The sequence below is a fragment of the Schistocerca piceifrons genome, chromosome 2, assembly GCF_021461385.2.
Source record: "Schistocerca piceifrons isolate TAMUIC-IGC-003096 chromosome 2, iqSchPice1.1, whole genome shotgun sequence".
Taxonomy (NCBI): domain Eukaryota; kingdom Metazoa; phylum Arthropoda; class Insecta; order Orthoptera; family Acrididae; genus Schistocerca; species Schistocerca piceifrons.
In genome coordinates this window covers 505,459,154-505,603,332 of record NC_060139.1, presented here as the reverse complement: position 1 = coordinate 505,603,332, position 144,179 = coordinate 505,459,154, and positions in this window count along the sequence as shown.

The following is a 144,179-nucleotide window of genomic DNA, read 5'->3' as shown; positions in this document are numbered from 1 at the left end:
GACATCAAAAGTACTTGCACAACACAAGGAATTTTTTAGGAGGAAACAAAATTTTGCGACGTTTCAAAATTATAGTAATATATTCAACATCTAAGACATTTTAATTCAATTGAGCGTACATACAGTGGTCTACAACAGTAACAAAAACGATGGACTGCATATTTTTGAAGGGATATCGTAGGTATTCCCCTGCATGGTTTATTTAACGGAAAGTCAGGCGTCTTATATCAGCTGTGGTTTTTCGTACTGTGTATGCACACAGTATTATTGACTGGTGTCTAAGAATGGAAAGTTTTCACTGTGAAAATTGCAGTAGCTTGCCGAACGGAAGGATACGCATGAGAGGTAATTAAGAGTTGTTACGAGTACGATGCTCTTAACACCATGGACGAGTCATCTATAATGCTCGGATTACTTCAGACACTTTTAGGGATGCTGGATTATATCGGAAAATGTTTCGAAAACGTCTTGTGGTTCGTCCTAGATTACAATAAGGAAAAAGTATTTGCAATTTTTTAGCAGAAATCACTAATTCACTAGTGATTAATTCAAATTATGCATAATGTCCATAGTTTGTAAGTAAGGTTAATCTAAACGTGAGGAGGCAGATGAGACGGTAAGCCAACGCTGTGTTCGTCGTACCGACATATAGTGGAGAACGACTCTGTGACATCCTAAAACGTTTCAGTATCTCTTTCTACAGGCAGTGCTACACAGCTGTCAAATGATTCAGGAACGATTTGTTTAAATCGCCAGTACCATTTTTTATTTACAACTAATTTAAATTATAGATTATCGTCTCGTTGATCCACACAACGAAAGGTATGAAAGCACATGACATATAATCGTAAACATAGTACTAAAAGGACGTTGATACACTCGCAATACATATGACAATACGAATGTAAGCCTCGCATAATATATCAAGGAAAGGCAGATCTCTTACGTCAGACATACAAGGAAGATTAGAGCCCATTGTTTTCAGCATCATGTCTGTACAAGTACTTCAGTTAGTTGTTATCAGATGTACGAACTACTTATTAGTATCCACTCAATTGCACATAAACACTCTCATATAAACACCAATAATAATATAACACTGTTTATTCGGATATATGGATAAATATCGGAATACTACAAATAAGTAAGGGTTCTAAGGTACTATTGTCTCCCCACGAGACGTCTGCTGTCAGAGGGGTCAGAGGAGTAAGAGACATGTTAACAAGGACAGTTTGCTGTGCGTACGAGTGACACGAGTGGCAAAGTCCTAGCGGCAAACGTCAACCATCTCATTGTTAGGACGGTGAGCATACCAAAAGTAGTTCAGGCTATAGTGTCGACAGCAATCTGACACCCCCACAAGTTTCTAAGACGTCTCCTGGTACGCGGATAGTAATGTTCAAGCCTGGTTTTATGTACCCAGCAAAGGTTTCAGTCTAGTGAGCCGGACGACTCATCCTTCGCTCCAATTACAGTGATTCGGACAATGGGAACTGTATTGCCAATGGAACAGTGATACGAATTTTGAGAGTATTTACCGTAGAGACAAAAGTGCCTGACACTGATGATAGGTGCAAACGCCCAGCTGCATGTACCATAGGCGATGCACAACAGCAACAAATCACAGCAGCTTCATCCAACTTATGGGGAAGAAACGGGCCAGTCCACGGAGAATTTCACCTTCAGCATGAGAGGAGACCAGAAACACGATTGAAACCTTCCAACTCTGCGAACTCCAGAGGGCAACAAATGAACAGCAATAACAGAAACCTCGGAAGAAACTGCGATGTCCCGTTGTGAACTTTTGAGATTTATACGATTGGCTAGGAAGCAAATGCAAGCATCCCTTTACGGCGAAACATCGAGATTGTGGTCATCTCTGTCTAACGCTCACCTTGGATACGAATATGATGGGGATATGAAACTTTCCATTGTTTAGTTTTCACACGTTGAAAACTAAACTAATTAGGGCTTATATTCAGGGAGTTTCTCTCGCAGTGAAGATGAAATCAATGATGAAATAGGTGAAGGGTTCATTGTCACAACTGCCATCCGGCTGAAGATGCTCTGCATCCAAAGGATGGCGGGAAAGGCGTTCACTAAAGCAGAGATCAACGCAGGCAAGTAGAAGAAACATCAGCCGGAAGCTACGCTCGTGCACCGGCACCAGCACAACGCCGTCTCCTGTCCAACACGCAGAAACTGCAATTCTCTGATGTACAACAATCTGCAGGAGCACCTTCGAAGAATGAGGCGACAACGGTTGTTAACTCTTCGTACATCCATATTTGAAATGGAGGACAGTTGTTCAGGACCCTTAAAATCTGCATATTCAACCGAGATGCGTCAGAGAGAACGTAAACCAACACAGGAATAGTTGCCAGCAAAGTGCCATACGTCGCGGCCATGCGCAAGCCAGTAAACAAGGCGCTCCGACACAGACATAACCCTTGCGGACAACATCGCCACCTGCAGGCCACCATACGAATTGTTGGTACAGCTCAACTAAAGTCAATGCATCTCGAAAAGTACTCACATTCAACCAGTCACAACCCTCGATACACAGACATTAAAAGGGCATGTCATATTTCTCTCCTTACTGTAGGGCCATCAATTCTTACAAGAGAACAACTACGAGGAAAGTTTTTTAAGCGAAACACATTTGAAACCAGCTGTACGTGCCAGTCTCACTAACGATTCATGACAAACTAGCAACATCCATATACTGTGAGAATCGCCTAAAACTTGCACCACAAATTTTGCGGAAATCGAATGTGCTATTGATGATCGGTTTTCATAGAATGCTTTGACAGCCAGGGGCTCGTAATGTTAACCAATAAGCAGGTCATAATACTGTAATATCATAATGTCTATTTTTGTGAAAACATATGCCTTTTTAAATGGAACAATGCCTATTGGCATTAAATCAGAATGCCAGCGGTGTTCTTTGCAGGATTCTAGCGCGAGCCGTTTTGAAAAGTTCCTGCTCCGACAGTTGTACAACGCCTGTGGTAGCACACACTAAAGAATAACACACGCGCATACATTGGTTATGTGGGTTCTGAGCAGTAACGAGACAATTGATCATCACAGGTTGTGTTTCAAAATTACCACCGGCAGCGGCAATACACGCTTCAAGTCTGATAAGGAACGACTGCTTCACATGTGCTAGCATTTCAGCGAAGATGTCTGAGAGAGCTGCTGTAATATGTCGTTGTGTATCATGGGGATGTAGTTGGTATGTCCTTGTAGACAGTGTCTTCCACATTTCCTTACAGAAAAAACTCTGTAGGTGTCAAATCTGGGGAACGGGCTGAGCAAGGTACAGGTCGTCTGTATCCAACGCAACGATTTGGAAACAGTTCGTGAAGACATGCTGTAGTGCTTCTAGCACTATGCGCTGGGCAGGAATGATGTTGGTACCTACTAGTCCGCAGAGGAACGTCTTCTAGCATCTGTGGAAGATGGTCTGTTAGGAGGCTGCTATGAAAAACGGGCCTATGAGCCGATGGTTCAGTATCCAAACCACACGTTCACACTCCATGGACGCTTGCACCTAATGAAGCCAACGAGGATTGTCAACAGACCAATAGTGCGTGTTTCGGCGGTTTACCTGCCCATGATTGGTAAATGTGGCTTCATAGCTAAGCACGATATGTGAGTTATCTGTACTATCCTGTCTTTAATGCTCATGTCCAGAAGTTAAAACGATTCTCATAATCGTAACCTTACAGCTCTTGGTCGAGAGAGAAGAGATAGTGATGGAACCTATGTCGATGGAGAATTTATAGGACACTTTCCTGACTCATGCCACTTCCTCGGGCGATTGTGAGGGACTTAACGTGCGGATTAAATGCAACAGCAGCAAGAACGTTAATTTCCCCCTCTTAATGTAGCCACTTTTTTCCTTCTGTTACGTTATCTAGATTTTACTCTACCACTTTCATGTAACTGGATGAAGAGGCTGATAAATAATTCTTCTCTATATATAAAGCTCTCATTATGTGCCATGACAGTCCGATCGCAATTCAGTATTCCTGTTGTGACTTGGAAGAAAAGGCTGATAATTGGCAGAATGACTTCAACGCTTCAAAGAGCAAACAAATAATTATGCCAAATTAGCTCGATATCTTTCCGGATCAGAAACACACGTGGTGAGAGCATATCTCACGACTTCACTACGGGACATAACAGAACCTTCACGACGCAGATGCACAGCAGCATACCATTTCTGCATTTAAAACATCGCTGAGAAAGTGTTGAACTTGCTCAAGAAGTTCATTCAACACACTCATTCGCCGATTAGGAAGACAAAACGAGATCAACGATCGCTACAAGCGCCGAGTTGCAAAAGCAAAGAGTATGCCCACAAGAATAAGGGAAAACGACGTCCTGCGCGACCCCTATCCTTTCCCCCCTCCCCAAAAAATAAATAAAAAGAGAAAACAGAACAGATAAGATACAACTAATGCAGGGACACCATCAGTAATTCCGAACCAGAAGTGACAGTCGGTGTCTTTCATTGTTGTCTTCTACGTGTATCACTGACGCGGATGAGACGACGACATCTAAAAGGTCATGATCATTGGCTTTCGCGCGAAGGGTGGAAGACTTTCCGAAACGGCTAAGTTTGTAAACTGCTCGTGTGACGCCACTGTAAAGTATACACCGTGCGTGGCGAATTGTCGCTTCCTAAGCCGGTGCATAGACAACTGTGGTGCACCACGGGTCATAAATGTGTCACTGTACTTTAGACTGTTACTAAGCAGGAAATGTCCACTCTTTAGGAGATCTTAAGGTTAGCTGACGTTTTTGGATTCGACTATTAGTTGCTAGACGCATATTATTATAAAATACGGCTGAGAATCTCTGGCCGCACGACTACTTCATTAGGGTCGCAAGCAGCCCCCGACCCAAAGTTTGACTGACGATCACTGATCTATGAAAAGTAGTTGAAGAACGCTGAAAGGCGACAAGGTTTTGGACATCCATACCTCATCACAGAACGTGGAGATCGGAGGCTTGTCCGCTCTTTAAAGCAGAATAATGGACGGTCTGTGGCATACCTGACGACATGGTACAATGCTCATACAGACAGAACCGCTTCGAAGCACTACGTTCAGCACGCGTTGTTGAAAATGTGAGTCCATAGCAGACGAACATTACATGATGACGCAACAAAATTGACAGTCGTGATTGCGGTGGGTCGCGGGATGATCGAGATTGTAAGATGGCGCCTGCTCAGATAAATCGCGTTTCGTATTACACCAGGTCGTTGTTAGCTTCCAATCACGCGATAACGGCAGCTCGAAACATGCACCGCGCTACAGAAACAGGCAGTGGTAACCGAAGGCGCTATGACAGCTGTGGATCACGAGAGTAATATTGTTGATCGCCTGCATCCCCTCACGCTTGATGTCTCCCCCGACAGCGATGGCATCTTCCTGGAAGATAACTGTCCCTGTCACAAGGCCTTAATGGTGCTACAATGATTTGAGGAGCGTGAGAGTGAACTCACGCTGATTTCTTGGCCACCAAATTTCCCTGATGTGAACCAGATGGAACACACCTGGCATGGTACCGGGCGCCAGATTTGGTCCCCCAAACCACCGGCCGTAGTTTACAGGAATTGCTTGACCTGTGCTTAGGCGTCTAGTGTCACATATCTTCGGAAACCTGTTGAATCCGTGCCAGGATAGCTGCTGGACTGCCGAAAGTGGACCAACACACTATTAAGCAGAGGATAACAGTGTTTTAGCCGCCTTTCTAAACATGTGCATTACACTATGTAACATCACCTCAACGTAAAATGTCTTGCAGTGTTAACCAGAATATAAACAAAAAACAATTTTCTGAGGAACATAAACCTTCACATATAACATACATCATAGTCGCCAGCGGCAATATAAGTCGATATGGAAGTAGTATATTACAAAAGGAGCATTATACGTCTGTGTGTTCACCCTAATGTAACAGAACCTCTGTCTTCACAATAGTGAAATATTTATTAAGATTTACATGAAGAGCATACAACTTGGAATAAAAAGTTGCTTCATAGATTAGTGTTATCAGAAACGCTCATATTACATGTAGGCCCTATAACCTCAGTTTATGGTAAAAGATATTCAAAACTATTGTCGTATAAACTTTTGACCGACGAAACATATAAATTACAGGAATTACAAGTAACACGACAACTGCACACATGGTCTTCTCTTTCTGTTCAGAACCTAAAATGTCTCATACACTGAGCAGCCAAACAATTATAACTACCTACTTAATAGTGTATTGTTCCACTCTTCAAACACAGTGCAACAGAGATTGTGCTTGACACGGATTCTACAAGTCCTAGACAGAACTCTAGAAGAATATGACACCAGATATCCATGCACAGTCAAGCAGTTCTCGAAATTTACTGGATGGTGGTTTATGAGCATGCAGTTGGCTCCCGATATGTGTGCCAATGTGTACACATCAAGCACATTTTCTGGCCAAGGCATCAATGTGAGTTCACTACAATGTTCCTCAAACAACTGTAGCACGATTCTGACTTTGCAACACGGCCAGTTATCCTGCTGGAAAATGTAACCGCCATAGGGGGAAACTTCAAGTATGAAGAGACGCAGGTCCGCAATAACGGTCTCATAAGTCACCGCTGTCATGATGCCTTCGATTACCATCACAGATCCCATGGAAGCCCAACGCAATTTACCCTGTAACATAATCCTGCCCTCACCAGCCTGCATATATGGCGCGGTGAATGTATCGTGCAGCCATTCGCTTGGATGACGGTGTGTAAGGACCCAACCATAAACCTGGTGTTACAGGAAATGCGATTCAATCGACAGGCGAGCGTTTCTACTGATTCACAGTGAAAATTGAGTGATTCTGTGCCCATTGAAATCATAACTGACTATGGGTCAACGCAAGAACAAGTGTGGGTCATGTGATGTGGAGCTCCATGTTCAAAAATGGTTCAAATGGCTCTGAGCACTATGGGATTTAACATCTGAGGTCATCAGTCTCCTAGACTTAGAACTACTTAAACCTAACTAACCTAAGGACATCACACACATTCATGGCCGAGGCAGGATTTGAACCTGCGACCGCAGCGGTCACGCGGTTCCAGACTGTAGCGCCTAGAACCGCTCGGCCACCCCGGCCGCCGGAGCTCCATGTTCAACAATGTTCTTTGAACAGCGTGCTCCGAAACACTTGTGCCTGCAGCAGCGTTGTACACTGCGGTCAGTTCTGCCACAGATCGCTGCCTATCCTGGATTACACAGTGAGAGATCCTTCGACCTCTACATTTTCTGATGGGACGTGGTCGTCCAATACCTTACGGCCTACTAGTTGTTGCACGATGTGTCCACAACTTTCCATAGGTCCTCACGCCAAGAGTACACCAAGAGGAGACCAGTTTCACCGTTTCAGAGATTCCCGTTTCCAGCCGCAGGGCAGCAACACTGTGCCCTTTGTCAAAACCGCTTATACCAGTGAATTTCTGCATTTTCGGCCCTTATCTTCGCTTTAATGACAGCAAATTCGTCTCTTTTCCGCTTGCATTCTTTCCTTTCTTCGTCACGTAGCCGCAACACGATCAGGAGGCATTCAACCTCGCGTTGGGCAGTGTTCATAGTGTTTTGGCTCATCGGTGTATCTTAATATTAAAGTACAAAAATTGATCAATAACTTAAACAGTGAGATACGAAGTGAGATAAAAATAGCTCTTCATTGAATCACACACACACACACACACACACACACACACACACACACACACACACACACACACACACAGACTGAGGGGACAGTCGTAATGGGATAGCGAAAGGCACATACGCAGATGACGGTAGTATCATTATACAATGTATAAAAGGGCAGTGCTTTGGCGAAGCTATCATTTGCGCTCAGATGATTCATATGGAATGGTTTTCCACGTGATTATGGCCGCACGAAGAGAGTTAACAGACTCTGAATGCGTAATGGCAGTTAGAGGTACATGCACGGGACATCCCATGTCGGAAATCTTTAGGGAATTCAATATTCTGACATTCACAGTGTCATGATTATGCCCAGAATACCAAATTTCACGCAGCAGCTCTCACCACGAAGAACGCAGTGGCCGACGGCCTTCACCTAACGACCGAGAGCAGCGGAGTTGTCAGTGCTACCAGACAAGCAATAATGCTTGAAATAACCGCAGAACTCAACGTGGGACGCACGACGAACGTTTTTCTTAGAACAGTGCATCGAAATTTGCCGTTAATGTGCTATGGCAGCAGACAACCGATGCAAGTGCCTTTTCTAACAGCACGACATCGCCGCGGTTCGTCTCCTGGGCTCGTGACCATATAGCTTGGACCTTATAAGACTGGAAAACCATGACCTTGTCAGATAAATCCCAACTTTGGTTAGTAAGAGTTGATAGTTGGATCCAGCGTGGCGCAAACCTCATGAAGCCATGGACCCAACATGTCAAGGAGGCACTGTGCAAGCTGGTGGTAGCTCCATAATGGTGGAGAGTACGTTTATATGGAATGGACTGGATGTTCCGCTACTTGGAGACCATTTGCAGCCATTCATGGATGTCATATTTGCAACCAACTATGGAATTTTTATGGATGACAATGCACCATGTCGGCAGGTCACAACTGCTTGTGATTGTTTTGAAGAACGTTCTGGACAATTCGAGCGAATGATTTGGCCAATCAGATCACCCGACCTTAATACCACCAAACATTTATGAGACATAATCGAGATGTCAAAAATGGTTCAAATGGCTCTGAGCACTATGGGACTTAACATCTATGGTCATCAGTCCCCTAGAACTTAGAACTACTTAAACCTAACCAACCTAAGGACAGCACACAACACCCAGTCTTCACGAGGCAGAGAAAATCCCTGACCCCGCCGGCAATCGAAAATCGAGATGTCAGTTCGAGCACAAAATCCAGCACGGGCAGCACTTTCGCAGTTATGGACGGCTACAGAGGCAGCATGGCTCAGCATCTCTGCAGGTTACTTCCAGCGACTTGTTGAGTCCACGCCACCTCGAGTTGCTGCACTACGCCGGGCAAAATGAGGTCCAACACGATATTAGTAGGAATCCCATGACTTTTGTCACCTCAGTGTATATACACAATCAATACAGCAACAAACAGAAAACCTTAACTTTTACAGCTTAACACCATCGTCAAGATAAACTACAATGTATACTACAGGCAAGATACGCAATAACATGCAATGTATATCTGTTTATAGTTACAGCATTACACAATCAAAATTCAGTGCTGAAGTCTGAGGATAAACTGAGAGCTGACTAACTCTTACTAGTAATGATAGAAGGGTATGGGGAGGGGGGAGGTGAAATGTTATGTGGGCACTTTCTTATCCGTAAATAACATGGAATCTAGAGCCCCTTAGGGCTTATCCACAAATACGAAGGCCTACCGCAAAATAAAATTATTGTGGCTAATAAACGTTAGAGAACTGACAGTAAAATAGTAAGTAAGGTACGTAAATGGTAACATTCAGTTCTACGACTATGAATTATAACTGAACTATTGTCATGAAGGGTATCCTCTTATTCTACGAAAGCATGGAAATTATAATTCTGACTGAAGGAAATTAACTGGCAGCATATATACAGCCACTGATTAGAAATGGGATTCGTTGGTGTCAAATATCTACGTCTATCAACAAACCTTCTGTTACACTAAGAGAAAGATAATTATTAAGTATCAAATAAGGATGTTATTGAAAATTCCTATGCACGTATTATTCTAAAGATGTGGTTCTATGTTGATCATTAACGTTTTTCATAGAGTGATTATTTACATCCCTTGGACTATGTCCACGTAATGACATTTTACGAGTGAGTCGAAGTAACTAAAGCAGTGCAAAGCATGTCCAATTTGAAGGTTGTTGGCTTAGATTATACAGGGTGGTCCATTGATCGTGACCGGGCCAAATATCTCACGAAATAAGTGTCAAACGAAAAACTACAAAGAACGAAACTTGTCTAGCTTGAAGGGGGAAACCAGATGGCGCTATGGTTGGCTCACTAGATGGCGCTGCCATAGGTCAAACTGATATCAACTGCGTTTTTTAAAATTGGAGCCCCCATTTTTTATTACATATTTGTGTAGTACGTAAAGAAATATGAATCTTCTAGTTGGACCACTTTTTTCGCTTTGTGATAGATGGCGCTGTAATAGTCACAAACGTGTGGCTCACAATTTTAGACGAACAGTTGGTAACAGGCAGTTTTTTTAAAATTAAAATACAGAACGTAGGTACGTTTCATCATTTTATTTCGGTTGTTCCAGTGTGATACATGTACCTTTGTGAACTAATCATTTCTGAGAACGCATGCTGTTACAGCGTGATTATCTGTAAATACCACATTAATGCAATAAATGCTCAAAATGATGTCCGTCAACCTCAATGCATTTGGCACAACGTGTAATGACATTCCCTTCAACAGCGAGTAGTTCGCCTTTCGGAATGTTCGCACATACATTGACAATGCGCTGACGCATGTTGTCAAGCGTTGTCGGTAGATCACGATAGCAAATATCCTTCAACTTTCCCCACAGAAAGAAATCCGGGGACGTCAGACCCAGTGAACGTGCGTAATCGTACATTAAATGACAATGCCGATTCATTACAATTGGAAATAGGTTCGGCATCTGCTTTGGTTATATAATTCAAAGCATTTTTCCTACTACGGCATTTTTGTACATCGAAAACACCAGTAATGCTACCAAACATAAATTCGAGGCCTGTTCTAACTTCTGCTTCGACGACCAGTCCACCTGTCATGAAATATGCTATTCAATACCGCTTCAACCGCACGTGAGCTATGTACAGGACATCCATCATGTTGGAAGTACATCGCCATTTTGTCATGCAGTGAAACATCTTGTAGTAACATAGGTAGAACATTACGTAGGAAATCAGCGTACACTGCACCCTTTAGATTGCCATCGATAAAATGGGGGCCAATTATCCTTCCTCCCATAATGCCGCACCATACATTAACCCGCCAAGGTCGCTGATGTTCCACTTGTTGCAGCCATCGCGGATTTTCCGTTGCCCAATAGTGCATATTATGCCGGTTTACGTTACCGCTGTTCGTGAATGACGCTTCGTCGCTAAATAGAACGCGTGCAAAAAACCTGTCATCGTCAAGTAATTTCTCTTGTGCCCTGTGGCAGAACTGTACACGGCGTTGAAAGTCGTCGCCATGCGATTCCTGGTGCATAGAAATATGGTACGGGTGCAATCGATGTTGATGTAGCATTCTCAACACCGACGTTTTTGAGGTTCCCGATTCTCGCGCGATTTGTCTGCTACTGATGTGCGGATTAGCCGCGACAGCAGCTAAAAAACCTATTTGGCATCATCATTTGTTGCAGGTCGTGGTTGACGTTTCACATGTGGCTGAACACTTCCTGTTTTTTTTTTTTTTTTTTTTAAATAACGTAACTATCCGGCGAACGTTCCGGATAATTGGATGATGATGTCCAGGATAGCGAGCAGCATGCATAGCACACACCCGTTGCGCATTTTTATCACAACAGCCATACATCAACACGATATCGACCTTTTCCGCAATTGGTAAAAGGTCCATTTTAACACTGCTAATGTATCACGAAGAAATACCGTTCACACTGGCGGAATGTTACGTGATACCACGTTCTTATACGTTTGTGACTATTAGAGCGCCACCTATTACAAAGCGAAAAAAGTGGTCCAACTAAAACATTCATATTTCTTTACGTACCACACGAATATCTAATAAAAAACGGCGATTCCTATTTTAAAAAAACGCAGTTGATATCCGTTTGATCTATGGCAGCGTCATCTAGCGGGCCAACCACAGCGCCATCTGGTTTCCCCCTTCAAGCTAGACGAGTTTCGTTCTTTGTAGTTTTTTCGTTTGATGCTTATTTCGTGAGACATTTGGCCCAGTCCCTATCAATGGACCACCCTGTATACACCGACTTCCGTAAATAGAGTTAATGCCGTCGTACGTTGATATGCTGGCTGAATGAGCTGTTTAATTCCGTAACTAACGTCACTGATTGGTTGACAAACATGACCATGCCTATGTTTACGACTAATGACTACTGAATCGAATGTTCTATCATTTATCTATTTCAAGTTGTTTATAATCACACTAAGGTGAAAAAGTCATGGGATACCTCCTAATATCGTATCGGACCTCAATTTGCCCGGTGTATTGCAGCAACTCGATTTGGCATAGACGCAACAAGCCATTACAAGTTAATTGCAGAAATATTGAGCCTCGTTGCCTCTATAACAGTCCATAACTGCGAAAGTGCTGCCGGTGCAGAATTTTGTGCATGGACTGACCTCTCGATTACGTCGCATGAACGTTCTCTGGGATTCGTGTCGGATGATGTTGGTGGCATATCATTATCTCGAACTGTCCAGAATGTTCTTCAAACTAACCACCAACAGTTGCGGTCTGGTGGCATGGCGCATTGTATCCATAAAAATTCCATCGTTGCTTGAGGATACGAAGTCCATGAACGGCCGAAAATGGTCTACTCCAGTCAAGGAGCGGATCAATCTGTCCAGGGGAACCGACCCATTCCATGTAAACACAGCCCACACCATTATGGAGCTACCACGAGCTTGCACAGAGCCTTGTCCATGGCTCCGTAAGGTCTGCGCCACACACGACTAAATCAGCTCTTACCAACTGAGATTAGGACTCGCCTGACCAGACCATGGTATTTCAGTCGCTTAGGGTCCAACCGATATGGTCATGGTCCCAGAAGAGGCGCTGCAAGCGATGTCGTGCTACTAGCAAAGGCACTTGCATCGGTCGTCTGCTCCTATAGCCCACTAACGCACAATTTCGATGCACTGCCCTAACGGATACATTCGTCATACGTCTCGCATTGATTTCTGCGGTTATTTCACGCATCTTTGCTTGTCTGTTAGCACTGAAAGCTCTACGCAAACGCCGCTGCTCTCGGTCGTTAAGGGAAGGCCATCAGCCACTGCGTTATCCGCGGTGAGAGGTAATGCCTGAAATTTAATGATCTCGGCACACTCTTGACACTGTGGATCTCGGGGTCCTGAATGCTCTAAGGATTTCTGAACTGGAATGACGCCTGCTTCTAGCTACAACTATCATTACGCTTTCAAAGTCTGTTAATTCCCGACGAGCGGCCATAATAACGTGGAAAATCTTTTGGCATGAATCACCTGAGTACAAATGACAGCTCCGCCCGTGCACTGCTCTTCTATACCTTGTGTACGCGACGCTAACGCCATCTGTGTATGTCCGTATCGCTATCCCACGACTTTCGTCACCTCAGAGTAAAGTGTTTGAAAAAGTCATGGAGCACGTCGTCCACATCATCACCAAGTTACCTAAGTTGTTAGCGTTGAAAGGTGTGGTACAAATGATGTTAGCTTCACTGACTCTCAAAGCATTGCAAAACTTTGACAGAAGGTCGCATTAAACTCAAATCAATTTATTTCCGCACCGAGCGTCAGCAGTGTAATTACTACTGCTCACTAAGCCAGCAAAGCCTGACTGGGACTGCGCCCTAGTCTGATGATGTCCTGTTTGCTGCTTCGAGAAGACAGAAACAGTAGCGGTAAGTCCAGTCATGATATGATGGCCTCAGTGAATTTGGAATGCAATCAGCATGGCTAAAACAGTTAGTACTCTTGGAAGGCTCCACATCTGAAGAACATTGTACAGTCCTAAAGGATAGACTGCACACCGATCAGCGCAGAGCGACGAAATGGCATCATGAAGACGCTGGCCCGCGAGCCAATGGAACGAGCGGATGCCGCCACACATGGAAGACAGAGTTCAGTGCCCACTGTCAACGCTGGTTTAAACAGCCGCCCATTGCCGGTCAGCCCCAGTTCGCTTGCAGTATTTGAGAGCATTAGTGCTGCGTAATAGGAAGAAAGCCTGCGTTCTGCGAGTAGTAATAGTGCATAAAGTACTTGCTTGTATGAGGCATAGGAAGTACATCAAGCCACCTCATAACGAGAAATTATGTTTCTCTCCTTTTTAGAAATAAATTGTTCTATTCATCTGGAAGTTTTGTGTACAGATCATTTTGAATTCCTGCCACAGTCCATTGCAGCTTCTCTCCTTCCACGTTTGTGTCCGTGCTGACTCCCACAGTAGCCGACTCAGCATGTGGCGGCGCGGATTCCAGAACCAACGCTGCCTTCTCTATTCACCGCCCCGTCTCTTTTCTTCCAGAGGTGCATAGCTACTAATTGTGTTCTTTCTTGCAGACTAGCCGCAACGCTTCCGCTATTGTGTATTTATATTGCTTATTATTATTAGTTGCGGCGCTCCTCTTATTAATATGGCCTCTAACCCACCTCCTACACCACCGGCCCCAACACCTCCAGTCGCTACTGGCTTCGATCTAATGCGGTTCACTCAGTTTCAGAAATACCAAATACCAATGTTGATGACGGCCGTCCAGCAGCTCATTAATGCACAAGCTGCGGCTGCAGCGTCTCCGCCACAACAGCCAGCTACCTCCCCTGCACCGCCTCAGTGCATTCCAACGTCCCAAGTTTTCAAAGAACAAGAGGAATGGATCGAGTGGTACCCTCAGTTCAACACCAGTATGCTACACACCAAGTACAACGTACTGCGAAACCTTCTTCTTTATTGTCAACGGCCGGCACGGGAGTTTACCGTCTCGATCGGAATAGGACAGAGCTGGTACTTTTTGAAGATTTAGTTCCCGCCCTCATTAAGTATCACAAGGGTCAGGTACAGGTTGCTGCAACTGATTAAAAGTTCTTTCGATTGAGGAAAAAATCCAGAATAGACATACCGTCAGTAGGTCACTGAACTTCAGTTTTTGATACGACAGTGTCGATTTCAGTGTAGATGTGGACAGTACTATAGTGACGCAATGATTCATGTGCAATGCCATACAATGTGCCGACAGTCGGATTTGTGAACAAATCGTCAAACATTCTGATCCTACTTTGAAACAAGTGTTACAGATTATTGAACATCAGGACTAATGTGACAGTGCCATGGAAAACTTTGAAATAGCTCCCGTCTGCAGTGTAACGCAAAGTGATAAACCGGTACGGCCTTACGATTGTCCACCACGCGCGAACGGGCCACAGCACTGTGGACAGAGTAAACAAGTGTCACCGCGTGTGTCCGCTGTGAAATCATGTCCCCGCTGCTTTTCCAGGCATAACATGCAAAATTGCCCTTCGCGGGAAGCTTCTTGCTTCGCCCGTGGAAAGCCAAGTCATGTACAGTGTGTGCTTACAACACAAAAAGATCTCTACCCATGTTTGCTCTAGTAAGCGCGGATCACCTTTTCACTCAGTGATGAAGTTTTTTCTAAGCTGGCTACCGGTACTAGTAATGACCAAATGCAGGATTTGCCTTCACCCCGCCCAAGTGCTGTGCAACGACAGCTGAACAAACTGTTTGTGATTTTAGTAACTGCCGGACGCTGTATGCGACTTCGGGTTAGACACTCGCTTCCGTTACGTTGCTTAATCTGCCACTGATGAACAGTTGGGCATGCCACAGTTGAGAAAATCTTGCACGCAACTTAGTGCGTATAACAGTCAGAATATTCCAGTGCTTGGTATATGCAGTTAGCCTGCCACATTCCGGTCTCATACCAGAAGAGTCACATTTACAATTTTGTGTTCACAGGACTGAGAAAATGTACTTGCGGTAGATTCATTTGATTTGTTTCGTCTTCGTATTCAGGACAATGTACTTTCTGATTCTGCATTCAACCCATAAAACAGTGTTTCTTAATTGATTGCGAAGTTTCCTGATGGATTTTCTGAAGGACATGGCAGAGAAAATAATTTTGTGACGCACATTACAATAAATGACAACGAACAACCTAAATGTTGCCGGCCGGTGTGGCCGAGCGGTTCTAGGCGCTTCAGTCTGGAACCACGCGACCGCTACGGTCGCAGGTTCGAATCCTGCTTCGGGAATGGATGTGTGTGCTGTCCTTAGGTTAGTTAGGTTTAAGTAGTTCTAAGTTCTAGGAGACTGATGACCTCAGATGTTAAGTCCCATAGTGCTCAGAGCCATTTGAACCTAAATTTTTCCGTGGGCGTCCCGTCCCTCATGCGCTTAGAGGAAAAGTTGTAAGTGAACTTAAAGAATGGCAAGACAGTGATGTTATTCCTCCTATCGCGTCCAGTTAATGCGCTTCTCCCGAAGTAATCAGACCAAATCCTTCTGGAAGACTTCGTCTTTGTGTTGGATTTAAATCCACTGTGAATTCGAAAACAATAATTGATGTTCTGAGGAATAAACGGACAGGTTTGGTGCAGGCCACTATTTTTCAAAGACTGCGTTGCGCGATGTGTATTTGCAAACTGTGCTAGATGAGAAGTCTCAGAAACTGTTTGTGGTCAACAAACATTTAGAGTTGTTCAAATTTTTGCGTTTACTCCATGGCACCGCTTCTGCGCCTGCCATATTCCAAAGCTACTTGGGACATCTTACTGCAAAAGTTCCATTCTGTTCAAATTACTTCGCTGATATTGTAATGTCAGGACGTACACCGAAAAACATATCAATAACCTTCGTAAGCTTTTTCAAGTACTTTCAGCTGCAGGTTTGAAGTGTCGCCTGGACAAGTGTGCCTTTCTTCAGACTGAAATGCAGTACTTAGGCCGTGTTCGTAATAGTCATGGTGTCAATCCCCTCCACTCGTTTTTTCTGGCCATCCCGGACCTCCCTTCCCCGCGGGATGTGACGGAATTGCAGTCAGTTCTCGGAAAGTTGATTTATTACATCCGGTGAATACCCGATGCAGCCCAGATCGCGGCTCAGCTGCATCGTCTGCACCAGAAGAACGTGCCTTTCGTTTGGACAAAAAGGTGACAGGTTGCATTCCAGAAACTTAAAAATGCCTTGTTGAGCAGGTTGCCGTGGCCGAGCGGTTCTAGGCGCTTCAGTCCGGAACCGCGCGACCGCTACGGGAATGGACGTGTGTGATGTCCTTAGGTTATTTAGGTTTACGTAGTTCTAAGTTCTAGGGGACTGATCTGATGACCTCAGAGGTTAAGGCCTATAGTGCTCAGAGCCATTTGAACCATTTTTTTGCCTTATTGAGTGTCAGACGCCTTGTTCATTTCGAGCTTGTGGTTTTGGCAGTGGATGCTTCTTCGTACGAAATCGGAGATGTGCCCTCGCACAGATTTGGTTCACAGGACATGCCGATTGCTTTCACTTCCAAGTTATTGATCAAGACTCAATGTAACGATTCTCAAATCGAAAAGGAAGCGCACGCTATTATCTGTGGCGTGACAAAGTTTCACCATTATCTGCTTGGTCGGAATTTTTACCGAGTGAGAGACCTTAAGCCACTTCAGCCTTTGTCTCATCCGTCCAGAACTGTTCTGCCGCGCACGGCTCAGAAGCTGCAACGGTAGGCTTTGTTATTGTCAAAATATCAGCCCAGCCCACGTCGAAGCATTCAAATGCTGACGCCCTTTCTCCCGTTTCTGTTGGTCCTGATTCTGAGTACGAAGCTACTGCCGCATCTTCTTGTCAGATAAACGCGCGCCGGCCGGGGTGGCCGAGCGGTTCTAGGCGCTACAGTCTGGAACCGTGCGATCGCTACGGTCGCAGGTTCGAATCTTGCCTCGGGCATGGATGTGTGTGATGTCCTTAGGTTACTTAGATTTAAGTAGTTCTAAGTTCTAGGGGACTGATGACCTCAGATGTTAGGTCCCATTTGATAAACGCGCAGGACACTGAACTTTTAGAGACTTTTCCATTACACTATAGGAAAATTACGCAGGCCACAAAAGTAGACCCTGACTTGAACCTTTTGTTGCACTACACCCGTACTGCTTGGCCTCGCTCAGTAAAAACCATTCAGAATTCTCATGCGCGCCTATATCTTGCTCGTCGGCACAGTCTCTCCGTCCAGCACGAGGTGATTTTATTGCAAAATGACGGTGGAGAGCCGCGTTTGCTTATTTCTAGAGTGTTGCAAAAACATATGTTGCTATTGCTTCACCAAGACCATACGCACAAAACAGGTAGCGCGTCAGAACTGTAATGGCCGGGCATAGACACCCACATTGAACAGGTGACGTCACAGTGTCGTGCTCGTGCTACAACTCTATTGGCCCCGCCGCATACGTTTACAGCTTGACCAAAGTCTCCATCGCCGTCTCAGTGAGTGCATATTGACTTAGCTGCTCTAGTTGCAACACTCACCTAAGCGCAGGGCACCTCCCTCGCTCCGCCAGTATCGCTTTGGGCCCAATGATTCTATTCTTTTCAGAGTTTTTGGTCGCACCAGGCGCTGGGAGAGAGGAACAATTCTTCAGAATTTAGGCGCATGCCTGTGTTGAACTCAAGGTCCTGCTGGGCTGCTGCGCTGCCATCAGAATCAGATTCGTGCTTGTCGATTGCGAGATTCTTCCACAGATTTTCTGTCCCCAGGTTTACATCCTACCGGGATCTTATGGCCGGGACGGCCGCTCCCAGGGGCCTCCTCGGCGCCGTCTGCGCAACTGCTGGAGCTGGACCTATCGCCTTCGCCGCCGCAGCAGCTCAACTCCGTTCCTGCGCCCGCCGTGGACCCGGGGCCGTCGTCGTTGTCATCGTCATCACCACCCCCTCCTTCGTCGGACCGGCTCAAGAAGAGGGTGGCCGCCGTTCCGGAGGTTTTCCGATCGACATTCCCCTCGGAGTGCAGGACGGATGTCGGGGCGCGGATTCATGTCGTTGAAAAGCACTGTGATTTGCTCATCAAAAAGAGGACAAAAATTGTCATAATATTTCCTTGTGGAGCCCATCCGCACACAGTGAATTGTTGTGCGGGAACAATGTCGCGCAAGTCATCTGACATGAAAGGGGCTATCAAGAGCTGATTGGACACATCGGACAACGTACTGTAAGAGTTCGTTACGTGGGAGTCAAGTTTCCTTAAAATACTTCATCGACAACATTTCGGAAATCGTTCATGGACCTTTTCTGAGTATTTTGACGGAAGGGACCCGTGGACTTCGGCAGTTGCTCGCTATAACATAATTACATTTCATTTGTCTTCTGATTTCCATTTTTTTATAGCAAACTTATAGCAGTGACACTCAGTAATCGCCGTTGTCAACAGTAATGCCCACCTTTTTTCCCTTCCTAGGAGTGGAGGGGGCTGGTCTAAATCCAACTCGTTACAGGTTCGCAGTTCTACTCAGTCATTTATCAAAGAAGCTGATAATGGGACAGATGGATATCCTTACTGGAAATAAATGGGGTGGGCTCAACGGTTTTGGCATACTACTTCCGACATTGGCAACTGTATCGTATTCTGACACTTTAGTAAAACTACAGGAAGTCTACAATAGTTTCACGAAGATATTGACAAAATCTTCGCTTGTTGGCCTCAGAAGATATCTGGTGAGGTAATGTAAGTTACGATGCGTAGTCCTTAGCTTAGTCTTCCTTGGAAATTTGGAAATTTGTGGTAAGGTCTTCTGGGAGCAAACTGCTGAGGTCATCAGTCCCTAAGCTTACACACTACTTAATCTAACTTGAACTAACTGAGCACTCGAACCTCGGGTGGGGGTAGCCGCGCGAACCGTGGCAAGGGGCTACCCCCGCTCGTCTAGTCCTTCCTTATCAACCATCTGTGGTACGACGTGAGTTGGAAGCCACTGCTCGTGGTGGTATTTGATATTCATCATTGAATATCGACCGGTAGTACAGCCGTAGGCTAGAGTGATGCCTGCGAGGGATCTTCCGATGCCCGTGTCCGTTTTACTGGTGCTTCACTGGGTGTCGTCGCTTTCGATGAAGTCGGTAGAAGCATAGCGAAATCCATTCCTTGTATTATTACGTTGGGTGTCTTGAAGGGCGTATTACGGTACTTGTAAGCCATAAGGAGCACATACCACACTAGCACATTACGCAAGAGTACATGCTTCATTAACTAGGTTAATGAAAACCTAATTTACAAGGAGATTCGTATTGACGGTGTACTACATCGTCTGCTCCAAAACTAATTACATCCGCTACCCATTGATCCCACCCGTTGCAGTGTATGACGTCCCTGAACCGCTAACGGAGGCCAAAACGGAAAGTAATCGATTTAACCATCGAGCCTCGTGTAATTCAGTCTAACTGAAGAATACTACTGAAAGTTTTAAACGAAATGTTGCGATTACCAGATAGAAGAGCGCCGAACCAGATAATAATAGTGGAACAGGGCTTATGGTTCTCATCGCCTCATATTTCTCTGTCTCCAGCGCAGTGTTTAATTTGCTTGGAGGCCCGCTTTTGAACTATTAGTATTGCAGCTTTCGGAGGCAATGTAAAGCGAGCCGACCGACTATTTCCTACTCTTAGGAAAAAACAGGCGGTCAGAGGCGGTTTACCCATGGAGCACTTGCTACTGGATCCCGCACTGTCAGGGGCCCACAGCCGTACTGCCCAGTTTTTCCAAGTTGGGGGGTGGTGGGGGGGGGGGGGGGGGGGGAATAATTCTATAAGATGTGACATGAAAATAGTAGTAGAAGTTAGGATTAATTACACCACTGATATTAACATATCATTGGTACAAAATAGTGTGTATTTGCGAACGCTGAGTAGTTCATTCTTCGTTTTTCTTCTTTATTAAAATACATTTTACGTATTGCAATTTGGTACAAGAGTTTCATTTATATGTGCTGTTTCACAACGGTTTCCTTCACATTCCTATGTAGTTTTACATACCAGAGTATAGCCTACAGAGATTTTTTTTCTTTATATTTGCCACAACGGTTTCCTTCACATTCCTATAGTTTTACACTCCACAGCATAGTCCACAGAGCTTTTTTAACTTTATGTTGTTAACAGGGCTCATTTAAAAATCGTTTCTTGTCATAACCCTCGCACACCAAATAATCGTAATTCACTAAACGAAACAACCAGAATTCGTTCAATTAAGGTTAGTGATAATGTAGCTCACACAGTGTTATTTTTGCGGACATGGCTGAAGCTCCTTTTTCTAGCTTTAAGCTCGGCCTGTGCGCCCTTACGACACGTTTGTCTACCATGTTTCAACACATTTTTATAACTTCATAATATGACGACGCATTTTACTTTTTAAAGCGAGCTGTAATAATTAAAAATTATTTTGAAACATGAAGGAACCAAAGAAACACAGTTGCTTAGTCAACAATCTCAATATTTTATTGTACACAAGACCGGTTTCGGAACACCTAAAGTTCCATCATCTGATATAAACTATAATAATGAAAATATTTGTTACAGGACTACAGGAGGGGAATCCTCGTGTCTGAAATGTCAGGTAAAGAACTACACGGCTAAAATTTCTAAAGTGAGTTAAAGCAAATTGAAAGAGAGAACAGGACATTACTTACAAATAAAATCACTTAACCGTCTGAGACCATCCTCATCCGAATGCTGTCATGCAACTAAAGTTCCGTGTTAAAATGATAAAAGGGTGGACCTAGAAAAATCGGAAGAAACGGACATCAGGACCGGACACCAGAAGTCACCAGATGCTTGAAACATGTAAAATGCAATATAAACGGAAAAGAAGTCACATACTGCGTGGATTTATTTACATAGCTTCTATAAACACCGTTCTCGTGCTGCACAAATTGGAAAACTATGTAACAGTAAATACTAGCCTTTACGTACTGACGCCGAACACAACCACATATATATTCGTATTGCAACGTACTAGTGTGGTTTATGATAAATTAACTGAAGCGGAATTAACCGTCAGATGAAGAATATTTGTTACTTCCTAACCACCAGAAGGGGAGCACACAACCATAAATTAATGTACAGCTCGGCTAATAGCCTAGGGGTATGTTGGTTTACTGTTGCACCTTAAACAGCCTCAATAACTAATTAACTAAAATAATTTTGTGATACAGTTCAGCGCGTCCATTAATTTTATCGACAGGATGGGAATAAACGCTTCGTAAGATTTTAGCTCCTTCCAGGACACTGATAATCTGACTTTTCTCTCCAGTATGTAACACAGTTAAGTTACCGCTAACCCACCGCAGCTGATGCTGGTTGTCAGTTAAACGTATTTCATAGCTAACCAGGAAATGGCCAGGTCTTTTATGTTCTTTAAAACTCGCATAAAATTTCTGGCCTTCCTGGACAATGTATCTGCTCTTACACAACTCGCTTGTATCGCACTCAATACGATACAGTTCGAGATAGCAGAAACAAATCTTTTTTGAAGACTTCGCATTTCCTTAACCTACTGCCCAAACTTTTTTTGGATAAAAATGCAGGAGCTACGTTGGCTGACATCAGTTTCTTTCCAATACTCTCTGATACGTGTCCATGATATGGAATCTTATCCAATAGAGGCATATGGAAGGGAGTTCGGAATAATCAAGTATATGGCTGCGCGTAATGGGTATCCGTGGTCTATGACAGAAATTGATTTGTGTAGCATGGGAGAGCATGGAAAGGGCTTACTCTGAACCCAGTAGAGAGAAAGAACTAATTTTAAACGTTTCCATATCATGCATATATTTCAGAGAGGATTGGAAAGAAACTGACCTCACCCAACATAAAAAGCTCCATCATCTTTCATCTTCTTCAGACATTTAGGCTGCTAAACGTTTAGCCGTCTTCAAGGTGAGTCGATGCCTGCATTGAAAACCACTTAACAAAATCTTGTGGAGTAAATGCATGCGCGTCAGAGATAAGAGAGTCGGCAACAAGAGCAGCAGTCATAGATGAAACTTTACGCGTCTGAGAGTAAAACTTAGTGTCATGGAGTTATAACAAGGGGACAGGGACACTACAGATTTGCGCTGTCGTTGCTCAGAAGCCTGTGCCGCCATGTTAGATGCATCAAAACATTAGCAGACAGCTGTTTACGATTGCTTCATGTTCTTGATTTCTGTCATGTGCACCCAACGACTGTTTTAAATAGAAAACGTTACGGTGCTTTCGCGAATATCATAGGGTGGAAAAGGCATTTAAAAAGGTTTCTCTGGTCTTAATTGCATATTTGCTCCAGCGATACGAGGTATTTCGCGTCGTTAATGTATACTTCTTTTGTTATGCGTTACGAATGAGCACGAAATGTGTGATACGAACAGGCTACTTTCGTTATCCAGCATTTTCGTCATTACGGACTGACGAAACTGTAGTTCGGCTTAGGTCCTCTTCCCGAAAATACTGAGAACAAACGAGTATTTTGCTATCGGTTTCAAATTTTTTCTTCTCACATTCGCCCAAAGAGTTGAATTAGTAGGAAATCTAAAGTCAAATAACATAAATAGAACAACTACAACAAAAGCAAAAAGTCCAACCGCAGTTGGTGTATACAAAAGAAAAAATCCTTGAAAGAATCCACGTACGAATGAAACATGATTACTTAGTACATAAGACTAAACTGTAATCTGAATGTTTAATACACCCGTAAATGACGCAAATTGGCATTTATGATCAAAACAATAACTCCAGAAGCAGATATTTGGAACTGGTAACATGGCGGACGTCTGCTTCAAGTTTGTGACGTCATGGCAACACCCCTTATTATTCCTCCATGGTAAGTGTAGAGTCAACAGATCCGCAGCGCTTACGAATTATTAAGATGGGTGACAGATGTTGGAATCTCAGGAAGATGAGACTTAGAACAATGGTTCCTCTGAGAGTCTAGAGGCGGAATGAGTGGTTTCCATGATATTGCAACGTACCGGCGAGGTTTGTGGTAAATTAACTGAAGTGAAATTTACTGTCACAAGAAGAAAATTCTTTACTTCCCAACCAGCGGAAGGGGATCACACAACCATAAATTAATGAATAGCTCGGCTAATAGTCTAGGAGTATGTTTTTTTACTGTTGTACTGTGTCCTAATGAAATCTTTTCAATCATAAAAGCCAATAAATTAACTGCAGAACAAAATAAATGCGAAATATACAACATGATACAGTAATAGTCCGTTAGGACAAAGAGGTACCCGTACACCGGTACTAATATTTAACCAAAATTTTATTTAGCTGAAGAAAACATTATACTGAATGGTGATCTTACAGTGGCTAATATTATACACAGTGAAACAAACACAATGAAATATCACTGCATCAAAGCACGCTGAGCGGACACAGGCAAAAAGTTTATTTTTTCCAATGGCATTGCGCGGCGCAGCCTGACGTTAACCTGAAAAAAATGTCCCCACATGTAACGATTCACTCAAGTCTACACGAATAACAGTTCACCGACAGCAACGTTCAGTATCAAAAGTGGTATCAGATTACAATGCGTTCAAATTTTCGAGTTCCACGATGTTGTACTGAAGTAGCTCTGTCCAATCTAGCTGCAGCCTTCGCTCAGACTTTAACCCACGTGTGGCTTATTACAGGCAGCAGGCAGCACATCTCTTGGCGCTTTACATCCCCTTCCCCCCTCCCCCTCCCCCCCCCCCCCCCCCCAAGAACAGTTACCAAGACCCTTAAAATTTCTCTGCTTGCTCCCTTCTCAACTCCCTCAAGTGGCCAATTACTTAGATTAAAACAGCATCTGCACGTCCGTTCACATATCTCTACAGATTTTAAGCATTTTAAATAATTCTTCTTGGAAGAACTTCAGTTGAATATAATTTCTTTTAGTTACACAATGCAAAATTTCTAACGTTAAACTACTTTTACACTTTGCACAAACCGTAACGGAAATTGCTAGTCAACTGAGCATCTTTATTTTTCCCGTCAGTCCCTCATTACGTGATTCAAACGGATGTTTTGTAAACATTGAGTCATAAATTCCTTATTAAGTATACACAAACAATTAGACACAGCACTACAAATCTCTCATGCAAAGGTTAATCTTTTCATGTAACTGTGGAATACTCTGTTCTGACACTGAATAGTAATAACATAATATTTAATTATAATAAATTATTTGTCTTTTTGGTATAACATGCTCAATTTATAGATTGCATCATTCTCTTTCAGACGGCGTATCATACATATCTTCGTTTCCTTGTAACAAATGGTTCAAATGGCTCTGAGCACTGTGGTACTTAACCGCCGTGGTCATCAGTCCTCTAGGACTTAGAACTACTTAAACCTAACTAACCTAAGGACATCACAAACATCCATGCCCGAGGCAGGATTCGAACCTGCAACCGTAGCGGTCGTGCGGTTCCAGACTGTAACGCCTAGAACCGCTCGGCCACCCTGGCCGGCGCAGCACCACACCTACCTACCTATATAGCTGCAATTTGCCAGCAACATTATACTTAACCTTCCACTTTATGATTAACTTATATATGTGATACATCGCTCGTAAGGTCACTATTTTTGTTACTGGAAACCGCCGACTCTGTTGTGCAGGTTATCTGCTAATTGTATGTCCACAGCTTCTTTGACAACTGAATCCAAATACGTTGAGACTATGACCAACGGCATGACTTTCCGTAATCCATGAAATGGACATTGGACATGTTCAGCCACTGCAGATTTGTTTGTCTGTAGATGGTGGCTCTGTCGCTGGTGTTCGATTCACCATTCTTGTACGCTGTGTATTGTTTTCCCTATGTAGATTTTATCAAACTGACAAGGAATACCACAAAAGCAGATCATTTTTCACAGGCCCCATAAGAGCTGCCGCCATGGTAGGTGGAATGAACACAAGTCCTTTATGCTTCTTCATTATTCTAGCAGTTGAGAAACATTTCCCGTATAAGCTAGAAAGTCCTTAGGCTTCATATCTCTTTCTCCTTGCGCTAAGCTGCTACAAATTGTGTTATCTATCCCGAATTATGCATTTTTACGATTGTCGCTTGTGTTTTAATTGGCGTTATATTTCAATATTCTTTGTACATCAGAGTTTGCTAATTCCTCCAAAGTTCCAGTTTTGATTCAGTAGGATTAGTGAATACGACTCACACATTCCCTTCCTCGCTCTTGCACAAAGTCAGTGTTCCAAACTGAGTCCGAGTCAGAATAAGAACAGTTCTAACGTAATGTATCTGAATGTTGCAGCACACTGTTATAGCCGTGAGGTCTGTTCGATAAAGTCTTCTAAGTCTCCTTCGCTCCTTTTTATTGAGTTCAGCATTGACCCCTTGTAACATTCAGGAATAACAAATGTTCTTTTCTTAAAGTTCGCCTTCATTAGCATGTCCTATAGCTGAAATATAGTTTCGCAGGATAGAGCGGATCAGGTTATGGTTGTGGAGGGGGCCATAATCAGTTTCTGTTAGTTGCACAAAACACACAAACTTTTATTTTCCTAAGTATCACTTAATTACACATTGTCCTAAAAGGACCAAATTAAAACAATACGGCTGAAGGCCTAGTTAAGAAAACTTGTGATACCTCCTGGGCTGAAGGCCCAAACCACACCAAAAAAAAAAAAAAAAAACCACTGAAGGCCTGAACGCAAGTTATAAGAAATTGCTTTAAAGAATACACGCGGCTGAAGGCTTTATTTAAAAAAAATATTTCACGTAAATACTCGGCTGAAGGCCACACACAAGACATTGAACTACTCAGGACTTAGAGCCTGGATAACAAGAATTTCGGATAGAACAAACTTTCAAAATATTAGTTATTAGTGATTAAACAAATCAGTCTTGAAATTTTTAATTTAAGTCAGCTGAAGGCCTTATTTGCAATTAAAACAAACTACATTAACATACGGCTGAAGGCCTCGCACAGTACATTAGACTAAAATGAAAATCACGATGTAAAATCAACAGAACAGAAGTGGTCACCAGTGTTCCGAGGGTCGGCCTGAGGAGGTAGCTCTAATGTAAGGTGAGGTGAGACAGGCAGCCAAGAGTAAGGTTAAACAATCGGATGGCAACCCCACCCATGGACGGCTAAAGGACCGACCAACAACCTAATCAAGTCCCTTCCGCCCTATCAACAGTACGACAACGGAAAATATGAGCCAAGGACGAAGATACCAGCAGCACTATGTCTTCCAAATTGGCATCTAAGAACAGCCAAGGCACAATAACCACTCTTAAGGAAAAAATATGAACAAACAACTAAAAGGCTGTCGAACTAAACGCCGTGGTGGACAGCACCAACACAACGAGGAAAAACACACAGCCGAAAAACTACGCTAACGACCAGGGCAGGTAACTGGGGCGTTAACGGCCACAAGGCAGAAAATACCGCTGCTGCACTTCACTGATAAGTAACAACAAATTTAATAGTTAAAGACCATACAGGAAGACGGCTGCAAAATTTCGCCGACTCCAACACACCATACGTTGCTGCTAGTCGGAACGGCCCAGGAAGCAACAACCAGTAATGAACGAAGAGATGTCTCAGCAGTTGAGGTTTCATAACAGGTTAACTAATCACTCAACTTCAGTGTCCAGGTTCGGTGGGCAACAAACTTATAGCTCTCGCAGCTAGCACCTCACAATCCGACCGCGTGTGCGCGCCACGGAGACTTCCTCGCTGCTCTGTCCCAACCGACCGACTGCCGCACACGCCACCACACGGAATTATAGCTGTCACACCAAAGACGGTACAGCAGTACTAGTATCGAAAAGCGCTGGTCCTGCCACTGACAGAGGCAGGTCAGCAACTCGTTATGGTAGTAACTCGGGGAGAAATAAGACGCCACTCGACTGCGACAAGATGCCAAAGAACAAACGGCATCAACGTCAGCCGGGCACGGCTCAATAGCCTTTATCGCTTGTGCAAGTGGCTCTTGGCGCTCTTTAAGTACTGGCTTCGCTGGCAACACCATGACTGCAGCGCCCATTCGCCGTTACGGCTGTGTACCGTCTATCAGATGCACAACACGCTAGGCTACCGACGTCAAATCGATGATGCCACCCGCCATAAGTATTACACACATCCAGTCAACTGCTAGTAAGATTTTCAAACATATCGCGTGAATGTTGCATTTATATTTCGAGGAAACTTGCTCGTTTTACGAATAGAGAATTTTTTCTCCCTGACAAGACATCACTAATGAAGTCTCCAGCTACTAGTAACGAACCGAAACAGTATCATCATTTACTTACCTTCCATTAGGAACGTCGGTGTACTCAGCGACTGTAATAGTAGTCGCTAATGTACTGTGACAGAAGCCTTAACAAATGGGGGCTGACGTACTAGAACATGCATTGATACTATTAAATGGTGTACTGATAATGGCTAGGCACTAGCCGAAAACTAGATTTGCCGAATAAAACTTGCAACAAAAGGATGACTGATTGTTGAGCTCTATCGCTGAAAGTATCAAAATATGGCTCTGAGCACTATGGGACCTAACATCTGAGGTCATCAGTCCCCTACAACTTAGAACTGCTTAAACCTAACTAACCTAAGGACACCACACACATCCATGCCCGAGGCAGGATTCGAACTTGTGACTGTAGCGGTCGCGCGGTTCCAGACTGAAGCGCATAGAACCGCTCGGCCACACCGGCCGGCACTGAAAGTACCAATTTTCACCGAGCCAACAAGCACAGTAATTAGTACAATGGACTCGCACTCTGGAGGACGATGAATCAAATCCGTGTCCTGCCTTACAGATTCAGATTTTTTGTGATTTCCCTAAATCGCTCCCACAAATGTCGAGATGTTACGCTGAACGGGCACGGCTGATTTCATTTCCCATCCTCGAAACAATCCGAACTTATGCTCCATCTCTAATGACCTAGATGCTGACCTGACGATAATGCCTAATCTTGAAACTTCCTGAGGGATTAATACTGTGTGCGGGACCGACATTCGAACTCGGGATCGTTGCATTTCGCGGAGAAGTTCTCCAGCAACTGAGCTACCGAAGCACGACACACGACCCGTCCTCACAGTTTTAGTTCCGCCAGTACTCCGTGTCTTACCTTCCAGACATCACAGAAGCGCTCCTGCGCACCTGTGCTTCCGTTATGTTTGCAAGGTAGGAGACGTAGTACTAGCGGACCTAAAGCTGTGAGGACGGGTCGTGCTTGGGTAGCTCAGTCGATAGAGCACTTGCCCGCGAAAGACAAAGGTCCCGAGTTATAGTCTCGGTCTTGCACACGGCTTTAATCTGCCAAAAAGTTTCATATCAGCGCACACTCCGCTGCACAGTGAAAATTTCGTCCTCTAAAGTCTAATATCCCACTCCCATCACTGTCTGTGTGTAACTTTAGTGTAGTTGGGCAGGGAAACGTCATTTCCCGCAGTTCAGCCAAAACCATTTTAAACACATACAACAACAGATTGACGATATGTAATGATAAAATATTTACGTGTAATGTTTATTATTAAAAAGTACAGCTGCGATTGATGATGTCAAACCAATTGCATGAAATGAATTGTATGTGTATTCTACCAGAGGTGTACTTCATTGGTTCAAATGGCTCTGAGCACTATGCGACTTCACTTCTGAGGTCATCAGTCGCCTAGAACGTAGAACTAATTAAACCTACCTAACCTAAGGACATCACACACATCCATGCCCGAGGCAGGATTCGAACCTGCGATCATAGTGGTCGCTCGGCTCCAGACTGTAGAGCCTAGAACCGCACGGCCACTCCGGCCGGCGTGTACTTCATTATTCTACCTACCACCAAATTGAAGCATACAGAAAACATTGTGGGGTGTCAATTAGACTTTGTACTCTTATGTAAATGATTAGGTTTTCAATGCTTTGTGACAGGTAGAAAGGAGACCAGAGTGCATTAGTGTTGTTCGTGTTTAGTGCTAGGCCATCAGACTGCATTATTCTTGTGCGTGTTTAGTGGTTTTACCATCCCTGGTAGGATATACAATGGACATGATCAGCGTGGATATTGAGTGATCTCTGCGAAGGAAATCAAGCGTATTCATAGTGAGACAGCGTTAACGGTACCTCACAGAGCACTGGAGGGGGCTTAGTGAGAGTCTCCATTGGCCAGCTGATCAAATCCAGATTTGTGGGGGCGTTCGAAGGTGACAATGGTCCAATGTTGGACTGCATGAGCACGTGCTGCAGGCGTAACCAGTCGACCATAACTGACCACTGCAAGGGACGATCGTCGTATCGTGCACCAAGCACATCGTAGCCCTCTACAAGTAAAGGACTCCCTGCAACATTTTGCTTCATCTCATTCCTTTGGTCGGAGACTAGCAGCAACCGGACGAAGAAATTACGGTCCCAAGTGTCAGCTGCGAAGGACAAACGGCTGTCTCTAGAGTGGTGTCGTGACTGGGAAGCACGGATTGCTGATTTATGGCGTCGCAGTGTGTTTAGTGATGACTTGCGATTCTGAACTACCTCGATAACCATCGCCCGCGAGTATGGCTGCAACCTGGGGAGAGGATCCATTCGTCCGAAGCTTTGGAGAGGCACAGCGGCGTTACTTCTGGCGTCATGGCGTGGGGAACCATCAGGTATGAGTTCCGGTCGCAGCTGGTAGTGATTGACGGAGCTCTGACGGAGTAAAGGTACTTCACGAATATCCTGCGCCCTCCTGCTTCATCTCACATGCGACAATACCATAGCGCCATTTTTCAGCAGGACAGTACTCGACCAAACATGGCACGTGTGTCTATGAACTGCTGCACGACGCTAAAGTACTCTCGTGGCTAGCAAGATCCTCAGCTCTGCACCGATAGAACATGTGTGGGACCAAATTAATCGTCAACTCTGCCCCAGTGTCAGTATCGAGCAAATCAAGCACCAGCTACTATATTTGTGAACCAGTTTGCCTTAGGTGTTAATACAATGGCCTTATGGCATCCTTCCCAGCTGAATCAGTGCAAGCATTCAAGGCAGAAGGGAGGCAACTTCATGCTGACAAGTGGGCTCATCCTGCCAAGCTCGTTGTAAATTTCACTCAATATTGTAATCAATGGCATAACATCACATAGGCCCTAACCTCTTAACCAGTGAAGTTCCACTTCGTTCCCTCCTCGCCTTCTGGGTGCTTAAATGTTTTGTGAGGTAGTGTTTTTATCTTAGCGAAAAAAACGAACTTCGGAACAAAATACATATTGAAAACTTTCACAAAATATTTCTTAGTATAAAGAGAATGTAGAACAATAGACAGCCATAAATATTACATTCAATAAAAATCGAGTTTCATTAAGATAACGCAAAGTGTCGCAGATTATATCTCTGACAAATAGGCCTAATAGAAAATTATATCCACATTATGACAATTACGCAGTTACATTATAGATATGACGAAGCAGAAGAATGCCATAGCACATAAATAACGTCAAAAACCCCGTATAAGTAAGTAAACAGTACCCACACTATTAATAAACTGTTATTTCGATAAATATACTGGCGGGAAATATCGTAACAACAAAAGATAATTCATGTACAGTGATGAAAATTCAGGAAAACATTTGTCTATGTAACATATTTCAGTTATTACCATTGCAAGACAGCTGGATAATGTAAGCGCGAGGTAAATCATTGCAATGTGGAATGCTGGTACATTAACAACCGTAAAACAAATTTTTGGAATTTGTGGTAAGTTACTGTGGGACCAAACTGCTGAGATCATCGGTCCCTAGGCTTACACACTACTTTATCTAACTTAAACTAACTTACGCTAAGAACAACACACACACACACACACACACACACACACACACACACACACACACACACACACACACACGGGCGCGCGCCCGAGGGAGGACTCGAACCTCGACGGGAGAGCCACGCGAACCGTGGCAAGGCCCGGTGTAACAGCCAGAACGTTGAATGAAAGCAGCAAACGAGCCTGCACTATGTTTTACAGGTGCCGGTTGTCAGTATGTGGAATGGAATTCTATGCCTGTTGCACTTGGTCGTTCGGTAAAGGGACGGTTAATGCTGTTTGTGGATGACGCTGGAGTAGTCGTCCATAATGTCCCGTATGTGCTCGATTGAAGACAGATCTGATGATCGAACAAGAAAAGCAACATATCTACACTCTCTAGAGCAAGTTGGGTTACAACAGTGGTATGTGGGCGAGCGTTATTCTGTTGGAAAACATTCCCTGGAATGCTTTTCATGAATGGCAATACAACAAATCGAATCACTAGACTGACACCCAACCTTGCAGTCAGGGCAGTGCCACGAGAGTGATCCTGCTCTCATACGAAATGTAAGTAGCCTGTCTGTATGTTAGCGCTATAGACTGTGTCAATATCGCTGACAGCGCTCTGCCCTTGACAAAAGATTCTGTAGTTGGACGGACTAGCAGTTAGCGAGTAGATAGGGAAGTGTATATACATGATTTTCTTTGTGGAGACTGTGTGTTGGTAGGACATACATAGTAAAGTGAGATGAAATGATGTGTTTACAAGCAAATACGCAAGGAAATGTATGATGATGTATGTTTCGTTGATGATGTTGCGGCAGTGGAATTATTGAGACTATAAAATTTTTGGAACTGCATGTCACATAAATAAGGTGAAATTTTCTAAATACATTGTTTCCTATTCAACAAAATCTTTCTTTCGCTAACCATATGCCTCCTAGTAGATAGTCTATAGTAGTTAGAATCTTTTTATTTATCTGGCTGTAGTTGCTACTTGCTGTAATTGCTGTAGTTCGTGTTATGAAGATTCTCTGTGAGGTAAGTGACTTATGAAAAAGAATGGGGTTTGCACTGCTGGGATTAGTGACTGAAATGAGTTTAGGCAATTAACAAAGTTGGAGGTAGTTCCATATTTCTTTAATTTCATATTTTTTGGATTTGTTAGTATTATTAGGATTTCTTGCAATTCAGGGCCATTCATTTCTGTTAATCATTGCCGGCTGGAGTGGCCGTGCGGTTCTAGGCGCTGCAGTCTGGAACCGAGTGACCTCTACGGTCGCAGGTTCGAATCCTGCCTCGGGCATGGATGTGTGTCATGTCCTTAGCTTAGTTAGGTTTAATTAGTTCTAAGTTCTAGGCGACTGATGACCTCAGAAGTTAAGTCGCATAGTGCTCAGAGCCATTTGAACCATTTGTTAATTATTGGAAGTCATGTTGTCAATGTATAGCAGTCAGATTGCGTTGGGCTTTTATATTGTGGAAAATAAATGAATACGTTAAGTTTGAGTTGTCTTTGTCAGGGAAAATTCTGTATGCCAGTGTTTAGTAAAAAATAATCAAAGAGGTAGATTCAGAATGCGCACCCCAGACTATAATTCCAGATGTAGGCCCAGTGTGTCTAGCACGCAGACAGATTTGTTGCAGGCACTCAATTAGCCTCTTTCTAACCAATACATGACCGTCACTGGCACCGAGGCAGAACCAGCTTTCCATCAGAAAATACTACAAATCTCCACCTTGCCCTCCAATGAGCTCCCGCTTGATAACACTGAAGTCGCAGATTGCGGCAGTTTGGGGTCAGTGGAATGCACGCCACAGGGGGTCTGGCTCGGAGGTATCCTTGAAGTAGCCGATTAGTAACACTCGTTGTGTCACTGTGGTGGCATGCCAACTGCTGCTGCAGCAGGCACAGTACGATGCGGAAGAGCCACATGCCGAACACGATAGTCTTTCCTCTCAGTAGTGCCACGTGGCCGTCCACAGACCGGTCTTCTTGCGATCGTACATTCTCGTGACTACAAGTGCCAGCAATCGTGCCCACAGGCTACATTTATAACAAGTCTTTCTTCAGTATCGCAGAAGGAACATCCAGCTACTCGTAGCCCTACTACACGACCTCGTTCAAAGTCAGTGAGCTGTCGATAACAACGTCTTTGTCGCCTCAAAGGCATTCTTGACTAACATCAACTCACCACGCCCAACCTGACAGGTAATTATCCTTCACGACTGTTACGGAGTGTATTTAAACCAAACCCGCTTTGCGTCCTCATAATGGGGCTACTAGTGACACTCTAATGCGACTGCCGTGGATGTAGAAACACGCCTACCTGCTTTCGTTTATGTCGCACAGCCCCTTCTTGGTGCTGAGATTTTTTTCCGGCATTGTATATGGCGTGATCTTATATATGTACGGCTTGAACATAAACCTTGCTCGAATCCAGTACCGGAAAAATAGAAAAAGCTGTAACTCTGGTGTAATACGCATAAAAATTCGTTTAATACAATTTATTGACACACCGGAACAGCATATACAAAAAATATTTAAAACTTGTGGTAAGATGCTTGTTGTCTTTTAAAGGCGTATCAGAGGGTGGGAGACGGCTAAAGCTGCTTTGGAAGACGGTAGGGAGGGTGTACATTTATAGTACTTGTTGGGTGTGCAGGTACCGGCGTGGCCGCATGCCAGGGTTGGCACCTACGAGGGAAGCGATGACGTCAAGTATGCGTGACATATAGAATACAAAGTTAGGAGAACAGACTGAAAGGCTAATAGGATATTGTAATGTCACACTTTGTTACGTAAATAACTGTAAATACTGTGCTGTGTGTAGGAACCAAAGACGTTACTCCTTGCCTAAGAAAAGCGAACATTATCATTGCATTATCCCCGACTTCTATTATGTCTATTGTTGATTGTAACGTGAATGACTCCGATTTTGTTCTTGCTGTTATAATGACGAAGGGAGTTATTTTGATCATTACGTGTTACAGCTCCGTAGTACACTACGTTGACGTGGAGTTGGAGAGACGCTGGGGAGATTGGCGAACGAACCTGCAAATAAACACGGTGACTTTGAACGGACTCAAGAACATGCAACAAGAAATCTGCCGCAGCACCTTTGCCAACACGTTACCACACGACAAAACACACTCAGGGCGAGTTTCTCGAGATCAAATGCGCGATAAAATGTGGATTTTGTATTGTTAAGTTGACGGGCCTGGGCTTGGTAGAGTTATAATCGTTTGCCGTTGAGGGATGAATTTGGATGGAAGACATCCTGGCTGTGAGGTAAGGGTACTTGCAGATATCTGTATTTGTGGATGTGTTGATAGAGGATGAATTGCAAGACTTTTCTGAAGGTAGTCTAATGGATCATCAGGAGTGTAATTCAGGTAACTTTCCACAACTCAGGATTGTAGTTTGTATGAAAGATGGCATTGGAGGTGATAGGAAGTGTTTCTGGGAAGGAGAGATCACTCTTTTGAAATGTTCATTGATTATGCAGTAGCGACGAGGGACAATTTTTACGAAGCATGTGTTCAGTCTCTTATGCTGTGTTGGTGAGTTAAAAACGTTATGTCTATAGCACGTTTTATTGCTACCGGAAGCTGGGGGCAAAAGGTAAGGCAGAGCTTTCAGTGTGTGCATTGGCTGTTGTGGGCTGTTGGGAATAGGGAGCAAGCATATTGGGGCTCATCAGCAATGGGAAAAGTGTGGCGACGTAAGATTCAAAGTGGCATAACCGGTGTTATCAAGCAGAGGGTGATTACGGAACAGCAGTGAATTGTGAGGAGCGGTTTTCTTGCTACTGAGATGTTGGAAAGCCTTAGAGTAGTTGGAAGAGTTAATGGGTAGTACGGGTACCACAGCCGTTCGTAGGGAGGAGGGAAGGGAGCAACAGGGTCCCTTGCCGCCTCCTCTATTTCGGAGTACAGATTTTTTATTCATAATAGAATTCTCACGAGTTTCTAACTGTGATTGTTTACGATTCTTCTAAACAGCAGATTTAGCATTACCGAGCGACGGGTAATATTGTCACTGGTATTTATAGTTGTCACGCTGTTCGGGGGAAATTGCACCATCTGTTCCATGCGGCAGCGGTTTCTTGAAGAAATCGAGTCTTCTGTCGCCACCTCATACACCCCTTATCAAGTTGCAGTGAGAGACTGATCCAACATCCTGGCGTGTCGATTCCGATACCAGTTCGCCGCGCAGCATGAAAATGGCAGTAGCATACGTGCACGCCATCCGTCCAAATTTCCCGTAGGGTCGCCGCTTCTGTTTGTTATGCAACGGAATGACAACTGTAGTTTGTCTGCCGGCGAAGAAGATAGGTTGCTGATTCTACATCCAGATTTACACGACAAAGCTATTGTAGCAGCCCCTGAAGAAAACCACGCTATACTGTAGTTATGTACATCTATTATTAAAGCAAGTGCTAAGTACATCAGTCGAAAATAGAATATATATTTTTATTATCTCGGACGAAAGAAAAAACTGTGAAATTTCAAGGTCAAAAAGACGTCCACCCCATGAACTGGGTTAAACTGCACCCAGTCATTATAAAAAATGTAGTTCACAAAATATAATGCCCAATTTTAGTTATGCCAGTGCATATTAAAAAACAGACATCAAGAAACTAATGCAATAAATCCATTAACATGGTAAGTTCTGTAAGCAAACAATGTGTTATCAGATTTTAATAAGCGTCTTTTGAAGTTGATTCCCTGTTTCTCCAGTTCGAGGAGCATTTGTGTCGGAGTTTGTTGATTCTTTTTACTCAATTTCAATATAATTTTCTCATCTATTCAGGTTTTTTTTAATTTCAGAGTTTTAATTTTTAGTACCTGGCTAATGCTAATAGAATATGAATTAAGTTTTTGTCAATATTTACTGCTTGTATTTCGTAACGTCTCGGATGGCCTGAATTTAATAATACGAGAATATATTTTGAGATTGCCGAATATAAAAGGTGGCATTCACATTCGTACTAATAACACAAAAAAGATTTCCTTTGAATATGCTATCGAAATATGCTTACCATTTATCTACTAAAATAATCTACCTTAAAAATGCTAAGTACATAATTACCAATCATTAGTGATAAAATAAGCTTTGTATACATTCCATAAACATTAGTTCTTGGGGTAGAACATGTTTCGTAGCTCACTGAACCAGTTATATAAAAAAATGCTATTTTAGAATCTTGTTCCCTTTTGGATAAATTTCTCCGGATATCCGTGGATAGTATTTGGTTAGATTCAAATACGTCTTTTAACACTCCTAGCGTTTCTGTTTAGAAAATTCTAATATGTCTCTGTCTGCCAGTGGCGTGCAATGTGAACTGAACGAAACAAAATTGATAGCGTATCCATTTCCAAAGACCCTTGGCACTAGTCGAACTCACATGTACACGTCGCACCATTTTAACTCGGCGAGACATACCAGAATTAGCTTTTGCGTTTTCGCCTCTTTTGCCAGGTCTCCAGTGCATAATCTTAGCGTCACACTAAAATTGTCGGTAAAACATGTTAGGGCTATGGTGTCCTTACTGTGATACGCTTCCTCGGTGTTTCGATTCGTTCGGGCCATTTCTTATAACTGTTGCAATTTTCGCTTTATGCGGGAATATAAAGGTGTATAAGTTGCAGCACGTTCCATTACATGTACAAGGAGCGTCCAATAAGCAATGCAATACTTTTTTCCTAAAGCAGGTTTGTTTTATTCAGGACTCCAGCACATCACATTCCTCTTCTCTTTTAGCTACAAAATCCTTTTCTTTTTTTTTCCAACATAAACTACGTTCAGTGCGACGTCCTGACACCAGCTTACTGGGAGGGCCTGTGTGCCCACACGTTACAAGTCTACTGGTCGACGTCGGAGCCACCGTCTTGCTGCATCAGAAACCTTCCCCATCACTCATGTTCTTCTTCCCACGGAGTACTGCTTCCCGGGTAAACACATGGAAGTCGGAAGATGCAAGATTTGGGCTGCAGGATGGATAAGGAAGAAGTCCTATAAAATTCTGCGAGCTCCTCTCGGTTGCGCAGATATGTGTGAGGCCTTTCATTGTCATGAAGAAGGAGATGGTTCGTTGATTGATTTGGGGGAAAGGAGGGGAAGGGGCCAAACAGCGAGGTCATCGGTCCCATCGGGTTAGGGAAGAAAGTCGGCCGTGCCCTTTCAAAGGAACAATCCCGGCATTTGCCTGAAGCTATTTAGGGAAAACATGGAAAACCTATATCAGGATGGCCAGGCACAGGTTTGAACTGTCGTCCTCCAGAGTGCGCGTCCAGCTAACCACTGCACTACCTCGCTTGGTGGAAAAGGAAGAAGTTCGTTTGTAGTTTTGTGGCAACGAACACTCTGAAGTCGAACTTCCTGAGTGTAGCACAATACACTTCAGAATTGATCGTTGCTCCATGACATCAAACAGAATAACCCCTTCAGAGTCCTAGAAGGCCGTCAACATGACTTCACCGCCTGAGGATGCAGATTTAAACTTTATCCACTCCATGAACTGCCGTTTTGTTTCCGGTTCGAAGTAATGAACCTGTGTTTCATCGTCTGTAGCGATATTCCACAAGAAACTATCAAGATCAGCCTCGTAAAGCGCACAGATGCGCAGATGGTCCATTGCTCTTTATGGTCTTCTGCTAGGTGGCGAGGCACTCAGTGAGTACCCCAATTGGTGGACGAGTGTGTCAGCTTTACCAACAGAGACGTCTAGTTGTGCTGCGTGTGTTTGATTGTGATCCGTCGGTCACCTCGAATGAGAGTGTCCGCAAAGGGTCACTGCTGTATGTGGCTGGTGGCAAGCGCGAAATCGGACAGGTTTGCGCAATCTTGTTGCGATGATGACAAATGCTTCGGTCAACGACTCCCCGTGCTTTTGTTCACTGCTAGGTCTCGATAGACGCTCTGCAAGCACCAATGAATATCTCTGATGCTCTGGGTTTCCATCAAATGACGCTCTCTGTTTGATATGCACCTCTGTTACAGACGCCATTTTGAAGGCTAAGCATAGAGCTGCCACCCATCGAAACTTCGTAAAACAACAGGCGCTGAAAAAGGAATATTCCACGATGTCCCACAGCAAATTCCGCATTTTTCAGCAGAAACTGGCGGAGAAAAAACATGTTGCATCACTTATTGAAGGCCCGTCGTATATGTGTTGCCAGGGTAAAGATAGTAAAAAGTCATTAACTCAAAGGTTAGCTGTATGTGCACTTTTGCAACAATGGTAAGGAAATTGTTTCTTGTGACATCTGCTGTAAGACCCTTGAAGAGCTGAGTTCACTGACACTGAGTATTTTATTTTACTTGCAGCCGCACACATACTAAGAATATACGAAAATTCACAGAAGGCGCAGTGTCAGATTTGCATATGGATCGCCACAAATGCAAACTATTTTCGCACTGCGTGTCATTATGAGAAAACAAACATAGAGCACGTATTCAGTCGAATGAATGATTACTGGAAATGTTTCACGAGAGTAGGACGCAGAAGTTGCACGGAATATTTCGCGGTTCCCACGTGGCGAACTTTGGAAACTAGGTTTGAGGGTCGGCCCTGCAAGAGCTCGCGTGCATGTCGAGCCAGAGCGATACATCAGTAGCGGTGGCGCACCCTGTATCGACAGGCGGCCAGCCGCCGCCATATACTCTGCTGGATGAAATTCAACCCCAGCTGCGCGAGCCCGCCCTACCTGCGGTGGTCGTGTGAGCGGACTCCAGTAACCAACCACGTGTAGCGCGTAGGCGCTCTCTCTCTATCTCTCTCTCTCTCTCTCTCTCTCTCTCTCTCTCACACACACACACACACGTACGCACGCATACAAGCGTGCTCAAGTTGTGATGCATTTACTGGAGAGCACCCTCTCGACAAAAATCTTCTTCCAGATCTTCAAATTCGTTTTGTAGTTAACTTGTAATATTTTTCTGTCAGCGTGTGATAACACATAGAGCAACTTAGATCAGGCACAGAGAATGTATTTAGCGCTAAATAGACACATCAGGGTTGTACGAAATGATAAACAGAGCATGTTGCAACCAGCCACTTGTTCTTACGTTACTTACGTTATTTCCTTTAAGTGATGTAGTTCTATGAATAAGAAATGTACCACTTTTGCACACATTATTTATTTCCTTGCTTAAGAAGGGGATTTTACAATCTGATTGTTCACAACGTAACTTCGCTATTACTAACGTTGATAACCTAAAACTAATTTTTGTGAGCAAATATTCTCAATTTGAGGATAGGTATAAAGATGTGGAGACAGAATTTGGAGTGAGCTAATAAGTAAATCGGAATGTACTGAATGTAGCACTGTACCCCTACCTGCCGGCCGTAGTGGCCGAGAGGTTTTAGGATCTTCACTCTGGAACCGCGCGACCGCTACGGTCGCAGGTTCGAATCCTACCTCAGGCATGGATGTGTGTGATGTCCTTGGTTTGTTAGGTTTAAGTAGTTCTAAGTTGTAGGGGACTGATGACCTCAGATGTTAAGTCCCATAGTGCTCAGAGCCATTTCAACCGTTTTGTACCCCTACCTAATATGAAATCCTCTAGATTCCTCTTCTCAGTATACATTTTACTTTTCCCAAAACCTCCTAATTCAAAAGTTATTCACAATCAAAAATTTTCATCTTTCATAATGTTACGCTTTAACCAATTTTTATTTCCAAAATTTATTTACGCAGTTTTGTAGCTCTAATGTTTATGATTACCAAAATATTCCCTTGTAAGAGGACAACATGTCTGTTAATTAATCGATCTAGAAAAATTAGGTGTTTTAGCCGTTTTGGTCGGGAATTGTGAATTCCTATGGGAGTATAAATGGTGATCCATCTGCCCCAGTCGGTGAGTTTAATGCAAATAACAGTGTCTTCAAATATCACGTGCAAGAGTTGCACATTCTCTTGCTCACTACGCGCGAGCTATTAGTCATACAGAAAAATTAACTCGATCTTCTTGTAGGAAATTTAATCTACTTGAATTTTGTACTTCACTAGAGGCCACGGCTTTAGAAGTATTCAAGAAAACCGCACTTGAAGGTCTCTTTTTTACGTTGTTCTTGAATAAGTTGAAAACCACAGTCTCTAGTGCAAAAGTATCCGGTTCAAGAAATACATCAAACTTCTTACAAAATGGACCTGGTAATTCTTTTTTAGGACTAATAGATTGGAAATAGCGAACGAGAGAATGTGAAAATCTTGCGCATAGTATTTTTAAGGAGCTGAGAGTTGCATAAAACCCAGAGGCAGGTTCAGGTGATTCACCCTGTTTATTGTTTTCACAATATAGTACCTACAATTTCACCAATTTTCCGGTGGTACAGTCCAGAGATAAACCAGATTTTGTTGGCCTACTTTGAGTTTATGTGCACTAATTTAGCTAGATTCCTTATTATAAATCTAATACAAAAAGGAATTTAAATAATTATCCATACACTCTTATGTAAGTAGTGGCACCGAAACTTTTATGAGTCACTCTGCGATGATTATAAACTGAAAGGTGTCATGAAAATTGCGATTTTTGAACTTCTAATACGTATAACAACGCGGGTTCTATTTTTTAATATGAAAGTGAACCGAAATATGTTACCGCTACGGTCGCAGGTTCGAATCCTGTCTCGGGCATGGATGTGTGTGATGTCCTTAGGTTAGTTAGGTTTAAGTAGTTCTAAGTTCTAGGGGACTGATGACCTTAGATGTTAAGTCCCATAGTGCTCAGAGCCATTTGAATCATTTAAACGCCAGACACAAGAAGAGCAGCCGCTGAGGCACAGTAAACACAGGTCAGTGAAGCTCACACCTTCCGCAGGTGTTTCTTTAGCAAGCTGTGGTTTTCTGCACAGACTTCACGCAAAATGAATACACTTGCTGAGAATGACAACGTGAACAGCAGTATCAATGTAGTTAAAACAGAAGAAGGATGTTCATGTAGCGAGCATGCCGTTAACTGTTGTTCAATAGAGGGTGTATCACGCTGCAAGGCGCATTTTCAATAGGTTTCCAACTTTCGTTGAAGATTATAACCGACAAACTACAAACATTCAAACAACCTTTCACATGGAAAACTTTCCCTTTCCTGCAGAATAACTTCAGGTCGACTTAATCGGCTTACCGGAACGTAATCAACTGAGGTGAAGCCAACAGCAGGCAATATAAATCCATTAAGTCAGTGTGGTGGAGAAGCGGTGATTGTCAACGCAGCGGTAATGTCGCGCTACCACGTGCAACATGTGCCTTTAGTCTGATGGTTGTCACGGGCCGATCGAAACCGATTAGGCACTGTGAAATGCTTTCGCAAGGAAACAAAAAGAGACACTGGGCTCTGCTCTACTGATAGGCTACGGCTGACACCGCAATTTGTAGGACAGGCTTAACTTTATGTGCCTTACCTCGCACAGTTCACTAGGATTATTAGAATCGTTTATTATGAGAGATGATTTTAAAGAATATATCTCTACATTCTTTTTCGTTCTTCTTAAGAGATTCGAAACCCTACTTCTGTGGACCTATATCGCATTGTAGCCATGCGATTTGGATTAATCACAGAAAATCGAGCAGCCGTGTATTCCGGAGGTGTTTGATTTAAATAGAAATCTGGTAATAAAATTTTGGTTATTTGTGGTTTCCCTATCTTATTTCAAATTAATACTAAAATGCAGAATGAGATTTTCACTCTGCAGTGGAGTGTGCGCTGATATGAAACTTCCCGGCAGATTAAAACTGTGTGCGGGACCGAGACTCGAGCTCGGAACCTTTGCCATTCGCGGGAAAGTGCTCTACCGGAGCTTCTGTAAAGTTTGGAAGGTAGGAGACCAGGTACTGGCGGAAGTAAAGCTGTGAGGACGGGGTGTGAGTCGTGCTTGGGTAGCTCAGTTTGTAGAGCACTTTCCCGCGAAAGGTAAAGGTCCCGAGTTCGAGTCTCGGTCGGCACACAGTTTTAATCTGCCAGGGAGTTTAATACTAAAATGGTTCCTCAAAGAAGTCCAAGACCCATTTTTCAATGCAAAGTTACCTGACGGATATTCTGTTGAGTATTAGGTTCTCTAACCAGCGTCCCATACGAGAAAACCAATTGCGACCTTACCTGATGTTGCTCGTACCTTAAGTAAATGGGCTATGCACCGCTCTGTTTACAAAGAATAGCTGGATGATATCGCAGGGTCTAGCCGGGCATGTCTGCATTCAGGCCTGGCAGCTATCTCACTGTGTATGATAATCTGTCTGAAGCTTTGATCCTGCAGTCAAATAACCTATTCACTGATTAGGATTGCGAATTAATATAGAATCACATATTAAATAAAAGGCAAACGAAGAATCCATAAAAAGAGTTGTGTCCTAATTTCTGTAATTGATGTAGATGACACAGGAGAATGTATGCTGAATAATATCTGCTCAAGAAATTAAATGTCAAATAAACGGAAAGTGATCCTGCGATAAACAACTATAATATAAACAGAATGACAACTTTTTTGGTGAGAGCGTTACGAGAATGGTAGCATAGCCCCAAGCCAAATAGTCATCCAAAACACGCAAAAATTATGAAGCTCTGTTCTTGAATAAAACATCCAGTTTTTCTGAAACTATAATCATTTGTTTCATTTGTTTTTCTGTAGATGCATATCACATCTATCGATTTCCGTCTCATTCGGACACTTCCTTCGTGGTGTGTCCCCTTTTTTTTTTCTTAGAGTGTGCTGAACTAAGTGCAGAGCCCCTCAATTGCAAAACTTAATGCTATCTCTCTCTCTCTCTCTCTCTCTCTCTCTCTCTCTCTCTCTCCTCTTACACACAAGCGCGCGCGCGCGTTCGCACGCACGCATACACAAAACATGCAAACATGATAACTATGTATTTAAACGGTGACCAATAAAGCATATCATCGCTTGAGTTCTTGAAGGGCGTTGAGCAAGGTACTCAGTGTTTTGGCAAGTGGTGTTAGACATTAAATGCTAACAATAACAATCTGTAGTGAAACAGTAATTTCCACAGATTTATTCCAGAGCTAACATTTGTTAAAGTACGGTCACTTGCCTATGGGCTCACCAAATGGATCAAATGGCTCTGAGCACTAAGGGACTTAACATCTGAGGTCATCAGTCCCCTAGAACTTAGAACTACTTGAACCTAACTAACCTAAGGACATCACAAACATCCATGCCCGAGGCAGGATTCGAACCTGCGACCGTAGCGGTCGCGCGGTTCCAGACTGAAGCGCCTAGAACCGCTCGGCCACACCGGCCGACTGGGCTCACCAATTGTTTCTATTGTTTCTAAGAGTTACTTGCTACCAGCTGAGGAGCTGAACCTGAGCAAGTTCACACCAAAACATCCTTCCGAATGGTTCAAATGGCTCTGAGCTCTATGGGACTTAACATCTGTGCTCATCAGTCCCCTAGAACTTAGAACTACTTAAACCTAACTAACCTAACTAACCTAAGGACATCACACACATCCATACCCGAGGCACGATTCGAACTTGCGACTGTAGCAGCCACGCGGTTCCGGACTGCGCGCCTAGAACCGCTAGACCACCACGGCCGGCCATCCTTCCGAAGTAGAGTTTCACGATACCTGCTTCTGTGACTTTGCACATTTGTACTGGTCTGCGATTTAAATCTCTCGTTTTAACAGTGTAAATTACATGTCGTGTCCACACTGTTCTGACAACTGTCCTCAGAAGAATATTTTTTCAGCCCCTTAAAAGAGTATATTAGTCGCTTTGGAGCGACCTAAATGGTACAGAACTGGTACCAAGTGGTCACCTGACCCTTCCCTGCTATCGTGAGTTATGGTAGTGAAGTGTTGTTTTCGTGCCAGTCGGTTGTATGGAATCAACACAGCAACATGGGCCGACGTGGAGACGTGACGTGACGTGACACAGGGGCAAAAATGATGCATCGTGGTTGGATGGATTCATGACAATACCGTGAATGAAGCTGCCCTATTTATTTGGCTATCAACGTCATCTGTCCAAAGTTTCTGCAAGGAACTGTGTACCAGTCACAGCCACTTAAAAACAGTGATCGCAAAAAGATCCTAATGGAGAGGGACCAGACACAAGAGTCACATCTGGTCAATGAGAGTTTTTTTCAATATCGATGGGACTTACTGCTATCAGTGAATGCAGGTCCATCTCAGTTTCTGAGAATATTGCAGAGGAACGCAAAAGACATGTGAACGAAACCTCAAAAAAAAGAAAACGCCTTTTCTCGCAGAGGCTCACAGACCTTCACTTCGTGAGCGGGCCAAACAACACACAAACTTGACAGTACCCGACTGAAGGAGTGATGTGTGATTCAGCGCGTTCCGGTCTTGTCTCTTTTCAAATTATGCAAGCCGTTGAGTGGACAGGTTGCCCACTGAGCAGTTTAAATTAAATATATGGAGGGGTTAGCTCCATCAGAGGTGATGGTTTTTGGATTTTTTGCGTACTACGAATTATGTCCACTCATTCATGTTGCCGAGAAAATGAAGCAAGATGTTTATTCCAACATTCGTGAAGGCCAAGTTTTTCGTTTCTTCTACAACATCATGATGAGTATGCTATGGACACTTCCATATTCCAAGATGACATCAGCCATGATCACTAGCCTGCGTGCAAGCTTTCCTGCTTTAAAGAACACTCAGGCACACTACGGTAGCTCGACTTCCAAGCGGAATCATCCGATCTCAATCCCACTCCAAATGTCTTCCCCTATCTGGAGCAGCAGGTGATTCGTAGCAATCAACATCCCCGCAGTTAGCTCCACAGGATTTATTCATCGAGTGTGCTCAGCTGGATACATCATACCTGGTGAAACTTTTGGATACTCCTACTAGCCGAATTGAGGCTAGAGGTATTAGCATGATGTCTTCTGATTGTGACTAATGCATTGTTTAATGTGTTTACTTTACGGAATTTTATGGATTGCGGAACGGATACATGTTGCAGCAGCTACTGTACGTTTTAGATCGAAGTTATGTGATGCTACCGAAGCTCAAAACGAAAGAATTTGGATCCAGTTAAATAGTTTACGGCAGATGTTAATCATAAACATACTATTTCAGTGTGATAAGGAGACAATAAAATCACTAGTACTGAAATGTTTACTAAGCAGGAACAATACAAAAGAAAACGTCCTCGACTCCATTAAGATTTAGCTTCATTGTGTCGTGGAAAAAAAAAGATCTTACGTTGAAGCGAGGACCAAGTTTGCTTCTAACACTTGTCGATCAACGCAAAACTCTTCCGACGAAGCTGCGATGAATAGATTATAGCTCATTTTGTCAACGATCATCTTCATACACTAACTCTCGGTAACAGCTGTAATAACTGCAACATTTCATACTTTAAAAGCGTTCGATCTGTCGACATTTGACTCTTAAGCAATATACTTTATGACCAGGTTTCTCCTTTTGCTGTGTGGAATAGAACAGTAGTTCAAATTACTACAGTTAAATAACTGTCGTATTATCCTGTTAGCTAGGCTCGTATTCTGCACGAATGGAGTTCAAATCTCCGTGAGACATGACTGTGTCATCTTGTGCGAGTAAAAGTAATGTTTGTTTGGATGAGTGCAGATCATTCCTCCTAAAGGCCGTGGTCAATTTCTGCCCCTCCCTTGCGTAATCCAGATTTGCGTTCACGAAACTCACGACATGCAGTTTTCTTTGATTAAGTGTATCGGTGTTTAAATACACTCCTGGAAATGGAAAAAAGAACACACTGACACCGGTGTGTCAGACCCACCATACTTGCTCCGGACACTGCGAGAGGGCTATACAAGCAATGATCACACGCACGGCACAGCGGACACACCAGGAACCGCGGTGTTGGCCGTCGAATGGCGCTAGCTGCGCAGCATTTGTGCACCTCCGCCGTCAGTGTCAGCCAGTTTGCCGTGGCATACGGAGCTCCATCGCAGTCTTTAACACTGGTAGCATGCCGCGACAGCGTGGACGTGAACCGTATGTGCAGTTGACGGACTTTGAGCGAGGGCGTATAGTGGGCATGCGGGAGGCCGGGTGGACGTACCGCCGAATTGCTCAACACGTGGGGCGTGAGGTCTCCACAGTACATCGATGTTGTCGCCAGTGGTCGGCGGAAGGTGCACGTGCCCGTCGACCTGGGACCGGACCGCAGCGACGCACGGATGCACGCCAAGACCGTAGGATCCTACGCAGTGCCGTAGGGGACCGCACCGCCACTTCCCAGCAAATTAGGGACACTGTTGCTCCTGGGGTATCGGCGAGGACCATTCGCAACCGTCTCCATGAAGCTGGGCTACGGTCCCGCACACCGTTAGGCCGTCTTCCGCTCACGCCCCAACATCGTGCAGCCCGCCTCCAGTGGTGTCGCGACAGGCGTGAATGGAGGGACGAATGGAGACGTGTCGTCTTCAGCGATGAGAGTCGCTTCTGCCTTGGTGCCAATGATGGTCGTATGCGTGTTTGGCGCCGTGCAGGTGAGCGCCACAATCTGGACTGCATACGACCGAGGAACACAGGGCCAACACCCGGCATCATGGTGTGGGGAGCGATCTCCTACACTGGCCGTACACCACTGGTGATCGTCAAGGGGACACTGAATAGTGCACGGTACATCCAAACCGTCATCGAACCCATCGTTCTACCATTCCTAGACCGGCAAGGAAACTTGCTGTTCCAACAGGACAATGCACGTCCGCATGTATCCCGTGCCACCCAACGTGCTCTAGAAGGTGTAAGTCAACTACCCTGGCCAGCAAGATCTCCGGATCTGTCCCCCATTGAGCATGTTTGGGACTGGATGAAGCGTCGTCTCACGCGGTCTGCACGTCCAGCACGAACGCTGGTCCAACTGAGGCGCCAGGTGGAAATGGCATGGCAAGCCGTGCCACAGGACTACATCCAGCATCTCTACGATCGTCTCCATGGGAGAATAGCAGCCTGCATTGCTGCGAAAGGTGGATATACACTCTACTAGTGCCGACATTGTGCATGCTCTGTTGCCTGTGTCTATGTGCCTGTGGTTCTGTCAGTGTGATCATGTGATGTATCTGACCCCAGGAATGTGTCAATAAAGTTTCCCCTTCCTGGGACAATGAATTCACGGTGTTCTTATTTCAATTTCCAGGAGTGTAGAACGTTTCCGAATTGTTGAAAGTAAACCGAGTAAGACGTAGCAGAAACTAAGAGACAAGACTCTTATTCTGGATTAACGGCATTCAAATTCTGGTCTGATCACCCAGATTTAAAATCACCTAATTCAATAGGCAACAGCCGTTTTCCTTCCTCATCCTTGATCAGTCTGCGTTTGCGTTCAGTCTCTATCGTCATCGACGTTGGACAGGATTAAATTCTAGCCTTCCCTTGTTTTTCGAGCAATTTTAGTACCCAAATACATATTTATGGATACCGTTATGAAATAACCGATACCCGTAGATAATTGTTCGGGTTTTCAAGCAGGGGAAGCCAAAATGAATAAACAACTGGACCACTTTTTCTTAGAGCTAATATCATTAAACAAGCATTGATCTGTAATGTCCACAGTAGCGTTTGTCATGGGTATTAACAAACGTCATTTCGTTGCTTGCGCTTCGTGTCTCTGACGCTACTTCTCGGATTTGGTAGATGAACTGTTTCCAAATTTATCTGCACTTACTAAGTTAAATGATTACTTAATCTCGAAATGTAAAGTGTTATGAGTCGCTTACATCGTTTCTAGAACTATAGTTCCATAACGTTAGGAGGAGCTGACAACATTTTCTGCTTCGTCAATTGAACTGTATCCACCGTAATACGACGTCAATAGAAATGTGCCGGTACCCGCAGCCACTGGCTGATATTTACGTAGCACGCAGCACATATCGGTAAACAACCATTGCGTGAGCAGTCAGATCATCAGTGGGCGGAGAGTGTGTGTCACGTGGGAAAGCGGTCACTTGTAGACACGAAAGCACTGCCATGTGGCATAAAGACGTGCGTGTCTCACTCTGTGCTCCTGCTGCTTCAAGCAATACTTCGAATAACGCACTTCTGCACAAATCTCTTCAAACCCCTCTATAGCAGTGTTTTCCAAAGTGGGGTCCACGGGACCTAGCCAGGGGACAGGATGAAATTCACAGCTATTGAGCAAGGAGCATTTTTTCAGTTACTAAAAGGAAAAAATCAAATATCTCTGAACACTATGGGACTTAACATCTGAGGTCACCAGTCCCCTAGAACTTAGAACTACTTACACCTAACTAACCTAAGGACATCACACGCCCATACCCGAGGCAGGATTCGAACCTGCGACCGTATCAATCGCGCGGTTCCTGACTGAAGCGCCTAGAACCGCTCGGCCACCACGGACGGCACTAAAAGGAAAGCAATTTGAGATAACGCAACCGTTTGTACATTTAAATGTTTTTCTACTTTACTAAATCTCTGCCCTGAAGCTGGTCATCTGCTAGATAGGACTGCTTCAAGTGAAATACCTTCTTTGATAGGGTACTTTTTCAAAAGCAGTTGTACGTTAACTGCACACTGCCTCGGAATTTATTTCAAGTGACGGAAGCTCCCACCACAACCATCAATTCCAGATTTATAAAAATAATGTAAATATTAGTTATTCCTATGCTTACAAATATCAAGCCTCCCCTTTGGTTCAAACGGTTCGTGAAAAAATTAAAAATATCAAAATGACATACACACATACAACATCGGTTTTTAGCCGCTTCCGTCCCATCAAAGATAAGAACAACTCTGAAACAATAATACGAGTCCACTGCGGTCTAATTACTGTTGAAAAAAAAATTTCTGCAACTTTAATTTTCCATAAGTGATCAATTAATAATAAAAAAAATTATAAAACTTGGGACCTGTAACCAACAAAGAGAAACTACATTCGGATGTTGTTCTTTTCTCTTGAGTAGCAGGATCATGTGAGTAGATAAGAAAAATATGGTTTAACTGCCCCTCAGCTTTTCAATCTTTTAACGTCATTTTACAGTTGCAACCTCTGGTGGTTTCGGAACTAGCTACAATAATAAGTTTTATCGTGCGCATTTTCTTTGCCAGTTTAACTCGATTGGGATTTAAGTATGATGTTATCACACACACCTCCAGCTTCAACGAATGGCGTTAGTCATGTTTTCCCCCTCAAACATTCCATCAAACAATAGACCAGGGAAAGAGGAGAAAAGAGGTATTAGAGACAGTCATAGGTGCCACGTGTTCATGGCATGACACATGTCACGTGAGTGGAGAGGAACGAACAGCAAATGTGTACACACTGATTTGTCATCAGCCATTGGTTTCCTGAGCTGCTTAATGTTCTTTTGCGTGGTGATACTTGTTAAGTTCGCAATGGATAGATTGTCACAATCGTCTGCAGTGAAATGACATTATTGGTGATGTTAAGTCGGACAATGCTTCTGAAAAGAGACTTTTCATGTTCGCAAGCTGTTACAATTGAAGGTGAAGGAAAGAAGAGAAAACTATGCAGATATTGTGATGACTAACTCCGTTATGGATTGGCATATATAGGCAGTGATGACAGCCAACAGCCTCAGTGCTATGAAGTACTGAGCAACGAAAACATGAAACCTTTTAATCTTAGACGTCTTTGTAGAAAAATAAAACATAAAGAACACATTGGTAAATCGATAGATTTTTTTATAAACAAACTCAGGGAGATAAAATGCAGTAAATGTGCAGTGTCAAAGATTGCAGTGAATGGTAATACAAATGCGGAAGCTACTTTAGCGCCATATCTTGTGTCATTGCTGATTGCTAAATCTGGGAAACTCCACACATTGCGAAAAGTTTATTACTACCAGCCGTGAAAGTTATGTGTGAAATTATGGTAAGTGATGCAGCTACCGAGGAAGTAAATGCAATTCCCCTTTCCAACGATACAGAATGACTGCAGAGCCGATTGAAGGATATGTTTATCCTTTAGGGCGCTGAGACTTTTTTTTCCGGTGACTGTGAACACCATTGATATACTTGGAGAAATGCATGGTAAGCACTGTGCTGTCTCACAATATATGTATTCACAACTGGTTTCGACAATTAATCATCTTCACCGTGCTGCTACAAAAATGGAAACAAAGTGATAGCTGAGAAATTCAGTAAGAATTAAGTTTTCATGAGAATTATTAGTCGGAAAAATAAAGTGAACTTACGAAAAATATTGTGACAACTCCGCACGTCATGGTTGCTGTTTAACCAGAAAAGATGTCATAGCTACACTTGCAAACATCACAGAAAGGTACTTCAAGCCATAAAACAGGCTTAACCAAACATAAACCATTGAAAAATGAAGCCTTGTGTTAGCAGTAAAGACACAGCACTATTACTCAGGCACAACAACATCCAGTAGGTTAACACGCATGTGCTGATCAAAGAAGCTACAAGCCAGAGTCAAAGAACAAGGCCAAAGATCAAGATCAAAAAACAAGTTCCAAAATATGTGTACGCTATAGTAAAGTCACAGCCAACACATATGCACTAAAACTACAGTAAAACAAATACAATAGAAGCCGATACAAATGTATATTTGTTTTGCTAATCATTTGGTGAAAACCACCAGATAAGAAAATTATACATAGTAATGGACACATGATGCTATTGCAATGTCACATGATGTTACAATGTTACACATGATGTAGTTCTTACTAAATGGTCAGTTTTTATTATGTGACACTGTAGTATCAAGTGACGTAGGAAGAGCATCATATGTCTGTTTTATTGCGTATTATTGTACATGACTGTATATTTTTCTTATGTGGTGGTTTGGCTAGTATACATACAAACACACACACACACACACACATATATATATATATATACTCCTGGAAATTGAAATAAGAACACCGTGAATTCATTGTCACAGGAAGGGGAAACTTTATTGACACATTCCTGGGGTCAGATACATCACGTGATCACACTGACAGAACCACAGGCACATAGACACAGGCAACAGAGCATGCACAATGTCGGCACTAGTACAGTGTATATCCACCTTTCGCAGCAATGCAGGCTGCTATTCTCCCATGGAGACAATCGTAGAGATGCTGGATGTAGTCCTGTGGAACGGCTTGCCATGCCATTTCCACCTGGCGCCTCAGTTGGACCAGCGTTCGTGCTGGACGTGCAGACCGCGTGAGACAACGCTTCATCCAGTCCCAAACATGCTCAATGGGGGACAGATCCGGAGATCTTGCTGGCCAGGGTAGTTGACTTACACCTTCTAGAGCACGTTGGGTGGCACGGGATACATGCGGACGTGCATTGTCCTGTTGGAACAGCACGTTCCCTTGCCGGTCTAGGAATGGTAGAACGATGGGTTCGATGACGGTTTGGATGTACCGTGCACTATTCAGTGTCCCCTCGACGATCACCAGTGTTGTACGGCCAGTGTAGGAGATCGCTCCCCACACCATGATACCGGGTGTTGGCCCTGTGTGCCTCGGTCGTATGCAGTCCTGATTGTGGCGCTCACCTGCACGGCGCCAAACACGCATACGACCATCACTGGCACCAAGGCAGAAGCGACTCTCATCGCTGAAGACGACACGTCTCCATTCGTCCCTCCATTCACGCCTGTCGCGACACCACTGGAGGCGGGCTGCACGATGTTGGGGCGTGAGCGGAAGACGGCCTAACGGTGTGCGGGACCGTAGCCCAGCTTCATGGAGACGGTTGCGAATGGTCCTCGCCGATACCCCAGGAGCAACAGTGTCCCTAATTTGCTGGGAAGTGGCGGTGCGGTCCCCTACGGCACTGCGTAGGATCCTACGGTCTTGGCGTGCATCCGTGCGTCGCTGCGGTCCGGTCCCAGGTCGACGGGCACGTGCACCTTCCGCCGACCACTGGCGACAACATCGATGTACTGTGGAGACCTCACGCCCCACGTGTTGAGCATTTCGGCGGTACGTCCACCCGGCCTCCCGCATGCCCACTATACGCCCTCGCTCAAAGTCCGTCAACTGCACATACGGTTCACGTCCACGCTGTCGCGGCATGCTACCAGTGTTAAAGACTGCGATGGAGCTCCGTATGCCACGGCAAACTGGCTGACACTGACGGCGGCGGTGCACAAATGCTGCGCAGCTAGCGCCATTCGACGGCCAACACCGCGGTTCCTGGTGTGTCCGCTGTGTCGTGCGTGTGATCATTGCTTGTACAGCCCTCTCGCAGTATCCGGAGCAAGTATGGTGGGTCTGACACACCGGTGTCAATGTGTTCTTTTTTCCATTTCCAGGAGTATATATATATATATATATATATATATATATATATATATATATATATATATAAAAATCTCTTTGAAATTTCAGAAAATCGATTTTTTTGCTTAAAATATTTCCGGGATATCCATTTTATTGTAGGCGATTTGTGAAAAATTGTCTAGAAAACCATTCAAAGCGCGGAAAAAATAGTCGAAGTCACGGCCAATGTTGCAACATGTAATTTCAACAACGGCCAACAGGCATTATGGAAATTATGAACGCACTAGAACTTGAGATCGGACGAGCCTGTTATGTACCGACTTGACAGAAAATCCTAGGAAGTTCTGGTCTTACGTTAAATCAGTAAGTGGCTCGAAACAGCATATCCAGACACTACGGGATGATGATGGCATTGAAACAGAGGATGGCACGCGTAAAGCTGAAATACTAAACACCTTTTTCCAAAGCTGTTTCACAGAGGAAGACCGCACTGCAGTTCCTTCTCTAAATCCTCGCACAAACGAAAAAATGGCTGACTTCAAAATAAGTGTCCAAGGAATAGAAAAGCAACTGGAATCACTCAATAGAGGAAAGTCCACTGGACCTGACGGGATACCAATTCGATTCTACACAGAGTACGCGAAAGAACTTGCCCCCCTTCTAACAGCCGTGTACCGCAGGTCTCTAGAGGAACGGAGGGTTCCAAATGATTGGAAAAGAGCACAGATAGTCCCAGTCTTCAAGAAGGGTCGTCGAGCAGATGCGCAAAACTATAGACCTATATCTCTGACGTCGATCTGTTGTAGAATTTTAGAACATGTTTTTTGCTCGAGTATCATGTCGTTTTTGGAAACCCAGAATCTACTATGTAGGAATCAACATGGATTCCGGAAACTGCGATCGTGTGAGACCCAGCTCGCTTTATTTGTTCATGAGACCCAGAAAATATTAGATACAGGCTCCCAGGTAGATGCTATTTTTCTTGACTTCCGGAAGGTGTTCGATACAGTTCCGCACTGTCGCCTGATAAACAAAGTAAGAGCCTACGGAATATGAGACCAGCTGTGTGGATGGATTGAAGAGTTTTTAGCAAACAGAACACAGCATGTTGTTATCAATGGAGAGACGTCTACAGACGTTAAAGTAACCTCTGGCGTGCCACATGGGAGTGTTATGGGACCATTGCTTTTCACAATATATATAAATGACCTAGTAGATAGTGTCGGAAGTTCCATGCGGCTTTTCGCGGATGATGTTGTAGTATACAGAGAAGTTGCAGCATTAGAAAATTGTAGCGAAATGCAGGAAGATCTGCAGCGGATAGGCACTTAGTGCAGGGAGTGGCAACTGACCCTTAACATAGACAAATGTAATGTATTGCGAATACATAGAAAGAAGGATCCTTTATTGTATGATTATATGATAGCGGATCAAACACTGGTAGGAGTTACTTCTGTAAAATATCTGGGAGTATGCGTGCGGAACGATTTGAAGTGGAATGATCATATAAAATTAATTGTTGGTAAGGCGGGTACCAGGTTGAGATTCATTGGGAGAGTGCTTAGAAAATGTAGTCCATCAACAAAGGAGGTGGCTTACAAAACACTCGTTCGACCTATACTTGAGTATTGCTCATCAGTGTGGGATCCGTACCAGATCGGTCTGACGGAGGAGATAGAGAAGATCCAAAGAAGAGCGGCGCGTTTCGTCACAGGGTTATTTGGTAACCGTGATAGTGTTACGGAGATGTTTAATAAACTCAAGTGGCAGACTCTGCAAGAGAGGCGCTCTGCATCGCGGTGTAGCTTGCTCGCCAGGTTTCGAGAGGGTGCGTTTCTGGATGAGGTATCGAATATATTGCTTCCCCCTACTTATACCTCCCGAGGAGATCACGAATGTAAAATTAGAGAGATTAGAGCGCGCACTGAGGCTTTCAGACAGTCGTTCTTCCCGCGAACCATACGCGACTGGAACAGGAAAGGGAGGTAATGACAGTGGCACGTGAAGTGCCCTCCACCACACACCGTTGGGTGGCTTGCGGAGTGTAAATGTAGATGTAGATGTAGAACTTCCGCGCAAAAGTAGACGGAAAGCGTATCGAGCGAGCAGAACAGAGGATGACAGAAGGTGCCACAACGGCCCACAGGATTACCGCCGCGACGAAGAAGATCGACGACCTTTTGGATCCGGAAGGATTACTGTCTGGTCCAGAGAGCGCTGACTAGAGATGCGTTTAACTTAAGTGCATAAGTAGTAAACCAAAACATCAAATTTCTTTTTTCTCGAAACCGTATTTTTTAAATTGACTAGAAACATAACTCGAGAACGGCACGTACGATTTTGATTACAATTTTATGCCGGTATTCTAAATTGAATTTTCTTTCAGCTTAGGAAGTCGTTTTAGGGTATCTTCAAAAGTCTATTTTCAGCACACAGTTTCCTCGATTTTTTGGGTGAAAAAAACAAAATTTTTTCAACGTGTCACCATTTTGTTGGAACTTAAATTTTTCAATCATCCTCTGTGTGAGTAGATAGAAATGAATTGAAAATCGCTTGTATAAAATTAATTTTTCGTAGTTCCAGTAAGAGGGCTTCGGTAATTCCCGAAGATGACCGAACGTACGGCAGCAAGGGGTCCTTCCACGTGGTGCATCGGTTACAGGGGCGTCCGATATGGACAGAAAATAGATTTCTTAAAAGAAAAGTGTACGAAATGTAACTATATCATCAGATGTAGCGTTACATTTTATTTTACCTCAAAAAACAAAAACACGAATATCACACGTTTCTCATGTGCTCAGAGATGGTCATCCCCTTGATCATTCCCTATATATCGAATGTAGATGGCGTTACTCGTACCTAATCTTGCGGTTGCGCTGAAGTTTTCGTACCTAATCGTATAGTATACTTCATGTCAATTTGAAGTTCGCTTCGCTCTATATTCGTGCTGTTGCAACTTTTAAGATCGCCATTGTGTGCTTCAATGTTGAGTGAAGATGTAAAAGTGCCCTGTTTATTCTCAGACATCCGTGTCTCTCTAAATAAAATCACGCTTTAAGACAATACCTGTCTTCCTTGTTGAATGTAAGAGCTGGTGTAAATCATAGGTAGCCAGAACTTGTTCGCATACTGATGCCCTGAGGTTATGTCATAGGAAATTTCGAAAAGCGAAAAAGAAGGAGATGAGGTAACTACACCTGCATTATAGAGAAGGCGAGTGAAAAGGTACTTGTGTCTGAAGTTACTCAAGGAACTGATAAAAATATTCCACATCGCTGCAGGAAATGTCTACTGTACTGACAGTGTTCTACTGTGTACAAAACAAAAATGTTCAGTGTGCCCAAGAGAGTACCTCTTTAACATAAAATGACTTTTAGTAACCATACTCCTTCTCCCTTCGATTTCAGGTTCCAAATATACGGGGTGTTACAAAAGGTACGGCCAAACTTACAGGAAACATTCCTCACACACAGAGAAAGAAAATGTTATGTGGAAATGTGTCCAGAAACGCTTACTTTCCATGTTCGAGCTCATTTTATTACTTCCCTTCAAATTACATTAATCATGGAATGGAAACACACAGCAACAGAACGTACCAGCGTGACTTCAAACACTTTACAGGAAATGTTCAAAATGTCCTCCGTTAGCGAAGATACATACATCCACCCTCCGTCGCATGGAATCCCTGATGCTCTGATGTAGCCCTGGAGAATGGCGTATTGCATCACAGCCGTCCACAATACGAGCACGAAGAGTCTCTACATTTGGTACCGGGGTTGCGTAGACAAGAGCTTTCAAATGCCCCCATAAATGAAAGTCAAGAGAGTTGAGGTCAGGAGAGCGTGGAGGCCATGGAATTGGTCCGCCTCTACGAATCCATCGAATCTGTTGTTGAGAAGCGTACGAACACTTCGACTGAAATGTGCAGAAGCTCCATCGTGCATGAACCACATGTTGTGTCGTACTTGTAAAGGCACATGATCTAGCAGCACAGGTAGAGTATCCCGTATGAAATCAAGGCGGTGAATCGAGGAAGTACAGTACACACTGACGAAACTAAAATGAGCTCTAACAAGGAAATTAAGCGTTTCCGGACACATGTCCACATAACATCTTTTCTTTATTTGTATGTGAGGAATGTTTCCTGAAAGTTGGCCGTACCTTTTTGCAACACCCTGTATAGATTTCATGGAACTAATACAAAAAAGCCGTAGAAAATATTTATATAGTTGCATATTTTTGATGGTACATCTGCGAATATTATTCTAATGTAGGCTATTTGACCCATTAAGAAGCTTCATCAGAAAAAAATTTACGCAAATGAGAATTATGATTTTTAAAATAGATTTGTTCTTGATTTAGTAAAAACTTAAAAAACTTAAGCTACCTCCTTTTTGTATCAAAACGTTAAGCTGCGTATTGTTTCTCAAGAAATTTCCTTAAACTGTGATGCGATAGTATTTTACTAAGCAACAAAAGCAGTAAAAAAAAAGAGCATCGGCATTCATTGCTGTTTCAGCACCTCACACCGTCTTTTCACTGTCAAGTATTGGTTCTCAATTTCAAAGTACATTGTTTAGCAAAATGTTCACAGTAAACATCAATAATTGGTTGCATTCAACAGTCTGATGTCCTACATATTAGTCAACAACATGCGGCGAGAGAATACTCTCATCATTAGGTTCTAAACCTTGGCTCATGAGGTTAAAATACTAACAAGGATACCAACGTATTTAGGCGTTCATGAAATAAAACAGAATAAAAGCGCGCTAGACTTTTTGGTATGTTAACTCAACAATTTTAATATGCAAAACGTTATTTGACCAACAAACAGGATTTGTAATATGCAAAGCATAACAATGTTTACTATGCGTCTTACCCTTTTGCACTATTTGGTATTGCAAATGCAGACATTTAAAAATAGTCTCAGGGCGAAACTGGCCGTTATGTCACATGTGTACACGGTACAATAAAGATCATTCTTTAACGGTTTTATCAGTCAGTATTGCACAACATTGGTGAGGTCATGTGCAGCAATTATCTTGACCCTACTCAGGAACAATTCGTGGACGAGCCCTTTTAGGGAAAATAATAGTAGCGTAAGATGTAAATAGTCCTTCTGCAAATTTATTTAAAATGTATTGTCAGTGAAGTGAGACCGGTCTTGGACTTTTTAGCAGTTTTTGCTGATGTCGTTTCAAATGTTGATGCAGATTATTGGGTGTATCTGTTGCGCGACATGGCGCTGAGTTGTAGTTTCCGCAGGTTACTGAATCCGTATGCGGAAGTATAATACAACAACAGCCTTTTAAGACCCTAATACCATTGCAAGCCTCACCCTTTAATCATGTTATGTCCAGTTATAGCACGTGTACGGAGTGAAATGAGATTAGTGACAGCAAAATTTCGATACACTACACCCCCTTTTTTGTGACAACTGATTCTCCACGCATAGGGTGTAAAGTGTAACTACCTACAACGTAGCATAGTGGTGTAAACGAAATAGAGACTTAGAGTTTGATACAGGGCAGTTATGGTCCATCAAGAGGGAAACCCTATGAAACTGGCCTATGAAACCCAAAGCGTGTGTGCACCGCGCGATATTTTGAATATCATTCCGCCCTCTTACGCCACTGGCTTAGTCGGTAAGAGTATTGAAATTTTTCATGTTGGTACCAACAGTCTGTTAAGCTTTCCCTTGAGCGTAATGAAAGAAAAGAAGAATTTTGTAAATTAATTACTTTTGCTGTTCTTTCTAGACTTAACTCTAACAAACATAGCATTCTCGTAGAAAGAGCCAGTAAATTCCGCCCCCATTCTTTAAAGAATCGAACTCCCATGCATAAAGGAGCTTCAAACAACTGATTACTTCACAGATGAGTTAATGTATTACACATTTACCGTTAAACATGAAAGTGAAAGAAAGATTAGAAAAAATTTGAAATTATGTTTCAAGTTTGTTGGAAGTCGTTCTCGTTATCAAACACTCAAACAGTCAATAAACTTAATTCGGGTAATATTCCCTCCGTTTTAAGCAAAAGCTTGTTTTTTCATCCATCTCAGTGTTTATGACGTCATATCTCCTGAATAATATGTTGTACAATAACATAATTTTGACAGTACTATCAGTGGTATATGTGGATATCCTCTTCAAAATATGCTGCAAATAGAATTAACAGCAAAGAAGTAATAAATTAAAATGTCATGCACGATGCTTAAGTTTCACTAAATAAACAACGAAAACATAGCAAGTTATAATTTTTCCTGTTCATCATGTTTGAGAGGTGTCACCAAGAAAAAGTTCCGTTAAAGTTTGACATTATCAGTAAAGTTCGTTGGAAGCCGCTAAGCGCTCTCATTCTCAATTACGGACGATGTAGTTTATGTAGTTTGAGTAATTTGCGCGCTGTGAGTTTATTCTGTCTCTGTACGTACGAACAGTCTCTGATATTTATTTATTTATTTATTGTTCCGTGGGACCAAATTAAGGAGAAGTCTCCATGGTCATGGAACGAGTCAATACATGAAATTATAACACGATATTAGAAACAGATAAAATGAAATATAAAAAAACATATTCAGGTGACAAGTAAGTTTAAATAAAGAAAATCAACAATGTAACACTGGAATTTGCTTAATTTTTTAGCTCTTCCAGGAGCTCCTCGACAGAATAGAAGGAGTCACCCACGAGGAAACTCTTCAGTTTAGACTTAAAAGAGTTTGGGCTACTGCTAAGATTTTTGAGTTCTTGTGGTAGCTTATTGAAAATGGATGCAGCAGAATACTGCACTCCTTTCTGCACAAGAGTCAAGGAAGTGCATTCCACATGCAGATTGGATTTCTGCCTAGTATTAACTGAGTGAAAGCTGCTAACTCTTGGGAATAGGCTAATATTGCTAACAACAAACGACATTAAAGAAAATATATACTATGAGGGCAATGTCAGAATTCCCAGACTATTGAATAGGGGTCGACAAGAGGTGCTCGAACAGCCCGTTTTTGAGCCAAAAATACCCTTTTTGAATCAGAAGAATTACTCCAAAAAATAATACCATACGACATAAGCGTATGAAAATATGCGGAGTAGACTACTTTTCGTGTTGAAGTGTCACTTATTTCAGATACTGTTCTAATGGTAAATAAAGCACCATTTAGTTTCTGAACAAGATCCTGGACATGGGCTTTCCACAACAGCTTACTATCTATCCGAACGCCTAGGAACTTGAACTGTTCCGTCTCGCTTATAATATGCCCATTCTGTCTGATCAAAATATTGGTTCTTGTTGAATTGTGAGTTAGAAACTGTAAAAACTGAGTCTTACTGTGATTTAGCATCAAATTATTTTCCACAAGCCACGAACTTATTTCATGAACTACATTATTTGATACTGTTTCAATATTACACACAAGATCCTTCACTACGTTATCAGTATAACTGTCTTGCTGCGTTCAACGTTTACTGTAGGGTTATACCTCTTAGTGAGTAGATTACGACTATTTAAAATTTTTAAATTCTCTCAGTATTTATATAAAATACTAAAAATCTGGAAGCTGTTAGATACGCAACCTATAATTGTAATCGCTCACTAAGAACAGGGTTAGCTGATAGTGACACAGATGCCAGAGAAACTGTCCAATAGTTAACTTTGCTCCGTTACAATTAATTCAATTTTGAGGTAAAAATTTACAAAAATGTCAATTTTACAATTTTCAAATGCCGTTGTAAGATGTTTAATATTCAAGAGTGTTTTTAGCGAGAAGAAGAAATGAGCTCGAGACGGTTAAGACTAAGGCGGTAGCCTGAGATGGCGAGAGGATATTCAGAACTTCGCTCAGAGCACTTGGGTTTGGTACATCAGTCTGAGGTTGTTTCCCTGCTTGACTGATCACAAGTGTGCTATATCAAATGCTTCGTCTCTACTTCCCTTACACCTTACGTCTATAATGGAGGAGGAGGAGATTAGTGTTTAACGTCCCGTCGACAACGAGGTCATTAGAGACGGAGCGCAAGCTCGGGTGAGGGAAGGATGGGGAAGGAAATCGGCCGTGCCCTTTCAAAGGAACCATCCCGGCATTTGCCCGAAGCGATTTAGGGAAATCACGGAGAACCTAAATCAGGATGGCCGGAGACGGGATTGAACCGTCGTCCTCCCGAATGCGAGTCCAGTGTGCTAACCACTGCGCCACCTCGCTCGGTGTCGTCTATAATGAATCATCTTCTACTCAAATTATGAAATGTTTGATACCATCTAAATTTTAGCCAGACTTTATTACGTAAATTATTTATTTCTTATCTATGAACACTTACGAAGTTTCCTAATTAAAAAAACAATATTTCCGTAACTATATATTTTTCTATAAAAATTCCCAGTCACAGTTTTAAAAGTATTTGGTCTGAAAAGAAGTCTTTGTCAGATGAAATAATTTGTAATTTTTTACTGTAAAGAAAATATCTGTGTCCATTCACAATTTCAATAATTTTACCATCGATAATGAAATCGATATTATAAAATAACAGGAAGTTTCTATTTTTAAAATTTCCAAACTTTGTTATTAATCATTAAGCGTATAAATCTTCACGGAAATAACTATTTTCAGGAAAGAACGTGCAAATAAAACCTGACAAACAGTTTCAGTAACAAAAGTTACTTTAGCGTATTTCACTTACTACCTGTTCTAGAAGGTACTGGAACCTAGGTTCGTAACGTATTTTAGATTTTTGGTGCCAATCGAGTTAGGTAACTTCAGGGTTCATCAGAGTGGGGTTGGAGTTTCTGGAGTTTGGTTCATTTTGCTTTCACGATCGGACAATTTTCTATGAAATTCTTTGGATTGTATAAACAGTATACATATTCTGTCAGCTGCTTTTGACGGAGTTCATGCAGTATTTGTGAAAATATGTCTGTTCATATGAAAAATAAAAATAATCTTCTGTGGTAAACTGAAACTGTTAATGTTTAAGATACAATTACTAGACAGCACCCAAAACCTGATTAGCAGCAGAAGAAGAAATCCAGAAACTGAAGCCATCTTGACAAGATAAGTACCAGTTACTACTGCGACGTACTGAATCCTATCCTTAAGCTCGGAAATAATTGCTACAGCAGCGAAAATATCACGTAGCAACGTTGTTATTAAGTACAATTGTGGAACATTTAAGGGTAGGATCATTACACGTTCTAAAGAATTACTATTTACCCCCAGTACGTTTCTTATCAATCTCCACCACTAAATATTCTTCGCAGTGGGATCTACGGAAGAGATAGAATGATGGAATGAATGCTGTTTCACCGCGACTGCTCTCTTCAGAATTCAGATAGCCGCAGTAGCTACTCAGCCAACAGTACCCCCCTGCCGCAGCAGACGAGCAGCGGCTAGTTTGCGTGCCTGCCGCAGGAAGCGCGCTGCGCCACTGACTGTTTCCTGGCCGTGATGGATCGAGACACCGCACGGTGGGCGCAACACCGCCGCCGCCACTCGAGGAGCACGTCGTGACACCTGACACCCAATAATCTCTGCAGCGGGCTGGCGCGGGGGTTAACACACAGGACTCGCATTCGCGACGAACAGGGTTCAGAATGCACAACACTCATCTTCATTTAACTTACCTCTTTTTCCCTAAATAGACCCACAGCAAAACGGTCGCAACCCCAAGAAGGAGTTGTAGATTAGATTAGATTAGTACTTGTTCCATAGATCATGAATACGATACTTCGTAACGATGTGGAACGTGTCAGGTTAATAAAAGGTGTCTATACAGGATATTACATTACACAAAATATTACATGACAATATTCTTAATTTTTTTTTTTTTTTTTTTTTTTTTTTGTAGGAGTTGGGGAAATTACCCACTAACTATATCCAAAAATTCATCTAATGAATAGAAGGAGTTGTCATTAAGAAATTCTTTTAATTTCCTTTTAAATGCTGTATGGCTATCTGTCAGATTTTGATGCTATTTGGTAAGTGACCAAAGACCCTCGTGGCAGCATAATTTACTCCCTTCTGAGCCAAAGTTAGATTTAACCTTGAGTAGTGAAGATCATCCTTTCTCCTAGTGTTGTAGCCATGAACACTGCTATTACTTTTGAATTCGTTCGGATTGTTAATAACAAATTTCATAAGTGAATATATATATTGTGAGGCTACAGTGAAGATCTCTAGCTCTTTAAATAAGTGTCTGCAGGATGATCTTGGATGAGCTCCAGCAATTATTCTGATTACACGCTTTTGTGCAATGAACACTGTTTTACTCAATGACGTGTTACCCCAAAATATGATGCCATACGAAAGCAGAGAATGAAAATAGGTGTGGTAAGCTAATTTACTGAGGTGTATATCGCCAAAATTCGCAATGACCCTAATAGCATAAGTAGCGGAACTCAAACGTTTCAGCAGATCTTCAGTGTGTTTTTTTTCCAGTTCAACCCCTCATCAATGCATACACCTAGACATAACAGAACATCAGTAGGTGTGTTTCTACATCTGGAAGATGACGTCCGTTCAAATTTCACGCCAGGCGCATAAGATTGGCGCTGGCGGTGCGACTATGAAGTTGCAAATCAGGTTTGCTTTAAATACACGCTGTACCGGTCGTGGGCGTTAAACTTTGCGATTGGACGTGTCGAGTCGATGTTAGTCAAGGATGCTTTACGTTTGACAAAGATGTCATTATCAGTACCTCCCTGAGGTTGAACGAGGTCATGTAATAGAGCTATGAGAAGCTGGATGTTCCTTCTGCGATACTGCAGGAAGACTTGACAGGAATGTAGCCACTGAGCGTGATTGCTGGCAGCGCTGGTCATGAGAATGTACAGTCGCAAGAAGACCTGGCTACTGACGGCCACGTGGCACTGCCAAGGGGGAAGACCATCGCATATTTGGCAGGGGAAAGCATACATTCAGGGCCAAACCTATTGTCCTCTCTTAATTGACAGGTTCTTAACCTGTTGTTCTGCTAAGTGGATTACGACCCCTGAGAAACACACCCACCACTCGCTGTCCCCCTCCTTGTCCCCCTTCCTCTCCTCCTCCCTTAACCCTCTGGGAACTTCCATCGCCAGTGCAAGCACACTTTTGATATCAATTTTATTGACTAATTAATTAAATCGTTCAATTAATTAACCTTCCCCTCTGCGAAACAACCCAGTCCCCTTGCCCTCTCCCAACCGGAAATTTGCGGGAAAGTGACTCAATTGATTGGCCATTTGGCGGGAAATAGATTGCAGTGTCTGGAATATTGTTTAAACAATTTCTGCTACACAAGGCAGTGGCTACCATAATGTTCATTTAAACAATTTATAGGATACAAGGCAGTGTTTGGGATAGAGTTTATTTATTTTTTTATTTAAAGAAATTGGGGGAAATCGATTGCTGTGTATCGAATATTGTTTATGTAACATTTTGAGGAAGTCAAGGCACTATGCAATATATTTAAACAATTGCGACTTTTTTAATCCCAAAAGTACGAGGAACATAATCACCACATGTAATTACAGTGATAAAAAATTTTTCACACGATCTGCAGGGTATTTCATACCGGGTCAACTGTTCCGCCAGGCCACACCATGTGACAATGTCCAAGAGACCGCACTACACTCATTTGGACCACGCGACTGACAAGCAGGATGTTGCGCTAATGCCTGAACAAAAGCAGCAGAGAGCGTTAACCGTTTAATATTGACATATGAGAAATTCATGTCGAAACACATGTTACCTCTTTCTCAAGTGGCCATCGCCTGTTGCGTGCCACTGCCACGCGTGCACTCCGACCAAACCCCAAACAAAGCAGTGTTTACCTGGCAAACCTCCAACTGTGAATGTCTTTTAAATATTCCCTCACTCGATCAGATTGATTGGCTAATAAATTAAATCCATACCCTTTGTGTAGGACAGTTTCTCACTGCTTCCTATTGGTGGATACTATGATTGGAATATTTAGCGAAATTCGACCTGCAACTGCCGAGTTTCCAAAACCTACTGGATTTGCTACGCATGCCTCTTCTCGATCGATACTGACACAGGTTTGAAGTCCCTTACGTTGGAGGTAGCTGAAAATTTTTAAATTAAACTTAGTTGCATGCTATGTCCATACACGATCTGCGGAGGAGTTGGACTGGTGTGTGTGCTTGCAATACTACTATCGGAAACAATAATTGAGGAATCTGATGTTGTGATTGGGTTTTTAATGCACTATATAACCCCTACATTGGTTTTTTCTGCTACATTCGGAAGGAAGAGGAAGGGCCTACTGCATGATAGGATAGAGCCTGACCGTGATTTCCTGCAATGCTCTTGGCAGGAGAGTTTCTCTGCCGAAGTTATGCACTTTGGGGCGTTCTGGTTGGCTAGCGCCTACTGTTTGCGAAGTTCAAGCCCGATTACGATTCGGAAATTATGATATGTCCACAACAGTCCTACAGAATGATCGTCGGTAGCCGAAAATGCACATGAAGATATCTTACGGGAAGGTATGTAACGTCGGAAATGCATATCCTCCTATTTCCATCTACTTTACTTTAATTTTCTACCTTATTTTGTTACCTGAAGAAATGACATTTCTGTGTCTTTATATATTGTAATTGTTTTCATATATATATATATATATATATATATATATATATATATATATATATATATATGTGTGTGTGTGTGTGTGTGTGTGTTTATGTCGATGTATAATTGGTTTCTTTTGTAAATATTATTTGTATTTTTACGCTGAGTCTTGCCTAAGGAAAGCTATGCTATCGAACGATTACATCGATAGGTCGGGTGGAGAACCAAAGTGTTAAGGAACTTGGGTAGTGTTAACTCTGCCGCGTGGAGCGCGGGCAGAGCAGAGTCTGGCTGAAGTAGGGCGGTAGAGCAGGTGTGTTGAGTTACGCTCCTGCAAGTTGCCGCACTTTTGGGGTTTGGCAGCATGTAATTGCGCTCGACTTGCTATGATAGTTTCTGGCACGGTGTCGCGGACGGGAAACATAGCTGGCACACATCAACAGCCCGTTTCGCCTGGTGACCGTGTCGAGAAGAAGGCGCGCCAACATCCAGCTTCTGCAACAGCGACGGCCGGCAATAAGTGATTGTCGCCACCTCCTCGATCGACGACTTCAAACCCTCAATCAACCAACAAGGAAGACTGAAAGCATGTAAAGCTTTAGAACTGTATGGCAGACCTCAGCTTTTCAAACTGTTCCATTTGCATCACTAAAATACAATAACTTAGCATGAACCTTTGTTGCAATTGCATTACCAAGCAGGGTCCCTTCCTTTTCCGAAATGAACCCGTGTGTCGTTGAAATTCAAACGGCAGCATTAAAGTAATATCTTTCCATTTCACTGCTTTAATTTCAAATTTCAGTTAAAGTATTCATAGCTGGCTACAATAACGAAACAGAACTATATTTGGATTACACAAGCACAAATTAAGAGTGCGAGTTTTGTTACCATATTTTAGCTTACCTGTGACTGCATCTCAGCTTGGTACGTACTAAATTTTACTACTGTTAATTGTTCAAAATCATTTAATTCAAGTTCAGAGTTAAATCTCTTATTTCTAAATTGCGTAGATCCAAGTTGCTTTTGAGATGATTGTTGAGGTAGCCCAAGACTAACCTTATTTTATTTTATTTCGAAGTGCATCAGAAACAAAGTTCACTATTAATTTCAGTCACTAGATTAACTTTCAATTTTCCGGTTTTATTAATTCTTTTGCTAAATTAAGTCAGAGTGTAGCGAAATTTATTACTTCCGACAAACATTCAGTTTTCACACAACACGTGTCAACCTTCAGTTGCACACTTTTAGTGCTAATTATATGTGCATTAACGTTTCTTTTTCAGTTATTATAGTAGTTGTCCATAGGACTGGCGACTGTAATCTTCCCCAAATCTCAAATATCTAATTAACGCCAGTTAATTGTTAATGTAACGACCGCACATTTACTTTCTTTTTTAACTTTACCCTTTTTTCAAAATTAATTTACACCAATTTCATTTTCATTTTCCCTTTCATTTAGATGTAACCTTCCTCCCTCTTGCCAACAGATTAACTTCGGAGACGATTGCTTTTCCCAAATTTCCATTAGGTACACGTGGTTCAATTTTTCACTGTCATTAAGGTCGATAAGCGAGAGGGAGGTTACAGGTAAACACTATGATCAGTAGACAGCGTCCTATCACAATTTACCACCACCCCTAGCAACCTTCCCCTTGCACACAGAAGTCAAGGTCTGATATTAAGTTGTATTGCACATATGCGGGATAATATTGCCGTTTCGCCTTGACGCCACATCTCTACAATGCCTCCTCTCTCCACTATTAAGATGTGAATATGTAGCGTAAGTCTTCTCTCCTCCTCCATAACATTCAGTTCTATAGATTTTTCTCAGTACTCATTTCATGGTATTTTTTCTCTAATTTTATGTAGTCTCAGTCAATTTCCGTAATTTTGTTAGGTTTTCGCGATTTTACATATTTCACCGTAACTCTCCAAATTTTTACGTATCTCACATCAAATTATCGTGATTATGCCAGGTTTTCCTCGAATTTTACCAATTTTATGTCATTTTTCGTATTTTTCCGCAGTTTTCCATATGTGTATGGTCATATTGCTGAGATACCCATGTGCTGTCTGATTTTATTCGAGAATATTTGTGCATGTTATACACCAACCTACTAAAAGATCCTACGACCTGCCCTCTCCCCGGTGACCCACAAGATGTATTTTGGATAGGACGAATATGAAAAGTTTAGTAACAGTCGCTTCGTACCTATAGGAAACTGAAGGCTCGATTTACGTCCAAAATGTGGCAGAGAAATGGGCTACTTCACATACATCTTCGTTCGTCTAGAGGAAGATCCAAAACAAGTTTTCTATCGATGGACAATTTTCAGCACCCATGAGTTGGAAGTCTTCTGATGACTGTGGTATGGAAAAGTTTGCTGTTAACGATCACAGGTAGATTGTGCTCTAAGTCACACACAAAACACGCAATTGAGTACGAGTCGATCCCAGGTTATACCACAGAACTGATACACCCCGAGAGAAAAACGGGAAAAAATCATTAAATGCGTGATAATGACTTCCTTCAACACCTCCCTCTTTCAAGAATACATCAGTCGACCATTATATCATATCTCTCAACTGATCACTCAGTCTACCTTCCACCAGCCTTTAACGCGGATCCATGTCAGTTTTGAGGTAGATGGCTCTCTTTTCCAGGAAAACATCAAAGGAGAGTCAACTTGCATGTATCACTATTACCTCAAGAAACATACAGTAAAATGTTGTTAAAAAAACCATACGGCAACCGTTTGTGAGGCGTCTGTTAGCTGACACTGCATGGTTGTGATTGGTGGTGAGTACAGAGAAGCACACTGTAAATACTGACTGTTAGGGCTTAAAACACCTAAAAACTCCTGTACGAGTTCAGACACACGATCCATTCCGTAGTTGTATATTGCAGTCACCCCAGCAGGTAATACAACGCTCCTTAGCTGAGGACACCATAAAAATTTATAATGCGGTTGCTGATAACTTTGGAGTCACACCTGGGCTTCTGATCCAACGTATATAATTTTATTTCTCTGCGTTTGGTGGGCATCCACATTGAATATTCTATTCCAACAGTCTTATCGCACTCGACGAAAAATGACTGTTTCCCTGCTTCCTGGTGTTTTCATGCCAACTTTTTCTCATATTTCTCTTGCTGTCACATCCACGTTCCCATGTGCAGGAATTTTCCTGCACCAAGCGTACTCCCTTATTCCCCTCAATTCCCCCACAATTTGGCGTATTTCCCCACAGTTTACATGTCATTTTTTGCAGTTTTATCGATTTTATGTCACTTTTGCCCACCCGATCATGACATCCCTTCCCGTCATGTATTCTAAAGTTGCTCGTAAACGTAGTACAGTTGCCAATACCTAGCTCAAATTCACTATTTTTCTCTATTACTTACCATTCAAAGTGACTCTCCAGATCAATTTAATCAAATAGCCTATGAATTTGCGGTTCAATCCCGCGTCCGGCCGTCCTGATTTAGGTTTTCCGTGATTTCCCTAAATCACTACAGGCAAATGCCGGGATGGTTCCTCTGAAAGGGCACGGCCGACTTCCTTCCCCATCCTTCCCTAATCCGATGAGACCGATGACCACGCTGTCTGGTCTCCTTCCCCAAACCAACCAACCAACCTATGAATTTGATACCAATGACGTGCCGCCTGGTGAGTGGAAGTGACGGCTAGTGTACCATGGATGCGATTCTTGAGCTGGAGTGGTAATCAGGCGTTTTCTTCGTTGCGGCGATATCTTTTAACGAAATTTCAATCTCCCACTTACAAAGGGAGAGATGAGTATCGTAATAAAATCAAATGTAGTACGGAAACTATTAAGTGATACGCAGGATAAACGTGGTATTTACAACTTCTCTTCGCTGTTACCTTCAGAGACTTCGAATGTGGCGAGGTATTTGATTACTTTCAGCCTGTTCCAAAGAGAGGAAGTAGATCTTAGCATTCTGTCATGGGCCAAAACTGAGTTTAATATTCTAGTCCTGCAGTGCATGATATAACGGATATTAAACTGATTACAAGAGATTTTTTTCTATTTTCTACCTAATGACAAAATACTTAGAGGAAATGTATCCTATACCATACTGTTGCAGGATTTTCACAACAAGTAACGATACTTTAGCGATGTGAACAAGCGTATATGCACTGATTTCTTTTGTCTTCGAAAATAACTTGTATAAGAGCGAGAAATCTGAATTTTGTGTGAGAAATATGAGGTATATGGTCAATAACATCGCTATCTCGAATTGGGTAAAGTGGATTTTTTAAACTGGGAGGGGAGGGGGATGTCAGGGTGGAACTGGCTAGAACTATCGTACACATCCAAGCCAGCTCTTTGTTTCACAGTGCATCGTGGCTGGCTGCAAGGGTGGTCAAGAGGAGTAGGCAACCAGAAGTAACGCTCAGCCTGTGAAGGGCGGTTTGGTACAAAGAATGTGCCCGTCTGTCTACCCGTGTCTGCAGTAGCGGGCCTAACGACGTGACCAGTGTACTGGATGAGCGGGGATAGAAGAGGACGTGTGTGTTGCTTGAGAGGAGGTTCAAAATGATAGATGTTTGTGCTGGATGCATTGATAGCGTCTCAATTCCTACCAGTACAATCATCCCCTGATGCCCTAGATGGCGGGGGATGGTGCATTCTGGCATACTCGAGCAGCCACGATTGCGGCTGCGGCCACAACTGTGGTGGTAGTCTTCACTAAACTCTGGGCATTGGCACCGTTGGCATATGAGGGGACTGTCATGCTGCATGTGGACGTCGGGACACAGCGCGCGGGGCGTGCGAGTGTTTCCGCGAACTCCGACTCTAGTCATGGCAACTAATTACGGACTGGATCGTGGTTTTCTTTAATCACACACAATGTATTTAAAATCAACAAAAAATTAAAATAATGGCAATAATTTAAGAATTGTTTCACGGCTGAAGGCCATAATGGCAATAAATTAAGAATTGATTAAACTTGTTGCAACTTACAATTACAGTTATTAAACATAAAAGACAAGTGACCAACGTCTTAAACCTCGCTGAAGAAATACAATTGCCAAATTAAAATTTTAAGACAAGTAACGACACTCACGGCTGAAGGCCTTAATGGCAATAAATTAAGAACTGTTTAACTTGTTGCAACTTACGAACTACAGTTATTAAAATATTGAAAACAAATCACCAAGGTCTTAAAGGTTAACTGCTAAAACACGATTGCCCCATTAGATTTTAAGACAAGTAGTGACAGTCAAGGCTGAAGGCCTTTAACGCCAAGAATGGTACTTATTAAAAACATTTAACAAACATACTGTCAACAGCAAGGCAATAGAAAAAGCTAATTTAAAAGACAGGCAATTGACCACCAAACAGGTGAGACAAAATGATAGTAAACTTGGTAGCACAACCGTTTGAACTTGCTGTAACGCCAAGAATGGCAATTATATTTAAAAAATTTAGAGACATACAATAAAGCAGCAAATATAATAACAAGGTAAATTCAGAAGGACAAGCAACTGATCACCAAACAGGTGAGAAAAATGATGGTATGATGGTAACTTGGTAATACAATAATAAAATAAAAACACAATAAAACACAAGGGCCAGTCACAGGCTGTGGTCCAGGAATCGGCCTCTGAGTAGTTCAGACCGAAAACACTTTCGCAAACGATGAGAAAGGCAGCCAAGAGTTGCATTCACTTCACAAGATGGTAACTCAGACTAGCAGCAGTCTAACGAACGACTAATGATAATCTGCTGTAGCTACCTAACGTCCTATAACCAATGCAACAATGGAACACCACGCCAAAGCCGGAACCGGCGGTCAGCACTACGTCCTCCTACGTCCGAAAGGAGAAAGGCACCGCTACTACCAGAGTAGAAGAAACACCAACCGACCTACAAATCAAGGAAACTGTCAAAACTATATGCCTTACCGGACAGCAGCGGCAAGGTGAGGTAACGTACACTGCCGTTGCATACACTAACCTCCAGGGCAGGCCAGGTCACAGGAGGGATTAGCGGTCACCAGGCAGGAAAAATACCGCTGGTTGAACTTAACAAATAGTAACACGTAAACACATAGAATGCAGCAATTCAGCAATTCGAAACAAGAAGTCGAGGGAAGCTAATTAGATTGCCCGCCCCCCCCCCCCCCCCCCCCAAGCACTCCAATCGCTGCTCTTCGTCTTGGCGACACTGCGGGCAGCAACACGAACCCAAGTCACTGGAGAATCGCGAGATATCACAATGGTGGAGGTTTCACTGCTAGGATTAAAATCCACTCAACTTAAAGCCTGTCGGATCCAGTTGACGACTAGGTCGTGTACCCTTGCAACCACAGCCCTTCCATCCGGCAGTGCATGTGTGCCGCCAGCGGTCCCGGCGTGTGCCCGCACTGCCCTCTTGGCTCCTCTGGAGTCCAAAACCGAACTGCTCATTCACACGACCCGGAAGAACAACGACGCCACCTCAAAGACAGGGTCACAGTTACTACATATCGATAACGTCACTGCTGCCACTAGCGGACAGGCAATGCTTGCAAAACCAAGTGGCGCCAGTCAACGTAAGAAGAATACAAACAACTGCAACCATGTCAACTAAACGATACAGTCTGGCCTCCAACAGAGGACGGAAACCTACAACAGCACCAATGCGATCCGCAGCACGGCTCAACATCGCAGTGGACTCTGTCTTGCACGGGTATTTGTTGTTGTTGTTGGCTCTATCCTATCACGCAGTAGGCCCTTCCTCCTCCTTCCGAACGCAGCAGAGAGATCTAATCTGCATTAAAAACCCAATCGCAACATCAGATTGCCACAATTTATTGTTTCTGATAGTGGTATCGTGAGCACACACGCCACAGATTGTTTAAGCCCATCATATGCAACTGAGCTTTAATTTCAAATTTTCGGCTACCTCCAACGCAGTAGACTTCCTGCCAAGTGATCTAACGTTGTCAGCAACCACCGATGGGAGGCATGCGAAAACAAATCCAGTAGAGTTTGGAAACTGTGTGGCTGCAGGATCGAACCCCGCCAAATATTCCGGTCCCTGTATCCACCAATAGGAAGCAGGGAGAAAATGTCCTAGACAAAGGATATCGATATAATTAATTAGCCAATCAATTTGATCAAGTGAGAGGATATTTCCAAGACATCCACAGTTGGGAGTCTGGAGTGCGACAATCACGTGATTATCCGAAGTACCCTAAGTGCAAATTTGTTTGTCAGTCTGGTGATTCGACCTTTTGTCCTGCCATTCATGAACAGCATCCAAGGCGTGTTTTCCAACTGTATAACTCGTCCTCATACCGCTGTTGTAAACCAACATGCTCTACAGATTGCCGACCTGTTCCCTTGGCCTGCTCGATCACCAGATCTGCCTCCAATCGAGAACACATGGGACATTGAGCAGCAAGTTCAGTGTCATCCACAAACAACATTAACCGTCCCTCTATTGACCAACAAAGTACAAAAGGCATGGGACCTTATCCCACAAACTGCCATCCAGCTCCGGTGAAACACGGTTGATGCATGTTTACATTCTAGTACGCAACATTCTGGCGATTACACTGGTTATTAACGTATCAGCATTTCACATTTGCAATGTATACACTTCTGACATCGTCAGCGTGGGGGCGATCTGTAGTATTATGAATACTAAATAAATTTTCAAATGTCAATAACGCTTAAATCATTTATTCATACAAATGATCGATTTCGGCAGTTCCCTGTTAGCATCCTCGTTTCTGTTGACATCATTACACAATCTTCACCTTCAGTACAGTAAGTAATATTATACAACGCGCGTCCACATTGGCATCGTAGCTATACTATAAGTCGACTTTTCAGAGTACACCATTTTTATAGCACCACTTACTCTACTGAAATAGAAGATTGTGTAATGATGTAAACATAGATCCGAAGATGGCAACGGAGAATTGTCAAACCGGTCATATATAAGAATAAATGATTTTAGCGATCTTGGCATTTGAAAACTTATTCAGTAGTAACATTTACAATGGACTATCTCGCGCTTACATTAACCTTAGATCTCCCAATGTTAATCACTTAAATACATTAGCTAGACAAGTGCATTTCCGAAATTTCATAACTCAACATTATTATTTTTTGGTATTGCTTTTTTTTTACGTCGATGTAGCATCAGGTAAATTCTGAAAACAGTTCCTTTAAAACTTCCACTAAAGATTTTCTCTTTATTCAAATGAAAAAGCCCCTCTCTTCTTACTAAATACAATGTCCATTGCACATTAAATGATGACACTGCAAAATAGAATAAACGAGGACAGCCTGTAGACAGTTCTCTTCGTCGTCCTTTTCGACCACTCACTTTCTAGTAATTGTAAAGCAGTTTAACATGTTCGATTTGACGCTACGGACCCCTGATATCAGAAAAATTGAATCGAATCACTTGTACGTCCATGTAAAGCAAGAAAGAATGAGTGAATCTCTCCTGGACAAAGTTTCGACGTAGCTCATTTGCCGTTTTCTTTCGCCGGTCGGATATGGAGTGTCAAGCTGTTTCCCAGAAATTTTGACATGCGAACATATTCGCCCTTTTTTTAACATGCAACTCGCCTCAAACTGGTGTAAGCTCCCCTAGCTGTAACACTCACACACACTAGTCCATAGCTTTAAGTTGCTCATACCCATCCACTTCCGGTTGCTCTTTCTCACTCACACATTCAGCCAAACTGTTTGTAATTATCTCTTTATGTCTCTCTGTCATTGCCTCCTGTGTCACAACCACAGACCCCTTCACTCTGTCCTCCAACTACAGTCTCCTCTCACACTGTCTCCTTCTTGCTCTCTCTTACCGCTAATATCTCATTCCTTCCTTCCTAACGCTGCTTCTCAGTGTCACTATCTCTCCCTTCCTTGTCGTCGTTGTCATATACTCTCTCATTATCACTGGCTCTCAAACACTTCCTCTTTCTCTTTTCCTGTCACTGTTCCGTCACAGTCAACTTTGTTCCGCTGCCAATGCGCCCCGCTCTTTCTAAAAAAAAAAAAATGGTTCAAATGGCTCTAAGCACTATGGGACTTAAGATCTGAGGTCATCAGTCCCCTAGACATAGAACTACTTAAACCTAACTAACCTAAGGACATCACACACATTCATGCCCGGGGCAGGATTCGAAACTGCGACGTAGCAGCAGCGCGGTTCTGGACTGAAGCGCCTAGAACCGCTCGGCCACAGAGGCCGGCTGCTCTTTCTCACACACTGCCATTGCCTCCATCGCTCTTTCTATAAAACAATCACTGCCTACCATCTCTTTGGCACTGCCACTATCTTCTTCTCTCTTAGCATAAAAAAGGGCGAATAAGTTTGCATGCAAAATGTTTGGCAAACTATCTAAAGGTGTTGAAGAAGATAGAATGAGGCGGCTGGTTTCCCATATTTCAGTCAGTTTTTTAAATAAACGGGAACATTTTCTCATATTTCGTGCTAAGACAGAAGCATTCTTCCGCTGGTTTCCTTCTTTTCCCTGCTGCAGCAGGGCGTGGAACTCGTATGAAAAAACTGTATTGGTCAGTAAAATGTATTACTCATGCGAAACTAAAATTGTGCAAAACTAATTTTCACCTCAGACCTATTTTACGCGCCAAAACAATTTTCATGTGTATCTGTACCACAACCTGGGGTTCCTGGATGATAATGGAGAGGTTTGCAGCATATTTCTTCGTGCTACATCATTTATGGAGTACGTTTTTGTCACACACCGGACTTTTAAGTGCGTATTTTACGTGTACTTGCAGGGTAATTTTGAACCGCTGTATCCCTGAAACGGATAAAGATGTGAAGAAAATTTTCAAGGCTATTCGAGATCGGGATCTTGAGACTACATCGTAAAAACTACACCCATTTGCTGTGCATAACCGTCTCGGAATTTATGGCTGTGTTTTAGTTCGCTGGTGACAGCGAAACTATACTAAAAAAAAACTTTCTTTACTGTTTTCCGAGGAAACGCACATGAATGCCTCCGTGTAAGTCCCATCGACCCCACCGTAGACCACATCAAATGCAAATCGAACCGTACGATTTGCTCCATTTGCCTAAGCAGGAGGAAATGTGTAGTATCCACACTTTCACACTGTAATGTAGGTTAGTCATACAAAGACAATCCTTCTATTGGGCTTACATATGGTCGCTAGCCCAAGGACAATCCGCAACACTTGACCCTACCTTTTACCACTAATAGCACACGAGGGATGAGCATCGGAAAATCTCGTTTCTATGCGCGGTGTTTCGGAACATACACTGAAGAACCAAAGAAACTGGTACACCTGCCTAATATCGTATAGGGCTCCACGAGCACGCAGAAGTGCCGCTATACGACGTTGCATCGACTCGACTAATGTCTGAAGTAGTGCTGGAGGGAACTGACACCATGAATCCTGTAGGGCTGTCCATAAATCCCTAAGAGTACGACGGAGTGGAGATCTCTTCTGAACAGCGCGTTGCAAGGCATCCCAGATATGCTCAATAATGCTCATGACTGGCGAGTTTGGTGGCCAGCGGAAGTGTTTAAACTCTGAAGAGTGTTCCTGGAGTCACTCTGTACGAATTCTGGACGTGTGGTGTGTCGCATTGTCCTGCTGGAATCCGTCGGGATGCACAACGCACTTAAATGGCTGCCGGTGATCAGACAGGACGCTAACGTATGCGACACCTGTCAGAGCCTTATTTAAACGTATCAGGGGTCCCATATCACTCCAACTGCACACGCCCCCTCCCCCCCCCACCACTACAGAGCCCCCACCGGCCTGAAAAGTCAACTGCTGACACGCAGGGCCCATGGATTCATGAGGTAGTCTCCGTACCCGTACACGTCCATCCGCTCGATACAATCTGAAACGAGACTCGTTCGACTAGGCAACACGTTTCCAGTCATCAACAGTCCAACGTCGGTATTGACGGGCCGAGGCCAGGTGTAAGGCTTGGTGTCGTGTAGTCATCAAGGGAACAGGAGTGGGCCTTCGGCTCCGAAAGGCCATATCGATGATGTTTCGTTGAATGGTTCGCACGCGGACACTTGTTGATGGCCCAGCACTGAAATCTGCAGCAGTTCGCGGAAGGGTTGCACTTACGTTGAACGATGTCGGAGATTTGATGTTTTACTACCAGATTCCTGATATTCATGGTACACTCGTGAAATGGTTATACAGGTAAATCCCCATTTCATCGCTACCTCGGAGATGCTGTGTCCCATCGCTCGCGCGCCGACTACAACACCACGTTCAAACTCACTTAAATCTTGATGAGCTGCCGTTGTAGCAGCAGTAACCGATCTAACAACTGCGCTACACACTTGCTGTGTTATATAGACGTTGCCGACCGCAGCGCCGTATTCTGCCTGTTTACATATCTCTGTATTTGAATACGCATGGCTATACCAGTTTCCTTGCCACTTCAGTGTATTAAATACGTAGGCTGTCGCATGCGTACCGATAAGACCTTTGCGCGGTACCTGTACTTGCTGTATTTATAAATGGGAAACATATACAGGTAAGACTATTGCCTGTTATGGCGGCGTTATTCTGGTCAGTAGGCCTCACGGCACTTCGAAATTTCAAAATTCTTCTTCTTGCGTGTCTTTGTTACAATATGTGTAGCAACATTTGACAAGTTTTAATGTTCGGCCAAAATCAAAAATGCTCTTAGCAGTTTTTACCAAAATAATGCCTTCCTCAACTAGACGTATCCCACAGAAACATCGGTTTCTGCAGGTCACATCGCTGGCAGCTCAGGATATCCGGGTGACTTTAGGCACAACAGGGAACGAGAAACAACATACGCTAAACAATGATGTTATAACGATTTCTAACTTCATTTCAATGCAACATCACAATCTCGTTGTCATGTAGACAACTGAGTCTCAACAACAAGAGACGCTTTCTCAGAAACCTATCTTTCCCAATTGTTTCTGAGTCCGTCCACCAGATGAGTTCATTGTATAACGACTACAACATGAATGTAACTGAGACAGACTACTCCCAAGTGCCAAAACTATAACTTTATCCATATCATTGAATGCGCTTCAGATAACACAACAGACGCCAATAAAAGGAAAGAAAGTATTTCATTCTACTTGGGAAACATAAATCATAGAGATATAATTCTAATAGGTAACACAAAAGAATAAATAAATTTGGCAGAGTGGATGCAGCAGGGAAAGAAACATGTAGAGCAACCACTGTAACGGAAAACAGCTTGCCGCTTCGTGCAGGCTGGTCGTTAGCGTGAACGACTAGAGTTAGTAAATTGAGATCGATGAAGGTAACGACCAATTTGTTCCACGTGTCTTCCGTAGTGTGCACGGATTATCGTTATTCCTTAGACGACCCACTGCACGATCGAAAACATATTTAATATTCAGTCCTCCGTAAAATGTCCAAGAGCCGCAACGACATATTGGTTTCAGGCCAGTCTGTTGGAAGGAAATGGCTCTAACCATGTACCGCTTCCGGCACCAATCCGTGATACATTGTTACATGACATCTTGTTGTTAACTACGAGCTGTACTTCGTAAGTATTTACTTGTCAGACTGGTATTCGGGAATTTAGCCTATCATCTGAGGCAACGGATACAGAGTGCAAGCGAACAAATCGTATCGATGTTTATAATATAGAACATATTGTATATACTAAAGTGGAAACATGAGCTTTCTTACGTACTGTGCATGTATACATCAAACGAATATAAAATATGATGATAGTTAAAAAAGATGGTTATAAAACACAGAACATCGTGAATGTCACTGGGGCCGGGAGGTGACCCCAACAGAAACGGAGGAAACGGATGTACGGAGGTCAGGATGAAGTATCGCTCCCATCTTGTGGACGTGAGTTAAGAGTGGTCATGGCGATTGTAATCGAGCGCCCACCCATAAGTAAGATATCCTGAATGAATTACACTTTTGTTCACATAGAGCAGAGATCACCCCTGGTCTAGGGGTACCGTCTTTGAGCACAATCAAAACGTCCTGAGACCCGGGCTCAAACCCAGCCACTGCTTGAATTTCGAATACAAATCATCAACAATGGTGTCCGAAGGCTTTCTTCATAAGAAGTCATCATCATTCTACCAACGGCCACGTCAAAGAGAATGGGGAGGCGGACAAGACTCCAGGGCACTGTATTGCCCTACGAGTGGGAACTTCTCCTAAAAGGCGAAGAATCAGCAAAGGCATGAGGGTGCAGAAGGCAATGGAAAAGACTGCATTAAAGACTAATAATCTGTATCCACAGCACATGTGGCTTGTAACTGAAAAATGTGACGTGATGAGCTGTGCAATGGCAAAATATTCCCGACCGGCCGCCACTTAGATCTCCGGGAGAGGAAGGTTGTCACGAGAAAAAGATGGAATAACGAACGACGGTATTACATTCTAGAGTCGGAGCAAGGAATATCACAAGTTTGGACGTACTAAGAAAGCTAGGAAATCTGAATGAGAAGTGCAAAGGTTCAATCGAGATGCAGTGGGGATCAGTGAAACGAAATGGAAAGAAGATAAGGATTTCTGGCCAGATGAATATAGGATAATATCAACATCAGCAGACAATGGAATAATGGGGGTAGAATTCGTTATGAATAGGAATGTAGGGCAGAGAGTGAACTACTCTGAACAGGTCAGTGGTAGACTCGTTCTCATCAGTTTCGACAGCAAACTAACGCCGCCAACGTCGCAAGCAGCAGAGAAGAGGTAGAGAAAGTCTTTCTTTCTTCCTTTTGCTTGTGCCGTTATCCCGCGGTATCGCAGGGTCGGCATGGTTAGGTACGGATTTGGCAATGTTAAAGTTAAGGAGTGGCTGGAAGCCCTTCATGCTGCCACCCCGTACCCCCCTGGGACGGAATTAGTGTACACCAGCTGTCTGCGTCTATTGCAATCCATGGAATAGTGTGAACGTGTTCAGATGTCTCCGAGTCGTGTTAACTGAGGCGGGATGTGGGTATCAGCCCGGTATTCGCCTAGAGGGACGTGGCAAACCGCCTAAAAACCACATCCAGGCCAGCCAGAACACAGGCTCCAGTCGTTAATCCGCCGGGCGGATTCGATTCAGGGCCAGTGCGCCTACCCAAGTCCAGGAAGCAGTGCATTAGCCCTCCTGGCTAACCTGGCGGGTAAAGAGGTAGGGACAGTATATGTGGATATTGACTGGGTAACTCAGTATGTAAATAGAGGTGATAATCTATTAGTCATGGGAGATTTAAATGCGGTTGTAGGGGAAGAAATAGAAGAAAGACTTAAGGAAGAATATATGCTTCGCAGTAGGAACGAGAGAGGAGAAAGACTAATGGAGTTCTGTAATAAATTTCAGATGGCAATAGTGAATACCCTGTTCAGGAATCACAGGAGGAGAAGGTATACTTTGGAAAGATTTATTTGATTTGATTTGTTGCCTTACATTTTATAACAGATAGTACATTTTACAGATTTTCATGTAGATTGCAAAACATATTCAGCAGTTATTGTTTTCAGATATTACAATGGAAGCAATTACTTTGGAAAGACCGGGAAACATGGGAAACATCCGGCTGGATTACATCATGATCAGACAGAGATTCCGACACCAGATAATGCGCCAAGCACACCTAGGTGCGGATGTAGACTCCGATCACAATTTTGTAATAATGAAGTGTAGAATGACATTTAAGAGAATCGTCCGAAAGAATAAACATGGAAGTAACCGTCATACCTAATCAATTTACTCCTAAAATAATGTCCTACACCACATTATATGCATCTGTAGCCCGTCCTCAGTTTGATCTTGCTTCAGACGTACCATAACAGTACTTTCTCTAGCAAACGGTGCGTCCGAACTTCATATGGTAACACGAAGTTTAGCCGAACAGAATGGTGAACCTTACCTTGGGTGTAAGTTAATGATAAATGAAGAAAAGTATCCCAACTACAGAATTTCAAATGGGAACATGGGGAAAAATAGCATCTTTGGAAAGAGCTCTCTAAACCGTTTTTGTCGATAAGGTCTTTGTATTTTCCTCAATTTCTGTTATTTATTTAAAAATCCTGAAACTGATTTTCGAACAATACTCAAGAAAAGAAAAGGGAAGTTGAAAGGATAATGAATGTGCTTTTTACAATGTTGCGTTAAGGAAAACTTTCAATAAAATCTATTTTCAATTTTAACATATGTAACAAATTATTGGAAGACTCATCTTGTTCCGGTGTACTGTAAGGTGTTCAAAATGTTTCCCGCCTTGTTCTAAGCACAATCGTGCAGTTTTCCGACGAATCTCTGCATCTGGATCCACTGGAAGTTTTCACGGATTCTCTCAAATCGTCTTGCGGCTTAGCACACTGCTGACAAACCATGTTTCTAATAGGTCCCCAAAAGAGATAAACATTTTTTGGAAATTTGTAGTAAGGACTATGGGACCAAACTGCTGAGGTCACCGGTCCCTAGGCTTACGCACTACTTAATCTAACTAACTTAACGCTAAGGACAACACACACACCCATGCCCGAGGGAAGGCTCGAACCCGATAGGGAGAGCCGCCCCAGACCGCACGGCTACCCCGCGTGGCCTAAAAGAAATAATCAGACTCACTGAGTCCCGTATGTATTTCAAATTTTTATACTTATTATATTAAACAATATATTAATTTCAAGTTATATTTAGGAAAAACCTCTTTTTCTTCTCGTACGACGACCTAAATTTGGCGATACTCCAAGCGCAATTCAGCAAGTCCGTTCGATTTAATTCTGCTGGCATTTGAGGATTACCATGCAACATCTGTCGCCCCTTCTGCTGGCTTATTTGTTACAGCAATGCAATGGACACACCTGGCCACTCTAGTTGAATCGCCGACAAACATGATGCAACTGGCGTGCACGATCATGAGCACAAGCAAACTCTACTTGTAAGTAGTTCTGCCGACATTCATCGAGTATCATCTTCCTACAGTTATCGAATGAGTAACAAGTAGACTGAACACCGCCACGAAAACCTTTGATATTGTACCACGGAAACTGCTCCTGTTATATATAACTAACAAGTAAAGACACTAGCTGTTAGAAATATTTATAGAATCAAGAGCTCCCACTGGCTTCGGTTAAAAAAGACATCCTACTGTTTGAATCTCTCTGCGCTTCTCACATTAGGCACACCCCAACCTATATTCTCAGTACAGTTAGTCTTGTCGTTGTTGTTGTTGTGGTCTTCAGTCCAAAGTCTGGTCTGATGCAGCTCTTCACGATATTCTATTTGTGCAGGCTTCTTCATCTCCGAGTAACTACTGCAACTTACAGCAACTTACATCTCTCTGAATCTGCTTACTGTATTCATCTCCTAGTATCCCTCAACTATTTTTACCCTTCCCCCCACCCCTCCTCCCTCCCCCCTCCCCCCCACAAACACACACTTCACTCTAGTGCTAAACTGATGATCACTAGATTTCTCATAACGTGTCCTAACCGATTCCTCCTTCTACTCAGATTGTGCCACAAACTTCGCTTCTCCCAAATTCTGTTCAGTACCTCCTCATTAGTTCCGTGATCTACCAATATAATCACCAGCATTTCTCAGTAGCACCACATCTCAAAAGCTACTATTCTCTTCTTGACTAAACTGTTTATCGTCCATGTTTCACTACCATACATGGCAACACTCCATACAAATACTTTCAGAAAAGACTTCCTGACACTTAAATCTATACTCAATGTTAACAAATTTCTCTTATTCAGGAAATCTTTTCTTGCCATTGCTAGCCTGCATTTTATATCCTCTCTACTTCTACCTTCATCAGTTATTTTGCTGCCCAAATAGCGTAACTCATCCACTATTTTAAGTGTTTCATTTGCTAATCCAGTTCCCTCTGCATCGGATTATGTAATTCGACTGCATTCCATTATCCTCTGTTTGCTTTTGTTGATGTTCGTTTTATATCATACTTTCAAGACATTGTCCATCCCGTTCAACTACTCTTCCAACTCCTTTGCTGCCTTTGACAGCAGTCTTTCCAACTTCTAGCCGTGTTGACGTCCTAAAGGAGAAAGAAGGCAGGAGTCGGTGATTATTTGGGCAGCTATATCTTATCCGTTACACCCTGCGGTGTTCTTCTCTCGTCTTGGTTTTACGTCTCCGAGCACTGAGGATTGGTAGGAGCGCTGAGGTTGGTTAGCCGCGGCCACGGGGGTGAGTTAGTACGGAGCATCACTGCAAGGAGTTGGCATAGTGGAAGAGCAGTGGCAGTGTGGCTGTACTGTGCGGCGCTGCGCGGGGTCTTCCTCTTAGCGGAACTGGAGTTTGGCAGCGGTCACGAAGCAGACACAGTCGCTGTTCGTGGGCTGTTTGTGCCTGACCGCGTCCGCCATGGCCTGTGCTGGAGATGGTGCGGTGCTTGCTACCTACTTCTGCCTCTGCTGCTGCCGACTGAAGATTGTTTTAAATTGTCAACTGCCTTGCTGCTGCAGATCTGACCTTCGTGCTCTGACAGTGCCATGATTGTTATTTGAACTTTGTGCTTCTATGGCTTAAAATGTTTGACTGTGTTATGATTTGTGGGGCATAGAGCATTTGGTAGAAATGTCTCAGTCATCTTAAGGGCTTTTAATAATGTGCTAAAGGCACGTACTCCTTTGGCTGCGAGATCTCCATGAAGTTAGTTCAGTCGATTCCTTAGAAGCACTTATAGTATAAGTATCTGAGTTAAATATCTCAAAGGAAAAAAGTTTTGATTTTAAATCAAGATTCAGAGTTGTTTTTGACTATTAATATTACTAGTGGGTTTCAAGTGAGGTGAAAAGCACTCTCGTGTGAATATAGTACCCTTCGTAATTTTATGTATGTTTAGTAATTATAATTTTGAAATCATGTCTAAAGTAAGAGGTTCTCTGTTCACTTAATGGAGAGTCTGAAAGATATATTACTCAGTACATTTTCGTGGATGCGTCATCAGTGTAATTTGTTTATAGATACTCTCAGTGAGCCGGCCGGTGTGACCGAGGGGTTCTAGGCGCTTCAGTCCGGAACCGCGCTGCTGCTACGGTCGTAGGTTCGAATCCTGCCTCGGGCATGGATGTTTGTGATGTCCTTAGATTAGTTAGGTTTAAGTAGTTCTAAGTCTAGGGGACTGATGACCTCAGATGTTAAGTCCCATAGTTCTTAGAGCCATTTGAACCATATGAACTCTCTCAGTGACAGTTTGTAAAGCTTTTGTCCAAACGTTAGTTACTCCTCTTATACGGTAAAGCATGCCTGCCGTGGTAACTTCTAAAAGTGAGCCTTGTGTTGATGTCATTTTCCTGTGTTTTAGATCAAGCTGTTGTTAGCCTTGCTGCATTGCTTATGGCGTTGCGTCGGGTCGAGTGCCCGAGTTAACTAAACACCCTATGCTGTTTGTGGCCTGACAAGCACAACAACTCTGTAATCCATTTTGATTATTTGAAAATTAATTAACTAAAATGTTGCCAGTAAGCCTTGGTGATTTCGGTAAGTCTGAAGGAAGATTTAAACGTTTTTAACTAACTTGTTAAATAACTTAAAACCAAATAGTTGAAGTCAAATTTTCATGCTATTCAAGTTTGATTCCTGTCAGTTTTTAACGGCTTTTTGTAACCAAATTTAAATTAGCCTTGTTGCTTTTGTTGTAAGGTTGATTGTTTTGACTCTCTTTGGCTGTATCTGTATTTTATTTTTAATAACAATGAGGCCAGAGCATTTTGAAGTTATTCCTGCTGTTGGAAATCAGAGTGTGTCTATTTTGTTATCAGTGGTGGATAAATCCATTTTTATAAATAAATATTAATTCTGTGTATCCTCAAACTGGACTGAGTTCTTCCACCCCAGCAGCCCTGTGCGGGCGCCATTGGCTGATGGGATCCATCCAGTGGTGCAGTGATTGTTCCCCAATGGTGACGCTGCGCTCCGAGACGATAGGCCACCTATTCATACAGCCCACAACGTCCAGCACTGGTTATATGAGCACAAGGATGAATTGTGGCATCTGTCCAAGCCGAGGATGAATTGTGGCATGTGTCCAAGCCGTAACAGTCATCAAATATTAATGCTATTGAGTCTTCATGGTCTACTTTGGAGAGAAGGGTCCGTGTTCGTTATCCACCTCCATCATTGTTATCTAAGTTTGCCACTATTTCTCTGGAAGAGTAGTGTAAGATTCCCTTGAAAACCATACAGGACCTATATTTATCCATTCTGGGATGACCGAAAGCTGTTTTGAATTCCAACGATTTTCCTACCCCTGTATGTACGCACAGTGTGTAGTGTGTAAGGTGTCTGATTTAAAAGAACATCTGAAGCCTGGTATCAACAAGCGAATCAATAAATAGCTCTTCAACTCATACTTGTCCCTAAGTATCTTTCTGGCTTAGTACATCACTGTTTGCCTTTGTGGTTCGTCTGTTCTTAACTGTATCACTTAAAGCAATTGCGTTTGGGCTTAAATCTTAACTGAAATTTTCGCCAATTATGTGCAGGGGCGAGGCTGCTGTAGGAGGTACCAGCTCCAAACGTTCTCCTCACATTTAGCGTGGATTCATTTCCTGAGAACCGGGTAACGATCGCCTAACTCCTCGCAGCCGAAACGACAATTAATGTAAGGGGCCCATTACACAGATTGATCACCGAAAAGAAAGCAAAAATGAAAGCAGTGGAGCAATATGATGTTCCATTTTTCATTCTGATTGATGAAGCAAAGAAATCGTCGAAAGCGCGAAGCGGAAAGAAAGCCCTGGCCCTGGCTTGCAAAGTTTCCACCTGCTGAGAGTTCTCAGTAGAGTGAGAGCATGTGAATTTTGGTTAACAGTTTTAGCTTCTCCCTGTATTTGAGCTGCGAACATTGACACCGATATTTATTCGTAAATTGTCCGTTCCACCTCAGCATAAGAGGGTCACTAATGAATAAGCTCCAGATCGATGCAAACACATACAAAGAGCAGTAGGAATGGTGTTTATTCATTGAGAATACACCACACATATTGTACATTGCCTTTTACACAACCAGGAGCATTGATTACCGTCTAACAGTTTATTTATTCCATAAGTAAACTTGTCGTAAAAATTCAGTTTCATTTCAAACACAGCATGCTTTTTATAAATACACCATTAGAAAGGAAACTAAAGTAGTCTAAGCTTTTCCCAAACGTTTCATGACGCAGGAAAGAAAAATTATTAAATCTAATTACTTGATAAATTCTACGGTTGTTTAAAAGCTCTAGCAGCCAATACAAATACTCCATAGACAAATTTCTTCACATAAATATTATGTATAACTGCGCATTAAACCTAGAATTAAGTTCACTTACCATAACTGTAAAGTAAAGGGGTTGACGGGCATGTGTGTAAACGGCTTACATGTATTGAACGCTCAAGTGCTGTCATTTCAAAAAGACTATTTCTGCCATGTTTCACACAATCCACCAATTGCTCATTGGTTAAGACAACATGCTGTATCTAACAGGAAAGGCGGTTCAAGCTCACATTTCATCTTCACAATTCATCCTTAGTTTCCCTATATCATAACAGATGAATGCCAGCCGATTTCATTCTCTTTCCTTGTTAATTTTGCGTCTCTTATCTTCACAACTTGACAGAACACTATCTCTCACCTGCTGTCTGCAAGACTGAATTACTGCATCAGTGTCACTTGTTGTGGCCTCTTCGATTCTCTTGTCCTTAATAAACAATTCGTGCGTAGTTCACAGAGCGAAAGCAATTGACTTGTTGCATATCCTTAGCCTGCGCCACAGCCTGCACATGGCTCAAGTGTCCGTATTCATCTACAGCACACACTTTTCAGATAAATATTCATACAACAGAGTCATAACGCAGGTATCGAAGGATCCTGTCACGTCTTAATCGAAGAATTAGTGAAATAATAATCGTTCGAACACAAACATGTAATCGTGTTCTTGTGCTCTACCACAAGATCCGAGTGGTAGAAAGTACAAATTTAGGATGTCAGGTATTTTTCGGTGACGAGTGAAGACAGTATTTTTTTGTGTGTGTAGCACTTAATGCCATAGTACGTTTGTTGATAACTCAAATTTAGAAACAGACGAATTTAGATTGTTATACAGGGTATCAAAATTTAACTGGAAAGTATTTCATGCCCCTTAAGGAAGGCAACCAACTAACATAATTTGCACCAGGTAGGGAAGGTGTGAGTCGAGTTGCACGACTTAAGGTGCATGAAATATTTGCTGGGGGAGTTTTATTAGTTTACCCTCCTGCCTATACATATACTTAGATAACATGAATCAGCGGACAGGATTACTAAACCCAGATCAACTACTACATACTGTAGTTCATAGAATAAATATGCGTCTTGTGGTCTCCAACATCCAGCAATGGAGAGGGAGAAGAAGATAATAAATCTACAAATGTTGGGTGTTTGAAAGTATTTACATCAAACGTCTACGAGTGATAGATTACGTGATGGGCTACAACTTCTGTTCCTCTAAGAGGTAGTGTGGCATAGGCATTCTGCGTCATGCATACGTAATGTGTGTTTCTACAATACAGCCATCCATTCAACATGAAAGATAGTAGTCCGGGCAGTATTAAAATTTGCGGTGTATTTGCTTCCAAAAATCTTGCTCCAGGTGTCTATTCTTAACTTTTTACTGTTGAAAATCACTCTGTCAGATTCTTGGGTAGGGACTATGCAACACACCTGGTTTGTACGCTCTGCCGTATCCACGAAAACTCGTCGTCCCAAACCCGGCGAATACTGAGGAACGCCTAGCGCAGCTGGAAAGCGTCATTGAACTTTTCGTCTCTAGTGAAAGTTGCTCCCCGTGACGTGATCGATCACCCTCGGAATCTCTATTGCAATGACTTTGGCCGGCCGGGGTGGCCGAGCGGTTCTAGGCGCTACAGTCTAGAACCGCGCGACCGCTGCGGTCGCAGGTTCGAATCCTGCCTCGGGCATGGGTGTGTGTGATGTCCTTAGGTTAGTTAGGTTTAAGTAGTTCTAAGTTCTAGGGGACTGATGACCTCAGAAGTTAAGTCCCACAGTGCTCAGAGCCATTTGAACCATTTTTTGCAAAGACTTTGAAACAAACTTTTTAAATAAAAATGTATAAAACAGGCAGTCATTACCTTGTATCCCATTTGCAATGGGTGTAGTGTAGGAGCACTAAAGAAACCTCAGAATAATAATAAATAGCCCGCAAATAACTTCTGGAAGAAATTTATAAATGTAGAAATATGTCATTAATTTGAAGATCTGATATCAAGTAAGTGGAATTAACATTAGAACTTAATTATGCTTTTCATCTTTTTGGCAACACTACTGCTACATCTTTTATGAAGATACCGTTTTTTATAGATACTAATAAGTATTTTCATTCTTTTCTCTAACGTGTTAAGGTTTAATACTAGGATTTAACGGATTTTCCTTCACTGGAAATTTCTACATGAGACCTGTCCTTGAGAGCAGCTTTATCACACAACAGTATGAACGTCATAAGTCAGAGATGCACACTTACAAAGCGACAAAATTCCAGTCGTCGAGTTCCATCTTCCGCATTAAGAAGCTGAAACTGTGGGTCATTAAGTGAAGCAAGCAATGAAAAGAACAATGTTTGCCGTACTTTCGTACATCTTTTAATTTCTCACCTACATACAGCCTATCGTTTTTACCTGATTCTGTATAGTTAAAGAGTATTATTCCGTTGGATGAAACACTGTTAAAACCGATAAGAGACAATCAGGAACCGGTCATTTTTATACTTCGCACTGGATTTATTAGCGTAATCTGCTTATTTAAAAATATGTAACATTGTTTTGAATAACTGTGTTCCATAGCTTTAGGTTGTTTTGATTCCAACAACGAAGATTCAAGTACTCTTTGATTGCCTATGATTTCCACCTCAACATGTTTCTGTATTTCCACGTCCACGAAAATGGCGGAAATGTTTACATTTTCTTTACAATTATACATTCGGATAACATCGTATTATGAAACACAGGTGCCATGAGCACGCGGCGTTCTTGATGCCCTAGTATCGAATGTATCTGCTAAGCGTTTATCCCCTGGCCCTTTGCTGGGATACCGGTGGGGGGGGAGGGGGGGGGGGGGGCGCCTACCAGCGAGAGGGTACGTAAGCGGCGGCGGACGTGGATACAGGGACGCGCTGGGTTGGCTACGGGACAGCAGACCGGGCAGTTGGAGGTCCGTCTTTACCGAGGACATGTGGGCGCTCGGTTGGGCCGAACATAGCCGGAAGGTGGTGGCATGGCCTGTGGAGTGCTACTGGCGCAAACCACGCTGGTTTGACTGTCTGCTATTCTACCATTGTAAGAAGCGAGTCTGCTCGGGGAACCGTTGTATGCCTATTTTGTGGGCTATATGGTGTGGTCTTCTGTAACGGCAGTAATTTTGTTCTAAACTGATGTGTGAGGAACTACATCCTGCGTCCCTTTGGGTGTAATTGGTGTTTGTTGTTGTTCGTTCTGTTCAATATTGTGATTAAAAGGCGCTCTTTTGTATGTTGTTACTAAGCTGTGTTGAGTTGATTTTCTGGACACATATTCGAGATTTTTTGTGAAAGAGTTCTTTTTTCTTTTGTCGGGCGGGGAGGGGTGGGGAGTGGGGGGGGGGGGGGGGTTGGGAGAGGTGCATATACACGCAATGTTACTCGATAGCATGGCTGGGTTGTCTCTGAAAGCAAGCCTGCTTTCTTGTAGATCATCATGTGGCGTTTTACTCACTCAGTGCTCGCCATTCTTCTTTAATTCATTGGTGTCTTTCATTCTATTAGAATAGTGTTTGACGGATTTACTGTTATGGTTACCTGTACGCTACCTTTCTGGCATATTATCCACTCATTGTTCGTCAACCTTCTACAGGGTGACACACGGGAGACGGGCAGTTTTTAATGAAATAATACTCAGCCAACTTTAAAATTAATGCATATTTATATACACAAAATATAAGCTCATTATTTGCCATTTCAGTTAACAAAGTTATTTGTGAAAAATAATGTCGTATAGGTGATGCCCATCATTTCGAATGCAGGACTCAAGTCTCTTCTCAAAATCCTCCATCACACGGACTAAAATCTCTGCAGGGATGGCAGCAATTTCTTGAATGATTGCATTCTTCAACTCGTCCAAATTTCGTGATTTGTGGTTATAGACAGTTCTTAAGGTACTCCCACAGTCACATAATGACAAGTCGGGAGACCTGGGAGGCCAAGAAACATTGCCAAAACGTGAGATAATCCGGCCAGGAAACATGCGTCTAAGAACTGTCATTGAAATGTTTGCGGTGTGCGCTGTTGCCCCATCCTGCTGGAACCAAACGCGTTTTAAAGAGATTTGTCGTCTTCGTAGTTCTGGTTTCAAGAATGTTTCAAGCATACGAATGTAACGAACCGAATTAACAGTAACTGTGGCCCCGTTCTCTTAAAAAAAAAGTCCAATAATGCCAACAGAGCCAAGAGCACACCAGATTGTTAATTTTTCTCAGTGTGGATAAGGACGCTGGTGGATAAGGACGCTGGTGGATAAGGTGTGGATGCTCTGGAGCCCAGTAACGTAGGTTTTGCTTATTCATGGTCCCGTTTAAATGAAAATGAGCTTCATCGCTCATCAATAAAATTTCATTTTCATTCGATCCCAAAATCACTTGCATTCTGTAAGCGAAGTATTCTCGTACAGCAAAATCAGTTTCCTTAAGTTGTTGGACAAGAGCATTTTGTAGGGATGGAATTGTAATTCTTTATGCAAAATTAGTCGAACCGACTCACGATTGATTCGTAACTCACTAGCATGACGTGTAGCTGATCGTTCTGGGCTTCTGACTGCCTCTTGCCGTACCCTTTCAACATTTTCTACTGTCGTTACTCTGCGTCTCGGGCCAGGATGCTTCTTATCCAGTATGTTTCCAGTTCATCTGAAATTTTCCACCCATCTGAGGATTGTGTTACAGCTCGGAACAGCTCCATGTCGACCGACATTAAACCCCCCACGAAACAATCGCTGCGTAGCAATAATAGACTCACCACTTTTCACGAAACTGTCATAGAAAAAACACGAGACGCTGCAAGTCACACTGCTCCATAGTGACTGAGTAAATGAAATGGCGTCTTGTGTGGATCAGAACTATCCCCACCACGACCACCTCCCACCACCGCACCCACAGTACTACGCAATTCAAAACCGTCCGTCTCCCGCGTGTCACCCTGTACAATTCACTAGTGCTTTAGCAGAGTAGTGTTCAATTCTTTCAGTGCTTGCCAAAACGGTTTAATTCATTGGCGTACCGTATTTAACGCTTTCATTGCTCCTCGAACTGTTCCTACATGTTGGTGTTTTATATTTTATTAGACTACTGTTTAATTCTGCTTATACATGTGTGTTACTGGACGTATTAGCCATTATTTAATGCACTATTGATTAGGGGCAAACACAGAAAGGGGCCTCGTTATATGCTTTGGTACGTCATGTGGTATTAACAAAATCATTTTGTGAATTCCTCATGCACCTGTGGAAGAGGTATCTATTTTGGTAAGACTGCTGGCCAGCTGATTCTAATCAGTCTGTATTATTTCTTGTCCGAAATAGCAGCCTTTGTAATAATCTTGTTATTCGTTTATTTGCCGTTTCTGCTTACCGAGTTTAGCTGATTTCGTCTATACGTATATTTGGTCGGCTGTTTGCTTCCCTTATTACCTCTGAAATTAGGCGTTTGCATTGCTTACGTGTTCTATATTTCAGTTCTGTTTGATGTAAAGCTACAGATTTGTTCTAAATCCTGCTTAAGTAGATCCAAACAACTCCGTCTAGAGGCGGCCTTTAACATAAGTTTAATCTGTTGTTTTTATTGGCCATTGCGTCGTAAAGCTATCTGTGTTTATAAACCTAATAACCTGCCCGCCCGCAGAGGAGTTTTCAGACGTCAGCTTAATATCCATTAAAATAGTTACTACTTTCATGTAAATCCTGAAGCACCTTCACCAATTGTAAAGTTTGTTGCATGGCTGCCGGCCGTTAATTCTGTTACCCTGCATCTGTCGTAAATGCTATTGCAGTTCCTTGTAGTTAAGTTCTGTACTCTTGAGACTGACCATTGTTGCCGTAAGCTGATCTTCATGGCCGAGGCATCGTGTTCCTCAATGAAAATTTTAATATTCTATTAGCTGCAACGGCATGGCCTGGCAGATATTTATCATCGGGCCGTAAGCCATTTGTGTAGCTGCTTAGTATAGCAATACGTTCTTGAATTGTCTTTTAACGAGTAACGCCTTATGGGAATTAAAAATTTGGTTACAGGTGCATAGCACTTACCTTGATTATTTCATTTTGGCCCGCCGAAGTAGAGCAATCTTCGTTGTTTATTTTTATCATCTTACTCCCATGCAATTCAAGGATTGTATTTAACTGTACTTTCTCACTGTAGAGAGTTTAATTGTTTCTGAGAATACATTGCTGTTAAAGTATACTTCATTTTGTGGTCCCAGCATCTTGGCATTCCCAATTAGCTCCCTACCGCTTGAACCTTTTATACGGTTTCCTGTGCCCGCTCTCAAGAAGCGGCAACAATAGTATGGCGTTTAGAGGTGTGGTTCGGAGCTCGTACAGTAATCACGGCCGCCATAGAGCTACACATCATCTGCACTACCTGATTTGGACAGAACTGACGGATCAGTTAACGAGCCCTCGCAACACACGTGATAAGGCTAACCCACAGTGATAGCCTGCAGCGCGTTCAGCCCTCGCTGTTGCCTCGCTATTTCACGCTGTTTATATCGATTTCTAGTATTAAACTGCAGATTTATTAAGTCCCCCGTGGTCTAGAGATAGCGGCCATGTTAAGTGAAGCGGAAGTCACAGATAAGAGTACTATATTTCGAAACGGATTTTTCCTCCTTGATACTTCTGTATTCGTAGATTTGAAAGATACTCTGTGTCTGCACTATAACCGCTCTCATCTCGCGACTATGAACATCTCCTTACTGCCGAATGGTGTCTGTAGTTTCACAGTTACTGGGGAAGTATCGTGATTTCCCTTCTTCTTTCCAATACACAATCGTATTTTCTTCTCTGCGTCATTTTCCTTTACTTAAGCAGTACTGATAGTCACGTAACATCTGTTCAATTAAATTTCTATCCTCTATGTCTTCTGATCACCTGATAACGAACCGGCTGATCATCTGATATATTGCACTTTCACCTATTTGTTCTTTGTTTGAGAATGTGATAATAATGCTTTTCTCTAAATTTGGTTGTAAGACATACGATTATGACACAAGCTCCTGTAAAAGTTTCCGTACCTTCCACAGACTTCAGAAACTTCAGACGTATATCACCAAATCCAGTCTAGTTTATTTGAAATAACGGTCGCATTACTGGATTATTTGTTTCTTCTACATGAGCTTTCTCCTTCTCTTGTATCACACTTCGACACAGTTGTCTATCGTACAGCCTCAGTTGTAATCATAGCGTATACACTTTCAGAGATCTACAATCTATTTCTCGTGGGGTAGGACCCTTTAATCTAACGTTTCGTCTTCCAGATATGCCGTGTCGATTTTCTCTATCGTGCATAATTATCTCATTATCCCCTGTCCCTGCATGATGTCTGTTTTGCTTCTTTATAATATTTTTGTTCATGACCACGGCATTTTGCTGTATGCCTCTTGCTGTTGACACTCACAAATAATGCGATAGGTATAACCTTCTGAAGAAGAACACGAAGTTTCCGTAACCGGTAAAGAAATCTTTTTTTCTTTTTCATGCAATTGGCTGCTTAATATTTCGTTATATACATCTACAGTTTCTGAGTATGGATAAAATACTCTGCGAAACTCTGCGACCTCGGTCTTCTTCAACTTATCCAGTTCTCACATTCAGTTCCTACCTTTCTGTGATTTCATGAGCTTTTATCTCCATTTCACAATTAATACATTATGTTGGGAGTCCACATGTGCTCCTGGATATGCATTCCACTTCACAATTAGTCACGTTTTTTAAACCGGTAATTGTCTCCGATTGCGACGCATAAGTTTGAAACTTGGCCCAGAGGTGCCTACATCCTTCCTCTGTAATAGCGCTAAAGCGTACTACCTGCAACGTCACCCCTGGCCTTGATGACACTTCAGATAGCAAGCGGAGAAAAGGCCAGAGCTCAGAAGTTCATGTGACGTGTAAGGTGGCTTAAAGATGTCACATTGCACAAAATTTCACCACAATTCTGCTCAACGCCACAGTGGATGTATCGCGCGATGAGTCACACCCCTCTCAGCCACATTACACCTCTTCGTTTGACGTCTCTGCAACGGAGGTCACAGCCGCGACGGCAGCGTTGGAGTCACGCGGGTTTCTTATGGGTGCTCGAGAAAAACATGTCACACTGCCACACAGAATTCACACGGAAAGGCCTCAAGAGGAGCTTGCGCTCGAAAACGGCAGCGTGCAGTACGATGTATAACAGGACGACGTTCTTGTCAAATTTTGCCACTGCTGGCCTCTCCCTTCACCTGGACGATTCAAACCTAAGGACATAGCAGAGCTGGAACCCAAATGAACGTGATCTCTCCCCTTTGGAGAGCAGCATGACCGCAAGTTTAGCTTTGGTATATGGGGTCCACCAATATGGATCGTTCATAACCATTCGACGAAATATGAACGTGATCTGAAGCAGAAAAGGCTGTTCACGTTTTTTCGTCCCCCTTTCTCGCCTCGTCCTGTGCTGTGTGCATGGAGGGGTACGACATTAAAAGTGATTGAAACGGCAAAAGGTTTCTCTAAGAACCTCCAGTTCGGCAAAACTCTTCATGCAACTCGGGCACCTTTGCTGGCCATTTTATTAATGTTCCTATATAGAGATATTTATTCACCAATTCCTACCCGCAGGTGGGACGGGCTACCTGCAACACACTCGTGCCTGCTAACTTTATGTGAATGAGGGGGGGGGGGGGGGGCGTCGAAAGGGTTGGGTTGCCTACATGGCTGGCATGTAGAGATCGATAGATGTACCTGTCTGTCCAGAGACATTCTCAAAGTGCCGAACAAAGGTGCGCAGATAGCACTGATTGCGTTGCCAAACTGGTGATCTCAGAGGGACCTTTGCCATTTTATTCACGTGCGTTTCTGTCACACACCCTCCCCCCCCCCCACCTCCCCGCCCCCTTGCACACGCCACGGGAGGGAGGGGGCTGGGAAGGAAGGATGAACATAAACACCATTTTTTGCTTCGGATCATGTTAAGAGTTTGTCGAACGGTTTTGAACGGTCCGTAGTGGTTCCAACCTGTATATAATTGAAAAACTTGCGGTCTTCTTACACTCCAAAGAGGTGAGATCATATTCAATGGGGTTGCAGCCCTGCGATGTTCATAGAAAAGCGTTGAATCGTCCGTAGGATGTCAGCAGTGGAAACGCTTGACAAGAAGGTCGTCTGGTTTTCCATCACTTTGCAAACTGTCGTTTCCGAGCGTAAAATTTGTGAATGTAGAGATGTCATTGACATCCTTTATGCCATTTCCTGATGCCTTCCGATGTCAATTCTGGGCGGCGGTGTCTGAAATCACTTCCTTGTCCATCCATTAGAAACCAGCGTGTTTTCAAGGCTGTACTTCGCGATTATGGCCTCCATCAAATTTTCTACTACTGAACTCCAGCCCCTCATTGCAATAGAATTTTCGTCTCGATTAACGTACTATACAATTTATTTTATTTTGTAACACATCGTTTCAATCTTAATCATCTGCATTGCTAATAGGAACATATTAGGTGGACTTTTGGGCCCGGTCTTGGCTTTGTGTCTGCATTAACAACGATAGTTCATTCACTATGTCTTTCATAGTACTTCAGTCACTTTCTCACACTCTACTTCAATATTACAACTACTCCTGCAACACCCTCATTTGATTTGTGAAGATAACCCTGTACTCACATGACTAGATATCCTGTTCTTTCTGGAACAGCGCTTCACTAATACCCGCTATAAATTCAAGTTATCCATATCGATTTTTAAATTCTCTATCGTAATTACCCGATTAAGAGATCTAACATTCCACGCATAGAGCTTCGGATTTGGTTTTCCCTGCCGAAAATCCTAACAGAGGATTCTTTTTTACTCTCCAGAATGTTCTGTCAAGGGCGAAGCTATCATCGTTAAACCATATCGTAGAGCTGCATGGCCTAGGGAAATAGAACGGCTTCCACTTGATTTCAGCCGCGCGGCTGTACTGGGTAATGTTATGAGGCCACATCAATCATGTGGACTGTTGCTGTTGCAGCTACTAAAAAAGCTTCTGGAAAATGGTAGTCAGGCGCCTCCACGGATACACCTTTGATGTGGTTCCATCTACTGTACGGTTGTTCATCGCTAGATTATGTCACCCTGTCACGATGAGGTCCTCTCTGTTTCTTCATAATCTGGCTGTGCCGGAAAGGTAAAGTGTCCATTTCGATTCTGACCTCAGAATAATTCGCTCATTGCATTGCTGATACTAACTCATTGTACTAATGTCTACAGCAGTTGTACCACGCATTGATACTGTTGCTATTAATAGTCTGAATCACCTGCACTCTATTTGTAATCATTAACAAAACTAAGCGGATCCTGCTCATTTCTGTATTCAGCTTCTCGAATTTTCTTGCAGTTTTCAAATTTTTGATATTCCGCAATCATTTGATTAATGTTTGTCGTAATATGGCATTGATGTGCCACTTCCACTTGACGCATTATCACTTGATCAGTCACAATTTATATAGTTATGCCTATTTTCGTTAAGTCTTCCAACATGTGATAATCTTTCTCCCTCCACTGATGTCACACACTGTTCAGACACCATGGCTCAGATATGTGAGCACCAACTGCCTCAGCAGCTTGTTACCGTTTCTATTATAGACAAATATACTGATGTTACTGACAAATATGATCATACAATCGACGCTCCTATTAATAGATCGTTGGCCTTTTCTGTTCTTTTCCTGACACCCTCCTCCCGAGTATCCACCATCCAGGGACTCGAACCAGAGAAGTTTAGCTCCAGAATTTTTGCATCTAGCCTTCTGAAAGACTCTTATGGTGACCAGAAAATGGTCATAATAAGAGTATTTCAGAATACTAAATGCCCTATCAACACACATTTTGTGTCTTTAATGCCATCATTTCCCTTGTCGTTGACTTATTCCTCTGATTATTGTTTCTTCCGTCAACTGGAGTAGTTTGTTATTCTGAATAGAAAAACATGTTTCTTATACTCCGTCCTCGCATAACACTGTTAGAAAAATGAGGGTGACTTCTGCAGGTACAATGTGCTGTTCATTTCCTGTTTACATAACAACACATTAGTTGATCCGCTTGTTTCACAATCCCAAAAAAACGAGAATCTATAGCAAAGATTTTGAACTCATTTTTACTCTGTCTAAAAAATGTTTAGGGCCTTGAAAGAGCTTATTGTATAAACATCGCTGACTGGAGGTTCCATCTTAATTGAGAAACTGAACTCTGTTTATGGCTCAACTCTCTTGTCTAGCACTAAACTTAGATCCACAGAAGGAGGTTCAGTGTTGACCCAAATTAGCGAGAAACATACTTGGCAACACTGCTAAAATCAGCTATTGACATCATTATCACGCTAAGACCACCGATGTTAATCGTAAATCGTAGATAAACAGTATTTATTAACGAGGGGGCTGTAAAGATGGAAGAGAGTAAGCAGAAACTTGGGATCTTCAAAGTTCTCCCAAGTCGAAAACGGTTTATGTTGTAAATCGTGCTGATAAAGTTACTGCGGCCAATAAGGAAACTGCGAAGAATTCGTAGAACAAATCGTGACTGGAGAGACTTGAAAATGTATTAAGTCAATGATAAGAAAAGGACCAGGAGAGCATTTGTGAATGACAGGGTATAGGTTTAAGACTCGCTTTATAATTACTACATTTCATCTTTTTGTAATTTCATGTGCTGTGCAAACTGGAGCAAAAACAGTCTGAAAACTTTTCCAGGTTGAAATGCATAGAACTGGAAGCGATAATGTTGTCAGACCTGCTGTTACGGAAAATGAGCAGACGCTGCCTGAAGCCCCTATGATAACAATGCAAATTTTGTTCCCGAAGTTATATGCTGTGATTCGTAAACATTTTAATACGATCGAATACATAAGACAGTTTATCCGTTGTGTTCGTGTTGTTTTCTTGTTTTTATGCAGATTCAAACAACACTGCAGGCTACAGTTCATTCAGGATCTTCATTCGATGTTCCGGCAGCTATACTGTACTGTGCAAGTCAAATTCTGCCGCAATAATAACAGCCTCGCGATTTAGTTTTACTCTGAATCCTAAACTTAAACACCTCAGTATTTTACACATTAACAAACACTGCCAGAGGCGAAAGAAGTGGCAAGTGAGAAAATAAATAAATAAATCCAGCTATCGTGGAAGCGAACCAGAAGTCCTTTGAACTGTATTCCATGGTGCCACCATTTCGCCACCGCGTTGTAGTTATAAACTAATTTACACGTGCATACTACTGTTCTTGTTAACCAACGTGCGTGCAATTTGCATAACAGTTTAAGCACTTATTTTGAAGTTCAAAATTAAGTGTGAATTCTGTAACTACTGTACTTACAGGCTAGAGAGGAGTGATGAAATAAGTTTTCAATCGTTATTGACTGTTGTCAAATTCCATATACTTAAATTTTCATTGAAAATATCTCCGTGTCTTACACTGGCGCTTAATATCTATCATCACTTTAATTACAAGCCACCTCCAAGAATTATTATGCGATTATCGGCACTAATTACTTACACAGCCGATAATTTGTTAACCTAATATTACCGATCTAAAAAAACATTAATGCTCGATCAGTGTTAGTGTCATATTCGAATATTCACTGATTTTTTTGCTAGCAACAACTTTATTTATTTCTTTTTAATTCGAATTTGTGGAAAACAAAGTTGTTGTTTTGAATTACCGCCAGACGACCATCTGACAGCTCCAGCTGAACTCTACTTGATTCGCCAAATTTCACAGCGATATACTCTAGGATTATCGTCTGAATAGCCCAAATTTCCTTGTTCAGCTTGAGGTGCCATAAAATTTTGTTAATCTAGAGTCAACTGCTTTATACAGTCGGTCCGTAGACAGTTAAATGCGGAACATCCTCGGACAAAACTGTAAGAAATTCACTCAATCTTCTTATTTACATACGTAGGGCAGAGAGTGTGTTACAGTGAACAGTCCAGTGATACGCTCGTTCTTATCAGAAGACAGCAAACCAACACCGACAACGAAAGTTCAGGTATGCATGCCTACGTCACTAGCTGAAGAAGAAGAAGAAGAGGGGAGAGAGAGGGAGAGAGAGAAAGAAATATGAGGACGTTGAAAGGGCAATACAGTATGTAAACGGAGGTGAAAATCTAATAGTCATGGTGGGGGGGGGGGGGGGCGGAATGCAGTTGTACGGGAAGGAGTAGAAGAAAGGGTTACAGGAGAATATGGCCCTGGAACAAGGAATGACAGGAGAAAGGGTAATTGAGTTCTGTAATAAATTTCAGTTAGTAATAGCGAATATTCTGTTCAAGAATCACAAGAGGAGGACGTACACATGGAAAAGGCCGGGTGATACGGAAAGATTTCAGTTGGGTTACATCATGGTCTGTAAGGTGGCAGGCAAATCCAACACCTTCCATGAAAACCCTGACATGATAAGCAAATCCGACAGTATGTCACATAGCTCTGAATAAATCCTGACATTAAATTAACGAAAGTAATACGATCAACGAGTGAGCAAATGGAATACCACAGACTAACACAAGAACGCCTAAATGCATGTCATACCTTACCACCGTGAAACAGACGCAGTTCCGAGGGAAGAAACGAGAACAGAAGCCGAGAGCAGAACAGTGTTAAGCTAGAAGGCCCTACGATAAGGGGCGGACACCTACGTCGCCAGCCAACCATCAGGACCACCCCCAAGCCCATTTTAAAAGATAGAGCCCTCCAGAAGAACAGTATAGATCTTACGATAACACTAAAAAGGCCACACCAGCTGCAACTTTTAGCGTGAGACTTTTTCGCGTCTCTGTTACGTTGCAAACGTTAAAAACATTGCCCCACCACGAAAAGTATAACGTTTCTCATTGGATGGACAGAATTTTTGTAGGTGGAGCTTAAGGTTAACATTGAGACCCTGATTGTTCAGATGAAAACACAGCCAGATAGTTTTTTTTTTTAAACCAACTTCGGTAAATTGTAGTAAGGAGAAGTTAGGAGACAGTTGCTTCTGAGACGGCGAGGTGCATGGAGCTGTGCTGGCCGCCACTCCCTGACGAACACCGACAAGGCAATGAACGCACGTGATGCCTCATTTTTGAGCGCATCAGGCTTCACTCAGAACTGCAGAAGTCTCATCTGTTACAGCCGCTTTTTACGTAATACTAGTGTCGATCGTCGATTGAAGCTCATGGTATTCACATTTGCTATGTAAGTTAAAATCTGAAACGCTATGATTTTTCTGTTATATAATTACTGAGAAGCCACATCAGCCACTGTAATTTACGACAAGTTAAATAAGTAATTAAAGATAACTGAGGGTCACTGTAGACCATTTTGATAGCTTTCTCTTTTATGAAACTTAACTTAAAGCTAGATTATAGATGTGAAATGGCATAGGTCATCCTTCGATACATTGTAGAACTTGGAAACCCATTCAGGGAATATTCGTTCACATTTTTGTTGAACGCAGTTGGTTTTTATCATCCTGTATTAAAATATTTCCTTTCGTCAATAGAGCAATTGATAAACAAGGTTTTGTGAGTAGAATAAAATTTCCAATAGTAAATTTAACTGCTTTTACGACGTTGTTTTACCAGCTAACTAAAAATAGGAAAGCCTTGAACCCCTTCCACTAAATTTAGTTAGTATTAATATTCTTTTACTTGGAGTGCAGTGGAGCTGACGCTGAAATCATTAAGTATTTGATTATATCATCGCTAGTCTCACTGAACTCTACATGTCATGTGTGGTCTGGCGTCTCCTTACCAGTAGCAGGTCCCAATTTCAAACTAGTCAATTCCCTAAAAAACACGCTCAGAGTGTCGTTGCGTGAAAGTGGTAGGGAGACACGACTTAGAAAATACATACACCACGAAGAATATTAGAGGCCAGACAGAGATTCCTAAATCAGATAGTGAATTCTAAGGCGCCCTCAGAAGAAAAAAGACTCAGATCACAACATAGTAGTGATCAAGGGTAGACTGAAGTTTAAAGATGTCACGAAGAATCAATACAGAAAGAAGTGGGATGCAGAAGTACTAATGAATGACGAGATACGTTTGAAGTTATCTCAGGTTATAGATACAGCAATATGGAACACCTCAGTAGGCAGAACAGTTGAAGACGAATGGACACCTATAAAAAGGCAACCGCAGAAGTTCGATAGAAATAAATAGGTACAAGGGAGTTGTTGTTGTTGTTGTTGTTGTTGTTGTGGTCTTCAGTCCTGAGACTGGTTTGATGCAGCTCTCCACGCTACTCTATCCTGTGCAAGCTTCTTCATCTCCCAGTACCTACTGCAACCTACATTCTTCTGAATCTGCTTAGTGTATTGATCTCTTGGTCTCCCTCTACGATTTTTACCCTCCACGCTGCCCTCCAATGCTAAATTTGTGTTCCCTTGATGCCTCAAAACATGTCCTACCAACCGATCCCTTACTCTAGTACAGTTGTGCCACAAACTTCTCTTCTCCCCAATCCTATTCAATACCTCCTCATTAGTTACGTGATCTACCCGCCTTATCTTCAGCATTCTTCTGTAGCACCACATTTCGAAAGCTTCAATTCTCTTCTTGTCCAAACTGGTTATCGTCCATGTTTCACTTCCATACATGGCTACACTCCATACAAATACTTTCAGAAACGACTTCCTGACACTTAAATCTATACTCGATGTTAACAAATTTCTCTTCATCAGAAACGATTTCCTTGCCATTGCCAGTCTACATTTCATATCCTCTCTACATCGACCATCATCAGTTATTTTACTCCCTAAATAGCAAAACTCCTTTACTACTTTAAGTGTCTCATTTCCTAATCTAATTCCCTAGCAGCACCTGATTTAATTCGTCTACATTCCATTATCCTCGTTTTGCTTTTGTTGATGTTCATCTTACATCCTCCTTTCAAGACACTGTCCATTCCGTTCAACTGCTCCTCCAAGTCCTTTGCTGTCTCTGACAGAATTACAATGTCATCGGCGAACCTCAAAGTTTTTACTTCTTTTCCATGAATTTTAATACCTGCTCCGAATTTTTCTTTTGTTTCCTTTACTGCTTGCTCAATATACAGATTGAATAACATTGGGGAGAGGCTACAACCCTGTCTCACTCCTTTCCCAACCACTGCTTCCCTTTCATGCCCCTCGACTCTTATAACTGCCATCTGGTTTCTGTACAAATTGTAAATAGCCTTTCGCTCCCTGTATTTGACCCCTGCCACCTTCAGAATTTGAAAGAGAGTATTCCAGTTAACGTTGTCAAAAGCTTTCTCTAAGTCTACAAATGCTAGAAACGTAGGTTTGCCTTTTCTTAATCTTTCTTCTAAGATAAGTCGTAAGGTTAGTATTGCCTCACGTGTTCCGACATTTCTACGCAATCCAAACTGATCTTCCCCGAGGTCCGCTTCTACTAGTTTTTCCATTCGTCTGTAAAGAATTCGCGTTAGTATTTTGCAGCTGTGACTTATTAATCTGATAGTTCGGTAATTTTCACATCTGTCAACACCTGCTTTCTTTGGGATTGGAATTATTAAATTCTTCTTGAAGTCTGTGGGTATTTCGCCTGTCTCATACATCTTGCTCACCAGATGGTAGAGATTTGTCATGACTGGCTCTCCCAAGGCCATCAGTAGTTCTAATGGAATGTTGTCTACTCCCGGGGCCTTGTTTCGACTCAGGTCTTTCAGTGCTCTGCCAAATTCTTCACGCAGTATCTTATCTCCCATTTCATCTTCATCTACATCCTCTTCCATTTCCATAATATTGTCCTCAAGTACATCGCCCTTGTATAGACCCTCTATATACTCCTTCCATCTTTCTGCCTTCCCTTCTTTGCTTAGAACTGGGTTGCCATCTGAGCTCTTGATATTCATACAAGTGGTTCTCTTCCCTCCAAAGGTCTCTTTAATTTTCCTGTAGGCAGTATCTATCTTACCCCTAGTGAGACAAGCCTCTACATCCTTACATTTGTCCTCTAGCCATCCCTGCTTAGCCATTTTGCACTTCCTATCGATCTCATTTTTGAGACGTTTGTATTCCTTTTTGCCTGCTTCATTTACTGCATTTTTATATTTTCTCCTTTCATCAATTAAATTCAATATTTCTTCTGTTACCCAAGGATTTCTATTAGCCCTCGTCTTTTTACCTACTTGATCCTCTGCTGCCTTCACTACTTCATCCCTCAGAGCTACCCATTCTTCTTCTACTGTTTTTCTTTCCCCCATTCCTGTCAATTGTTCCCTTGTGCTCTCCCTGAAACTCTCTACAACCTCTGGTTCTTTCAGTTTATCCAGATCCCATCTCCTTAAATTCCCACTTTTTTGTAGTTTCTTCAGTTTCAATCTGCAGTTCATAACCAATATATTGTGGTCAGAATCCACATCTGCCCCTGGAAATGTCTTACAATTTAAAACCTGGTTCCTAAATCTCTGTCTTACCATTATATAATCTATCTGACACCTTTTTGTATCTCCAGGATTCTTCCAGGTATACAACCTTGTTTTATGATTCTTGAACCAAGTGTTAGCTATGATTAAGTTATGCTCTGTGCAAAATTCTACAAGGCGGCTTCCTTTCTCATTTCTTCCCCCCAATCCATATTCACCTACTATGTTTCCTTCTCTCCCTTTTCCTACTGACGAATTCCAGTCACCCATGACTATTAAATTTTCGTCTCCCTTCACTACCTGAATAATTTCTTTTATCTCATCATACATTTCATCAATTTCTTCATCATCTGCAGAGCTAATTGGCATACAAACTTGTACTACTGTAGTAGGCATGGGCTTTGTGTCTATCTTGGCCACAATAATGCGTTCACTATGCTGTATGTAGTAGCTAACCCGCACTCCTATTTTTTATCATTATTAAACCTACTCCTGCATTACCCCTATTTGATTTTGTATTTATAACCCTGTAATCACCTGACCAAAAGTCTTGTTCCTCCTGCCACCGAACTTCACTAATTCCCACTACATCTAACTTCAACCTATCCATTTCCCTTTTTAAATTTTCTAACCTACCTGCCCGATTAAGGGATCTGACATTCCACGCTCCGATCCGTAGAACGCCAGTTTTCTTTCTCCTGATAACGAAGTCCTCTTGAGTAGTCCCCGCCCGGAGATCCGAATGGGGGACTATTTTACCTCCGGAATATTTTACCCAAGAGGACGCCAACATCATTTAATCATACAGTAAAGCTGCATGTCCTCGGGAAAAATTACGGCTGTAGTTTCCCGTTGCTTTCAGCCGTTCGCAGTACCAGCACAGCAAGGCCGTTTTGGTTAATGTTACAAGGCCAGATCAGTCAATCGTCCAGACTGTTGCCCCTGCAACTGCTGAAAAGGCTGCTGTCCCTCTTCAGGAACCACATGTTTGTCTGGCCTCTCAACAGATAACCCTTCCGTTGTGGTTGCACCTACGGTACGGCCATCTGTATCGTTGAGGCACGCAAGCCTCCCCACCAACGGCAAGGTCCATGGTTCATGGGGGGACAAAGGAGTTAACTGATAAGAAAGCATGGGTAACAGAAGACATACTTCAGTTGATCGATGAAAGAAGGAAGCACAAATATGTTAATGAAAATTTAGGATTACAGAAATACAAGTCACTTAGGAACGAAAGAAATAGGAAGTGCAGGGAAGCTGAGACGAAAAGGCTGCATCAAAAATGTGAAGAAACAGAAAAAGAAATGATTGTCGGAAGGACTGACTTTGCATATAGGAAAGTCAAAAATCACCTTCAGTGAAATTAATAGCAAGGGTGGTAACATTAAAAGTGCAATGGGAATTCCACTGTTAAATGCAGAGGAGAGAGCAGATAGGTGGAAAGAAGGCCTTTGATTGGGAAGATTTGTTTGAAGTGACAGAAGAAGAAACAGGAGACCATTTAGAAGTGATAGCGGATTCAATATTAGAATCAGAAATTAAAAGAGCTTTGAAGGACTTAGGGTCAAATAAGGCAGAAGGATAGAGAACATTCCATAAGAATTTCTAAACTCATTCGGGGAAGTGGCAACAAAACAATTCACGTTGGTGTGTGGAATGAATGAGTCTAGCGTCATACCACCTGACTTTCGGAAAAATATTATCCACACAATTCCGAAGACTGCAAGACCTGACGAGTAGGAGAATTATCGCACAATCGGCTTAAAAGATCATGCATCCAAGTTACTGACAAAAGCAACATAACAGAAGAACGGGAAAGAAAATTGAGCATGTGTTGTATGACAATTAGTTTGGCTTTTAGAAATGTAAAAGCACCAGAGGGGCGATTCTGACGTTGCGATTGATGATGGAAGCAAGAGTAAAGAAAAATCGAGATACGTTAGACAGTGTAAAATGGTGCAAGATGTTCGAAATTCTGAGAAAAAAAGGGGTAAGTTATAGGACGAGACGCGTAATATACAATAGCTAGAACGAGATTTTCGCTCTGTAGTGGAGTGTGCGCTGATATGAAACTTCCTGACAGTTTAAAACTGTGTGCCAGACGAGACTCGAACTCGGGACCTTTGCCTTTCACGGGCAAGTGCTCTACCATCTGAGCTACCCAAGCACAACTCACGACCCGTCCTCACAGCTTCAATTGTGCCAGTATCTCGTCTCCTACCTTCCAAACTTCACAGATTAAAACTGTGTGCCAGACGAGACTCGAACTCGGGACCTTTGCCTTTCACGGGCAAGTGCTCTACCATCTGAACTACCCAAGCACAACTCACGACCCGTCTTCACAGCTTCAATTGTGCCAGTATCTCGTCTCCTACCTTCCAAACTTCACAGAAGCCCTTCTGTGAACCTTGTAGAACTAGCACTCCTGGAAGATAGGATATTGTGGAGACATGGCTTAGCCACAGCCTGGGGATGTTTCCAGAATGAGAAATACAATGACTCCCCTCCACGGCGAGAACAAGCACACGGTCACGTGATTCGACGATAAATGTTAACCATAGGTACTGGCATGCATATATGTGGGGACAGCTTGGCTTAAATAATTTTTTAATAATGTAGACAATCAGAGACTGACACATGTCAGACGGGAAAGAAACAGAAGAAGTACTTCAGTTGATCGATGAAAGAAGGAAGTGTTCAGAGAAATTCAGGATTAGAGATATACAAGTCACTGAGGAACGAAATAAATAGTTGCGACTGTCAAGGCATTTAAATACTGCATTATTTTTTTATGTATCAGACAAATTCGGATACCTAAGCATATTATCGTTCAGCCGTAGGCTTATCTTTGAACATTTCGAATTACGTGCCCAGAATGGGGCCTAGCTAGGCACCAACTGGTCGCCAACTAAGCGCCAGTAATCTGAGTGAGGGTGAGTCGGCGTACGTGTTCGGTGCATGGATGGTCTCTTTATCCAAGCACCGTGCCATTATTATCAAGTGATAGTGTGGTGTTAATAGTGTAAAAAGTCGCCTTTTCTTTGTAGGAAAGTGCCCTCTAATAATATCAGAAGTTCAGAAAGTAAATTGTTTTTGGAGAAATATATACGCACTAAGTGATACGGCCACTCCAAAAATAGCACGAATCATATGTTCAGACAAACAAACAAAAAGTCGTATTCAGTTATGTCGGAACTTAATGAGAATAGTACTATTTTCGTAATGAAACATGTAACATCATGCAACCACCGTTGAACGTAAGGGGCCAGTTATTTATCCTGGCCACTAGTAAATCAGTGTACATTGAACTGTATGAAGTGAAACTGAGTATTTTGGCTGAAGCAATTTCATAATGTACGAAACTGATTTCTTAACTTGTGAAACATCATTCAGCACGCCTTCCACCTGTATGGTGCAGTGAAACTGCAGGCGCTGTAATGGTGCGGCGTAATATATTATTGAACTGAATTAATGCAAAGGTAAGCGACCTTGACGAACTCTACTCGAGTGACGTTCTCACCCCCTCGACACTGTGTGGGTCCATTAACTTCATTTGTAGCACAAAGACCATTAGAGGAGATCAGGTCACAGTCTAGCAGCCAAAAAAAGGTTTACTATCTAATCAAAAAGTGTTTGAAACCGTTAACGCCTTGCAGTCATTTGCGTTCATAAACTGCTCTGGAGTTTAAAATACAAACGACAGTGGATGATACATAAGTGGAAGCACAAAAGCCAGTATTGCAAGTTTGTCTCTGTAGAACTCGTGACGTGCCGACGTTTGGTGGTCGGCCTCATTACACATCTTTTCTCCCAGCGGGTCAGAGGTATCAAAGCGGTAGCGCTAAATCATTCGATCGAGTGGACATCTATTAGTTGATTCTGTCATTTAATAAAGGTGGTCCACAGCTAATAATGCAGTGGTATCAGACGTATAAATCTTTCCGAGACTTAGAAGACAGGCAACAGTTGATCAGTAGGTTTGTAACTGACAAAGGGTTCTGATAATTTCACGTTGTAGTGGACTGACTTGGAGTGCGACTTGACGATTAGAAGTAGTATTAAATACGTTTAGAAATCCATGAGCTGTCTTAAGTAAGATGACGTCCAAAACATTTTGTTTGACTGAGGTAGACTTGACGTCTATTTGGTGTCGAATCTGGTTTCGACTCTTCGACTGAATACATGAGTACTAGTTTATGCGATGACTCAACCACATCCGTAGGGAGTGGATTTTATCTTTTTGTGGATGGTAAATTGTTGTGTACTGTGTTGTGTGCTCGAAAACAGCCGATAAAAAAAAAAAGTTGGTTGCTAATAGGCTCTGCTGATAGTACGTGCTGTTACTTATTTGCTTATGGACATTCTGCCCATGTCCGGATAAATATTGCATGTAGAACGAATTAGATTTTTCGCGCATTACTTGAACGATTAAATAATGTTTTTGACCACGGAGCTATTTGTTGCTTCATAGCTGAATTGAGACCCCTTTTTACCACTGTAGTAATTGTTTGGGACAAAAGTAGCAATAGAAGGCAACCACTGAAGTTGTGCAGATTTGATGAAAATAATGTCAAATAGGAATCAAGTGGTAGTGGCAAGAGATATTTTTGTTTTAAGTGAGGTACAGAACAGGATGGGGATACACTGTAGCTCTTCGTATTGTGTAAGGAAGGGAAATATAAAAACACACTCGTTTAACCTGAAACAACGACTTTTTTCTGGGAAATTCTGCAGTTTTACTCTGAACTAGTTCCGATATTGCTAAAGAAAAAATGTTTACTATGAATTTCTCACGAAATTGTTTTAAAACAAAACTAAACACCAAGAATAGTGACTCAGAAAGTAGTTTCAAAGATAACCCTATAATACATCCTTAAGAAAGTTGTTTTTCAGCTGCGCATTTAGAATATTAGGAAGAGAGACTTCATGAGGTGATTTCAGTTCTTTTGTACTACGGCCAAGAAAATTAACTTTAAGAAACTACGACTGTAACAAAGACAAGTAGTACAGTTTTCGTATTACGTATGACAGGCGGTATTTTAGAACAAAAAATAAAGCTTTTCGTTCCACTTGTTTCTCATATAAACATTTGCTTAACATAGATACGACTAGTCAGATATACTGACCGGATGTCTCTCCTATGAGTCGTCTGGCGCATTTTCTCTTTCAGCAGATATCTGCAATTTCCTTTTTTCAGTATGTAGCTGGAGTAAACCCAAAAAAATCTTGCTATTACGTCTTTCATACAATGCCCAGCGTAGAAGAAAAGCGTCCATTTGTTTCCCATTACAAAAAAAAAAAAATCATTTCTGAATACGAATCTTATGTGCCCACTCCATACAGCGGTCCCAAATTAGTATAGTGGTATTCGTTTTATCGATATGTTTTACGAGGGACAGTGAAACACAAAGAATAATTAGTACTCCATAGCGACTGAACAGCGCTTCTCCACGGTGCAAACAGCGTGAGCGATAGCGACATTGTAGTGATTACTCTTTTTGTCTTACTGTCCCTGATAATACATATCGATAAAACGAATATCGCTCTGGGCTAAATTGAGGCCATTCTGTCGAATGGACACGTAAAATTCAAATTTAAAAATAATTTTGTTAGTAACGGGAAACAAAACGATGCTTACCATCGATGCTGGGTGTCGCATGAAAGAAGCAGTTAGCAGGATTTCTTCGAGCTGACACCGTGTACAAGTTGCAAATGCGAAATTACAGATATCTGTCGAGACATAGAAGAAAATACGCCCGACGATTCTTAGTGAGACATGCTGTAGTTATATGTCTTTGTAGACTTAGTTCACTTCAGTACGTTTCATTACTCAAATAAAGATACCAAAGGCCTATCTGTGATAACATATTAAAGGGTGTGACTAAATTCCCTTCACGGACATCGAGGAAAGGGCCCTTACACCAAAACAAGAAAAAACTCAAGTAAACATAGGCTTTAAAATACACTACTGGTCATTAAAATTGCTACACCACAAAGATGACGTGCTACAGAGGCGAAATTTAACCGACAGGAAGAAGATGCTGTGATATGCATATGATTAGTTTTTCAGAGCATTTACACAAGGTTGACACCGGTGGCGACACCTACAACGTGCTGACATGAGGAAAGTTTCCAACCGATTTCTCGTACACAAAGAGCAGTTGACCGCCGTTACCTGGTGAAACGTTGTTGGGATGCCTCATGTAAGAAGTAGAAATGCGTACCATCACGTTTCCGACTTTGATAAAGGTCGGATTGTAGACTACTGCGATTGCGGTTTATCGTATCGCGACATTGCTGCTCGCGTTAGTCGAGATCCAATGACTGTTAGCAGAATATGGAATCGGTGGGTTCAGGAGGGTAATACGGAACGCCGTGCTGGATCCCAACGGCCTCGTATCACTAGCAGCCGAGATGACAGCCATCTTATCCGCATGGCTGTAACGGATCGTGCAGCCACGTCTCGATCCCTGCATCTACAGATGGGGAAGCTTGCAAGACAACAACCATCTGCACGAACAGTTCGACGACGTTTGCAGCAGCATGGACTATCAGCTCGGAGACCATGGCTGCGGTTGCCCTTGACGCTGCATCACAGACAGGAGCGCCTACGATGGTGTGCTCAACGACGAACCTGGGTTCACGAATGGCAAAACATCATTTTTTCGGATGAATCCAGGTTCTGTTTACAGTATCATGATGGTCGCATCCGTGTTTGGCGACATCGCGGTGATCGCACATTGGAAGCGTGTATTCGTCATCGCCGTACTGGCGTATCACCCGGCGTGTTGGTGTGGGTTGCCATTGGTTACACGTCTCGGTCACCTCTTGTTCACATTGACGGCACTTTGAACAGTGGACGTTACATTTCAGATGTGTTACGACCCGTGGCTCTACACTTCATTCGATCCCTGCGAAACCCTACATTTCAGCAGGATAATGCACGACCGCATGTTGCAGGTCCTGTACGGGCCTTTCTGGATACAGAAAATGTTCGTCTGCTGCCCTTGCCAGCATAATCTCCAGATCTCCCACCAACTGAAAACGTCTGGTCAATGATGGTCGAGCAACTGGCTCGTCACAATACGCCAGTCAATACTCTTGATGAACTGTGGTATCGTGTTGAAGCTGCATTGGCAGCTGTACCTGTACACGCCATCCAAGCTCTGTTTGACTCAATGCCCAGGCGTATCAAGGCCGTTATTGCGGCCAGATGTGGTTGTTCTGGGTACTGATTTCTCAGGATCTATGCATCAAAATTGCGTGAAAATGTAATCACATGTCAGTTCTAGTATAATATATTTGTCCAAAGAATATCCGTTTATCATCTGCATGTCTTCTTGATGTAGCAGTTTTAATGGCCAGTAGTGTACATACCTTAACAGCTCTGAGCACTTGTTCACTAGAAGGGATGAAAAACTGCTCATAGCTCTGAAAGTACGCGTTTTTATCCCATATTTACTAGACATTTTTTCTTGTTTTGACGTAAGGAGGTTGTTCTCAAAGTCGATTAAGGTATTGAGTTAAGCCCTGTATATTTGAGTTCAGATTTTGAGAAATTGCGCATACGTTTTCAAGTCTATTTTGTATGTAAAGTTAAAAGTTCTGATACAGTACGTAGTTTAGTGAAACACATATTTGTATCGTTTTAATTAATAGTTATTGTAAGTGTACATTGTACTTTTACGTATTAGTAATGTTCCAAATTTCGTGGAATGCATTGTCAGATGTAGATTTGTTGCGACCTATAAGATTGCGCGTACATACGAGGAAGAACGAATTGGATGGTAAATGCGAAATTGTCGAGAATCTGTAGGAAACCAGATCATCTTAACAATTTTAAACGGGTAGCTAATAGATTATTGGTATGTTGTACCAGGTAGACGATATAATCAAAAGAACCTTCCTTAACAATTACATAAGTAGAAAAGTTTTTATTATTTGTTAAATACTGGATTAAGAACGCTCTTGTTGTGGTTCAATTGCAAAAGACATACTGCAGTCTGAAGACGAATACAGGCCCGAAACCAGTTACAGATCAATAAATCGTCCGCCCAAAATAAAAGCGTATGGTCGGTGAGCTTTCTCGTTGGTCTAACTGATTAAAAGTGGTGACGAGTGGTCTGAAAGAGCAGGGACCACAGGATGTTGCGTCGACCGCAAGTAATTAACGAAGCCAGTGGTGCTCTCTATAGGCAACCCGCGGTACAGGGTGCCACCGACATCTGCCTCGTGATTTCAACCCAAGCTAGCGGGCTCTTTGTCACATAGATCCATAAAACGGGTTATTCGATAGTCGACGGCGCTATTTTTATATCTGCTTCTGAAAATTTCGAAGTAATATAGCGGACTGTCTAAGACAACCTGGGACAGTTCTACAGCAACACAAACGTGAAGAAAAATTGTATATGATATACAAAGGTTCAGAAAATTTGAGTAATACACGTATTTTAAAAAAACGCATACTATCAGTTTCAGGTGGAAATATATAAACTGAAAAAGGGATTGAAACGCGAACGTCAGACAGTAAAATATCTTTCTTTATAATCACTTTTTAGTCGCAGAGACATCCAGACAAACTCATCAACTTAAGGACAAGGCGACTGGGGAACGACATCAGACATTCTAAATGATGAAAATGTGAGCATCAGAGACGCCCCTGCTCTTCTGGACACTTCTCTTAAAGATATGTTAATAAAGATAGAACTGGAAGGGCTGTTGTGAAACACGATATGAACAATGGAACAGGAAATGAGCACCGACTAGTATGACTAAGAATGCATGTAGTTATGTTGACTATCAAATTTAAATCTCAATATTACCATCGGAAATGCTTTTATATCAAAGCGCATAGAGGGTAGACCTGACAGGGTTGCAGCTTGTAAAGAAGAAAACAAGACTATAGTGTATGAGCGCTGTGTTGAGTGGAAGGTCTTTGAGATTTGAGGCAACCTGCCCCTTCTAAGGAAGCACAGAGTGAAAACACCATCTGTTTCAGATGCCCTCCTTTAAATATTTCGATGCCAACAGGCCCTTGAAACTTTTTTCCATCTCTCCACATTGACGACAGAACTTCTATGGTTTCTCCGAAGTTCAGACCATCTGCAAGTGAAAAAGTATATGTTTGTATTTGCAGTCGCAGTTTATTTGTTTTGTGTACTGGCTAGCGGTTTCGGTACACAGTACCATCCTCAGGTCATCCAGTGGCGTGCAGTTGTTACGCTTGTTTCCCACATAGGTGTATGAAATACTCAGCAAATACTAAAGTGTTTGATACACCTATTTAGGAAGCTAGTGTGATCGCTGCGTGCCCGGGGTTGGCCTTAAGATGTTACTGTGTATAGAAACCGCTAGCCAGTAGCCTTGCAGCCACGAAAATGTGATTCCGTCTGCGTCCAGCGTTGCACCGCGTTGGGCCTGTCTTAACGACAGCAGGCAGCTACATGTCCCATTCTCTTTAGGCGGGGTCTTTGAATGGTGCAGCTACAGTACTACAGATCAAATACGTCTTGTCAGCAAAACATTAAACGAACGTTAATAGCCGTTACTGCTGCAGCACTAAGAAGGATGACAATAAATAAAATCTACTTGATGTTAAAGGACTACGTAATATTTCCTCTAAAATATTTTAGAGGAAATATGACTCGGCCTAACAAACCAGAAGATTTTAACTTCAGTGACAACGGCCACGAAAGCCTGCAGACTTACATAAAATTTACTTATTGTGCATATTTAGTACATTAATAAGAATATAGCGTTATATTTGTAGATGATTTTGCGTGGGAGCGGGCGGTGTGTTACATAGCGTGCAAAATTCGGTACGCAGAACCACCACCATTGGCAGGAACATGTGCTCTGACCTCAATTCTACGCCAGAAATCGTCAGTCGTAGTGGCTAACAAGTGGTGGCGTGGTAGTGTCTCGGCAACCCACAGTGAGATGTCTTCAGTAGGTGAGAGATCTGGAGATCGTGATGCACAGACCGACAGTCTAACACCCTCTGTATCGAGATAGTCATAACAGCACAGGCAACTTGTGGCTTGGCGTTACATTGCTGAAGATCTCACAGATACCTAGAAGATCGAGCACAGAAATGAAACGCCTGAACTATAAACGTAAACTATATCTACCAAATGGCGTCTCTATCACTGCGGCAGGATTACTATCGTTCTCGTCATAGCTTCAGTTGTTATCAACTTCAGTTGCATTCAGCAGCTTCTTCTTGGGTAGGGATCACCGTTAGTTTCTGAATCGTCTGATTTAAAATATAAATTCAGTAGTCTTAATCAGATTTGTCGATTTCACAAGGTTACAGCGTCTTGATGTTCCGCATTAATCTGTACCCCATATGTAGGGTAATTTAGTGCTCGCTATTAAAACAGCATAAATATATGCACTATATTAAAGTTTTGTAATTATTATTCGTAAATACGAGGGCGTGCTGAAAAGTGGTGCCTCAGAATCAATGTGAAAATTTTATAGCTTTTTAAATAAAACAAACTTTATTAACATCCTACAACTTTATTCTTCACATCTACGTATTTTATCCTCAACATAGTCAACCTAGTGACGAACACATTTCTCCCAACAGAGACCAGTTTGTTGATACTATCGCTGTAAAATGTTGGAATTGGTTGACGGAGCCGCAACCTCATTCTGTTTGCATCGCTACATCGCTATCTAAGTGAAGTCGTCGAAGGTTTTCTTTAACATTTGGAAACAGACGAAAATGGGATGCGGGTAAGTCGGGACCCAATGACGGTCGGTGATAGCGAACCCAAGGCTTCGGCCTGTTGCAGACGTCGCAGCGCTCTTGTGTGGTTTGGTGTTGTCATGCTGAAGGAGAGGTTCAAAAATGGTTCAAATGGCTCTGAGCACTATGGGACTTAACTTCTGAGGTCATCAGTCCCCTAGAACTTAGGACTACTTAAACCTAACTAACCTAAGGGCGTCACACACATCCATGCCCGAGGCAGGGTTCGAACCTGCGACCGTAGCGGTCGTGCGGTTCCAGACTGTAGCGCCTAGAACCGCTCGGTCACTCGGGCCGGCCACTGAAGGAGAGGGTGCTCCACGTGTGCACAAAGCGTTCGAATTCGGAACTCGATTACAGCACGCTGCTTCTCACGCACCAGCTTAGCAACGTTAAACAAAGCTGTGTTACAATTCGGCAGAGGTTTGCAAATACGTAGATGTGAAGAATAAAAATGTAGAATGGTAATAAAGTCTGCATTATTTAAAAAACTTTGAGTTTTCACATAAAAATTTTGGAGGCATTACTTTTCAGCACGTCCTCGTAATTTTTAAAGTTACTCAACAACATGAAAAAAAGATCATGCAACTCATTGCCTATAATATATTAACATTAACGAAATTTAAATTAATGCACCGATTTTTGATAAACTAACAGTAAGAAAAGCTGTAACAAGACTTGACTACGTCAGTGGGTGAAATCTCGCGTAACAGAGTTCGCATCTGCAGGCCATGAAACATCTGCACTATTGCCCTTTAAAATGGCAACGCCATAAAGGCGGTCTTTGTCAAGACGTTCTTGACTAACATCAACTCACCACGTCCAACCTCAAAGGTAACTAATGCTGACAAATGTTACCGCTAGTATTTAAATCAAATCTGTTTGGTTTCCTCATATTGGAGCTACAAGCGCCACTCTTATGCGACTGGCTCGAAATTTGAATATGCATCGTCTTTCAATGTAGGAATGCGCCCACCAATATTCGTTTGTCGCACAACTCCTTCTTGGTATTGCGATTTTTTCCCCTCAGTGTATTAAGCATTGAATTTCTCAATCAGAGATCGCACAAGAATCTTCTTTGTCTCTCAGGAGGTCGTGTTATTCCCCAATCCGAAACAGTTTCTGAGGCACCATGAGAAAGAGCATCAGTCGCTTTTTATATTCTTCCAATTATTGATTCCGACTTTAGCCAGACGTTATCTTCTGACTCAAAAAACTTACTGCGAGTGCCGTTCGGCATCGGGGCAAGGCTTCAGTTATGCTTCATGTGACTAGAACGAACGTTTACCAACACATACGGCAGCGGCGGGATCGTAGCCTAGTGAGACTGCGGTACATCGTTCCGTCATGTTGCTGCTCACGTGTATGGGGATCCCGTGACCATGGAATCGATGGGTTTCGGAACGCCTTATCCAACGGTCTCGCGCACAGTGGCTCCATGGGTACAGAAATATTGTTCCCTCAGCTTTGAATTATTGTCCAACCACGTTACGTACCTTGTGCAAGGTAATGAGCTTGTTTGCAGTAAGACAAAATTCCAAAGAACGGAGCCACGTCTACAGCTCCATCGACTGACGGCAAGGCGACTGTAGTTGCAAAAGGGACGCTGGGCATTGAGCAGTCATCATATCTTGCTACTGTGTAAAATATCACGAGAGACGTATCCGGCGGTGAAAGCTCCGGGGAGTATGAACATGACGCAATTCCTGAGTGAGTACTATATTATCGGGTTATATCAATGCTTTCAGTTCTGTTCGGTTGTCGATGTGGTTGAAGTATACCGTGCATGACAGAATGGAGCAATCTAAAACCGGCACTGAGGCGACTGCAGTGTTCCACTAGTCACAGATGACAGGAGTAACGACGGCTGTGGACATGCGTAGCGGCGAAGAGACCTGACATTTTTTTTTATTCCAGTCTTTGATGAGAATATAAATTGCTTTGACGATGACAGGTTTTAGTCAGTAATGACTATCTTCAGATCTACAACTTAAAAATTATATACACCTAGCGGGCAGTCTATCTTTCAACACAATACAGCATTTCATATCACAATATACTACCATAAAAACTGGGAAATAAGGTAAAGCGTACCTGTTCTACACCATGCCCTAATGTGATAGGGCCGTAATGGCATCGTCAAAACATATAAATACAATCAGCATAGCATCGTCACATAAATTTAAAATATGGTGTAAAATAGTCCACAACGTCCACACAGTCATTTTGCAACTGGCGTTATTGTACAAAACTACTGAAGTGCAGTAGCTAGCAGAAATCTATTTGCCTACATCCTTCATAGATGTCGCTACTGTGGGCTTAGATGTATTCTTAATTTACGTAAGAACCATAATCTGATAAAAACGTATTAGGTAAAATACATGTAACAGACTTCTAAATTTTGATAACTGTTATAGAAACTACATCTACATCTACGTCTACATTTATACTCCGCAAGCCACCCAATGGTGTATGGCGGAGGGCACTTTACATGCCATTGTCATTACCTCCCTTTCCTGTTCCAGTCACGTATCGTTCGCGGGAAGAACAACTGCCGGAAAGCCTCCGTGCCCGCTCGAATCTCTCTAATTTTACATTCGTGATCTCCTCGGGAGGTATAAGCAGGGGGAAGCAATATATTCGATACCTCATCCAGAAACACACCCTCTCGAAACCTGTACAGCAAGCTACACCGCGATGCAGAGCGCCTCTCTTGCAGGTTCTGCCACTGGAGTTCGCTAAACATCTCCGTAACGCTATCATGCTTACCAAATAACCCTGTGACGAAACGCGCCGCTCTTCTTTGGATCTTCTCTATCTCCTTCGTCAACCCGATCTGGTAAGGATCCCACACTGACGAGCAATACTCAAGTATAGGTCGAACTAGTGTTTTGTAAGCCTCCTCCTTTGTTGATGGACTATATTTTCTAAGGACTCTCCCAATGAATCTCAACCTGGTACCCGCCTTACCAACAATTAATTTTATATGATCATTGCACTTCAAATCGTTCCGCATGCATACTCCCAGATATTTTACAGAAGTAACTCCTACCAGTGTTTGTTCCGCTATCATATGATCATAAAATAAAGGATCCTTCTTTCTACGTATTCGCAATACGTTACATTTGTCTATGTTAAGGGTCAGTTGCCACTGACTGCACCAAGTGCCTATGCGCTGCAGATCTTCCTGCATTTCGCTACAATTTGCTAATGCTGCAACTTCTCTGTATACTACAGCATCATCCGCGAAAAGCCGCATGGAACATCCGACACTGTCTACTAGGTCATATATATATATATATATATATATATATATATATATATATATTGAAAGTCAATGGTCCCATAACACTCCCCTGTGGCACGCCAGATGTTGCTTTAACGTATGTAGACGTCTCTCCATTGAGAAGAACATGCTGTGTTCTGTTTGCTAAAAACTCTTCAATCCAGCCACACAGCTGGTCTGATATTCCGTAGGCTCTTACTTTGTTTATCAGGCGACAGTGCGGAACTGTATCGAACGCCTTAAGGAAGTCAAGGAAAATAGCATCTACCTGGGAGCCTGTATCTAATATTTTCTGGGTCTCATGAACAAATAAAGCGGGTTGGGTCTCACACGATCGCTGTTTCCGGAATCCATGTTGATTCCTACAGAGTAGATTCTGGGTTTCCAGAAACGACATGATACGCGAGCAAAAAACATGTTCTAAAACTCTACAAAAGATCGACGTCAGAGATATAGGCCTATAGTTTTGCGCATCTGCTCGACGACCCTTCTTGAAGACTGGGACTAGCTGTGCTCTTTTCCAATCATTTGGAACCTTCCGTTCCTCTAGAGACTTGCGGTACACGGCTGTTAGAAGGGGGCCAAGTTCTTTCGCGTACTCTGTGTAGAACTGAATTGGTATCCCGTCAGGTCCAGTGGACTTTCCTCTGTTGAGTGATTCCAGTTGCTTTTCTATTCCTTGGACACTTATTTCAATGTCAGTCATTTTTTTGTTTGTGCGAGGATTTAGAGAAGGAACTGCAGTGCGGGCTTCCTCTGTGAAACAGCTCTGAAAAAAGGTGTTTAGCATTTCAGCTTTACCAATTGTGATAAAATAAGACGAATACAGTTAACCGTATAAAATTATTAAAAGGAAATTATATAAAGATAATAGGACTGACACTTTTACGGTGACTTTACGGCCAAAATAAAATATATGTAATACATTGCTTACAGCAACCTATAAACTACCCATGAAAGATAAAATATCTATATGACAAAAAAGACTGGAGAAGGGACAGATTAATGATCAGCACCCTCTATTGGCTCGGCCGCCAGGACGTTACGTAGGCGCTCAGCGATCGTAAGAACGCAGCCACTAGAGGGCTTTTCATACATCGTGATACGTCTCCCACAGAAAACGTTTATACAACATATTAACAGTCAATAAAAAATTATATAGTCTGGCCATACAATCCATGAACAGGTGGGATGTACTCAGTTACAAGATTAGAGCGACGAATGCATGGAAGTAAGGCAAATGCCTACTGTTCTCAACATAAATCAGTACGAGGACTAGGTATAAATAAGCGAGGCTCTAAGTGATTATCGTCCTTCTCCAATATGCTGATGACACCGCCTTCCTGGCTCTCTATCCTACCCTTCAACGGTCTCAACGTACCCTCCAAACCCACCTTAACCAGTTCACCACTTGGTGTAACCAGTGGTTCCTCCGTCTCAACCCCTTCAAAACCCAGGCAATCATCATAGGCCGCACCACTCGCTCCTTTCGCCTCCATGATTTCTACCTCACCCTTTATGGTCGTCCTATCGAACTCACCCCCACCCTGAAATACCTTGGCCTCACCCTTGACCGACACCTCACCTGAACCCCTCATCTCCTGACCATCCAGCAGAAAGCCCGTTCCCGCCTCCGCCTGCTGAAACTCCTGTCCGGCCGGACATGGGGATTGCATCCTCCACACCTACAAATCCCTCATCCGTCCTATCCTCTGTTATGCCAGCGTCGCCTGGATCTCCGCCCCCACCCGCTTTTACAAGGCCCTCCAAATCCTTGAACGCCGTGCGCTCCGCCTTGCCTTCCGTATCTGCCTTCCTTCCCCCACACGGCTCCTGTATGAACTGATCCCCTTCCCCCACCTCCTCTTGTTCCTCCAACATCTCCACATCCTTTACATTGTTCGCAGGGTTGATCCCCCCCACCCTCTGGTTTCCTCCTTCCTCTCCACCCCCCGCCCGTTGCCGCGCCTCTATCGCTGTATCCCTCCCTCTCTCCACCTCCACACCCTCCATCTCCTTCATCAGGGCAATTTCCAACTCCTCCCCCTCCCGGATGACGAACTTTGCCGTGACATCTACCCTTCCTTCCAACTATAACCTGGTCTTGTTCCCCCCCCCTTCCCCAGGGCCCCCTTCTCCTCTTTCCTCCTTCTCCCAGAGCGGATTTTCCTCCATCCCCCCCACCCCTGAGACCCTGCACCCCATACTTGCCTCTCTCCTTCCCACATCCCTCCCTACCTGGCCCTCTTCCGCACGCCCCCCATTCCCCTCCCCCATCTCTTCCCCTCCCTCCCTTCTTCAGGTCTCCCTCCTCTCCTAGAACCTGGCAGATCCTCTGTATTGATCATCATCAGTGTGCCACATCAGTGTTGTGTTTAGTGCTGTTTCTCGTGTGCGTCAAGAGGTGTGATTTTCATTGTGTACTGCCTTGAGGTTCGCCGTCAGTGTTACGTTATGTGCTATGCCATCCGTCAACACCTTTATGCTCCAGTCATACTGTGCCTTGTGTTCTTTTACTCGTCGCAGTGTGAGGCTTTTTGTGTGTGCTACTTTTAAACAGTTTTTTATCTCCATTTTACAGTCACCCCGTTTTTTTGTCTATTGCCTTCCATGATGTTCTCCCTTTTTTATATCTATGTTCGCCTTCTTCTCTCCTTTGCTGTTTTTAAATGTCTTCTATTGTTTTGTTCTATGTCTTTCGGCTGAAGAACAGCGCATATGCTGCTGCCAGCCCGCCCCGATGGGGAATTGAAATACAGTAAAGAAAAAAAAAAGTGATTATCGTAGAATGTTATCAGACAAAGTAAAGCATGAATTGGCCACTTAACGACTTTGGCATCATCATCCTTTTTGGATCAGACAAGCTTCCTTGTAACTCGTATTGCATAAACATGTCGCGATGCATGTGCTTCGTTGACTAATAAGCATTTGCAAATGACAACTGGCACCTCTGTACCTCACTAGAGAGCACTGGGACACCGCTACTTACTTCACACTCAGAGATCACAGCAATGAATTGCGCAGCCAGTAGATGACGAATGACTTTAATTGCTGCAAACATTGAAAGCGAAAATTTCAAGCCACGCAGTAACGCCACACGTAGCGCATGTATAAAAAGACATTGTCAGAAAAAGATACACCTGGAAACACGACGTCAGTTGTGGTCCGGTTACGGCATATGCCACCTGGGAATAGTAAATGTACCGACTATAGTTTCATTGTCGCCCGCCGACAGATAGCGTTGAGGCATAGCTACTGGAGCGTCATCGGCGTCTGCCTTTTAATAGGAAATGTTCTTAGTGGCAGGATGGTCCTTTCGGATAATTGTCACTCAAGTTCCACGTGTCACGTCAGTTGCGCAACGATGCTGGTGTGAGTATTCTCACACTCGTAGTCGATATTCTGGAGATCCACGCAGAGCAGACGGCCGCAGGGGTTGTCATATAATAATGGCAGCAGTGGCAGATGGTACAGCAACCATAGCACAGATAAGAGGGCTTGTGGGACCAGATATGTTAACACGAACTGTCACCAACCTGTTATTAGCAGTGGGAATACAGGTACGCACACCTCTAGCCCTTCTTCCACTCACGCCATAGCACTAATGTGCACGGCTCGGTTGGAAGATGGAATGGCGCACTAGGTCTTCAGAGATAAAAGCAGATTCTGCCTGCAGGCAAGTATGGTCGTTTGCGGGTAAGACGTAGACCTGGTGAGCGCTGCCTCGAAGAGTGCATCCGTCCAAGACACACTGGCCCCGTCCCAAGCCTCATGGTCTTGGGTGCGATTCTCATTCACCTTTGGTGTTTCTGGAGGGGACGTTAACCAGACCTCGACAATGTTGTCAAACGCGTTATATTGCCGTTCTTGCAACGGGAAGGAGATGTTACTCCACCAAGATAACGCCCACCCACACACTGCCCGTACAGCTCAACGCGCTCTGCAAGACGTGCAGAAACTTCTCTGGCCAGCCAGGACTTTACTCCAGTCTAGCGCGTGTGGGATATGATGGAATGAGAAGTGACACGTGAGACTTGTCAATCAACTCTTACAGAACTTCGTGAACAGGTGGAGCAGGCGTTCGATAAAATCCCAGGAAATTATTCAACATCCCTACCACCGAAGTTAAAATCTTCTGGGTTATTAGGCCGCGTCATGTTTCTTCTAAAATTTTCGACGTTTCGACCCCTCTGCTGGGATCTTTCTCAGGATCTTTCGGTGTCCACTACATCTAGAACACCATCTACTCCATGCCTGCATTGCCGCCTATGGAAGCTACACCAGGTGCTAATACTGGTATTCCAGAAGTTGATACCCGTTATGTCAAAACCGCTTGTGCTACTGATCTGTAAATGTAATCATTTCTTGTATTTCATATGCAGTGTTGCACCAATAAATCTTGACTGAATGGGAAATCTCTAAAAGGGTGTACTAATTATTTTTCAGCCTTTGTAGATTTGAGACACCGGACGTAGATTCACATATTCTCCTAAGACCTAATTATTTTGAACAGCGTAGCAATAAACACAGTACTGGAATTATCTTTAGGTGAGAAGAAAAACAAAAGACCACGATTAACAGCCCCCCTCCTCCTTCCTACTCAGGTCATCCTCTATGTGGCAGTTAAGTTTTTAGTACAGAGATGCCAAACAATTTGAACTGAATCTCTCGCAGATATCGACAAATAGACCATCTCCTCGTCTTTGATAATAGTCTTTTACCTATTAATGCAGAATTCATTTCCGTTACACTTTAGAATGTGAGCTTTTCATCGGTGAGGCTTCTACACAACTCTGCAGCTAATTCTACACTTAGACTGTTTTATAGACAGCATAGATACTATCAGACAATTCCATTTGCATTGTTTTGGTAAACAGATCCTCACGTTCTTCAGACTAAACGATTGCCTGATGGTCTGTTACTACCTTTGATGACTTGGTGAACTGTGTGTTTTCTCTTAAGTTTATTTTTCTTTGAACATTTCGACTTTCATTTGCAGTCATAGACAAAGGTCCTAGGGTTACTTGTTTGAATACGTTGGTTGGTTGGTTTCTGGGGGTTGAAGGGACCAGACTAAAAAGGTCATCGGCCCCTTTTTCCACGACCATGAAAACCCACAAGGAATAAAAACAAGCAACGGAGGTAACAAGGGACGACAGAGAACAAGAAAGACACAACGAAGACAAGAAAACAAGGAATTAGAACCACACAGAGTTGTTCAGTGGTTGGCCGAACATGGAAACAAAAAAACGAAAAGCCAACCACCAAGAGACACACTAAAAGCCCCAATATAAAACCGTACGCCACAGTCCAGGCGCAACACACAAAAGGAACAAACCCTCATATCGAGCAATAAAAGCCCCCTGCTCGAATAAAACTCAAAACTAAGCCTACCATTGCAGCGTCATCCGTTAAAAGAGCAGGGAGTGTATCAGGCAGCGCAAACGTCTGTCTGAGTGCAGTTAAAAGCGGACAGTCTAACAAGATGTGGACCACTGTCAACGCTGACCCGCAGCAACATAGAGGTGGGTTCTCGCGGTACAATAAATGACCGTGCGTCAGCCAGGTGTGGCCAATGCGTAGCGGGCAGAGAACAACTGAGTCCTTGCGAGAGGCTCGCAAGGAGGAGCGCCACACATTATTGTCTCCTTGATGACCCGAAGTTTGTTGGGGGAAGGCGGGGAGCGCCATTCATCACCCCAAGTACCCATGACTTTTTGCCGCAATACTGACTGGAGAGCACATTCCGGAAGGCCAATCTCCAGGGCCGATGCACTGATAGCATGTTTGGCCAGCGTGTCAAAACGTTCATTACCCGGAATGCCGACATGGCCTGGAGCGGCCGCAATGGGCAGAAGTATGGATCAACTCCTGGAGAGCCATCACCAGACGTGAGCGAGGAAAACACTGGTCGATGGCTCGTAAACCGCTCAGGGAGTCACTATAGGTAACGAAGGACTCACCTGAGCAGGAGCGGATGTACTCCAGGGCGCGAGAGATGGCGACAAGTTTTGCAGTGAAAACACTGCAGCCATCCAGCAATGAGCGTTGTTCAGATCGATTCCCAAGAGTAAAATGCCATACAGGTGGTAGACTCCAGGCAGATCAGATTATCGGTGGCAGTGCGGCCCTTACAGAACCCACCCGAGATAGAGCCAGAAGGCCCCGAGACTCAAGCAGCAACCTCAACCTCTGGCTCACCTTGCATTCGAGCACAGAACGTTGGTGAGACTAATGGTGTGGTAGATGTTCACCTCCAGTGGGTTCTTGCCAGGTTTCAACACTGGTATGATGGCGGGATGTGATAGGAACTCACTCTCAACTCAGATACGGTTGAAAAGGTTGAGGAGGTGTCACTGGCCATCCGCAGAGAGTTGTTTGAGAATATGATAATGGATGCAGTCCAGCCCGGGAGGCGTATCACGGCAAGGAATGGAGCATTGTACGATTCAGGGTGGCGTATATGGAAGGAAAGGCTCCGATGTTCCTACCGCTCTTTCAGGTAGCAGAGGGCCAGTGGGTAATTCATAGAATGAACAAAATGCTCTGCTAAGGGTTCTGCAATCATGCCTGATTCAGTACAGACTGCTCCATTCAAGGAAAGCCCAGGGGCGCTGATGGTGGTCTGATATAACTATAGTGGCCTAATCTTGGTCCAAACTTGCGATGGAGAGGTACAGATGCCAATGGGGAGACATATCTTTCCCAGCACTCCAGCTTCCATTGGTAAATAAGTCGTCGGGCTCAGGCATGGAGCTGCTTAAAGGCAATGAGTTATTCCAGTGATGGCGGAGGGCCTGCCAGCGATCTCTAATCGCCTCAGCGATCTCTGGTGACCACCAAGGCACAGTCCTCCGCTGAGGGGATCTGGAAGAACAGGGAATTGTAGATTCTGCTGCAGAAACAATGGCGGTGGCTATCGTGTGAACCACCACATTAATGGTGTCATTATAAAGAGGCTCAATAGTAGCAATGGAGGCGAATGAGTCCCAGTCAGCCTTATTCAAGACCAATCTGGGGAGACACCCAAAAGAGCGACGCAGAGGCAGTGACAGAAAGATCAGAAAGTGGTCACTACTGCACAAGTCGTCATGCACACCACTACATTGTACAGATGGTAGAAGGCCAGGGCTGTAGACCGAAAGGTCAATGGCTGAGTATGTGCAATGCGCCACACTGAAATGCGTGGAGGCACCATTAGTTAAGAGAGAAAGGTCGAGCTGTGGCAACACTTGCTCAATGAAAGTGCCTCGGCCAGCTGCCATGGATCCACCCCATAAAGGATTATGGGTGTTAAAATCGCCCAGTAACAGAAAGGGAGGCGGCAGTCGAGCTATCAGCGTAGCCAATATACGCTTTAGCACATCACCATCCAGTGGAAGATATACTGCAGACAGTAACAGCCTGAGGCGGCCACATCCTAACAGCGACAGCCTCTAAAGGTATTTGAAGAGGTATACACTCGCTGTAAAGAGAGTTAAGGACGTAGACGCAGACTCCACCAGATATCCTCACTTAAGCTGCCAGATTCTTATAATAACTCCGATAGCCACGGAGGACGGGGGTTTGCATCGCCGGAAACCAAGTTTCCTGGAGAGCAATGCAGAAGGAAGGATGAAGGCTGATAAGCTGTCAGAGCTCCGCAAAGTAGTGGAAAAAAATCACTACAATTCCACTGGAGGAGAATATGATCGTGAGGCTGGGAAGGCACTGAACATTCAATGAGGCTGTTTACGCCTCAGGGTCACCTGCTACCATCAACTGATTCCCTGAGTAGTTGACATCCATTGTGCCCAATGAGATCCAGGTCCTCAGTAGATGCAAGAATCTCCACTGCATCCTCAGATGCAGAGCTTGTAGGTAGCAGTGGGGTGGGTGCCACCACAAGTTCCTTGGTCTTAGGGGTCTTCTTCTTGGACTTGTATCAGTGCTCCTTGGGTTTCCCTGCCTGGGAGGGCTTCACTGAGTCAGTCTCCGGAACAGAGGAGGATCGTGAAGCCCCATGACCAGCTGCCTTTGGGCACTTCAGACACTGGTGGGTGTCAGCTTTCCCTCTGGTGGAAACCTGGGAAGGGAGGGACCCAAGGAACCCCTTCTGAGCGAGAGGAGCCAGAGAAGGTAGACGCTTCTCCAGCTTAGAAGTGGACAGGGTCATCCCCAATGGTTGGGGCTCTGTTGCTTCCAAAGCAGGTGGTGCAGGAGCAACAGGGAGGGAATTTCCCCCCACCATCAGGGAGCAGGTGTAATCTTCCGGCTCTGAGAGGTGACTAGGGTAGGTGGAGCTGGTGGGGCTAGAATAATTGTAGTGGCGGTGTAAGAGGAGGTCATAGAAACAGGATGGAGGCGTTCAAACTTTCGCTTAGCCTCAGCATAGGTCAGTCAGTCCAAGGTATTACATTCCATGATTTTCCTCTCTTTCTGTAAGATCCTGCAGTCTGGCGAGCAAGGTGAATGATGCTCTCTGCAATTGGCACAGATGGGAGGCGGGGCACATGGAGTATTGGGCAGTGGTGTCCACAATCTTGACATGTGAGACTGGAAATACAGCAGGAAGACACATGGCCAAACTTCCAGCACTTAAAGCACCATATTGGAGGAGGGATATAGGGCTTGACATCACAGCGGTAGACCATCACCTTGACCTCCTCAGACAATCTATCACCCTCAGAGACTAAGATGAAGGCCCTGGTGGCAACCTGAGCATCCCTTGGACCCCGATGATGCGCCAGATGAAATGAAGACATCGCCGCTCTAAATTGGCGCGCAGCTCATCAGACTGCAAAAGAAAGTCCCTGTGGAATATAATACCCTGGACCATATTTAAGCTCTTAGGGGGCGTGAAGGTAACTGAAACATCCCACAACTTGTCACAAGCGAGTAAAGCCCACGACTGGGCAGAGGATGATGTTTTGATCAAAACTGACCCATAGCGCATTTTGGACAAGCCCTCCAACTCCCCAAACTTGTCCTCTAAATCCTCTACAAAGAACTGAGGCGTCATGAAAGACTCCCCATCAGCTCTCGTACATACTAGGTACCAGGGCGAATAAGCATTCACTGCTAGCCTTAGACGTTCTTTCCTCCCATGGTGTGGCCAGAGAGGGGAACGATTTGGGGTCATTGCGCATTGAATTGAGCCCTCGAACCCTTAGAGACCGCTGGTGGTTGGCCACCAGCAAGAGATGATGTGCCACAGTTCCCACCTGGCAGGATGGCCAATGCCAGGAGTCCCGATGCCCCAGGGAAATGGGTATCTACTCCTTGGCATATGTGGGGAGTTAACCGCGCAGGCATCAGCAGAACGATCCCTGTGCTGTCAGGGGCTACAACCAACAGGGTACATGGCGGCCCCAACATAGCGGACTGGCTACCGTGCTGGATATCAGGTGCAAAGAAGTCCATGGTCGTCGGCAGCGCAGAAAGTGACACTGCATTTTGCATGGTGGAAACCGGACACAGGAATGTATCCTCGCCCAAAAGATGGAGAATGAGCGGGACTGCAAAGCGACGACGAGAAAGGGGGCTAAAGATCTCAACGCATTATGGACACGATGCACCATGTAAGGCGCCCTTCCCCAGTTGGCTCGCTCTTCGGAAAAATTTTGAAGAATGGAGGTCAAAACCTACAGGGGACCAACACATAAAGGCCGAAACGTGTGAGACTCCTTTTAGTCGCCTATTACGATAGGCAGAAATACCTCGGGCCTATTCTTACCCCCGGACCTGCAGGGGAAGGGGGGGGGGGCTTGAATACGTGCTTTCTGCTACTGAAGCGATGTTGCACGTCAGATGAGGAAAACTAGAGGATAACGCAGGATTAGGATATAAAAGAATGAAACATGTTGTCTACAATAATTCAATTTAAGTTCACAGTTAATATTATGTATTCCTCGCTACTGTAAATCTATTCAGACAAAAGGAAAATTTATCTCGCGTGCTTAATAATTTAATTAAGCATTTACTTCTCGTCACATCCCGTTTTTATAAAAATTAATATATTCGATTGATCCTGTGCGTATTTGCGTCCCGTAATTCTCACATGCTAACTACAATTCTCAGGTTCACTTTTCCGCGAATTAGTATACAAGGAATAGTTGTGTAGCAACTAGTTTTCATGCAAATATTCTCAAAATATTTAGTGACAGAACAACTCTGCCTACACCATAAAACACCTATCACATTCTCTCTCACTCTCACATGCAACTTTTCTTTCTATCCTATTTCCCTCTCCGCCCGCAGACACTCATTTTACAGACACCCAGATCTTTCAGGATAGAAGTTTTTTACAATATTTCTTGCATTCGTGAACATTTGTCGAATACTATAACAACTCACACAACACAAACCGATCACAATTGTAGAAAAGCTGTTCTACATCCCAAAAAATCATTAAACTGCGGCATCTCTATTGTACAACGCTGATTCGTTTTATTGGATACCTACAAGTTTCCACAATTCACTGTAGTTTTTAACGTAGCCCATATCTCAACGTACATAATTTTAATTGTTAAACTGCGGTTCACTCTGTGTAGTTATACTTATTGATTATCAGCGAATTAAGCAATAGCACTGAAAAACCACTTCCCTCTGTTCCTTAAAACAAATGCGGCGATCAAAGTCATGTCTATACATTTAATTATTGCTGTAGCTGATCAAGATTTGTTGGCACTAATCATCTGTTCCACAAAACGAGAAGTATAAACTATTTCTTACGTCATCAGTCTTTGACTAATTTGATGTGGCCCGAGAAGAAATTCCTCTCCCGTGCCAACCTCTTCAGCTCAGAATGGCACTTAACTCAACATCCCCAACTATAAATAGGGTATTTAAATCTCTGCCTACAACTTCCTCTAGTATCACGAAAACAGTTCCCGATGCCTTAACAACTGTCCTATCACCCTCAACCACTGATTCTGCGAAGAACCACCTCACCAGTCCAAATAATTTTCAGAATCCTTCTGTAGCACCACACCTCAGACCCTCTGTTTCTGTTCTTCTCCAGTTGCCTCCACAGTCCATGATTCCCTGCCATACAAAGCTGTGCCTCAGACATACATTCTCAAACAGATCTTCCACTTCTAATATTTGATTTTGGCTTTCCGCCTTCTTCGACTTTCTTATCCTGCTTTTTATATCATAACTATTCCGTCCGTCATGTGCCATTTTGCTTCTGTGGTAGCAGAAATCCTTCAATTATTCTACTTCCTGCTCGCCATCTTTGGTGTTAAGTTTATCACTAATCTCGTTTCCGCAACTCTTTAATACTAACGTATTTGTTTGGTTTACTCTACATACATTGAGTGCGCTCAAGAAACGGTACATTCCCTACAACAGGTCCTGTAGTTCTTCACTTTCACTGAGGAAAGCAAAGTAAATGAATTACATCGCTGATATTCTTTCATTCCGAATTTGAATCCAACTCCTGAAGCTTTTTTTATTTCCATCATTGCTTTCCCAATGTACTGATGAACAGTAAAAGAAAAAGTCTATGTATCTATCTTACATCCTTTTTTTAATCCGATCACATCTTTTTGATGTTCCATTCTTATTGTTTCGTCTTGGTTCTTACACATAATCATAATGCAATATATTTCCCATACTTCCTTATAGCTTTTTTCTTTTCTCAAAATTTCGAACATTTTGCATTATTTTACATTTGTGAACGCTTTTTCTAATTCTACAAAGGTGTCTTGATTTTTCTTAAATATTAGGTAACGTACAGCCGAAATATAGGAAATCTATCTATCGACAAATAATGTGTAAAATTATAGTTAACATGACCAAAGTACAAAAGAAATCCCTTAAATAGCCAGTATCCAGAATACTGAGCAAGTTTTCTAAAATTATGACACAGGAAACTCTGACGCCTCCCAAGATGTATTTTTCAGCTTTTCCAGCACAAACTGTTTTTGGTAATGATGATGTTCGTGCGTGAGTGAAAGGAGAAGCTGAAAATAACTGAAAGAGAGAAACGTACGCTTTCAGGTAGTTAAGTGCCATGTCGGACAGCACTAAGCGTGTACAGGTGTAACAGAAAGTGTACATCACGGGCAAGGCTCCATTCATAAATTTAATTTAACCAATTAACAATACATTACATCAAGTCAAAATCTAAGGTTTTCTGTTAATTCCACCAATGTACAAAGTGACGACGCATTTATAACTCCTACCCACCCCCGATACTGCGCCGGAATCCGCTATCTCCACTTCATACGGTTCAGAACAGATAACCCTAGAGCACTTCAGATAGTGCATTTGTACTTGCTTTTCATAAATATCCATTTTCCTTTCATCCTTGTAAAATGTTGCCCGACGTGGTTTACCGCAGTGAACGCAATACGATTTTCGAATTAGGTGTATGCCCGCTTGCGACACCAGAGCTGATAACTACACTGTTAGCACCTGCTGCTGCAGCGGGAGTGTGTGCAGTCGCGGGTTATTCACCTGCCGCCGCCGGGGCTCCCCGACCTCGGCCCCTGGCGGCGTCTACATTAGCATGCAAATGGCACCTCTTACAGCTGCAGGTGGCCACCATAGCGCACTTTGCATGCCTCTCGCTTGTTCTTGGCTCCGCTGATCAGCAAAATACGAGCCCACCTTCATTTCAGTTTATATACGTACATCGTGACTACACACATTTCCACTGCTGAGCACAAAAGTGGTGATGATGGTGGTGATGATTGGTTTGTGGGGCGCTCAACTGCGCGGTCATCAGCGCTTGTACAAAGGCCCAAGAGCACAAAAGTGGCGTTCGTTGCCACAATCTGCTAAAAAAATAGGAGCGACTTTATTTTAAAAAGTCATAAAAACGCATTTTTTTAATTTTTTTATTTTTTTTGTAATGCTGTGGTCTTCAGTCCTGAGACTGGTTTGATGCAGCTCTCCATGATACTCTATCCTGTGCAAGCTTCTTCATCTCCCAGTACTTACTGCAACCTACATCCTTCTGAATCTGCTTAGTGTACTCATCTCTTGGTCTCCCTCTACGATTTTTACCCTCCATGCTGCCCTCCAATGCAAAATTTGTGATCCCTTCCCTTGATGCCTCAAAACATGTCCTACCAACCGATCCCTCTTCTTGTCAAGTTGTGCCACAAACTTCTCTTTTCCCCAATTCTATTCAATACCTCCTCTTTAGTTATGTGATCTACCCATCTAATCTTCGGCATTCTTCTGTAGCACCATATTTCGAAAGCTTCTATTCTCTTCTTGTCCAAACTATTTATCGTCCATGTTTCACTTCCAGAGCCGGCCGCAGTGTCCGAGCGGTTCTAGGCGCTTCAGTCCGGAACCGCGCGACTGCTACGGTCGCAGGTTCGAATCCTGCCTCGGGCATGGATGTGTGTGATGTCCTTAGGTTAGTTAGGTTTAAGTAGTTCTAAGTTCTAGGGGACTGATGACCTCAGATGTTAAGTCCCATAGTGCTCAGAGCCATTTTTTTTCACTTCCATACATGGCTACACTCCATACAAATACAGTTTGTTAATTTTCATATTTCGCACTGTACTGTATTTTTGCCCGGCAATAAGGAGCAAATACAAATGACAAATCTGTTCAACAGTATGCACAGAACAAATTAAAAGTTTGCCTTCGAAGGGCGACAGCATATCGTATTGCATTTAAATCCAAATACCGTAAAATATTAAATATCCCTTTGATACTAATTTCACTTCCTGAAAAGAAAATTAAATGGCTATAGCTTACTGATCGATGAATATATCAGATGTGGATGCAGATGAATGTACCCTTGTTCGGTAAGCAGGTTGACCGTGAAATTCATTAATTTAGATTCTGTCTTAAACTGTGGCTGTAAAATTGATTCGGACTTCGTATTAAAACTATGAGGGTTCTATTTGAAATGAAAATGCTTAAACAGGACGACATGATACATGATTGATATGTTGGTTTTCCAGCAATATACGTTACTCGTCCAGAAACATTTTCTCTAGAACAAAAAATACATGCCATGAAAACACATATGAGAAATCTATAGGGGACTACAGTAATTCCAGACGCGCTTCTATGGATATCATTAGTTATTATTTAGAATAAATCTCATTACAAGTTTGGCTAAGTACCGTGAATATTCATAGCCAGAGACGAAGACAGTAACTGCAACGGATGGACCCTCTTCCCACAGAAGATTTTTACAGTCTCCTTTTTTTAACACCTGATAGTAAGTAGATCGTCGTTACACATCGCTATGACTATGCAAAATGTTGCATTAATGTAATGCCCCTTTGGTTTCAATTATTTACAAGATTATAAACGCTTTCACTTTACATTTGCACAGATTCATCACACACTGTGACATCAAGAACGAAAATATCAATGAAAAATACTTTATTTTATTCGTTATTCTCCAGCACTGATTGACGAGTAGCGAGTTCGCATCTGCACATCGAATCTGCTGCTAACAATGACAGTTTGGATAAGCAATTGCGATCACTGTTATCTTCATTGTTTTAAATTACATAGCGCCAGTAATAAATGAAACCAGCTTTATAATTTAATTTCATTGTTCCTTTTACTTTGGAAATAGTCAGATAACTCTGTTTACGTTTATCCGTTCGAAGTCACACACACATAATCTTGATGTCATAATTCCATCTTTCTATCTGAGTAGTCCATTGGTCGAGATAGGAGATAATTAGTCCTCTCGAAGTTAATGCAACGTGAATTTTAGTCTGCTGTTTCACTCCGCGGTCGGAAAACTTTATTATAGAAGTTTTAAGTACGCTCACCATTCACATCCCGGCCATTATTAACATGCAATAGTTGATAAGAATTACAGTTAAATCGAAATAAACTCGATTTATTCGTAATAATTTGTCATATTTCAATACTTGATACACGTGGCATAAACAGAAACTACATTTTTTCCGAACATTAATTATGTGTTCTGCGAGCGTCACTAGCAATGATCACTGAAAACTTTACTAACTCTGTAAATATGCACTCACCGTTCTTGTTCTTTTATGTTCTATAGTGCGCCTAAATGTTGCTCCTCTAACTTTTAAGTAATTTGTAACTCTGCTTGTCGATTCTACGGAGAACCTGTTCACTCCTTACTTTATTAGTGCACCTAATCTTAAAACATCCTTTTACGCTTCGACTGTCTTCTTTCCCGGTTCTCCCACAGTCCATGATACAACCGTCATACCATATTGTGCCCCAACACAGATACCAAGAAATTCCTTCACCAAATTAAGGGCGTTTTCTTGATGCTAGTAGATTTCTTTTGGCCAGGAATGCCCTTTTTGCCTTTCTTGGTGTGTTTCTTATGTCCTCATCGCTTCGTCTGCCACAGTTATTTTGCTTCCAAGGTAGCAGAAGTTCTTCGTCTATTTCATCGTCATCCCTTTCGATGTTAAGGTCATCGATAAGCTCACTTTTGCTACTCCTTATTACTTACACCTTTCTTTGATTTATTCTCAGTCCTTATGCGTGCTCCCTACCCTGTTTATTCAGTTCAACACGTCCTGCAATTCTTCTTAATTTCCTCTGACGACAGCAATGTTTTCTAACTCAGGCTGAAAGTCCTTGTAGAGACCTGCAACCATTACGAATATAATTATTGGAAGGAATTTATAAAAGCTGCGTGGTTGCTTAAAAAAGTCTCTGCTTTTCTCTAAATTTATTTATTAACTGAAATGACGCGTTTCGGGTTTAACCCATCATCCGATGACATATTATGAACATAGTAATAGACGTTATGTTACAATTTTTATAGTTTTTTCTTTATTATTTCATCCCCCTGCGCGTTCAAATATGAGCTGACGAGGTGAGAGGGCGGGGATGAGTGGGGTGGAGGGAGGGGGGAGAGTAGCTTTCAGCGGTACAGTCAACCATCTCTTCAGTCAATGGAAACTAAAAATTAAATGAGACAAAAAAAATCAAAGAACAAAGACATGCGCTATTACAATGAAAGGTGAAAATAAAATGGAAGCTTTTATGTAGACAAGAGACCGACTTCTTGAACTTTTAGTTAAAAACAGCAATAATAAAACATGAAACGAAACACAAGATCAGGTTTAAAACAATATGCCGAAACACTGATATTTAAAAGAAGAATTTTCCCGGCACTAAAAACTGGAAGGACCTGCCCTGTGATGGGGAGACTGTTGCTGAAAATGTTGTCCAGTGAGGAGGGCAGGTGTATAGAATCGATGGGGTAGGAGTGTGTGTTGGGACAGAAGAGTGAGGTACTGTTGAGGCTAATAGTTGAGGAAAGGAAAGAAGAGTGGGGGGGGGGCAGAAGAACGGGAGACAAGGGGGGAAAAGGGGGTAAGGATACGTGGGTAGGGGAGGGGAGGGGAGGGGAGAGAGAGAGAGAGGTAATCTTGATGAGGTGGAATGGATGGAGTGGATTTACAGTTGGTAGGTTAGACTGTCACGGCGGAGTTCGTGATCTGGGAGGGGTAGATAGCTGAACTTTCTTTGGGGGAGTATGCGAAGAGTGTCTAGGTTTAGAGTTAGTGGGATGTATTGGTAAAGGTGTGGCAGCAGACGAGGACTGAAAAGTAGAGGGGAAAACGTTAGGATTATTTGAGTCGAGTTTCTGGATGTTTTACATTTTTCGGAGGTATTCAGTGTGAGGAGAGGCGGGAATTTAATGAGATCGTAAAGGATCAATTTTTACAGAAACGCAACTGTCTTATACAAATCAGTTCTAAACGAACAATGCTTAGGAACAAAACACTTCTCGATAAAGGAATCCGTACCATTTTAGATACAAATACATGACACCTTGATGTAGACGTCAAAGACTGTCATTAGCAAAGTGTAGAAAAATAATCATAGAGTTTGACCCTAGCTGTTGAAGGTCAGTACAAGCAACGAGGCCAGATGGCGTACCTGTGTCGATGCACGTTGAAGAGTGCCAAGCAGTTTCGTGGCTAATTTAAGTATTAAATTTAAATTATTTAGCAACTATTGCGAAAACCGCGCGTCAGCATATGAAACATTTAAGAACTGCTTACTCACATATGGAGAAAAATCCTATAGTTTTAATAAAAATTCAATTAATATGTTGTCATAAAACCAGCTTGCAAAGAGCTTTACATTTTGATTGTATGCATGAGTAAAATTGTCGGTGTATGATCAAAGAGAAATCTATAACAGTGAAATTTGGGCATGTAACTTAGCATAGAAACATAATTTCAGTTTTAATACTAAATAGAGGCTCAGGGGTCTTTGATCATGAGATCAAATGCACAATACATACATTATATTAAGTTAAAATTTCACAAATGGAAGGTTATAAACAGTTCAAATAATGGAATAAACAGGAAAGGGAAACTATATTACTTTATTTTACATCTTTCTCTTCCCGAAAATGTTAGATGTTTCGTCTGGCATTCCCGATTGAAGAGATGTTAGATATTATCTTTAAAAATCTAATCATCTTCGGCAAAGCTGATTTCCCTTCGTTTCGTGAACTATTGGAACTTACCCAACTTTCATTATCGTTTAATATTTTTGCTTCAGTCAAAAATGATTTTTTCAAACAAATGGTTTAGCAATAGCACCTAGTTGGAAAGGTATCCTTTCATAAAACTTCATGAACGTTTTGGGTAACAAAGTTTTTACACATCAGCAGTGATCCATTAAATTTCGGGCATGCAGCCGCGCAAATAAAATTTCTTCTACTGATATTTCGGCCGCGTATCGTCCGGCCATCTTCAGAGCGAGTCACAAGACTGATGACAAGGTGCCAAGCGCGGCCTTATATGCTCCACCGCGGCGGTACTGCGCATGCGGGTCACAGATGCTGCGCCGCCTGTAGCGAAAACGTACGGACGATCGATGTGCTTATCGATGTTTGATCGGCGGCGATGACACGGTGACGACTTCTCTGCAATTTAATTAGTCCAAGAGCCGGATTCCATGCTTTGTCCAAATTGAAACCTTTATCTCTGTTTATTAAATTGTTGGCTAATCGAATTTCTATGGCTTCCTTGAATACAGAATCCCAAAAAGAAGAGGTGGATGTTAAAATCTTCACATCACTGTAATTCATGGAATGACCCGTATCAATACAATGTTCGGCCACAGCTGACTTGTCTGGTTGTAATAGGCGTGTGTATCTTCGGTGCTCCACACACCTTTCATGAACGGTGCGTGTTGTTTGACCTATGTATGACTGCTCACAATTTCCGCAAGGAATCTGGTACACACCCGCCTTACGAAGCAATAAATCGTCCTTTACAGAGCCGAGTAAAGCCGCAATCTTCGTGGGGGGCCGGAAGATCACCTTAACACTGTGTTTCTCTAGAATACGGCCTATCTTTGAAGAAAGAGCACCCACATAAGGCAGAAACGCCCTAGATCTGAAGAAATTACTATCTTCTTCCGCATCGTATACCTTCTTTTTAGGTTTTACATCGAATGCTCTACGAATTTGTTGCGGAGAATATCCATTCGATTTAAAAATACTCTTGAGGTATGTTAGCTCTCCTTGTAAATTGTCTTCATCGGATACACAGTGCGCCCGATGCACTAAGGTCTTAAGGACACCCATGCTCTGAGAAGGGTGATGGCAGCTACTGGCATGAAGGTATAGATTTGTATGCGTTGGTTTCCGATGTACGGCATGTCCTAATGTGCCATCACTTTTACGGCGAACGACAACATCCAGAAAGGGGAGGCACCCGTCTTTTTCTATTTCCATGGTAAATTTAATGCTAGCATGGATAGAATTCAAATGCTGAAGAAATCGATGTAATTCATCCATACCATGGGGCCATACCACGAATGTGTCGTCCACGTACCTCCAGAAGACCGTGGGTTTAAAACATGCTGAGTCCAGTGCCTTGTCCTCGAAGTCTTCCATGAATAAATTAGCTACCAGAGGGGAGAGGGGGCTTCCCATGGCAACACCGTCAATTTGCTCATAAAATTCACCATCAAACTGAAAATAAGATGATAAAAGCACATGTTCAAATAAGGCCGTAATGTTCTTATCAAAATGTTGGTTGATAAGAGCTAAAGAGTCCTTTAAAGGTACCTTGGTGTATAATGATACTACGTCAAAACTAACAAGAACATCCATACTATTTAGCCTGACATTGCTAAGTCTCTGAATAAAATCCATAGAATTACGAATGTGGTGACTACATTTTCCTACCAATGGTTTTAATAAGGAAGCTAAATATTTGGCAGAAAAATATGTTGGTGAACCAATAGTGCTCGTTATAGGTCTCATAGACAAATCCTCTAGACGCTCATCCTTACCCATCTTGTGAACTTTAGGAAGACCATAAAATCTCGGTGGTACTGCACCTCGTACTTTTAAACTTCTTATGACTTCCTTCGGTAGTGATGAAGCGTTCAGCAAGGCAGCAGTCCTTATTGTCACCTTGTTAGTAGGATCTTTGTTAATCTTCCGGTATGCACCAGAACTAAGTAGACCACATATCAGAACTACTTAGTTCTGGTGCATACCGGAAGATTAACAAAGATCCTACTAACAAGGTGACAATAAGGACTGCTGCCTTGCTGAACGCTTCATCACTACCGAAGGAAGTCATAAGAAGTTTAAAAGTACGAGGTGCAGTACCACCGAGATTTTATGGTCTTCCTAAAGTTCACAAGATGGGTAAGGATGAGCGTCTAGAGGATTTGTCTATGAGACCTATAACGAGCACTATTGGTTCACCAACATATTTTTCTGCCAAATATTTAGCTTCCTTATTAAAACCATTGGTAGGAAAATGTAGTCACCACATTCGTAATTCTATGGATTTTATTCAGAGACTTAGCAATGTCAGGCTAAATAGTATGGATGTTCTTGTTAGTTTTGACGTAGTATCATTATACACCAAGGTACCTTTAAAGGACTCTTTAGCTCTTATCAACCAACATTTTGATAAGAACATTACGGCCTTATTTGAACATGTGCTTTTATCATCTTATTTTCAGTTTGATGGTGAATTTTATGAGCAAATTGACGGTGTTGCCATGGGAAGCCCCCTCTCCCCTCTGGTAGCTAATTTATTCATGGAAGACTTCGAGGACAAGGCACTGGACTCAGCATGTTTTAAACCCACGGTCTTCTGGAGGTACGTGGACGACACATTCGTGGTATGGCCCCATGGTATGGATGAATTACATCGATTTCTTCAGCATTTGAATTCTATCCATGCTAGCATTAAATTTACCATGGAAATAGAAAAAGACGGGTGCCTCCCCTTTCTGGATGTTGTCGTTCGCCGTAAAAGTGATGGCACATTAGGACATGCCGTACATCGGAAACCAACGCATACAAATCTATACCTTCATGCCAGTAGCTGCCATCACCCTTCTCAGAGCATGGGTGTCCTTAAGACCTTAGTGCATCGGGCGCACTGTGTATCCGATGAAGACAATTTACAAGGAGAGCTAACATACCTCAAGAGTATTTTTAAATCGAATGGATATTCTCCGCAACAAATTCGTAGAGCATTCGATGTAAAACCTAAAAAGAAGGTATACGATGCGGAAGAAGATAGTAATTTCTTCAGATCTAGGGCGTTTCTGCCTTATGTGGGTGCTCTTTCTTCAAAGATAGGCCGTATTCTAGAGAAACACAGTGTTAAGGTGATCTTCCGGCCCCCCACGAAGATTGCGGCTTTACTCGGCTCTGTAAAGGACGATTTATTGCTTCGTAAGGCGGGTGTGTACCAGATTCCTTGCGGAAATTGTGAGCAGTCATACATAGGTCAAACAACACGCACCGTTCATGAAAGGTGTGTGGAGCACCGAAGATACACACGCCTATTACAACCAGACAAGTCAGCTGTGGCCGAACATTGTATTGATACGGGTCATTCCATGAATTACAGTGATGTGAAGATTTTAACATCCACCTCTTCTTTTTGGGATTCTGTATTCAAGGAAGCCATAGAAATTCGATTAGCCAACAATTTAATAAACAGAGATAAAGGTTTCAATTTGGACAAAGCATGGAATCCGGCTCTTGGACTAATTAAATTGCAGAGAAGTCGTCACCGTGTCATCGCCGCCGATCAAACATCGATAAGCACATCGAACGTCCGTACGCTTTCGCCACAGGCGGCGCAGCATCTGTGACCCGCATGCGCAGTACCGCCGCGGTGGAGCATATAAGGCCGCGCTTGGCACCTTGTCATCAGTTTTGTGACTCGCTCTGAAGATGGCCGGACGATACGCGGCCGAAATATCAGTAGAAGAAATTTTATTTGCGCGGCTGCATGCCCGAAATTTAATGGATTATTCATTACGCCGCGAGAAGTTGAAAATGCACAACATCAGCAGTGATTTATGTAAGAAATGCTACTCTAACGAGTATTTTTTTACGAAGTAAAGACGGGTGCAGAAATTTGAGGTAGCCCTAATTATATGCATGAGTAAATAACTTTCACCATGAAACTTGAGGAAAACTGCTCACTCAATTTCCTCGATTTGCATCCCACGAGAGAGGGTTCTTGTCTTACGTACGGTATATTTCGTAGAACAGCAGATACGGACTTCGTTATTACCGCCGACTCAGGGAGCCCGGGATATCATAAAACTGTTTTTTTAACACCATATCCCAGAGGCTAGCTAAGTTTGAGTTGGACAATGATGAAAGAAACAAGAAAATAGTCAGTTGTTCAGATAGGTTTGATGAATCGTTTTAATTAGAAAGATATCAGGAATATGGGCAGAAAATATTCAGGAAAATCGAAAGGAATAACCAACCAGTGAGGAAAATATTAGGCATATTCCGTTGTCTTACCATTAAGAAGTATCAGATGAAACTGCAAATATGTTCAAAAAATTTCTTGTGCCGGTCGGTTTCCAAACCAATAACAAACTTGGGTGGATCCTTCGAGACAGTTTGGAAACCCCAAAGAGTAAGTTGTGTAATTCCGGGGTGTACGGCATAAAATGTGGCACCTTGGAATGTTACTACATCGGCCAGACGGAGAGGGAATTAAATTTCAGGGAGCATGAATACACTAGTGGTGACAGTGCCCTGGGATACCACTTAAGGGAACAGAATCATCGTTTAGTCTCTATTCAAAACTGTTTATCAATATTGCACACTGAGAATTAGAGTATTATTTTGGATATAATCGAGGAAACGGAAATTTACGTTATTAAGAGCTTCGTTCTGACCCTCTTGACCAACGAGCATATAGCGAGCAACCGTAACTGGTTTTTTCAGTCTTTTGTCGAACTGTTCCTATACCGAAATAGAATATGCTTCCCATTCCTGCTTATTCCATTATCTGGGCTATTGATAATCTTTCATTTGTGAAATTTTAATTTAAACTAATGCTGTACGTGATTTTGTAGTTGGCTGAATGAGCACCGACCCAAGAGTCTTTATTGCGTAGCAAAATTCAAAACGTAATCATTCATTTGTGAAATTTTACCTTCGTCTTTTTTTTTCATTATTGTTATTTCATCTCCCGTCCCATCTGGAATGAGAAATAAAACAAAGTTTGGGGCTGTTTTCTATTTTAAATTAAAGACAAAAGACACAGTTAAAAACGAAAATAACACATTTCAAAAAAAGTGAAAATCTTTGATAAAAACACTGAAGCACTGAACTTTCTCTTAAAATCTAAAGGACCTGCATTAGGGTGAGAAGTATTGCCGGAGGAAAAGTTATTTTTCACAGGATTCACAGGGTTGGGGGGGTAGAGAGATATGGGTCTATTAGACAGAACTATGAAGATGTGAAGTAGGAGCTAAGGAAATAAAGTCGTTAGGAAAGACAGAGGGTGAGGAGTAGTGTGTTGTCTAGGTAGTGGTTGCAAGAGGAAAGGGATGGGGATAGATGGAGAGAGAAAATAAAAGAGGAGCCCTGATGTGGAGTAGGATAGGTGGGAAGAGTTAAAGTTGGTAGGAGGGATAAATATCGGGGAGTATCTCTTTTACTGGGAGAGGGAGTTGGTTGAAGTTACGTTGGGATAGTATATGTAGTGTGCGTAGGTTTAGGAACAGAGAGATGCGTTTGTAAAGGCGCGGCAGCATAACAGGGTTGGTGATCAGAGGGGAGACAATGGTGTCATTGGAATCTAGTTTATGGATAGTATAGGGGATGCGGAGGTGTTCGAAGTGGGGTAGGGAGGATAAACGGATACGCAAAGCGAGATGGAGTGCAAACCGTTCGACGATTTGGAAGGACTTGCAGAACCTTGGTCGGACGGAGTACCATGCAACAGTTGCATGATGGAGGAGGAGTCTAACTTGATCTAATGATGTACGTATTTTGTACTTGGTACGATGACCCATGAGCACTTATTTTAAAGTAAAAATGAAATTTATTTTTATGGTAAGTTACATGACCAATTTGCACTGAAACAGATTTGTATTTCTACAGATTATATATGCTGGTTTTACGATACTTATGCTGGCCACGAACCTGAGGCGCGCCTTAAACGTGCATCGACACTGTTACACAACCTAGCGCGACCGAGCCTTCCTCCCACCACACACGATTGCACTGGTCATTACTTGTATGGAACTTCAACAATTAGTTAAGTTGAAAAATTAATAGCATACCTATTTTTCTATAGTTTCGTAATGACAGTCTTTGACGTTTCCGTCAAAGTCTCACGTATTTGTATCTAAAATAGTATATATTTCTTTATAAAATGTCTTACATTTTTCACAGTGTTCGTTTAGAACTGACTTTAAGACAGTTGCATTTCTGTAGATGTTTGTAACATAACATCTGTTACTTTGGCTGTTCATAATATGTCACTGGATAAGTTACACGAGAAACGCATAATGATAGTAAATATGAGAAGACCAGTGACTGTTTTTAAGCAACCGTGCAGCTATCTTTTCTTTTTAATTTCCCTCCGATAATGACAACAATATCATCAGCGAATCTTACATACCCCACTCCTGATCCTTCATTTCCGTCACTGCTTCTACGATATATAGACTGTGCAGCAGCTGCCAAAGTTTACATCCGTTATACCCTTTCTAGTCGGAACACTTCATTTGCGCTACGAGGTCACGGTCGATTCACATCTCCATTCATGTTTAACGTTTACGTCGACGAGACGCTATATTTAACCTGCCTTCCCTTTCTCGTCTGCACATTATTCTTCATGTATCCTATATGGCAACCTGTCCTCCTAATACCCCCCCCCCCAACCTCTTCCTCGTCCCGCCTCTTTCCCTCTCCCCCTTCCCCCCGCCCCCCCCCCCTCTTCCTTACACAATGTCCCTCTCACTCGGTTACATACGTTTCGCTGTTGCACTGCGAGGTCAAGACTACCCGTAATTTCCATTCGACAGATCGTGAAATCCGATACGGCATGCTTCACTTCCTAACGATTGCAGCTTCCGTGTCTTTAGAGTAGAGCTGCGGTTCAGATTTACAGCGTGAGATAAGGATCACCTACTTAACACAGCGGCGGCGGCGCGCCTGCCGCCACGCGACGGCCACCCGCAGTACACCGACCTTTCGCTGCCGGACGCAAGGTCGTCAGCGCCGCCAAAGGGCGCCACCAGTACTGGCCAGCGTCACGACGTCCGGCCGAGAATACTTACTTCCTCGTCCTCGATCTCCTGCACTCTGTGATCATTCGTACTCGTCAATAATTCATATTACACATTGATAGTCACAAAAACAGCTGCACCCAGAAGGACCCGATCGATCCACTGCCTACTGAACGGGTATGTTGCAGAGATTACTTTTGCACAGTCGGCCGCGCTTTCTGAGAGCGTGATTGGGGCCGTGACGTCGTGTCTATCGGATGACACATGAGGGCCCCAAACGGCATGTCGGCCAGTACGACAGCGTAGCCTCTGTAGGGCGTCACCTGATCGTGCACTGTGTCCAGGCGAAAAGTTTGCCAGCGTGTCCAAGACGGGCCACATCGTGAGACTGCGGGAGGCTGGCAGTCATATATCGTACTGCGCGTCACACCGGTCGCACGTGCCCGCTGTTGGTGACAATGCTTACAGGAAGGCACATATGCACGCCTGCTCGACGATTTGGACGTTCGTCACACGGTACAAGGATGGAGGACCGAAGGATTGTCCGAACGATACAACGTCAACAATAGGGATCTATGCAACATCCCATAAGTGTTAGTTTCACTCACAGGCGGTCGCATGACGGAGACCTCGCCGCACGCCGAACGTTACTGCGCCTATGGCTCACATCTCCGCAGCGTCGTGCCTGACTCGACTCGTGTTGCCATCGACGAACATAGGGTCCCGCAGACTGGCAGCGGATCATCAATTAACAGTCGCGCCTCTGCCCCGGAGGAGAAAACCACCAGCTCTGTGACTGTAGGTGCAGTGGTGAGCGCCACGAGAAGGGGTTAGTGGTCTCCCCTCGCGTGTCCCACCAGCCTGTTAGGGATAGGATTTGTTATAAAAAGGGAAGTTAGAATAGAAATTGAGTAACAGAGAACAGTTCAGTGACAGGGTTGTTCTCATCACACAAACACCGACAACAACAGCTGATATATACATGCCGACGACGCAAGATAAAGACGAAGAGATAAAGTATATGAGGATATATAACAGGTTTTATTTAATCGTATGATGATTTTATACAATACCCAGTTGATATAAGACGATTTTATAAAATATACATATTATATAAGATTAAGCCTTAAAGTCCGTGTTTTTCAACCAATTAATTAAGCTGGGTGTCAGGGTGAACAAGTCGTCGGGAATTCCAGGGTATGAATGGACAGAGTTGGACTAGATGTTCAATTGTCTGCTATTCTTGATTGCATTCACACATTGGTGAAATGATCCAGCCCCATTTGTACCTGAAGTAGCTACAACAACCATGTCCAGTCCTTAACCTCTTGAGGCGGCACCAGAGGTTCCTCGGTAGGTCAAAACCTTTTGGCTCCTTTGCGGGATCAAGGTGATGGGCTCTTCTTCCCAATGTTTTTGTTGACCATTCATGCTTCCAGCTTTCATTTAGATCAAAACCATCCGCGATCAGTTGTCCTGCAGTAACACTTGCTGGTCCTCTTGATCGCAATCACCGAGCGAGGTGGCGCAGTGGTTAGCACACTGGACTCGCATTCGGGAGGACGACGGTTCAATCCCACGTCCGGCCATCCTGATTTAGGTTTTCCGTGATTTCCCTACATCACGTCAGGCAAATGCCGGGATGGTTCCTTTGAAAGGGCACGGCCGATTTCCTTCCCCATCCTTCCCTAATCCGAGCTTGTGCTCCGTCTCTAATACCTCATTGTCGACGTTAAACACTAATTTCCTCCTCCTACTCCTTGATCGCAATCGTTGCTGTGCCGGATGACAGAATTTCTGGTGCAGTGGTAGAGAGGGTGATAAAGAGATTTTCTTGGCCTCCCTCAGTAGAGCTTGTTTTCGCCTTAAGTGAGGTGGAGGGATGTGACTCACTACAAGTAACAAGTGGCATAGGGTTGATTTGATGGAACGGGTAATTCAGTACATAAAGGGAGATGAAAATCTATCAATAATAGGGGATTGGAATCCTGCTGCAGTGAAGGATCAGAAGAAAGGGTTACAGGAGGATATGGGCTTGCTAGGAATGAGAGAGAGCAAAGACTAATCGAGTTCTGCTATAAATTTCAGCTAATACAGTTCAAGAATCACAATAGGAGGAGATATGCTTGGAAAAGCATGGGAAATGCTGGAAGATTTCAGTTACATTGCATTATAGTCTGACAGAGATTCCGAAAACAGATACTGGATTCTAAGGCGTACTCAGGAGCAGATATGGACTCAGAACACAATTTTGTAGACAGACAAAGATAATCGAACGGCAGAATCAGTGTGGAAGGGAGATACTGCAGTACTGAGGAAAAATGAGACACGTTAGAATTTTGATAAGGACCTGGATACTGCAGCAGACAGTTCAGCTGAAGAAGAGTGCACATCTCCAGTTCACAATTACAGATTTAGGAAAGACGGACATCGGTAAAAGGAAGGTTACTGCGAAGATACCTTGGGTAACAGAAGAAATACTTCAATTCATCTAGGAAATAAGAAGTGTTCAGGGAACGATAGGAAGACAGCAATATAAATCATTTAGGAAAAGGGATACCAGTAAATCTAAAGTGCCGGGAAGCCAAGGCGAGATTGCTGCAGGAAAAATGTGAAGAAGTCGAAAAAGAAATGATTGTCCGGAGAACTGACTCACCATGTAGGGAAGTCAAAACAACCTTCGGTGAAGTTAAAAGCAAGAATGGTAACATGAAGAATGCAACGGGAATTCCACTTTTAAAAGCGGAGGAGAGCGCGAATAGGTAGAAAGAGTACATTG